The sequence below is a fragment of the Salarias fasciatus genome, unplaced genomic scaffold, assembly GCF_902148845.1.
Source record: "Salarias fasciatus unplaced genomic scaffold, fSalaFa1.1, whole genome shotgun sequence".
Classification (NCBI taxonomy): Eukaryota; Metazoa; Chordata; class Actinopteri; order Blenniiformes; family Blenniidae; genus Salarias; species Salarias fasciatus.
Window position 1 is genome coordinate 9,361 of NW_021941396.1, and position 144,179 is coordinate 153,539.

Consider the following 144,179-nt stretch of genomic DNA (forward strand, 5'->3'; position numbering starts at 1 on the left):
CATTTTGATGAAAAACATGGATTACCCACTTCAAAAGTGACTTTTAAAATGCATTTGTAAATTTTCATGGCTCTCTAGTGCTCAAAAACATAGACAAAAGCCGGAATTGGGATTCCAGAACTGCAAATTCCGGATCCGGAATTTTCAGTTCCGGAATCCGGAACTTGCAGTTCTGGAATTTCAGATTCCTATCAAATCGACGCTGTCCCCTAACCCTTACCTGACCCTAACCCTTACCTAACCTAACCCTACACACACAGCGACAGACATTCACGTGATGCAGAAAAAAAGAGGACAGGAGGAGAAAAAGTCTCTCCGCAGGTCACCAGAACACACACATCCATACTGGCAGAGCGAGACAGGGAACAAACGTGAAAACCGAGAGCTGACGGAGCCACCCGAGTGCAGCCGATGTGTGACCAGCGCGGAGAGCACAGGCAGCAGATACGCCTCCAGTGCGAACAGCCAAGCGCCAGCGCGAAGACACGCGCAGCACCTTCGCTATGCTTCCGCGTCCAGTGCGTTCCCGGCGTGAGAGCTGGATGAACTGAGAGCTCCAGTGAGGGAGGAGTGAAACCAATGGATGGGGGAGTGAGTGAGGCCAATGGAGGAGAGTATTGAGCAGGATGGAGTGAGAAACGATGTCGAAGGCCACACTCAGAAAAAGGAAGATGAGGATGGCGATCAAACCGTGGTCAGCCGCCATTAGAAGGTTGTCTGTGATCTTTATTAGAGCTGTTTCAGTGCTGTGGTGGGACGGAAACTGGACTGGAACCGTTCATAAAGACTGTTGAGGCTGAGATGGGAGTGGAGCTGAGAGGAGATGAAGGGGAAGTGAGAAATGGGGCAGAGCTTATTGAAGTAATTGGGATCTGAAACAGGTTTCTTCAGGATGGGGCTGAGGAGCAGGATCAGAGGACAGCGAGGAGAGAATGATGGCTGATATGAGGGGGAGCAGAGAGGGGAGGCAGGATCTGACCAGGACTGTGGGGAGGGGGTCCAGCTGGCAGGTTGAAGGCTTGGACTTGCTGATGAGGATGGAGATATCAGAAGGAGGAGGGAGGTCATAGGTGGAGAGTAGATGAGATGGAAGGAGAGGTTCAGAGGAGGGGAGGGGAGGTGGTGGAGCCGAGGTGCTGGTTGAATTTCGTAACCTTGTCATTGAAGAACTGGAGTAGAGAGTTGCAGGTCTCTGCAGAGTACAGATGGGGGGAAGAGAGTTAGGGGGCTGGATGACGCTGTTGAAAACAGAAAAGAGTGTTTTAACGCTACCAGCATTGGAGCAGATAAGAACTGAGATCAGAGTAGAATTGAGATTTGGCATGAGATATGGAGTCCTTATAAAGAGACAGGTGAGCAGGAGACATGTTTTTGTGGATGTTGAGACCAATTTTCTGAAAGAGTCTTTCAAGCTGACGATTTTTGGATTTCATATTACGGAGAACAGGAGTGAACCAGGGAGCAGACCAGGTGAAGAAAACAGAAAGAGATTTAACAGGAGCGAGAGAGTTGAGGATGTGAGTGAGTCCATTATTGAGTGTGTTTCAAACACCCCTTGGGGTTTTGTTCCAGCCTCGCCGGTCCTGACGAGATTAATTTGTGTTTGATTTACTCACTTGCAGAGGCAGCAGTTCATCTCATACAGTCTCTTCTGGTGATGTTTGACACATGAAACATTCTTCAGCAGAGCAGGAGGACTTCTTCCTCCAGATTTCTGTTTGATCTTCTTTTGAGGGCAAACTGGTGAAAGCCTGGACTGCTGTTATAATTTCAACATCTGTCCACAAGAGGGCGTGAAAACAGGAGGGAAGAGAAATGAGTCCATTGAGTAATGGAAGTTTGTCCTCTGGTGGTCAAAATAGGAACTCCTACAACCATTTAAACCCAGAAAGAAATTTATTACAATAACATTTTCTGGATTAACTGTACAGTCTGCTACTAGTAGATGGTCCATCAAAAATTTGTGATCAATGTTTCATAATTATCAAAGATAATTCACTGAAATCTTCACAATTTACTGTACTCATGGGTGGATCTACCGAGGTGGCATAGCCTAATATAAACCCTTGCCACCCCTACTGCCACCCCAACTGGCAGCAATGAACTGATAGAAAAATTTAACAGTTACGAGTGCGAAGTTCAGATATCCGACGACAGTGAATGCAGCACGAGAGAGCGCGAGAGCGACACGAGACTTCTTTGATGGGAGAGGCGCAAACATATGGGCGCAAAGCGAGAGAGAGCCAGCCGGGAGTGGAGGAGGAAGGCACGAGGAAAGAGTAAAGACCAAGATCTAGTATTTGAGGTGCACAGGCGGTGCTGTGTTCTTCATAATCAGGCCGGGTCTGGACTCAATTCGCTGCTCTCACCCGAATAATGGGGCTGGGTGTGTGTGTGAGTGTAGGCTTCAAGCTGAAAAGACGAGGAGGAAAATTCAGAGCCCAAAGTGATCGTGTTTCTGCTAAAAACCCACCAAATCGAAGTGAAACCAGCCCCATGTGTCCTGCTCACATAAAAACACAGAGATCCAAACATTATAGCACACAAACACATTAAACACACAAAATATTGATTGTTTTGATAAAGGGTAACCTTATAAATTTACTTGGAATCTTACAGAAATGAAGAGAAAAGGGAACATATACAACTTTTTCAAGGTCAGAGGAATACAGAATTAATTACAACATGAGGTGGAAGAGGAGATGTTGTAGAGAGCATAACGACAAGATGGAGAAACTGAGGCCACGTGAACCTTAAAGGTCAGCAGGTCATCCATCATGACCCCCAGGTTTCTGGTTTATGGGCACAAGTAGTCTGGAGTGAAGTTGGACACTGATTTGAGCACAGCCACTCTGGGGGACCACCACAATCAGCCAGGCCCTCAAGCCCCCACGCCACGTCAATGCCGAGTCCTTCTGAGGATTTTTTTTTCTTTTTAAGAAACAAACATTAAACATGGAACTAATGAACAATTAATTTGAGTGGATGCCTGGATCCGGGAGGCAGGAGTTAAACCACCACAGATGTGAACAACTCCCCCCCCCCTCGCTCTCTCTGGGATTGATGGTAGATTCCACTATGGGAGACTAAAAAGTCAGAGCACCAAAACCCTGGACCAAGAGGCTGTCTCTTAGGTGGACTAGAGCCGTGATTGAGGGATCGCACACAGAACATTGATCTAATGAGACAGCCTGGACTCAATGGGTCCATTCAACTATAATTGGGCATCAATCAAAACAGCTGCTCCACTGATTAACTGAGGAAGCCCGGACCCGGACCCAGTGGGTGTAAGCGTTTACTTTATCCCAGGCTCCCACCATGTGGAACCAGATCCCAGTTCTGCTCCTTTTTCTCATTTCAATGTAAATCCATTCTAGTGCTACGTGTCACTGATGATTGTTCCTCCTGTAGCCCCTGTTCTCTGTTTATATATGAATTGTATGTAGATACAAGTACCTGTCTGTCCTATCTCCTTCTGTCTCTGTCCCCTCACCCCAACCGGAGTAGCAGAAAGCCTCTGATAAGCCTCTGATTTAAAGTCCTGATAGGACCAGGGGGTGGGACCACATTACTCCAGAGGGCGGGGCCACATTACTCCAGGGGGCGTCGTCACATTAAACCAGTTTAAAGTCCTGATAGGACCAGGGGGCGGGGCCACATTACTCCAGGGGGCGTCATCACATTAAACCAGTTTAAAGTCCTGATAGGACCAGGGGGCGGGGCCACATTACTCCAGTCTAAAGTCCTGATAGGACCAGGGGGCGGTGCCACATTACTCCAGTCTAATTCAATTCAATTCAGCTTTATTTATGAAGTGCCAATTACAACATGGTGGTTTCTAGACACTTTTAGAGAGAAACCCAACAGATCCACATGAGCAGCATAAGCGACTGTGGAAATGACAAACTCCCTTTTAACAGGAAGAAACCTTTGCAGAACCAGGCTATATTTCTCTAAAGTCCTGATAGGACCAGGGGGCGGGGTCACATTACTCCAGTCTAAAGTCCTTTTAGGACCAGGGGGCGGGCCATTTTACTCCAGTTTTACAGTGGCTGCATTGGCTTCCTGTCCTTCAGGAAGGATTTTAAAGTATTCTTATTATACTTTAAATGTCTGAACATTCTTGCTCCTTCTTCAGCTGATGTTTTTTTTACCATCTGGACCGTCGGGGCCCTGAGGTGCTCTGACAGCGGCCTACTGTGCATCCTAAAGCTAGAACCAAGACCCCCGGTGAGGCCTCCTTCAGCCACTACGGCCCTGCCTGTGGCACAGCCTGCTGGAGAACCTGAGGACCACAGAGACGGTCCAGGTTTTTAAAGGAAGGTTAAAAACATACCTTTTTGATCAGGCTTTTAACTGATCTTTTATATTTCTCTTACTTTCATCACTATATTTTATCGCATCCTTTTACTTTTTAACCTCATCTTACTTATCTAGCATTAAATTTTTACCATATTGTATATTTATGTTCCGTTGCATCCCATCCTGTCCCTGACCTCGTCCTCTAAGTTCTGTAGGGGTGAACGGAGGACCCACAAAGCCAGATGCCTCCAGAGTTTAAAGTCAAGCTCATCTGTATTGTTCATTACAGCCAAAAAGCATCTCAAACAAATCAACATGTCCACAGTCAACTGAAGTTGGAGTCAGCAGTGGGATCTGCAGCAAAATTCAAAAACACCAACAGCAGCAGCACTGATCAGACTGAACACAGAAACACAGATGGCAGATAAAGCAAGCAGCAGAAGACTGTAGGAAAGCCTGAAACCAGAGTCACAACGCCACAGAAACACAGAACCCAACCATGACAGGCAGAGCCTAGTTCTGCAGGTTCCTTCTTTTATAATGGCAGTTTCTGCTTCCCACAGTCTCCTCTGCTCGCTCTTGTTTTGTCTCTGGAAAGGCTCCAGAAGTGACGGTGCTACCTGGAGCTTTATCAGTGAAGCTGGACTGAACTGAACCTGCTGTCGTGGGTCAAATCAGGTGATGGCCCAGAGTAACCTCGAGTCCGTCAAAAAGACTAAAATACAGATGTTAACATGTGTAGATATTTTCTCTGTGGATCTGATGTGAGATGATCAGTAACATAATCATACCTGTAGAGGGTGAAGTGAACCGTGACCACCGCACGTTAAAGGTCACCTGTGGCTGGAGCGCCACGTCCTTCAAACAGCAAAGCAGCTGACGAGGCAAAGTGTCTGAGAGAGGCACCAAGAACCCCCCAACAGAAGCCCCGATGGTCTGAGAGAGGCACCAAGAACTCCCCAACAGAAGCCCCGATGGTCTGAGAGAGGCACCAAGAACCCCCCAACAGAAGCCCCGATGGTCTGAGAGAGGAACCAGGAACCCCCCAACAGAAGCCCCGATGTCTGAGAGAGGAACCAGGAACCTCCCTTCAAACAGCCAAGCAGCTGACGAGGCAAAGTGTAGAAGTGAGAGTGTGAAGAAGGAAGCATCCATCATGTTTCAGTCTCATTAAAGGGAGATTTCAGTCCAGTTGAACTTCACAAGTCTTCTCGTCTCATTTAGTACTCAGAGCTGTAAGTAACTAAAGATGAAAGACTGGAGCTAAGGGCCCGGTGGTCTGAGAGAGGAACCAGGAACCCCCCAACAGAAGCCTGTTTCAGTTAAAGGGCTGAAGATGTCCAAGAGCTGCTCAACTTCCAGCAAAGCTGTATGTATGTGTGTGTGTGTGTGTGTGTGTGTGTGTGTGTGTGTGTGTGTGTGTGAGTGTGTGTGTGAATGTGTCTGTTTGTGTGTGTGTTTAATCAGTCTTAATAAAACTTCATTCCTCTCACCTACCGTTTGCTGTTGCTCAGCCAATCAGAGAGCAGCAGGCTGGGGAGTGTGAGGCGTGGGACCTCTGCCACCACCGGACCGTGATAAGCAGCTGGCGGCGGCACCACCGCCACAGCGGCTCCTCTCATTGGTCGATCCTCGGCAGAGCTCAGGTATAAAACAGCAGACGTTTTTCATCTTCATCATGCTCAGCATCAGAAGCACCATGGCCTTCCTCTGGATCGTGTCCTGCCTCGCCTTCATCAGCACCGCCTACGGTGAGACTCACGCACACACACACACACACACACACACACACACACACACACACACACACACACACACACACATGATCCGAAGTAGCAGACCTGGATTAGTAGCAGCAAGTGACCTGGCCTCCAGATGAACTCATGCAATCAACACAATACAAGTGCTAAGACCCTTTCAAAATAAAACAGGCCTTCATTCAGCTTGGAAGATTCCGTCCTTCAAGGGTTGCTGGAGGAAAACTTCACTGCAAGGACACCTTGTTTTAGTCAAATTCAAATCAATCCAGCTTTATTTATACAGCATCAAAGACAACAGTCATTTCTAGACACTAATAAGCAGCTGAGGAAATGGAAAACTCCCTTTCAAAAGGAAGAAACCTGCAGAACCAGGCTCAGAGGAGAAGCCTGCAGAACCAGGCTCAGAGGAGAACCCTGCAGAACCAGGCTCAGATGTGGGTTGCAGTTGAACTGAGGAGACAGACACTGACCCTCTGAATCAGCTCAGCGTTGATCCAGTTGATGAAGACGGATCAGAGGCAGATCAGAGACAGATCAGAGACAGAGAGAGACAGAGAGAGACACAGACGGGAAGAGACACTCTTGTTCATGACTCCTTTAAGACTTTTAGAGTCAGTAAAGCTACTTCACTCTACAGTGAAACCTCGAGTGAGAAAGGAGAGAACTTCAGTGCAGGTTCTCCGGTTCTCCGGCAGTCTCAACCTCCCACAGCTTCACTGAGAAAATCTTCCTGAGTGTTCTGAAGCAGCTCTACCTGAAGCTCTGCTTACTCTAAAGGTCTAAAGCAGAGACTGGACCTGGGACCTGGTTCCAAATGACAAGAGCCTGCTAGCTGAAAGCAGAGAACCCAGGAACCTCCAGCAGACCAGCACTCTGAGAACCAGGTGTTCTCCTGGGACAACATGGGATTAACAGCTGTGTAGGATCAGAAGGTTCCTGGTTGTTCAGAGCGTTCTAGGTTCAGAGAAAGATTTTAGATTCTGTTCTAGATTTAACAGGAAGCCAGTGAAGAGAAGCTCACATTGTTCTGATGTGTTGTCCTGTTGGTTCTCCTGCTGGTTCTCCTCAGAACTCAGACTTTTGATCCAGTTGTTGGTTCCTGATAACAGGAATTACAGTAGTTCTACTCTGGATTCAGTTCTCAGCTCTGAGTCAGCATGTTCCTGTTGTTAGAAATATTAACAGCTGAAAGAAGGAGGTTCTGAAAACTGGTTTAAGGCTCTGGTCCTGGTGAGGAGGACCAGCTCTGTCCTGGCTGTCCTCTGGACAGGAGGACCAGCTCTGTTTTGGGCTGTCCTCTGGACTCTGTGGAGGATGTGGGTGATAGGAGGATGTTGGCCCAGCTCACATCCACATCCTGTTATATGTTAGATTCATGTTGTACATAGAGTTAGATCTGCTCTCCTTTTAGATTTCTATTATTTTTTTATTAAGATTTTACCGTCACTTCTTATTCTGTATTCAAATATTTCATCAGTCGTTTTGCCTCCTGTGTCCTACAAGCCTCTGGGACTCTACATTTCTCCATGGTGAGATTAATAGTTCTATTCTATTCAAGTCGAGTCGAGTCGAGTCAAGTCGAGTCTAAATAACCCCAGGTTCCTCTCAGTGGTTCTGCTTCTGATCTAAACAACCCCAGGTTCCTCTGAGTGGTTCTGCTTCTGGTCTAAAGTAATTTGTGATGGGTGTGACGTGTCCAGGATCCACTGGGACTGTGGTGGACTGTGGTCTTCCCTCTGCAGTGTCCCCTGTCCAGGTTCCACTGGGAGTGTGGTGGACTGTGGTCCCCCCTCTTCAGTGTCCCCTGTCCAGGTTCCATTGGTTGCACTAACCGTTCCTTTGGGTTCTCCAGGCTGCGGTACTCCCTCCATCCCTCCCCAGGTGACTGGGTATGCTCGCATTGTGAACGGTGAGGAGGCGGTTCCTCACTCCTGGCCCTGGCAGGTGTCCCTGCAGGTGAGCTCTTCTTCTTCTTTTTCTTCTTCTTCTTCTTCTTCTTCTTCTTTGGTTCCTGACCTCCATTTGTTCTTCTCAGCAATCCAGCGGCTTCCATTTCTGTGGAGGTTCTCTGATCAACGCCAACTGGGTGGTTACCGCCGCTCACTGCGAAGTCAGGTCAGAACCACACAAACACTTGGGTCTGAGGTGGAACCTGATGGGTTACTGCAGGGAACCTCAAGAACCATTCACAAAGGTGAATGGTTCTAGAGTTTCAGGAGAAACATCCGATGAAGGAGTGGAACAGCAGAATCTACAGAAATCAGCAGGAGTCACATAGGACCACTGTTCTAACCGACGTTCTCCACAGTTCTAAGCAGAAGGAAACAGCCAGGACCATCATTCTACACATTGTTCTAAGCACAGTAAATCTGACAGGTGTAGTGTTCTAACCACTGTTCTAAGGAGAATAAATCTGATGGCACCAACATTCTAACCACTGTTGTAAACAATATACTAAGCAGAATGAGTCAGACAGGACCAGCATTAGAAAAAAACAGGTCTCCTGTTCTAACCACTGTTTTAAGCAGAACGAGTCCAACAAGTCCACTATTCTCACCACTGTTCTAAGCAGAGTGAATCAGACAGAACCAGTTTTCTCAACACTGTTCTCACCAGAAGGAATCAGATGGCTCCATTGTTCTAAGGGGAAGGAACCAGACAGGTCCACTGTTCTAAGGAGAAAGAACCAGGCAGGTCCACTGTTCTAAGGAGAAGCAACCAGGCAGGTCCACTGTTCTAAGGAGAAGCAACCAGGCAGGTCCACTGTTCTAAGGAGAAGGAACTAGACAGGTCCACTGTTCTAAGGAGAAGAGAACTAGACAGGTCTACTGTTCTAAGGAGAAGAGAACCAGACAGGTCTACTGTTCTAAGGAGAAGACAACCAGACAGGTCTACTGTTCTAAGGAGAAGAAACCAGACAGGTCCACTGTTCTAAGGAGAAGCAACCAGGCAGGTCCACTGTTCTAAGGAGAAGGAACTAGGCAGGTCCACTGTTCTAAGGAGAAGGAACCAGACAGATCCACTGTTCTAAGGAGAAGAGAACTAGATAGGTCTACTGTTCTAAGGAGAAGAAACCAGACAGGTCCACTGTTCTAAGGAGAAGAGAACCAGACAGGTCTACTGTTCTAAGGAGAAGAGAACCAGACAGGTCTACTGTTCTATGGAGGAGAGAACCAGAAATTTCCACTGTTCTATGGAGGAGAGAACCAGACAGGTCCACTGTTCTAAGGAGAAGAGAACTAGATAGGTCTACTGTTCTATGGAGGAGAGAACCAGACAGGTCTACTGTTCTATGGAGGAGAGAACCAGAAATTCCCACTGTTATAAGCAGGAGAGAACCAGACAGGTCCACTGTTCTAAGTAGAAGGAACCAGACAGATCCACTGGTCTAAGGAGAAGAGAACCAGACAGGTCTCCTGTTCTCAGCAGATGGAACCGAACTGGTCAGTTCCCCCGAGCTCAGTGCTGTTTTGTCGGTTCCCCTGAGCTCAGTGCTGTTTTGTCGGTTCCCCTGAGCTCAGTGCTGTTTTGTCGGTTCCCCTGAGCTCGCTGCTATTTTGTCAGTTCCGGTGATGTGTTCTGCGTGTGTTCCAGGACCTACCACCGTGTGGTCATTGGCGAGCATAACAAGGGTTACGGCACCAACGAGGATGTCCAGATTCTGTCCCCTTCCCGGGTGAGATGCAGCTTCCAGCCAATCACAGTACTGCTCCTCCTCTTCATCTAACCCCTCCCCCGACTCCTCCCCCTCCTCTGGCTCCACCCTCTCTTCCAGGTCTTCACTCATCCCAACTGGAACGCCAACACCATCAACAACGACATTGCTCTCATCAAGCTGTCCTCGCCCGCCGTCCTGGGAACCACCGTGTCCCCGGTCTGCCTGGCCCAGTCCAGCGACTCCTTCTCCGGGACCTGCGTGACCTCCGGATGGGGCCTGCTCCGGTCTACTGGTGAGATGAGTCCGGAGAGCTGTGTGAGGAGCCGGGTGTGGCTGCAGTGTGTAACGCTCACTGTGTGTGTGTGTGTGTGTGTGTGTGTGTGTGTCTCAGCTGCCAGCACTCCCAACACCCTGCAGCAGGCGGCGCTGCCCCTGCTGACCAACACTGACTGTAAGCGGTACTGGGGCAGCAACATCTCCGACGTCATGATCTGCGCCGGGGCGTCCGGAGTCAGCTCGTGCATGGTGAGGCCACGCCCCTTCCCCCGTGGTGAACCGCTCAGGTGTTTTTGCTTACATGTTGGCTTGTCCTCTGGCAGGGTGACTCTGGCGGTCCTCTGGTCTGCGAGAAGAACAACGCCTGGACTCTGGTGGGCATCGTGTCCTGGGGAAGCAGCAGCTGCTCCACCTCCATTCCTGGAGTGTACGCCCGTGTGACTGAGCTCCGCGGGTGGGTGGACCAGATCCTGGCTGCCAACTAAACACTGTCACAGAGTTTCAACTAGGAGAGCCAGAACAAGATCCTCCACAAGAAGGACTGAGGGTCCAGGTCTCTGACCATGGATCTGCCTGGCAGATACAGATCACAGCTGAAATATGCTGAATGGCAATAAAAAATTTAAAATCAGCAACTGTGCTTGTTTTGTAAGTGTGTCTGAGCAGCAGGAGGCACTCTTCAGCAACAGTATCTCTGGGAACCAACATGAATTTGACTGAATCAATAGAACATATAGTTGTCAACAAAGAATCAATAACAGAACATGTCGTCGTCAACAACGGCAGAACATGTAGTCGGCAACAACGGATCAATAACAGAACATGTAGTTGTCAACAACGGATCAATAACAGAACATGTCAACAAAGAATCATTAACAGAACATGTAGTTGTCAATAATGGATCAATAACAGGAACATGTCAACAAAGAATCAATTGAGGGGGCGCTAGAGAGCGGCAGTATGTAAGGATATGTGTTGTGGCAGTTCCGTAAGGGAAACACAATGTTCTCATACCTATATCCTGACATCTGCTACTTAAGTGGTACCAGTTAACATTTGACACCGAAGCAAAAGGACTGGTGACCACAGAATCATCTTCTTTGCGATGTCTACCATGAGAGGGGCGAAAAAGCTCGAAGCAGCGGCTACCTCGGCTAACAGTCCTGCAGACCTGGATATGACTAAGCTAATGGCGGCTATTGCTAAATCAGAGGAAAATGTAGTTGCTAAAATTACCACACTTGATTCCAAGGTGGAAGCCAATTGCCAGACTCTTAACAACACGATCGACGGCCTCTGCAGCTACTTTACCAACCAGATCGACGGGCTTCGGACGGAATTTAATGCCAAAATGGCACCGCTTGATGCTAGCCTCACTAACCACCGAGAGCGGCTAACAAGCTTGGAAGATGCTGCTAACACGTTTTCTGATGACATCAGGGACCTGCAGTAACAAGTTAAGGTCCTAAAAGCAACTGTGTCTGCTTTATGTGAGAAGACTGAGGATCTAGAGGGGAGACAGCGCAGATGTACTGCGCGTATACTTGGTATACGTGAACACTTTGAAGCTGGGACCAGGCCCACATCCTCCGTGGCCAAACTGCAACAAGAAGCCCTCGGGTTAGACTCAGCTCCCATGTTGGACAGGGCACACAGAAGTCTTCAGCAGAATCTTAAGCCAGGACAGAATCCCCAACCATTCATTGTCAAATTCCACTACTACCAGGAAAAGGCTGAGGTGCTTTGCAGAGCGGTGCAGAGGAGCCCAGTGATGTACAACGGAGATAAAATACTTATCTTTCCTGACCTGCCCTCCATCGTGGTGAAGAGGAGAGGATCCTTTAAAGAAGTTAAAGATCTACTTTGTGGCTGCTGTGACGTGAGATTTAGTATGCTCTATCCTGCAAAACTGAGGATTACTTCCCCCAGCTTGGGAGAAAAGATCCATCTGAGGCCAAAGACTACATCCAGAAACATATTTTGCCCACAGGACAACAAGATGCAGGCTAAAATCCTGTTCCTCTGGCCTCATTGGGCAACTGACTAAAACATTCTTCAGGTACCAGTTCATATTAAATATGAGGCATTTCTGTTTTGTATTTTGACATGTTATTTCTGAAATATTTATTACCGATCACTTTATTTAAACCTGACTTACTCCAATGCAAAGAAGTGCCTATTTTTTTTTTGTTTTTTAATATTGTCAGATAGGGGTGTTTAAAAAAATCGATTTGGCGATATATCGCAATATGACGTCACGGGATTCTCGCATTGATTCACCATACGTCCATATTGATTTTTAATTATGTATTTACCCGCAAATATCCATTGCCGTGTCTTTTTGTGTGCTGCACTTTTACTCCTGGCCACTAGTTGGCAGCACACCACACCAAGAGCTTTGCAGAGCCTCCAGTCCGTCAGAGGAAAAACAGCATCTCGCGAGAGCTATCCCAGGTGGTTTCTTTACACTACCGTCTCGCGGTAATTGGATCACACAACAGTCTCCCGTGTCGGAGGAAGTGGGAGACGCTCCGAGGAATATTTATAAAGCCGGAATCTGGACGCGCTGTGGCTTTTACAACCAGGACGGAGGGACAGATAAGAGCCACGCCATTTGTAAAATGTGCTTTGCAGAAGTCAAATACCACGGAAACACCACCAACCCACATGCATTTGAGCAGGATGTCCCCATGCAGGACACCCTGAGGGCTCTGGACAGCTGTGAGGGACAGGCTGCGTCCCCCCAGGTGTGAGAAGGAGCGTTGCCTCCTCAGCAGGTCCTTCCTCCCTGCTGCCATCAGACTCTACAGCCAGCACTGCTCCAACTAGTCCAAACACACACCACACAGTTCTAAATGACACTCCTGTGTATTTGTCTTTTCATGTCTCTCACATTTTTCTATAATATTGTACATATGCCTGTCCTATATGTATATTTAAATAATATGTAACTCATATCTGTTATTAATATTATAGTTTACATATGTGTTCTGTCTTAAATGTATATTTAATTTCTATTTTATTTATATCTGTTCTTTCTTTATATCTGTCTGAAACTTATATTTAAACTATATTTAAATTGTGTCATTTAGTTTGTATCTGTTATTTAATTATATTTATCCTAAAGTTATAGTTAATTTTTCTATGTATGGTTGGACCTTGTAAATTCTCATATTTCGCATTTCTTTTCTGTTTCTGTTTCTTTTCTCTGTGCTGCTTAACATTGCAATTTCCCCCAGTAGGACAAATAAAGGAATTTCAATTCAATTCAATTCAAGGTTTTACAATGATTGCACTTTATTTTCTCAAAACATGTTACATTATTGAAGGTATATGTAGCCTTTATTTTTATTTACTGTTTAAATGAAAAAGTAGCCTGCAACTTGTTTGCTGTTAAATATAGTTGCTTGAGTGCTTCTGTTGCATCTGGGATGAATAAAATGTGTTTCATACAAGTTTTCTCATGAAGTACTACTAGTTTACAAATTAGTTGTTCCTAAAGTATCGCAATAATCGTCATGAACATTGGTATCGGGATATATCGGGATACATTGAATCGAGACCCATGAATCGTGATATGAATCGTATCGCCAGATACTAGGCGATACACACCACTATTGTCAGATATTTATTTACTTTTATATGGTGTTCCCTATGGGAGTTAGCCCGTTTTGTTTAGTTTAGGTTTGTTTACATGTTACCAAGAAGCTTGTTCGGGGGAGGGGGGGTGTTTTCTCCCATCCAGGGGAGTCTGACTACAAATCCTCATTATGTATTGTCTGTATGTGCTATATCTATAGTATCAAAGGTGCAATCTTATTCTATTTTCTCATTGTTGTCATAGTTTCATACAAACGCGATGATGGCCATGGTCACTAGTTCAGTTAATACAACTGATCTCCACTCAACTAAATTTATCACATGGAATGTTAAGGGGCTTATTAACCATTCTAAACGCAGAAGAATATTTGATCATTTGTCAACCTTCAAACCGGACATTGTTTTTCTACAAGAGACTCATCTGCGCTCCACACACAGTAATAGGCTTGTTTAAAACTGGTTTCCACATGTTTATCACTCAGGATTTAACTCAAAAGCGCGGGGAGTAGCAATTCTAATCAGAAAATATCTTCCATTTGTTGTCTCCACAGTGCACAATGATGTTAATGGTCACTTTGTAATGGTCACAGGCAAATTGCAGAATATCCCTGAATGTCTATTCCCCAAACTGGGATAATCCTCAATTCTTCACAAGGCTCATAGGAATGATTCCTGTTATGAGCACACACCATTTAATCATGGGAGGTGATATGAATGTAGCCTTAAATCCAACTCTGGACAGGTCTAAACCCTGTCAATCTGCTAAGTCCTCGAAATCAGCTTCAGTGCTCAATGCATTTCTCAAAAACTATGGTATCTCAGACCTGCTGCGAGTAACCCAGCCTCTCTCTAAATATTATTCATTCTTCTCCCCAGTGCATCATTCATACTCAAGAATTGATTATTTCTTCTTGGACAATGTTCTCATCCCAAAGGTTAGCATATGTAAATATCATGCAATTGTTATTTCTGATCATTCCCCAGTACAGATGAATATTGCTATTCCTAACATAAGCATGTCGCGGCAGACATGGAGATTTGATTTGGCTCTATTAGCTGATGAGGACTTCCAGAAATTTATCATATCTCAAATTGATCTCCTCTTAGAAATCAATAACATTCCGGGTATCTCAAAATCTGTACTCTGGGAAACTCTTAAGGCTTATCTATGTGGCCAAATTATCTCTTTCTCTGCTCAAAAAAATAAAATAAGAAAGGACAGACTCAGAGAACTAACAGAGCTTATTGCAAGTCTTGATATGCAATATGCCAACAATCCCTCCACTGACTTGTGCAAGCAGAAGCTTCTCTTAAAATTTGAATTCAAAACACTTTCAATTAAAGAAACAGAGAGGCTTCTGCTTCGATCAAGACACCATGTGTATGAACATGGAGAAAAAGCTGGGAGATTACTTTCTCATCAACTCCGCCAGTCTATTTCTAACCAGTTGATAACTGAGTTAAAGCTGGATTCCAGATACATCACAAAAGACTCTAAAGAGATTAACTCAGTTTTCAAACTTTTTTATCAGGACCTCTACTCCAGTAAAAGTAACCTTTCACAAAGTGAAATTGATTCCTTCTTAGGAAAAAGTGAAATTCCAAATATTGGCAGAGAAGCGCGAGAGCTGCTCTAAAAACCGATCACAGCAATGGAAACCTTACAGGCAATTAACTCTTTACAAAATGGAAAAGGCCCAGATGGCTTTTCCTGCGACTTTTTCAAAGGGTTTTCCAATAAGCCAGCCCCCTTCTTAAGCGATGTTTTCAGAAACACTCAAAGCTTTGATATTACCACAGGCACTAACCCAGGCAACAATATCTGTTATGCTAAAGAAAGACAAGGACCCCCAAAAATGTGCATCTTATCGCCCCATCAGCCTACTGAACGGCAGCTATAAAATTCTCACAAAAGTTCTTGCAACGCGCCTGGAAAAGATAGTCTCCAATATCATCCATGAAGACCTAACAGGCTTCATTGCAAATCGTCAATTCAATCAATCAATCAATTTATTTTTGTATAGCCCAGTATCACAACAACAGTTGCCTCAGAGGGCTTCAAGATGTTACATTTGTCGGTAAAAGTAAAAACAGTGAATAAGCATAATGGTAATATGTCAATATTTACAGTAACGAGACAGAACGAAGCAACCACCGCCTTCGACCCTCACATCCGGCAAGAAAAAACTCCAAAAACCCAGTGGGAAAAGAAGAAATCTTGGGGAGAACCCCAGTATGGAGGGATCCCTCTCCCAGGGACGGACAGCTTTGGCAACAGCTAGCATGAGACAATAAGAAGTAAAGCCTAGGACTATGTTGAGGACAGTCCGTTGGACGGTCCAGCACAAGAACCATGGATCCCAGAAGTAGAACCGAAGCCAGTCCACGGGCAGGACCAACAGGAGTGTCCTCCCGGTCCGGACGGAGCTTGTTTGTAGGCCCTCGTAATAGTGGAGTCAGCAACTGAAACTGGAGAAGACTCCCCCTCGAAGGGGGGGGGACAACAGGTGAAAAGCAATGAACGGACTAAAGGGAATAACATTCAGACATTAGAGGACAGGGCTCAGTGCACCGTACTTCCCACAGCATTCTAGCTCCTAGGGCAGCTTTGTGGATACTTTACTGTTTAAACTAGTATTTAGTTAGTTTAGTTTAGTTTAATTTAGTTTGGTTTAGTTTGGTTTAGTTTGGTTTAGTTTAATTTAGTTTAGTTTAGTTTAGAACCAGATTAAGATTTGAAAAAGTTATAAGGTTCCAAAGTTTGAAAAAATCTCCATCCATTAACATAGGGCAAAAAGTTGCACAAAAGTTGATAAATTTCCAAAAGTTTAAAAGACGCTAGCAGGAATGTCCTTAAAAATTTGCACAATTTGATATTTGAATGGTTCGAATAAGACAAAATTTGCAGGCAGAGAAGCATGCCAAAAAACACGTGTGTGTGTGTGTGTGTGTGTGTGTGTGTGTGTGTGTGTGTGTGTGTGTGTGTGTGTGTGTGTGTGTGTGTGCGTGTGCATATGGGTAAGAGTGTATGAGTGGCGACAGTAGCTCAGATGGTAGAGCAGGTTGTCTCATAACCGGAAGGTTGGCGGTTTGATCCCCTCTCCCACAGCGTAAAACTGTTGTTGTGTCCTTGGTCAAGACACTTCACCCACCTTGCCTAAGTAACGTATGGAAGGTATGGAAGTTGTGAGAGTGAATGGTTGGTGGTGGTCGGAGGGGCTGATGGCGCAGATTGGCAGCCTCGCTTCTGTCAGTCCACCCAGGGCAGCTGTGGCTACAGTAGTAGCTTATCACCAACGAGTACGGAGTGAATGAATAATGCAATGTAAAGCGTCTTTGAGTGTCCAGAAAAGTGCTGTATAAAGACTGGCTGTGTGTGGGTGTGTGCGTGCATGCGGGTCAGAGTGTATGAGTGTGTCAGAATGCGAGTGTTAAGGTTGACTGGCTGCATGTGTGTGTGTCAGAGTGTGTGAATGTTGGGGGGGCTGGGCGGGAGATGAAGGGGGGGTTAGCTGGGTGGGGGTGGAAGGGAGTGGGCTTCAGGGGTGGGGGGGTGGGGCCGGGGGTTGCCCTGGATCTTGGGGTACGTGACTGGGGCGCTGGGGGGCTTACCGGTCTGGAGCGGCCCGTGTGGGCTGGCTCTTCTAGGTATGGTCATGGCCCTCTCGCTGGGTGGGTGGGGTCGCCTCTGGGGCTCTTGGGCCCTGGGCTCTCGGCTCTGCCCACCCCGGGCATCCCGGGCCCGGGGTGGGCCGGCTCCTGCCTGCCTCTTGGCTTCCTGGGGTCCAGGCCGCGGGCCCGCCGGGGCTCCCAGCCAGGGCGTTCCTCTGCCTTCTTCTGGACCAGAACGTGGGTGTCTGCCTGGGGGAGGGGGCCGGATCTCGGCTCTGGGATGGTCGTCGGCTATCTGGGCCCTGAGGGCCTCTCTGGCCTGCTTCTGGCCTTCGTGGGAGTCAGAGGTCATATATGCATGAACACTATCACTATCACTATTACATTTGCATGACCACGCTGATCTTTAATCACTCTTCACATTCTATGTTTGGAATTAGTTAAATTGTCTTCCAGTGGTGGGTTAGACTAATAGTGATTTGCTGTAGGGAAGGGGAAAAAAAGGGGGGGAAAAAAACAAAAGCAAGATGCCTTTGTCATACCCTTGTAGTAGTAGTAGCTGATTGTGCAGTGTTTAATTAATAAAAAAAAAAAAAAATCTGTTCGAGTTTTGTCAGTCCTGGTGTTAGCTATTGATTTTTTGTTAGTCTCTCTGTTAGTCACAAGTGCTACGGTTATGGATTGTTCTCTGTCACATGTTATATGTCAAATGTATATATATATAAATACAGTGGTGGACCGTGCATTTCACATTAAGGCCTTCAGAACAGATCGGCCTGAACCAATCCACCTCTCAATAACTATTTTGTCTACAAAAAAAAAATCTTATTATGCAGATATGCACATAAAGAGGTGTTGCACAGCAGATAGATACTTGTGCAGCCAGAATAAATGCCTTTGCTGAAGTGCACAAGTCTCCTACTACATCTGTGCACATACAATGAGCATCAACAACTTAATAAAACAGCAATATTATTTAGGAAAAGAGGAACATTTTACTCACCAAAATCCCAATTATTTGAAAACAAAATACATCCTCCTTTCCTTCCTCAAAAAGAGTTCAACTGCTCTGTCATATAGATTATCCATGAGTTTCAGTTCCATAAAGCCAGGACTGAACGTCCAGCTGCCCTGTGGGATTTCTGGCAAGTTTTATTTCTCTTCAGGTCTTCTTCTTCTTCTTTGGGATAATTGAGGTAGGCGACCAACAACTTAGGTGCATACCGCCCCCTACTGTATCTCTTGGTGAATGTAAATCAGAGGGCCTGGATGTGCTGTTGTTAGAAGCTAGAAGGTGCTGAGTCGCCAACTCGAAATCTGATTGGTTGAAGCAACTGTCTGATTGGTTGAAGCAACTGTCTGATTGGTTGAAGCAGCTGTCTGTTTGACGCTTCACTTTACTTCACTGCGCCATCAGGAATGGATAGCGAAGGCCTCGGGCAGATTTCTTTGACCCTAGCAACAGATGATGCCTGAAATCTGATTGGTTAAATGATTTAATATGAAAAAAACATGTCTGGAAGCAGCGCAACCACGGGAAAACTATGAAAGGAACCAGAACATACCGTTTGGAATCATTTATTAATTATTTATGGACAAAATATAATTTACATCAGTCTGTAATTCAGATAATTTTTAGGCCAGCAGAGAAGGCTTTGCAGGCCCTGACGGCCCACCACTGTATAAATATATATGTTATGCTACCCCCCCCCTTTTTCTTTTTCTTCTTCTCTCTCTCGCTCTCTGAGCGTTTCTGTCCCGGTCATGTCGGACAGCCATGCCAGATGCCAGTTTCTAATAAAGGCAGCAACAGGAGGAGATTCAATCTCCTCCTGTTGCTAACAGTAAAATCTGTTCAGACAGTAAAAGGCTCCAATCATACAATATTGCACGCCCCAGCTGCTGAACAGGACAAGCGGAAAAAAATAAGGATAGTAATCTTTGCGCCTTGCCAAGGCAGGCACAAATAATAACCCCCCACCCCTCCACCTCACTTCCCCAAATGACGTGAGAAAGCTTACCCCACATATGAACTAAGGGAAGGCTGGAACAGAAAATGAACCAGACAGCACACGAGAGCTTCTCCAAACTCAACGCATTAACGAGATGTCCAAATAAGCATTCAAAAAAAAAACTCACCTTTTACGCAGAGAACACGCCATGGCCCAGCGAGCATCACATTTTATGCCTCTTCCAGAGTGTCCGCGTAGGTCTGTGCTTCACGTACTGAGGAGAGCACCTTGACAGTAGATTCGTGTGACACTCGAAGTCGGGCTGGATAAATGAAGCCGCACCGTGCGCCCAAAGCCTGGAGATGCTTCCGCACATCCCCAAAAGCCTGGCACTGTTTTATCACCTCAGCTGGGAAGTCGGGGAAGATGTAGATCGGCTTGCCGTTGTGAAGTTAAGGGAAGGCCTGGCGTGCAAGCTGCAGGATTTTCTCCTTGATGTGATAGTGATGTATGCGTGCAATAGTTACACACGTGCGACCTCCCTTCTCCGGGACCCGAGCACCCAGCCGGTGTGCTCGGTCAACTTTCACTGGTTTATCAAACTTGTTCGCACACAAAAGCTCAGGGAGAAACTTTGACAAAAAGTACTCCATATTACCATTCTCCAGCTTCTCCGGGATCCCCACGATTTTAATGTTCTGCCTACGGGAGCGGGCTTCCAAGTCGATTACCTCATGACGAAGAGTTTCATTTTCAAACCGGAGTGCAGAAAGGGCGTTCTCTACAAGTGTAATGTGATGATCAAAATCACCACCGACTTCCTCGATCACTTGAATCCGAGCACTCAGGCTAGACACTGCAGCTTGTGAGGTCTCCAGTGAATTAAATCTCTCGTCCATCCTGTTTTGCAAGCCATAAATTGAGGAAAGAATGTCCGTGGGCTCACCGTCGTCAGGCTTGATAGCTGAAGTGGGAGCTAGCTCGTTAGCGGTTAGCTCCGATGGTTCAGAGTCGGCATCGTTGAGTTTAACTTGCTTCTTCACCTTTTCACTTTTCGGCTTCGTCATGTTAATGATCTGTGGCGGCTGGTGCCTTCTTGCTGGTCCCCAAATAGTATCAAAATGTAAGATGATGACCAGAATGCAACGAGAGCCTGGAGAGCTCAACGAAACTCGTCTACTCCATTAGATGCTCATGAGCGCCCCCATGTAGAGCACCTTTTGGGCAATAAAAGCCTAAAGTACTTTACACTCAAAGGAGGTGAAGGTTAAGACTGGCGGGGGCCGCAGCACCCAAATCCCCACCCCACCCAAATCCCCACCCACCCCTGCTGTCCTCAGGCCTCCTCTCAGCAGGTGGTCTCCTGGCCTCCTTTCAGCAGGTGTTCTCTTGGCCTCCTCTCTTATCTTTTCCCTTGAAGAAGCTCCATACACCTTCCAGGAGACGAAGTAGAGTGTTCATGACTGGATCACTGACATGAGTGAAACACACCTATCAGCAGACCTGGAGTCTCTGGATGGAGCCAGTTTACTGTTGAGTGTGTGTGTGTCTGTCTGTCAACATGCTGAGTGTGTGTGACTGTGCAGTGGTGGTGTGCGTCAGCGGACTGATGTCCTTATCCCGTTGCCCCCGTCAGGCGGGTTACTATGGTAACAGGTGCAGCTGTAACAAACTGTGAGAGGGTGAGAGTGAAGAAGAGTGAAAAGAGTGAGAGTGAAAAAACAAACAAGCACATCAGCAGTGAGCAGTGGAGACGGAAGTTAGCAGTCCGGTGGAAACGCTCTGGGACAGTGAGAGTTCAGCAGCTGAGGTCAGTGGAGCCATGGAGTGGTGTTGAGGTCGAATGATGATTTATCCACCATGACTATTTCTATAATAACTACCTAATAGAATGTTTTCAGTTAGCCTGGTTCTGCAGGTTTCTCCTCCTCTGAGCCTGGTTCTGCAGGTTTCTCCTCTTCTGAGCCTGGTTCTGCAGAGTTCTCCTCCTCTGAGCCTGGTTCTGCAGGTTTCTTCTCCTCTGAGCCTGGTTCTGCAGGTCTCTTCTGGTCTGAGTCTGGTTTTGCAGGTTTTCTTCTGGTCTGAGTCTGTCTGTTTCTGTGTTGAAGTGTGTGGAAATGACAGTGTTGTACTGTGTTGTGTGTAAATAAAGCTGAACTGAATTTGAATTGAAACACAGCAGGACTGTAATCATGTTCTACTGAAGACCAAGAAAAACAAAACAAGAACCAGCAGTTCTTCTATTTTCTGAACATTTTAATGCTTCTTCAGTAATGGAATAAGTTAATGTGGAATATTTCATGAAAGCAGCTTTGCTCCTGCTGCTCTGCTGCTGCTCTGCTGCTTGCCGTCTCCTGCTGCCCTGCTGTTCTGCTGCTGCTCTGTCACTCTGATGATGATGATCATATCATTAGGCTTTATACATGAAGGTGAATCAACTCTTCGTCGGCTTTATTACAGTTAGAAAGACCAGATTTAAATGTTAGAACAGGTTTGACGTCGACGGCCAGGATTACATTATTGATGCTACAGACCATTTTTCGCCGTACATCCTGACCTCTGACCCCTGGGGGAGCTGAGGTTTGTATGAACATATGTTTCATCACGTAAAACACAGGACGCATGGCGAACATCCTGGAGAAGCCAGAGCTCTCCACTGGGGTGTAACCTGCAGGGGGCACCACAGCCCCGCACAGGACACCCCAAAGCAGAAGGTCAGCCGCTTGATGAACCCCCCCAACCCCCTCCCCGTCCTCCCCCTCCTCCGGGTCAAAGCGAGCAACCAACTGAGACATTCAGGGCCGGGTCCTGGGGGAGGACCCCCGTCCCTCACAGGTCCTGGTACAGCAGGACGCCGTTGAAGACGGTGAGCGGCTCCACAGAGTGCGCCAGCTTCCCCATCACCAGGTCGACGCACACCGTGTCTCCAGCCTGCAGCGGCAGCACGATGCTGAAGACAGCCAGCGAGCCAGGCGGCGCCTTGGCCTCGGCCACCGGGTTGTTCTCCAGACCCTCGGGCTGGTACCCTCCCGAGTCCACCCGGGCCATGCCGTAGTTGGACTTGGAGAGGACCGCTTCCAGTTTCTCATTCCTATGGCCAGTCAGGACAGCGCTGAAGAAGTAATGTCCGTCCACAGGAGCGGTGAAGACACCTGAAGGGAACAAGACGGAGGACAGACCAGACAGTTACTGAGGTGCTGCTGTGTTTACTCTACCAAGAAGAGAAGATAAGCAGTAACTAGTTACTGAAGGACCATCAGAGGAAGATGTTCTCAAATATAGCTGTTGGTGGAGGAAGATGCTCTATAATCTGGACACTAGAGTTAGAAGATCCAATCCACTCCAACGCACTATACATTTACAGAGCACACTTACACAGCAGAAACGTCTCCACGGTACTGGACACTAAAGGGAAGAGTGACAAATAAAAGCAAGGCTATAACAGAACAAAAGAATCGAACAGATCAACCTAGTGGAATCAATAAAAGACACAGAGGAGCACAAAACTGCAAGGTTACAGAGATGAACAGTCTGAAGACAGGACTTAAAACCCTCCATGGTGGGGCTGGACGGACGTAGGGAGGGAGTCTGGGACCCACCACAGGGACAGCCCTGTCCCCCCTGGTGTTCAGTCTGGCTCTGGAGTAAAGAGTGTTCAGTAAAGTGTTCAGCAAAGAGTGTTCAGCAAAGAGTGTTCAGTAAAGAGTGTTCAGTTAAGAGTAAGGAGCATTCAGTTAAGAGTAAAGAGTGTTGAGTAAAGAGTAAAGAGTGTTGAGTGAAGAGTAGAGTGTTCAGTTAAGAGTAAAGAGTGAAGTGTTTAGTAAAGAGTAAAGAGTGTTCAGTAAAGAGTAAAGAGTGTTCACTAAAGAGTATTCAGTAAAGAGTGTTCAGCAAAGACTGTTCAGGAAAGAGTAAAGAGTTTTCAGTTAAGAGTAAAGAGTGTTCAGTAAAGAGTAAAGAGTGTTCAGTTAAGAGTAAAGAGTGTTCAGTTAAGAGTAAAGCGTGTTCAGTAACAAAGAGTGTTCCGTAAAGAGTAAAGAGTGTTCAGTTAAGAGTAAAGCGTGTTCAGTAACAAAGAGTGTTCCGTAAAGAGTAAAGAGTGTTCAGTAACAAACACTGCTCAGTAAAGATTAAAACGTTCTCAGTTAAGAGTAAAGAGTGTTCAGTAAAGAGTAGAGTGTTCAGTAAAGTGTGTTCAGTAAAGTGTTCAGCAAAGAATGCTCAGTAAAGAGTAAAGAGTGTTCAGTTAAGAGTAAAGAGTGTTCAGTAACAAAGAGTGTTCAGTAAAGAGTAAAGAGTGTTCAGTTAAGGTCAGGGGACAGTGAGGGGACATGTAGGACCTGAACCGCACTATGGCGGTTCCCCTGAGACCCTCACAGTCCCTCAGGCAGGCTAGAAGAGGTCAGTGGTCGACCAAGTGAATAGCAGCAGTGAAATGACGGGGCGACCTGAAGCAGTCATGAGAAAGAGACGATAAAAACCCGGAGACCCAGAGCTGTGAACCCTGGATTCAGACTGCCAGGCTCTAAAGCACCAGGATCATCTGGAAACTGCTGCAGTTGCATTAAAACACACCTCTGAATGTTCTGGCACAAACGGTACTTTGGAAACGAGCCAGTAATTTGACTCGGATAAAGACCAGGTTTTGAAATCATGGGCTCAACAACCGCTGTGAGCTCAGGCAGTGACCGAGGCTCAAAAGCTCTAAAGCAGCAGAGCTGAGAGTCTGCTGTGAGACGCTGCAGGAGGAGGAAGACCAGAACCCTCTTCATGTCCTCAGGTCCAGGAGTCTCCAGGAAAGAAGAAGAATTAGGATTAAAAACAGAATCAATGGCCAATGGACCAATGGACAAGCAATGGCGGCGCCGCTGCTCCACGAACCTCGCCCCTACCACCCGGCTGCTAAGGCGGACAAGATCATTGCCGACCTGAAAGAAGACATCCCCCAGCTGTCGAATGAGCTCAGGAAGAAGGACGACCTGCTGGAGAAGGCTCGGACGCTGACAATCGACCAATCTATGGTGATATCATCATTAATGGCCACCGCCGCCTCAGCACCCTGCGCTCCTTCCTGCTCCACACCGGAGCACCGTTTTTGGGCTGAGGCGGTAGTGCGAGGCCACGAGCCTCGGCCCACCGCGGCTTTACCTGCACTACCCCTCTCCAACCGCCGCCTCGCCCTGACGCAGCACGACGGCGATGACACGGCGGATGATGAAGGCCAGCTGCCTGCTGCAGCTGGAGACCCAGGAACGCCGCCCCAGGGAGACCCAGGAACGCCGCCCCAGGGAGACCCAGGAACGCCACCCCAGCGACGAGGCAGCTGCCAGTGGCACTGCTGCGCCGGCAGAGCGCTCCCCGGCCCAGGACACCCACATCGCCCCGCCCCCGCCTCGGCCTCTCCTCCCCCCGACTTCACTCATCATCGGCGCCAGCATCGTGCGGAATATTCGCTTCTTTAACGCCATCACACGGTGTTTTCCCGGCGCCACCGTCCCCACCATCCTGGATAAACTTCCAGAGCTCCTCCGGTCCACCCCTCCTCTGTTCGCCGGGTGATTGTTCACATCGGGTCCAACGACACGACGCGGCGACACTCCGAGCTCACCAAAAAGCATTTTAAGGAGCTTTTCAGTCTCCTGCGAAGCTCCGGAAAAATGATCTCCATCAGCGGCGCCCTGCCAACGCTCTTCCGGGGTGCTGAGCGCTTCTCCAGGCTCCTCAGCTTGAACACCGGGCTTCAACAATCCTGCTCAGCTCACCACCTTCACTTCATCGACAACTTCCACCTCTTCTGGAAGCGCCCTGCTCTCTACCGTCACGATGGATTACATCCCAGAGGCTGGAAACTCCGTCCTGTCAGGTAACATCCAGCAGTCCAGACGTCTCCAGCTGTCAGTCCAGCTGACTGACTAACGGTAAGCCCCACCCACTCTTCACACACCCCTCTCTCTGGTATTATCTCCAGCAGACAGCACCTTCACCAGAGGAGAGGAGTTAATCTTAAAAACCTCATCAAAATTAAAACTAAACCTGCAGTAGAACAAAAACCCACAAGAGTCAAATGTGGACTGTTAAATATCCGATCCCTCTCCTCCAGATCCTGCTGACTGGTGTCCTAATAACTGATCATAATTTAGATTTATTAAACCTCACTGAAACCTGGCTCAGGAAGGATGAACATCTCAGTTTAAATGAAGCAACATGTCAACTATCATATTCCCCAGAATCTGGCCGAGGCGGTGGAGCAGCGTCCATCTAGAACTCTAAACTTCTAATCAGTCCTGGAACTGAAACTAAGCATGAAACCTTCCAGAGTCTCACTCTGAATCTCACTAACTCCAGCTGGAAAACACAGAAGCCAGTCCTGCTGGCTGGAGTGTATCCCCCCCGCCCTGCTCCACACTCTGAATGTTCAGACTTTCTCTCCAGTTTAGTCTGAAGCTCAGATCAAATCATTGTAGTTTAGACTTTAATATTCATGTAGATGTCGACACTGACAGCCTGAACACTGCTTTCACTTCACTGCTTGATACAACTGGTTTTTCTCAGAAGGGGAATAAACCTACTCATCACTTTAATCTCACCCTCCACCTTGTTCTCACCGACGGTATTGACATGGACCAATTAACAACCCTGTACTGTCTGATCACTTCCTGTTATCATTTGACTTTATATTAGCTGGTTTTAAAGGACCTGGGAAAAAACTGAAACTTAGAAGATGTCTGTCAGAGGATAATGTGACCAAATTCAAGGAGATGATCCATCAATATTAACTTCACTCCATCTGTTGGCCCAGTGGACAGCAGCATTAGCATTAGCATTAGCATTAGCAGCAGTATCAGCCCCACTCAGGGTGATTTAGTCGTAGATGAAGCAGCAGCTTCACTCTGCTCCACACTGGACTCAGCTGCTCCCCTGAAGTTAATCACATGACCCCTCAGGAGACGAGCTCCATGGTACAACAAACAGCTGAGAACATTAAAAAGATCAGATGGAACACTAGAGAGGAAATGGCATCTAACACAACTACAAGTATTTCGTACTGTCTGGAAAGATAGTCTGTTAACTTACAAAAAACCTTTAAATAAAACTGGACCTGCCTACTATTCATCCTTAATAGAAGAAACCAGAACAGGCCCAGGTTCCTCTTTAATACCAGAGCCAGGCTGACAGGAAGTCCAGCTCTGCTGAGCCTCAGATCCCCTCAGCCTGAAGCAGCAATGATTTATAAACTTCTTCAATGACAAAATCAGAACTATTAGAGATAAAACTGAAAGCACTCTCCCCAAAGTGGTCCCAGACCAACCAACCACATCCTCAGACCTGTCAGTAGACCTGACTCACAGCTACTGATTGATTTGATTTGATTTGATTTGATTGATTTATTTATTTCAAACATGCCATAAATAATGTAACAAATAAACTGAGATATACGTAGAGAGAAAAAAGGACAGAGAAAAAAAAAACAATATTAATAATCCAACAAATTAATAGAGTCCGACATGTCCGAAAAGGGGTAGGAAGAAGCATGAGCTTATTTACACCTACCCCCTCTCCACGAACAATTAGTGTCCTGAACGTCTATTTACGTAATCAATATTAACTTAAAAGAAAATTAACAAGGTAAATAAACATAGTCACAGATTAAATAGACATTAGGTGAATAAAACAACAACCCCTGAAACAAAATAGATAAATAAAAAAAGAAACCAAGCAAAAAAATAAAGAAAAAAAGACAGACAAAAATAATTTGTGAAAACACACAGCTGTTATAAGCCTTCTTCCTCCCTGTACCTCGTGAAAACCATGTTTTTGTACCGCTTTTTAAACTGGGTCATGCTTGGACATTGCTTGAGCTCCACCCCCAACCTGTTCCATGACCTCACTCCACTGACTGAAACACAAAAACTTTTTAATGTTGTACGTGCTCGCTGGTATTTGAAGTTCAACTTCCCCCTCAGATTATAACCCCCCTCTCTGTTAAAAAGAATTTTTTGAATATTTTCAGGAAGTAGATTATTGTTTGCTTTGTACATGATTTGTGCTGTGAGAAAGTGAACCAGGTCAGTGAATTTTAATATTTTGGATTTTAAGAATAGTGTATTTGTGTGCTCTCTGTAGCCGGCATTATGAATTATCCTTATTGCTCTTTTTTGTAGTATGGATCATGATTTTATTGAACATTTGTAAGTGTTACCCCAGACCTCTGCACAGTAATGTAAATATGGTAAAACCAGTGAACAGTAGAGAATGTGGAGTGATTTGTGGTCCAGAAAATGTTTGACTTTGCTCAGAACAGAAATACTTCTTGATATCTTAGTGTGTACATACTTGATATGCGATTTCCAGTTCATTTTATGATCAATCATTACACCAAGAAACTTATTTTCAAACACCCTTTCAATATTCACACCATCCACACTTAGCTGTACTTGATTATTCTTATTACAGTTACTGAATAACATAAATTTAGTTTTACATAGTTTAATGATAATTTGTTACTGTCAAACCATGTTTTCAGTTTACACATTTCAGTATTAACCCTGTCAACTAAGTCTTGTAAATCCCCCCCAGAAAGAAATATATTTGCGTCATCTGCAAATAAAACCAACTTCAACTCTTCTGAAACTTTACATATATCATTAATGTAAAGTATAAACAGTTTTGGACCTAGTACTGACCCTTGAGGGACGCCACAAGCAATGTCCAAGCATGATGATGAATTTTCACCCAACTTCACAAATTGTTTTCTAGTACTTAAATAACTTTTCACCCATTGCAAAACCAACCCCCTAATCCCATACCGTTCCAGTTTACTGAGTAATATGTTATGATTGATTGTGTCAAAAGGCTTCTTAAGATCTATGAAAATTCCAACTGAGTGCAGTTTGTCATCGATAGCGTTTGTGATTTCCTCAACTGATTCTATTAGTGTCAGTGACGTAGAATTATTCGCTCTAAATCCATATTGACTATTAGAAAGTAATTTGTGTTTGTTTATAAACCTGTCTAATCTACTATTAAATAATTTTTCAAGAATTTTGGAAAATTGTGGGAGCAATGAAACAGGTCTGTAATTTGTGTAGTTGTGTTTGTCCCCAGTCTTATAAAGCGGCACAACTTTAGCTATTTTCATTTGATCAGGAAATTTACCAGTTTGAAATGATAAATTAAATATGTATGCTAGTGGTGTACAAATCCCCTCAATGACCTTTTTTACAACTGTCATGTCGATTTCATTTGAGTCAGTAGATGTTTTCCATTTACAAGCATTTACAGCATCTAATATTTCATTTTCATTTACTGCTGTGAGGAACATTGAACAGGGATTTCTTTCTATAAGTTTATCAATCCACTCTTCTGACAACAACAAATCTGGAATTTTCTCTGACAGATTTGGTCCAACATTCACAAAAAAATTATTAAAGCCGTTGACCACCTCATTCTTATTATCTATTCTAACACTATTATCAATAAAGTATTGAGGGTAGCTCTGTTGCTTAGTGCCATTTTTAATATTATTTAATATATCCCATATTCCTTTAATATTATTTCTGTTATTTTGTAGTATGTTACTGTAATATTCCTTCCTACATACCCGTGTAATATTGGTTAACTTGTTTTTATATTTTTTATGTTTATCTTCTGTCTCTTTAGTTCTCTGTTTTATAAATTCTTTATACAGTGCATTTTTCTTTTTACAGGCATTTTGTAGTCCCTTTGTTAGCCAGGGTCGATCTTTGTATCTTTGTTTACTATGGTATTGTTTAACTGGACAATTTTTATCATATAATGATATAAATATTTTCAAAAAGGTTTCATATGCACAGTCAACGTTGTTTTCATTATATACATAACCCCAATCTTGCACCAGTAAATCCCTCTTCAGCTTATTCATACTCTCTTCCGTCCTCACTCGTCTATATTTTGGTTTTTTTTCTGATCGATCTCTATAATAACTACTATTATAAACTGAAAACTGGTAGGTGATCACTAATGTCGTTAATTAGTAGTCCACTAACTGTATTATTCTCAATATCATTTGTGAATATGTTGTCTATTAAAGTAGCAGAGTGGGATGTGATTCTACTAGGTCTAGTGATGTTTGGATGTAAACTAAAGCTGTACATGGTATTGATAAATTCATAGATCATTGGGTGCTTATTTGGATTCAATAAATCAATATTGAAGTCACCACAGATGAATACAACTTTTTGATTTGTCTTTGAAAACACATCCCCAATCCAGTCACTGAATGCTTCTATACTAGAACCCGGTGCTCTGTATATACAACTGATTATTATATTTTTGCTTTTTTCATCACATAGCTCGATTGTCACACATTCTAACAAATTATCAATTGCAGTCGTCATATCATCCACTACTTTATAGTTCAAGCTATGATCAACATACAGAGCCACTCCTCCTCCATTCTTGTTCCTTCTGTTTACCCAATAGAATTCATATCCGTCCAGTTCAAAATCCAGTCCTTTATCAACATTGATCCATGTTTCAGATATAGCAATAATTTTAAATGGTTTTATAAACTGTCTTAAATATTCTTTAATGTTACGGAAGTTTGTGTACATACTTCTGCTATTGAAATGGATTATTGATAATTTGCTGTCAGTTTTAATGGTGTGGTTATAGCAGCAGTTGTCTTTAATGTTAGAAAAGAAATTATTATCCGGGTCTATATCCTGTTCCAGGTCCAGCAGTTTGTGATCTGTGTATTGAAAAGTTCTGAGTTCCGATTTTCCATGCTCAGCAATCCTTTGTGTTAGCTCTCTGTTGTCTCCAGATGTGTATGGGTGAGTCATGATGATGGTGTGAATGAGTCATCCTACCTTGCAATCCAGATTGTGAAAATCATTCATATTTAACCAGTTCATCGATGTTCCTGATAACCAGAACTTTGGCTTGCTCTGGTGTTCCATTTAGTTTGATAAAGACCTTACAGTTTGATGTCCATGTATACTGGAGTTTTCCTTGTTTTTTCATTTGACATGCTTTTCTGGCGATGTCGGTGTTTTGTTTAGTCAGATGCTCATTGATGAATACATTGGTTCCTTTCCGTTTCCGTCCTTGTTTTAACAGCGCGGTTTTGTGTTTTCTGTTAACGAACCTCACGATGACGGCTCGCTTGTCGCCGTCATCTCTCCGGGTCAGAGGGTGGCATGCCTCGACGTTATTCCAGTCCATGTCAATCCCTTTGGACTGGAGGAAAGCAGCCACCTGTTGCTCCATGGAGCTGACCTCCTGCTCACCAGGCTCCCCACCGTTGTCTTCGGTCACTGCCCGGGCATATGACCGTGGTTTGATACGGAGCCCGGTCACAATCACGTCGTTAATCCGGGTGTATTGCTACAGCTCTGCCACTCGGCTCTCCAGGTGCGCCAGACGCCGGTCCTTCTCGGCGTTCTGGATCCGGAGCGCCTTCACCTCTTCCACCAGGTTCAAAATAGTTTTCTGCTGCATTTTCACAACAGAAATTTTTTCCGATAAAAAGTCCAACGACTTCTTAATATCATCGCCCTCCTCGGCAGTCAGTGCTTTTGTTGGGCCCATGTTGTCAGGCAATGCGAGCTCCGTCCGTCACGTCACGTCCGTCACGTCACGTCCGTCACGTTTTTGTTTTGTTTTGTTTTTTGTTTTTTGTTTTATTTTCATTCAAAAGATAATACAAAATATATACAAAAAGAGAAAATAATACAACAATGAATGAAAAAGGAGCAGAAAGAAGAATAACTTATAATGTCTGCCCCTTCTTTCATCATATCATGTTTTCCCAGCCTTTACAAACACCATCTTTTTCACCTGATTTTACCTCAGTTACACACACCTATTAATTTTTTTTCTTTTTTTTCCCCCCCTTTTCCCCTCTATCTACCTCTCCATTTTCCAGCCACTTATACTCTGTCTACAATTTCATTCGTTATCTGTCTTTGAAATTCCGAGACCAACTCCATTCTGTCAGAATAGAATTTTGCAGTGTTGGACACACATCTCATGTGTCCAACACTGCATAACTCCTCAGTAATGTAGTTTTGAAATTTCTTTTAAATGCTGCGATTGTTTGCAGTCCTTTTACTTCTTTCTGAAGTGCATTCCACAGATTGGTTCCCTTAACAGTCACAGTGCGTTCCATTATTTTTGTTCTGAATCTGGGTTTTTTAAAAATATCAATCCCCTTTAGATTATAACAGCTTCCCCTTTTTTCGAATCTTTCTTGAATTTTTTCAGGTAACAGGTTCCTATTAGCTTTATATAATATCTGTAGTATTTTATAGTCAACTATATCATCAAATTTTAAAGTATTATACTTAATGAATAATGGGTTTGATGGGTCTGTCTTTCTATTATCATTTATAATTTTCAGAGCCTTTTTTTGTAAAATGAACAGAGGTTGTGTATAAGTTTTACAGGTTGTCCCCCAAATTTCCACACAATAAGTTAGGTATGGAATAATTAGTGATTTATATAAGTTAATTAATGCTGACTGATTTAAAACTGATTTTACTCTATATAATACTGCAATGGATTTAGCTATTTTATTTCTAATATAATTTATATGTGACTTCCAGCTAAGGTCTTTATCAATAATAACACCTAAAAATCTTGTTTCCTGTACCCTTTGAATTTCCATCCCATCTATCTTAATTGATATATCTATATTATTTCCTCTATCATTAAACAATATAAAATTAGTTTTTTTAACATTTAAAACTAATTTGTTGCCATCAAACCACTGTTCTATCTTTTTGAGTTCTATATTAACTACTTCTATTACCTCCTTTAAGTTTTTTCCCGAATAAAATAGTGTTGTGTCGTCAGCAAACAAAATACTCTGTAATACTTCCGAAGCTTTAGATAAATCATTCATATATAGTATAAACAATAACGGACCAAGAATCGAACCTTGAGGTACCCCGCAATTTATATCACACAAGTCTGATTTTATTTCATTAATTTGAACATACTGTTTTCTATTTTCTAAATAACTAATTATCCATTTATGCGCAATCCCTCTGATCCCATATTTTTCAAGTTTCCAGAGCAACCGTGAGTGGTTTATCATGTCAAAAGCTTTTTGTAAGTCAATGAATATACTTACAAAAAATTTTTTATTGTCAATTTCTCTTGCTATTTTCTCTGTTAATTCCATTATTGCCATTGCTGTTGAGTGATTTGCCCTGAAACCGTACTGATTGTTAATTAAGAGATTTTCCTTGTGTATGAATTCGTTTATTCTTGATGCAAAGATCTTTTCTAAAATTTTTGAAAATTGTGGAAGCAGTGACACTGGCCTGTAATTTGAGAATGCATGTTTATCCCCATTTTTAAAAAGAGGAACAACTTTGGCTATTTTCATTTTTTCAGGAAAAGTTCCGGTTCTCAAAGATATATTACAAATGTATGTGAGTGGTTCAATGACTGACTCAAGAATATTCTTTATAATCAACATGTCTAATCCCTCACAGTCAGTTGATCTTTTATTTCCAAAGTTCTTCACTATTTTTCTTATCTTGTGGAGTTGAAGCAATGAGACGGGGGACGTAGGTGAACTGAAAACTGTCCTTGCTTTATTCCACTAACAAACTCACTGAAACACCTCACCTTTAAAAGCACACAACAGCTGAAACACATAACCACTAATCACCCCAGAACTCCTCCCCTCTTAAAGGTACAAGCCCTCTTTGGTGAATGTCTCTTCTCCCTCACAAAGTGGATCCACCACACCAGGCCCCCCCAGAATTCACCAAAACCAAAGAAACCGTCAACGTCGTGGGAAACGAGTACGCTTTGGCGGAATGGTGCCACCGGAGGTCGGCGGCCCGACCGGCGAAGGGGCCCGGTCCAAAACCGGCGGGCGCCCCTGCCACGGGGGAAGGGCCAACTGAACCGGCTCCTCCATGCCCATATGAGCAGGTTTGAGATGGTCTACAGTGACCCGCTCTGGCCTACCGTCCATGTCCACAACAAAGTTCTTAGCCCCCGCCTCCAGAACGCGGAAGGGTCCGTCGTAGGGGGGCTGCAGCGGAGTCCGATGACCATCGTGCCTGATGAAAACGTACTTCGCAGTTGGCAGGTCTTTGGGCACATAGGACTGAGGCAAACAGTGGTGTGACGTCGGAACAGGAACAAAGGCGTCGGCGGCGGCCCGAGACACCGCACGATGGGAAGTGGCTGACCAGGGAGCCGTGGTGTCTGGAAGAAATTCCCCGGGGACCCGTAGAGGCTGACCGTATACCAACTCGGCGAACGAGGCCTTGAGGTCCTCCTTGGGGGCAGAGCGGAGGCCAAGCATGACCCACGGAAGGCGGTCAATCCAGTTACTGTCCGTAAGACCGGCCCGAAGAGCGGCTTTCATGTCCCGATGAAAACGCTCACACAGTCCATTGCCCTGCGGATTGTACGCCATAGTGCGGTGAATCTGCACCTCCAGGTGGTCAGCGACTGCAGTCCAGAGCTCTGATGTGAACTGGGGCCCCCGGTCACTTGTGATGTCACCAGGCGTGCCAAAACGGGCCACCCAGCACCCAATGAACGCCCGGGCGATGTCCGCTGCTGTGGTGGAAGAGAGGGGGACAGCTTCGGGCCATCTGGTCGTCCTATCCACCATCGTGAGCAAGTGAGTGTATCCATGGGAGGAGGGCAGAGGGCCCACCAGGTCCACATTCACATGGTCGAACCGTCTCTCGGGCACCACGAAGGGTGCCAAAGAGGCTTTGGTATGACGGTGCACCTTTGCACACTGGCACGGCACGCATGAGCCCGCCCAAGCTCTAACGTCTTTCCGGAGGCCGGGCCAAACAAACTTGCCGCCCACCAGCTTAACCGAGGCCATCCCACCCGGGTGGGAAAGACCGTGGATGGCGTCGAAAATTCGACGGCGCCAAGCAGCAGGCACCAGAGGGCGCGGACAACCGGTGGAGGTGTCACAGAGGAGAGTGGTGTTGGCCACACCGAATGCCATGTCGGCCAGCCGCAGTGCTGTAGGGGCCGAACGGTAGGCCTGGACTTCGGAATCCGCGGCCTGGTCCACCGCCATGGCAGCATAGTCCAACCCCAGGTGGACAGAGCCCACAACCGCCCGAGAAAGGCAGTCGGCGACAAAGTTGTTCTTGCCGGACAAGTGCCGGATGTCAGTGGTGAACTCAGAGATCGTGGAAAGCTGCCGCTGCTGATGGCCGGACCACGGCTCCGAGGCCTTAGCCATGGAGAAAGTCAGCGGCTTGTGATCCACGAAGGCAGTGAACCGCCGACCCTCCAACAGAAACCGAAAATGTCTAGTGGCAAGAAAAAGGGCCAGCAGCTCTCTGTCGAAGGTGCTGTACTTGCTTTCGTTGTCCCGGAGCTGCCTGGAGAAGAAAGCCAAAGGCTGCCAGACTCCGCCCACCCACTGCTCGCACACCGCCCCCACGGCATAATCAGAGGCGTCTATTATGAGTGCAACTGGAGCAGTGGAAGAGGGGTGCGCCAACAGAGCAGCGCCTGCCAGCGCAGTCTTGGCAGCACTGAAAGCCTCGTCCATTTCCGTGGACCAGTCCAACACGTCCCTAGGCACTTTACCCCGCAGAGCTGCATACAGTGGGCGCATAAGTTGGGCGGCGTGGGGAATGAAGCGGTTATAAAAGTTCACCATGCCGTTGAACTCCATCAGGGACTGCACAGTGCGGGGGTGGGGGAAAGCGGTGACTGCCTCCACCCTGGCAGGAAGGGGAACGGCTCCCTGCGGCGTAACGTGGTGTCCGAGAAAGTTGATGGAGGACAGACCAAACTGGCACTTAGTCGGGTTGATGATGAGGCCATGGTCAGTGAGCCGCTGGAACAGCTGCTGCAGGTGCGTCATGTGCTCCTCTGGGGAAGCGCTGGCCATGAGGATGTTGTCCAAGTACACGAACAAAAATGGCATGTCTCGTAGCACAGAGTCCATAAGGCGCTGAAAAGTCTGTGCCGCGCCTTTAAGGCCAAACAGCATGCGTAAGAACTCGAAAAGTCCAAAGGGCGTGATCACAGCTGTTTTTGGCACATCCGCTGGGTGGACCGGCACCTGGTGGTAACCACGAACCAGGTCCACCTTGGAAAAAATGACGGCCCCCGCCAGGTGGGCAGAAAAGTCCTGTATATGCGGAACGTGGTAGCAGGCCGGGGTAGTGGCGTTGTTCAGGCGACGAAAATCACTGCACGGCCGCCATCCACCATCAGCCTTAGTCACCATATGCAGGGGGGAAGCCCACGGGCTGTTCGAGCGGCGCACAATGCCCAAGCGCACCATAGTAGAAAACTCCTTCTTGGCGATGGCAAGCTTGGCAGAGTCAAGACGCCTGGCCCTGGTGTAGACTGGAGAGCCCACGGTGGTAATATGGTGCTCCACGCCATGTTTAGCTACGGTGGATGAGAAGGTCGGTGTGGTTAGGTCGGGAAAGCGGGCTAGCAGGCGTTCGTACTGGTCCCCGGCGACAAGTGTATTAGACAGTCAGAGTGCTCCCGCTCCCCCAAGCGTGCATGGGTACGAAGCAAAAGAGACAGCGTCTATCAGGCGACAGTTCTTAACATCCACGAGCAGGTTGAAACCACAGAGGAAGTCTGCGCCCAGGAGCGGCATGGACACAGCGGCCATAACAAATTCCCAGCTAAAACGGCGTCCGGCAAAACACATATCCACCGACCTGGTGTTGTACGTGCGGATGGGCGTCCCGTTAGCTGCGTCCATCTGTGGTCCGTGTCCACCGGCCATGGAGTCCACAGTCTGAGCTGGCAGGATGCTGCGCTGCGCGCCGGAGTCGACCAGCAGCCGCCGGCCGGACAATGAGTCTGTGATAAACAGCAGCTTGCAACCACTGCCGGCACCCAGAGCTGCTAGCGAGTGCCAGCCCCGGCGTTTCCCCGAACCTTGAAACTGCAGGGCTTGCGGCATTGTTTGGCCTTGGCTCCAAACCTGGCATGGTAATAACAGAGGCCTTCATCGGGTTGGCGGCGAGCTGTCACTGCAGCCGCGGTGTCTGCACAGTTCTCCATAAGCGGTGCAGGGATGTCCTGGTGAGGCAGCAGGGCATGGACAAACTGTTGGCGGTTAGCCAGGAAAACCCTGTCCGCTTCTGCTGCCAGAGCATGGTAGCTCTTACCGGAGGACAGCGGGGAACTGGCCAATGCCGTACGGACAGGCGCCAGGAGTTGACGCAGGAAAATATGCGTGAAGAGGAATGAGGGATCAGCCGATCCTAATATAGCCAACATCTTCTCCATTAACTCCGATGGCTTGCCGTCACCCAGGCCGTTGAGAGAAAGCAGGCGGTCAGCCTTCTCCAACTTTGACAGTTCGTACAGCCCCAGAAGGAATGTCTTTAACGCCTCGTACCTGCCGGTTGCTGGTGGCGGTTCCAGCAGCATCATGGCGCGCTCCGTGGTGGAAGCATCCAATGCTGCCACCACGTGGAAATATTTTGTTGCATCCTGTGTAATCCCCCGCAGCTGGAATTGTGCTTCAATATGCTGGAACCACGGCCGTGGGTTATGCTGCCAAAAGTCGGGTCGCTTGACTGCCGCAGCATAGATGGTATTAGCATTACTGCTAACTGTTTCGGTAAGGTAAGGTAAGGTACTTTATTGGTCATTATACAGTGAATGTACAACGAAATTTTGTTCTCTGCATTTAACCCATCCATCGATGCCACTGAAGCATTCCGTATGGAGCAGTGGGCAGCTGCGGGGAGCGCCCGGGGACCCATCTCCAGATGTGGAGTCAGGTTAATGGTCAGAATCACCTGACTGGAGGATTGACCTATGGTGCATGTTATCGGTTGACGGGGGAAACCGGAGATCCCGGAGGAAACCCATCCAGACACGGGGAGGAACATGCAAACTCCACACAGAAAGGCCCGCACGGGGATTGAACCTGGGACCTTCTTGCTGTGAGGCAAGAGCGCTAACCACTCAGCCACCGTGCTGAGTGGTTAGCGCCGGTGGCAGCGTCGGTGGCAGCGACGGTGGCAGCGACCTTCATCAGAGTTCCAGGGACGGCTTCGTGATCGGACATAGTTCGCTCACATCGGGGTCACCAATGTGGAGTTGAAGCAATGAGACGGGGGACGTAGGTGAACTGAAAACTTCCATTGCTTTATTCCACTAACAAACTCACTGAAACACCTCACCTTTAAAAGCACACAACAGCTGAAACACATAACCACTAATCACCCCAGAACTCCTCCCCTCTTAAAGGTACAATCCCTCTTTGGTGAATGTCTCTTCTCCCTCACAAAGTGGATCCACCACAATCTCATCTTTTTCTACGTTCACAATAAAAATACTATTTACGTTATCAATGTCCATGTTGTCCCTTGCATTTGTTGTTTGTGGAATTTTTTTGGCAATATTAGTCCCCACACTTACAAAATATTTACAAAACTTGTTAACAATTTTCTTTGGTTCTGTTATTTCAAGATCTTCCTTTGTAAAATATTCAGGGTACAAATTCTTAACTTTATCACTCTTTGTGACGCTATTTATTATTCCCCATGTTGCCTTTGTATTGTTCTTGGTTTCATTTAATTTTTCACTATAGTAATCTTTTTTCCAGTTTTTGATGATCCACAGTAATTTATTTTTATATTTCTTGTAACGGTTTTCTGCCTCTTTTGTTTGCGTTTTAAGGAAATGTCTGTATAAATTAGTTTTCTTTTTGCAAGCATTTTTTATCCCTTTTGTTATCCATGGTTGATCTCTTATTTTGTCCTTATATTATTTTGCAATTTTTATTATACAACCTTGTCACAATTTCTATAAAAGAATTGTAAGCCAAGTTGACATCTTCTACGTATACTGTATCCCATTTCTGTTTATTGAAATCATCATTTAGTTCCCCCAGTGCCTTTAATGATCTATTTCTAATTTGTTTAAATGTGTTATTGTGTACCACTTTCTGATTGTATTTCAGTTCTGTAAAGATAGGCAGATGATCACTAATATCAGTCGTTAAGATTCCTCTTACTATAATATTCTCTACATTTGTTAAGATGTTGTCAATTGTAGTGGCACTGTGTGTTGTTATTCTCGTTGGTCTTGTTATTAATGGAAAGAGACCCAAACTGTTCATTGAATTTAGGAAATCTGTTGTTCTTGAGTCTGTCACATTTTCAAAATTTATATTAAAATCTCCACAAATCACTTGTTTCTTATATTGTGTCCTTTCCAAATTGTCCGTCATTTTATCAATGAACAATTGCATACATGACTCAGGTGGTCTATAAACACAACTTACCAATATATTTTTTTCTGTATTAGACATTATTTCCACTGTTATCTTTTCCATTTCATCCTCCAATACTGTCATCTCATTTATAATTTTGGATTTTAGCTTTGTACTGATGTACAGCGCAACTCCTACTCCTCTTTTGTCTTTCCTGTTTAGTGAGAAGAGGGAATAACCCTCCATTTGAAACTCGGTCATCATATAATCTTTAAGCCATGTTTCCGTTATTGCAACAATACTGAATTTCGTTTTAAACCCATTTAAGTAGTCTTGAATTTTTGTAAATTTATTGTACATGCTTCGAGCATTTAGATGTATAATGGATAGCGTATTATCTTCACTTTTTGCTGTGTTAAGAGCCTCTTCGTTGTAGTATTCACATTTGTTTGTAATGTTAAATATATTTTCATCTACTCTTATGCGTACCTTCCCCAGGCAGGGTTAGAGCAGGCCCTCCACGCCTTTGTCACATCCCACCTGGATTACTGCAATAGTCTATACACCAGCATAGGAAAAGCCCAACTTCACCGCCTGCAGTTAGTTCAGAATGCGGCCGCTCGACTCCTCACCTGCACAAGAAAACACGATCACATTACTCCGGTTCTTGCTTCCCTCCACTGGCTCCCCATCCGCTACCGCATTGATTTTAAAATTCTCTTAACAGTTTTTAAATCTCTGCACCACCTTGCCCCACCGTACCTGGCTGATCTTCTCCTCCCTTTCACCCCGACCAGAGCGCTACAGTCGGCTGACCACCGCCTTCTTGTCATCCCCAGGTCGAGGTTGAAAACTAGGGGAGACAGAGCTTTTTCTATAGCGGCCCCTCGACTCTGGAACTCCCTTCCCCCCCACATCCGAGCAGCCGAGTCCGTAGGGATTTTCAAATCTCACTTGAAGACGTACCTCTTTTCGCTGGCCTTCAACTAGGTCTTAGTTTGCTTTTCTGATTCTTTTTATGAATTTTATGCACTTTTAATGTCTTTTTTTTTTGCACTATGTGAAGCACTTTGATGCGGCTAAGCCGTTTGTAAATGTGCTCTATAAATAAAGCTGACTTGACTTGACTTATGTCTATGTCGTATATTTTGTTTTCCTGATCCATATGTTATATATATGTGTATGTTTTTAGTTTGATTGTTTTTCAACTCACATCTTGCTGTGTTTCGAGGTCATTACAAATGCAACTTTTCTTGACCAATAATTATGATTGTTTGTACTTTTCGAGATCTTTTATGCTTTTTACTTGCACAGCATTTGTTCCTTCTTTTTGCTTTATCCATATCTTACAGTTCCAAACCCATGTTGCTACTATGTGATTTTGTTTTCTAAGCAGTCTTGCTTCTTTTGCAATCTCAGCATTTCTTTTGGTCAAATGATCATTTATATAGACATTCGTACCTTTCAGTTTCTTTCCTTGTTTCATCAGCTCTGTTTTGTGTTTCCTGTTTACAAAACGTACAACAATCGATGGTTTACTCTTACTATTTCTTTGTGGGATTGTGTGACAAGCCGAGATGGAGTTGTGTTGGATGTTGATACCTTGTCTTTGGAAGAATTGTAACACTTGATGTTCTAGGGTGTGCAGTTCCTCAGTTGGAGCATCTTCTCCGATGGCAGTTCACAACTCTGGCGTAAGAACGATGTCTTGTGTCTAGTCCGGATATCAGAACGTCGTCTTTCCTTGAGTATTGTTCCAGATCTTCCACCCGTTGTTGGAGCTGCGTTATGATTTCATCCTTTTCATTCAAGTTTTTTTAAACTTTTAATTTCCACAATTAGTTCATCTATGCTTGACATTTTGTTTGAAAATGTGTTCAAGGTTCTTTTAATGTCCTCTATATCTCCTTCTATCTTCTCAAAGTTTTTTGAAGGAGGCATTTTGTCTTACTTTGTTTGTGAATATCAGCAGCCTGGTGGACGTTTAACTTCCACGGTTCCGTTGCTGTAAATGTACTGCCGATGCAGCCGCCGCAGGGCCGGGGGCGAGCAGCCTGGTGGTTGATTGCTGCCGCGGGTCCGACGCTGCTGATGTAGCTGCCGCAGGCTAACAGCCTGGTGGTCGTTAGCTGCCGCGGGACCGACGATCGGATCGTCCTGAGAGCTCCTTCTGTCAAAATGTAGCAGCGGCTTTGGTTAATAAGGATCCACGTCCAGCTTCGTGGCCTCGGGGTTGTGGATGGCGGGCAGGTCAGTGAGGCCGGCGCTCCTGCAGATGACATTAGCCGTGCAGCTAGCGAGCGAGGCCCATCTCCGGTAGCCGCGCCGAGCCCGGTGGTCGGATTCCAGCCTGATGCCTCGTTCGCCTCGGTCCCGATGCCACAGCGACGTGGAGAAGAGAAGGTGACGGGTGAGTGAATTGCACGGTTGTGTAGAATGAACAGGGAGAGTACCTGTAAGTTTCGGTTGACGCTCCTGCTTTCGGTTTCTTTCAGACCAGGCCACTTCCTTCTTGCACGCTCAACTAGTTTGCATCCACTAGTGGCCTGCTGTGCTAATTACGTCACGTCCGTCCGGATGATGACATACTGAGCTTCCATCCTACTGAACTCTGAGTTCCTCATCTAAACCTACAACTTGTACATTAGATCCAATCCCAACCAGACTGTTTAAAGACATTTTCCCCCTGATCAGTACATCAATATGAGATCAGATCAACTTATCTTTAGTAACAGGCTATGTTCCACAGGCCATTAAGGTTCTGTTATTAAACCTCTCCTCTAAAGCCACCCTTGATCCAGATGTTCTAACAAGTTACAGACCAATATCCAACCTTCCCTTTATTTCTAAAATCCTAGAGAAAGCTGTTGGAGTCAGCTCTGTGACCATTTATATAACAATGACCTATCAGAGTCTTTTCAATCAGGTTTCAGAGCTCATCACAGTACAGAGACAGCTCTGGTAAAAGTCACTAATGATCTTCTCACAGCCTCAGATAGAGGACTGGTCTCTGTTCTGGTCTCTGTTCTGGTCCTGTTAGATCTCAGTGCTGCATTCCACACTGTTGATCATGATATTCTACTACAGAGACTAGAATATACTGTTGGGATTAAAGGTTTAGCATTAAACTGGTTTCAATCATATTTAACAGACAGGTTCCACTTTGTTCATGTTAATGACGACTCTTCAGCCCGGATCAAAGTTAAATATGGAGTCCCACAGGGTTCTGTTTTAAGACCTATACTCTTCACATTATACATGCTTCCTGTAGGAACATCATCAGGAAACACTCCATTAACTTCCACTGTTATGCAGATGATCCAAAGATCTACCTCTCCCTGAAACCAGACGACACCGATCAACTTGTCAAACTAGAGGCTTGTCTTAATGACATAAAAACTTGGATGAGTCATAATGTTCTCCTCCTAAATTCAGACAAAACAGAATTTATTTTATTTGGCCCAAAACACCTGAGAGAAAAATGATCTAATCAAATATTGACCCCAGATGGTGTTGCTTTAACTCCCAGTAACACTGTGAGGAACCTGGGAGTGACCTTTGACCTTTAACTCCCACATTAAACAGGTCTGCAGGACCTCCTTCTTTCACCTGTTAATATTTCTAAAATCAGGAACATGCTGACTCAAAGCCATGCTGAGAAATGAATCCATCATTTGTTCCTCCAGAGTAGACTACTGGAACTCCTGTTATCAGGAACCAATAACTGCCTAAAAAGTCTCCAACTGGTTCAAAACGCTGCAGCAAGAGTTCTCACAAGAACCAGTAGGAGAGATCATATCAGCCCAATATCAACTTCCCTTCACTGCTTCCTGTTAAATCTAGAATAGAATTCAAAATCCTCCTCTGAACCTATAAAGCCCTGAACAACCAGGAACCATCAGATCTTAAACAGCTGTTAGTCCCAGACTGTCCCAGGAGAAAGCTTCCTTCTCAGAGTGCTGGTCTGCTGGAGGTTCCTGGTTCTCTAACAGTAGAACAGGAGGCAGAGCCTTTAGCTATCAGGCTCCTGTTCTGTGGAACCAGCTCCCAGAGTCTGGAAGGGAGGCTGACTCAGTCTCTGCTTTAAGACCAGGATGGAGACCTTTCTGTTCAATAAAGCTTACAGTTAGGGGTCGCGCCTGTTCACCCTCTCTCTCTCTCTCCCTCTCTCTCTCTCTCTCTCTCTCTCTATCTATCTCTCAACTATTATGTAACTGTTCTGTAAGGTGATGTTGGGAAAATTAGTCGTGGATTTATTGTATAAATCTGTGAACCTGTGTCCACTTCAATGGAAATAAAATTATCTCTCCCCCCCCCCCCCCCCCCTCTCTCTCTTTCCACTGTGGGAGACCAAAAAGTCAGAACACCAGAACCCTGGATCAAGAGGTGGTCTCTGAGGTGGACTAGAGCCATGCTTGAGGGATCGCAGACAGAACATCAATCAGCTGATCCATTGAGACAGCCTGGATCCAATGGGTGAATTCTAATTGGGCATCAAACAAAACAGCTGCTCCACTGATTAATGGAGGAACCCAGACCCAGTGAGTTTGAGATAGCCAATCCTCTGGGCACTTCCAAAAAGAAACGCAAACTGTGTGGTATTTATTGGGTTCTTGCCAATCTTCCCTCTAAACATTGCTCCTGTCTTCACTCTATTCAGCTAGCAATATTATGCAGAGCCAGTGCAATCAAACAGCATGGCTATGCAGCTGTCCTTCACCCACTTCTTCAAGACCTGGTCACTCTTGAAAAACACGGTGTTTATGTTGAGCAGTTGGGCGAGTGTGTGAAAGGAACTGTGCTCTATGTGTCAGCCGATAACTTAGGTGCTCATTCTTTTGCTGGTTTTCAGGAGAGTTTTGGAGTGCAGCACCCATGCCGATTCTGCATGGTAAAGAGGAGTGACATTCAGCAAAAAGAGGTCCGATCAGGAGCATTTGAGTGCAGAACCAGCCAGGATCATGACAGGCAAGTTTCTGAAGTGTTAGAGAATCCAAATCTTGTGAAAGAGTATGGTGTGAAAGGTCCTTGCGTTTTAAATGACAATTTGGAACATTTCCACACTGTCACAGGGTTTCCACCTGACATAATGCATGACCTCTTGGAAGGTATCATCCCTATTGAGATGTCATTGTGTATTCATGACTTGATCTCCAAGAAATACATCACCCTTGAGTCCTTAAACAGAGTCATAAAACATTTTCCCTACAAATTGACTGACAGGACTGATCAGCATCAGATGATTCCAGCCACATTTGCCTCAAGAGGTACGATTGGCGGTAACGGCCACGAAAACTGGGCACTCACAAGACTTCCTCCACTCATGATTGGTTTTGATGTCCCAGAGAATGATCCAACATGGGAAATTTTAATGCTTTTGAAGGACATCTTAGAACTGTCAGTATCATTAAGACTAACAGAAGATTCTCTTGACTATCTTGATGTCAAGATCTCAGAGCACAGAGGTTTACTTTTAACAGTATTTCCTCACTTCACATTGTGCCCAAAGCACCACTTTGTGGAACATTATCCACAGCTGATGAGGATGTATGGGCCGCTCAGAGATATGTGGACAATGCGCTTTGAAGGAAAGCATAAGTTCTTCAAACAAGTCATTCACAACACAAAAAACTTCAAAAATGTCCCACAAACTCTGGCTGTCCGACATCAGAGAATGATGGCATACCATGTGGACTCCTCCTCATTTTTCAAGCCATAAATTCAAATGGACAAGGTGACACTTTCTTTGGTTTCATCTTTACCTGAGAATATTCAGATTGTGTTGAAAGAAAAGTATGCATCTCAGAACACTGTCCTTGTTGCATCATCTGTGACCATTGATAGCATCAAATACAGTCCAGATATGATTGTGTCTGTTGGTGCTTGTTCATGCCTACCTGAGTTTAGGCAAATTCACAACATCCTTGTCATTAACAGTGATGTTTTGTTTCTGTGCAAACATGTAACATCATGGTATAATGAGCATCTGCGTTCTTATGAGCTCTGCAGTCATGTGTCATCAATGTCACTCAGCATGCTCTGTGACCTGAATGATCCATTTCCCTTGGTGCCCTACAAAATCAGGGGCAGAACATTTGTTACCCTTAGACATTATATTTTGTGCTGATTGGATACTGAAGATTTTGATGTCAGGTGTCAAGGAGTAACTGATTTTTTTTGTTTTTTTAAATCCCCTGTAGAATCACAACCAACAATGGAGATGAGGACTACACTAAGGATAATTGTCCATGACAGCGACATTAGGAAAGTTACCCTCCCTCGGAAACCACAGACACTTGACTCACTTATTGAACAGCTTGAGGAGAAGCTGGGTCTTCTGTACAAATTCTCCCTTCAGTATGAGGATCCTGATTTTAACAATGCCCTGATTAACCTCACAGACATTATGGACCTGCCTGACAAACCAACCTTAATTAGTCCTGCACCAGAGTTTAACCAGTCCTGCACCAGAGTTTAACCAGTCCTGTACCAGAGTTTAACTAGTCCTACACTAGTTAAACTCCAAGATGGCAGACGCTGGCGCGTGTTGGCTGCCGCTCCGTCTGTGATGCCATTAAGTTCTGACACTGTCATCTCTACCCTGGTTCGTGATCACGCTCTATCTGCCTTGTTCTGATGCCTAACAAACCTGGATAAGGACTTTATCACGATCATCAGGATAAACCACTTCCAACAACTGGCTTACCGCTTCTACTCCTGTCCCACACCGGCTCCTGTCCCACCAGCTCCTGTCCGGTGGCTGTTCCACACAGCTATTCCATCTGACGGTGTCTGTCCTGTATTCTATCATCCGGAGTGGTGTCCCTCACTGTCACGTCAATCTGGCCTCTGTCTCACTGATCTAACGATCCCAGTGCGTCCGGTCCGGTGGTAGGACGAGTGCCCCGCTGGTCCCACAGCCCCACAGTGAGACACACTTCCGTGCAGACAGTCCGTCCTCAGACTGGACCCCAGGCTTCGGCCTTCCACCGGACTCCTTGCTGGGCGATGACTTACCGTATTGGCCTGAATATAAGACAATGTTTTTTTCCAGAAGTTGCATCCTCAAAAGTGGGGTGGTGTTATAATCGCAGACTTACGGTAGATGGTCAATATGCATCTGTGCCGCTAGATGGAGCCAAAGAATCACTGACCAGAGAGCGAGTGGAGCGATGAAATGAGGCCAAATGATCTGTTGAAAAATGGCGGATCATCTGGAACAAAGGGCTCAGACTCTGGACAACTGAGCAAACAACAGAGGCGAAGTGATGATACCAACTTTAAACTGATGGTGATCAACGCAGCAGAGTCATCAAACATCTGTCAAGCCTCCAAGAGATAGCTATGGTGCAGCAGAGTGCCTCGTTCGATATTGGAGAACACAGAAAAAATGCCTACAGATGCTAACACGATGAGAAAAGCTTTCTGTGGTCCTGAGAGACGCTTCAGAGAGACTGATAGAAGGGTGAGAGAATACGTCTCTGAAAAACGGAAAGACGAAATGTCCACCACCAGAGCCTGATTCAGCTGAAGGACCTGGAAAGTTATTTACATCATTTATGCAGTTTGGACCCCTTGAGGTTCTTATTTGTTGCTTATTGTTTCTTATTTTGAGAAAGAGAATATATTTTTTATTCAATACTGTTGTAATATTTTTTCATTTTATATCTCGTGAAATGTTATCTCAGTTGTGAGTTTTTGAGTTTATTATAATTGTATAGTAAAAAGTTGTTTTATGAGTGACCTTATTGTCTTCAGCATTTTTTTTTCTTCACAAAATGGTCTTTGAAAAATAGGGGTCGTGTTATAATCGGAGTCGTCTTATATTCTGGCGAATACGGTACATCCTGTGGACTCCTGTCGGCTCTCTCTGCCTCCCTGGATTTAATCATCAGCCTCATCCCGCCAGTATCCAGCTCCACCAGTCTGAAGCTAATGCTAGCTCCCTGCTAGCACCTGCCGCTCGGAGCATGCCGCCGCTGCAGTGCTCCGCCTCTGCGCTCCGTGGGCTCAACAACAGTCGTCGTCCGGCCTGCGCCGCCTCTCTCCAGCACCTCGGACTCCTCCGCAGCTCCCGTCCTCCTCATCGGGGATCTGGACGCTCATTCTCCCACCACATCGCCTCTGAAAACGCCATCCCCTCCATCTGGTCTCACCGTTCAGCCGCTTCTGCATTACGTCATCACAACAATCCTCACGTGAGTCGGACCAAGCTCCGCCCTCTCCCCGGGACCCACAGCACACAACCAGCACACGTCGCCTCAGTCTTTCCCTCCTCTACACCGGCTCACTCCATTCTAAATGAATACATCACTGACAATAAGCTGGATTTTCTCTGTTTGACTGAAACCTGCCACAAACCCATGGACTAGTTCGCACTGAATCAGAGCACACCTCCTGGATTCACCTACATTGAAAACCCCCGTTCAGATGGACGGGGTGGCGGCACTGCAGTAATCTTCAATAAGGACATTAAATTAACTCCCATATCCCTCACAAACACCCACTCCTTGGAACACCCTGCCTTCAGACTGTCCGGTCCCTCTCCACTTCACTGCTGTCATCCACCGTCCCCCAAAGCCCAACACCTCCTTCCTGTCAGAACTCAGACTTTCTGACCCAGTTAAGTTCCATCTCCTCATCCATCCTTCTGCTTAGTGACTTCAGTTTTCATATTGACAATCCAACTCCAAACCTGCTGCTGAACTCCTGGACCTTCTCAGCTGCTTCAATATCACTCAGTATGTAAATCTTCCCACACACAATCACGGCCATATTCTCCATCTCATCTGCTCCACTGGTCCCACTGTAGACCACCTCTCCAGCCACAACCTCAACATATCAGATCACTTCACCATCACATTCAGCAGACACATTCCCCTCACAGCCCCCAAAACAAAATGTGAAATAATCTTCAGAAACCTCAAATCTGTTGCTCTACCTGTACTGTCAGCCCTCCTCACCACCAAACTGACCACCTCCCCTCCACCACCGTCCGACAGCCCTCTGATCTGGTCTCTCATTACAACACTCTCTCCTCCTGCCTCCATGAACTCGCCCCCGCCAACACAAAGACAGTCTCTCTCACCCACACAGCCCCCTGGTACACCCCGGAGCTCCATCACCCTCACAGCCCCCTGGTACACCCCCCAGCTCCATCACCCACACAGCCCCCTGGTACACCCCCGAGCTCCATCACCCTCACAGCCCCCTGGTACACCCCCGAGCTGCTCCATCACCCACACAGCCCCCTGGTACACCCCCGAGCTCCATCACCCACACAGCCCCCTGGTACACCCCCGAGCTCCATCACCCTCACAGCCCCCTGGTACACCCCCGAGCTCCATCACCCACACAGCCCCCTGGTACACCCCCGAGCTCCATCACCCTCACAGCCCCCTGGTACACCCCCCAGCTCCATCACCCACACAGCCCCCTGGTACACCCCCGAGCTCCATCATCCTCACAGCCCCCTGGTACACCCCCGAGCTCCATCACCCACACAGCCCCCTGGTACACCCCTGAGCTCCATCACCCACACAGCCCCCTGGTACACCCCTGAGCTCCATCACCCACACAGCCCCCTGGTACACCCCCGAGCTCCATCACCCACACAGCCCCCTGGTACACCCCCAGCTCCATCACCCTCACAGCCCCTGGTACACCCCCCAGCTCCATCAGATGAAATCCCGTAAGCGCCAGCTTGAGAGACTGTGCAGAAAATCTGGTCTTACTGTACGTTTACAAATCTACACAGAATACATTCAGCAATACAAAGATGCTCTCAACTCTGCTCGGTCCTGTTACTACTCCAACCTCATCCACTCCGGCTCCAGTAACCCCAAGGCTCTCTTCACCACCATCAACACACTTCTCAAGCCCAGTAATAACACTTCATCCTCATTCACCACCGACACATGCAATAGTTTTCAGTCTTTCTTTCAGTCTAAAATTGACACCATTTACAGTTCCATTGACCTCTCTGCCACCCCCACTGCTCCACCTGACTCTCCTCCCCTTGCTTCCTGTCCACAGTTCTCTCACTTCTCACCATTTCCTCTGCTCAGTTAACACAAACTTTATCTGGCATTAAAACTCCAACATGCTCCCTGGACCCCATTCCCTCCTCACTCATTAAAACCTGTCTTCCCATAATCCCTCCACTCATCACTCAAATCATAAACCCCTCACTCTCATCCAGATCTGTCCCACAGTCTCTCCAGCTGGCTGCCATCACTGCCATCCTCAAAAAACCTGGTCTTGACCCCAACAACCCTGCAAACTTCCGGCCCATTTCCAACCTTCCCTTTCTGTCCAAAGTCCACGAACGAGTCATTTCTTCCCAACTCCAAGCCCACCTCAGCTCCAACAGTCCACATGAACCCTTCCAGTCTGGCTTCCGTCCAAAACACAGCACTGAAACAGCTCTATTAAAAACCACCAATGATCTCCTTCTCTCCTCTGACTCCGCCCATCTCAGCATCCTCGTCCTCCTGGACCTCACTGCAGCCTTCCACACCATCAGCCACTCCGTCCTGCTGTCTCGCCTCAAATCCACCCTCATCACCGGCGCTGCTCCGTCCTGGTTCCAGTCATACCTCTCCCATCGTCAACAGTTCATCCACATCGACCGCTGCTCCTCCTCAACAGCCCCCCCCACCCCCCCCCCCCCCCCCCCCCCCCCCCCCCCCCCCCCCCCCGCCACAGGGCGTTCCCCAAGGTTCGGTGCTTGGTCCCCTCCTCTTCATCCTCTACATCCTCCCCCTCGGCAACATCTTCCGTTGTCATGATCTCCGCTTCCACTGCTACGCTGACGACATACAACTCTACATCTCCACCACATCCATACACCCCAACATCCCCCCCCCCCACCTCACCCAGCGCCTCACAGACATCAAAACATGGACGAATCACAACTTTCTCAAACTAAACAGTGACAAAACAGACGTCATCATCATCGGTCCACACAACATCACCAAATCCGCACATTTCACCTTAAATTTTGAGAACTCCACACTCTCTCCATCCCCGCTGATCCGCAACCTCGGTGTTCTCCTGGACCCGCTCTATCATTCCACCCCCACATCAAACACAGAACCTGGACTGCATTCTTCCACCTCAGAAACATAGCTGGACTCCGCCCATCACTCTCCTTCTCTGCTGCTGAAACTTTAATCCAGGCTTTCATCACTTCCAGAATCGACGACTGCAACAGCATTCTCTACGGTACACCATCCAAAACCCTTAATAAACTACAGTACGTTCAAAACTCCGCTGCCCGCCTCCTCACCCACACCTGCTCCGTCAACACATCAGCCCGGTCCTCCACCAGCTCCACCAGCTCCCCGTCCCCCAGCGCTCCACTTCAAACTCCTCCTGATCACCTTCAAAGCTCTCCATCATCTGGCCCCTCGAGACCTCACAGACCTGCTCCACCCTCACACTCCATGTCCTCACCTCCACCCTGCTGTCCCTGCCGGGTGGGACCAGGCTCTGAACCTGGGGAGACAGAGCCTCCTCCATCGCCGCCCCCACCCTCTGGAACTCACTGGCCCCACCTCTCCGTGACTGCTCTGACCCCCACCTTCAAGAAAGAACTCAAAACCCCCCTGTTCAGAACTGCTTTTAATGTTTAATGTTTTTTTTTTTTTTTTTTACTGCTGTTGATTTTATGTTGTTGTTTTTGATTTAATTTGCTGTGTTGTGAAGTGACTTTGAGTACCTTGAAAAGCGCTATACAAATAAAATGTATTATTAAAAAATGGATTATTAGAGTTTAACCAGTCCTCCAGCAGAGTTTAACTAGTCCTGCACCAGAGTTTAACCAAGTCCTAATGCAGAGCTTAACCAGTCCTGTACCAGAGTTTAACCAGTCCTGCACCAGAGTTTAACCAGTCCTGCAGCAGAGTTTAACTCGTCCTCCAGCAGAGTTTAACTAGTCCTGCAGCAGACTTCAACTAGTCCTCCAGCAGAGTTTAACTAGTTCTGCACCAGAGTTTAACCAGTCCTGCACCAGAGTTTAACCAGTCCTGTAACAGAGTTTAACTAGTGTTACACTAGAGTTTAACCAGTCCTTCAGTAGAGTTTAACCAGTCCTGCACCAGAGATTAACCAAGTCCTAGTGCAGAGCTTAACCAGTTCTGTACCAGAGTTTAACCAGTCCTGCAGCAGAGTTTAACTCATCCTCCACCAGAGTTTAACCAGTCCTGCAGCAGTTTAACTAGTCCTACAGCAGACTTCAACTAGTCCTCCAGCAGAGTTTAACCAGTCCTGCACCAGAGCTTAACTAGTCCTGTATCAGAGTTTAACCAGTCCTGCACCGGAGCTTAACCAGTCCTGTATCAGAGTTTAACCAAGTCCTAGAGCAGAGTTTAACCAGTCCTGCACCAGAGTTTAACCAGTCCTGCACCAGAGTTTAACCAGTCCTGCACCAGAGTTTAACCAGTCCTGTACCAGAGTTTAACCAGTGGCAGCAGAGTTGTGTCCGTGCACTGGTGGTGTACGGATGGCAGCGGCCCGGGACCAGCGGGGGCCAGCGGGGGCCCGGGGCCAGTGGGGTCAGATGGGGCCAGCGGGGGCCAGCGGGGGCCAGCGGGGGCCAGTGGGGGCCAGTGGGGTCAGATGGGGCCAGTGGGGGCCAGTGGGGGCCCGGGGCCAGTGGGGTCAGATGGGGCCAGTGGGGGCCAGCGGGGGCCATCGGGGGCCCGGGGCCAGCAGTACCTGTCCTCTGGTCGTAGAAGCCTCCCTGGTTGACGAAGGTCTTGTCGAAGACAATGGTTCCGGCTCGGTCCATCGGCACCGTGAGCGCCGCCGAGAAGGACAGTCTGGGTACATGAGCATCCACACCAGGAGGTCCTGGAACAGAACACACCATGTCCATCACCAGAGCTCACCCAACCGTGTGTGTGTGTGTGTGTGTGTGTGTGGTGTTAGTCTTGCCAGGAAGTCCTTGGGGTCCACTTTCTCCTTGAATTCCAGGAGGCCCTGGGGGGCCACTGAAGCCTCTCTCTCCAGGAGGCCCTTGAGGTCCTGGTTGGCCTGAGTAATGATGAAACCAGGAAGAGACAGGAAGGGACAGGAAGGGACAGGAAGGGATATTGAGGGACTGGATGAGACTGGATGAGGATTAGCAGTGTTTCCAGCAGACCCACTGATCCATTGACAATCTGCATCATGCAGCGTCTTCCTGCAGCTGCTGGAAGTCCAGAGTTTCTGCCCAATCAGCTCCTCACTGTGGCAGTGGGCGGAGCCACTGTGCCCCGCCCACCTTTTTGATCCAGCACCGATCGCTGTATTGATCCAGCTGATCGCTGTATTGATCCAGCTGATCACTGATCACTGTATTGATCCAGCTGATCGCTGTATTGATCCAGCTGATCACTGATCACTGTATTGATCCAGCTGATCACTGTATTGATCCAGCTGATGGTGGAGGTGGGGTAATGGTGTGGGGAGTATTTTCCTGCCACTCTTTGAGCATGGTTGCAACGCCACAGCCTACCTGGGTCTTGTTGTGGACCATGTCTGTCCCTTTATGACTACAGTGGACCACCTTCTGAACGCACCATGTCATAAAGCGTTCACTGGACTTAAATGGCCTCCAGTCACCAGATCTCCATCCAGCAGACCTCCGGGACGTGGTGGACTGGGACAATGTCCTCATGGATCTGCAGCAACTGCATGATGCTCTCATGTCAATATGGACCAAATTCTCTGAGGAACGTTTCCAGAACCTTGTTGAATCTATGCCACCAAGGATTAGGGTAGTTCTGAAGGCCAAAGGGGGTCCAACCTGGTACCAGCAAGGTGTACCTAATAAAGTGGCCGGTGAGTGTACGTGTATGATAGGTAGAGTGAGAAGTGGTGAAGAAGACAGAAACAGGAGGAGGGCTCGACTGAAAGACACACTGATGTCCAGAGTGAGGACATGGACCAGCAACTGGAGGTTTTTCTCACCAGGCTGCTCCTGACCCCTGAGGCCCCGCAGGTCTCTGAGGACCTGGCTCAGACTGGAGTTGAGGTTCTTCATCCTGCCAATGACGTCGTCCTGCTGCTTCTGGAGGCCGTGCAGGATCTCATCATGATGGGCCATCGTCTCATTGACCCCAGAGACACATGTCCAGAGACCGGACATGTGGCGACTGAGCCCTGAAAGCACAAAGCAGCCATGTCTGAACCAGATCCAGACCCAGCGGAACCCCGAAGAGGACGCTGACCATGGACGGCATGGACGGGCGTCCTCCCAAAAGGACGACATGTCAGAGAGCAGCTCCTCAGGTCTCTGAGGGAACGTTGAGGTTCAGGTCTTTCTCTCTGCAGCAGCAGTCCTCAGTGTTTCCATCTGCTGGATCTCTGATCAGTAATGTCCCCTCATCCCCATGAGACGCTGCTCAGAGAGCTCTGCCCCCGGCCGGAGCCCCACCCCACCCAGCACCACGTCCCAGAGACCCGCCCCGCCCGGCATCATGTCCCGGAGTCCTGCCCCACCCAGCACCCCACCCGGCACCACATCCTGGAGCCCCGCCCCATCCGGCTTCATGTCCCGGAGTCCCGCCCCACTCGGCACCACATCCTGGAGTACCGCCCCGCCCTGCACCGTGTCCCGGTGTTGAGCACCGGTCGGCTGCGAGGCTCCGCTCCGCCTGCTGGTGTTTCAGATGAACTGGTGTTAACTGGTGGCCAGCAGATGTTGAAACCCGACTGAACTTTGTAGAGGTTCTAGTGAAGCCGGTTTTCTACAGTTCCAGTAAATCTATCAGTTCAGAGTCTTTAGTGAGTCTGATTCTAACATGTTGCTTCCATCATGTTTACAGGAATCCGTCACTCGTTACCACGGGAACCAGTTAATCCAGAACACCGGGCAGGCTGCTGGTAGTCTACCACTGAGCTCTTTCAACACCTGGTTCCATCTCTCCTCTCCAGTGTTTGTTCTCTCAGGGTTTTTATGAAAACATGTTTCTCAGCACCGTCCACCTCTTCTGCCTGTTGTTGATTTTCCTGCTTCCTGTTTACTGCTTCCTGATTCCTGTTTATTGCTTCCTGCTTCCTGTTTCCTGTCACATCATCCCATCACTATGTTTTAGGGAATGCGTTTCTCAGTCTTTGCTCGCCATTTTGTGCTCGTGTGCTACGTTGGCCAACATCCTGTGCCATCCTGGGGGTCAAGCCCCCCCGTCCTGAACCGAGGGATGCCCCTGTCTGTCAACACTCTGTCGTCCCTAATCACTGAGCAGAGGATCATGGGTAGCAGCTTGACTTTTGGTTCCTTCAGAGTTATCACACAGGGGCGTTAGGGAGTTTTCTGAGGGAATGCCCCCTTTTCATTTTGGACTACCGCGATCCCTCAAGCGGCCACAGGGAGGCAGGCTTCGGGGTGCCCGTTTTAAGATGGGCTACCCCGCCGGGCTCTGCCCAGGGACCACCCCCTTCAATTAGGGGCACTTTCGGTTCAGTTCGGGGAAAAGTTTCCCGAATCGACCGGGGTCGCCAGAGGGGCTAGTTTTCTTCATTTCGGGAGACTGTTGATTCAGTTTGGGGCCCGGGGGCCCCGAAACGACCCAGTACACCAGAAGGGGCTACTGTTCTCCATTTCTGGGGACCTTCAGTTCAGTTTGGGAGCCAGACACCCCGTAACAACCCGGGTGGCACCATCCAAGGAAGACAGCAGCAGCGTGGCATCCGGTGAAGCAGATCGATTGGCAAACACGACCCGCCATCGGAGGGCACCCGCCGGCCAGCATTCAGGCGGGCGGTTCCTCCGGCCTGTGGGTTTTGCCTCCAATCGGTCCCCCCTCAGCGGAGGGGCTGCCGGGTGGATGCCCATGTGTTACGTGCAGTATGAATAAATCTGACTTGGTTAACCCCGCGTGTCTCCTGTTGTTCTCTTACTCTGAGGAGTACGCGCTCATGCAACACGATATATGCATGTGTTGTTTGTAATTGATTTCTCTTGTCTTTCCAGAAATGACGAAGACCAAGGGACAGGGGTGTGCCCCATTTGTGGGAAGTACCTGAAAGCTGTGGCGAAGCACCTGCAGCAGATCCATCACATCCCAAACCCCAATGAACAGAATATCCTAAATAACCTGGCCACCGGCCGAATTCTCCTCGGGGGTGGGATATGTCCCCTCCTGTTATGCAACTCGCAGGTGTTGCACCTGGAGAAGCACCTGCGTGGACACAAAGATGTCACGGACAAACGGGTGGAACTGGAGATAAAAAATCTCAAAAAGACTATGGCCATCAGACAGTTGGCGGAGCTCCGTGCGTTGAACCAATAGTGCTCTGCAGAGCACTGGGGTGACCATCGTGTACAGGGAATTCAAAAAGATGTACTGGGAGGGAGGTCGGACGGTCTTGGGGCACCAGACCCTGGTGAAGCAGACAAAGCAGGCCAAACTGGTGTCTAAGGAGTCCCTGGTGACCTGCCAGAAGTTGGCCAGGGAAAAAATCCTGTCACTCCTCGATAATTGTGTAAAGACTCACGGTGTATTTCAGCTGTGTTATCCATTCGGAGTCCTTCTCACTCATTCGTTCTCCCCCTCCGATTTGTCTCAAAGGACCTTCCTAACGCCTTGCCAAAGGACCCCAAGACCAGGTGTAGGTTCTTTGGCTACATGGCGGCCTACCTCTCCTCAATCTACGGCCACAGGACCGGCGTCCTGACAAATGCCTTGGTTCCACCTTCCCTACTTTACTCGACTCCACCCCCATGCACTCAACTCGACTCTACTCAGTTTGGTTGCATCCCTACTTCCTTGTTTGTCTCCATAGAAATCCGTCAGTGGGCGGGGAAATTAAACTGTAAACATTCAGCTGCTCCGCGGATGTCGACAAGCTAAACGACACAGAGGCTGTCATGTTTCTTTTTGCGGTTTTGTCGCTTTTTGTTGTAAGAAGAGAGTCATAAAATGTTACAAACAGCGAGAAATAAAGTGAAAGAAAAGTAGGGAAGAGTTTGAGAGGCCCTGCAGCCAAATCAGGCCCAAGCTGAGACGTGAAGAGCTGTGAGGAGATGACAGCTCCAGGTGAGTTACCAATGTAACTGCAGTTATTAAGAGAAGTTTGTGCTTTAAATTGTTTTGAGTTATTCTAATGATCAGGTTGCCATTTTCTGACAGTCCTTCAGGCAGTACAGTCAGTGATTAGCATTAGCTTCAGTAATCAAAGAGCATTTCTGTTCTGTCTGTTGTCAGCAGCTCAGAGGAGTTTTAAATGCCAGCATCAAATTTCAGATGCACGGCTGATTATCTATTTTTTCACATAACAAATCCAGGAAAAGTAATAAAAATTGAACAATTAAATTAATAGCCCATCTTCAATGGTTAGGATTGCTGTTACATTAGAGGATCCAGGTTCTCAATACCTTTCCCTACATCGACTAGTCATTAAGCTATACGCAGGCTGGAACAAACAAAGATGACTATTGATATTTTAAAAGAATGAAAAACACTAACCATTGGGGGACTGTTCATGTCTTGCCTGGTGACGTTTTAAGGTGTTAAGGAGATTGTCATTTTAAATTTCATTATTTTAGATATTTGTGGACGTTAGTTGTAGTATCAATAGTAGTAGTCATGATACTCAAATTAATATCTATTGAAAAGTCCTAATGGCATCTTTATTTTTATGTAAATTCATTGCATATACTGTTTCTTTCAGAGGTTCTGTCCTATCAGGACCGGCTGGACCAGGCCTGTCTCTGGACTCACACCTGAGATGCAGTGGTGGATGAAATGGTTCCAGCTTCTCAGCTGAGCGGTGGAAGGATGTTCCTGGTTCAGCAGTGCCGGAGCCCACAGGTGGGGTGGTACAAGATGGGAGGTCCAGGATGTTCTGATGCTCCCTCTGATCATTCACTATTAAGGACAACTGAGTTTTGAACAGATTGTTACTGTAATCAGTTAAACCAGTGTTGATCAATTGTAAAGATGTAAAAACTGTTTTGTACTGCAGCATTAAAGTGGACCTATTAAGCTATTTTTCAGTCATGTCATATAGGTCACAGACACCTAAAAACATAGTATATAAGTTTTTTGCCCCAAATTTGTCCTATGTTCAGAGTTTGAGCGGTCTAAAAAGTGGCTCTGAGGAGCCCTCTTCAGAACAGCCTGTTTTTGACAGCCTATTTTCCGTGATGAACTTGAACGCATCTGCCCACGCCCACCTCGTAAATTTACTGTCGTTAAGAAAGCACCTTACTGGAAGTTACACCGGAATTTTCAAAATAAAACACAATGCACGACCTCACGGACGTAAAATTTTTCCTATATGCTGTTATTCCGCCGCCTCGGGAGGAGAGAATCAGCTGAACAGGGTCCAGACAGCAGCAACGTGGAAATTACCGTTTTTATATAGAATGAACAATACAAAAGGAACTATTGGATAAAGAAAAGCTCTCATTTGAGATCAAAACATAAACCATGAACTCATCCTTGCTGGAAGTCTATAAATCACAGATCAATGTGGCTGGACGAGCAGAGCGACCTTACGGGAGCGAAATGAGGTGTTTTTTTTTAAATTTTCTGTTTATATCATGTGTTGTTGGTGTGATATGGAGAGCAGAGAGCCTCTCAGAGGAGCAGCCCTCTTCATCCGGACGGCGCTGCCGGTGTGTGTTGACTTTGCACCCGGTGCGCAGTGCGCCTCCGCTGGGCTCCGGAGCTTCGCAGCGTCCCGGCGAGGAGAGGAGCGGCCCGGCGTCTCCGCCGGCTTCGGGACCAGCTTCCGTGGAGCAGCTCCGGGCCGTTTACCCAATCGGCCCCAACTCGGCCCTGGAAGTCAGACGCCCGGGCGCCGTCACAGCCGCGGCCGACTCAAAGAGCCTCTCTGCTGGGGAGAGGAGCTCCGCTACGTTCCCATCGAGCTAACTGTGGCTAAGTTAGCAAAAACTGTCAGCTCGTCAGCTGACCCACCTGAAGACGGTGGAGGAGCTGACTTTATGAAAACACTGGCGATGGATGAGAAAATACAGCCGAAATGAGCGACCTATCCGGGGGCGGCCAAAGGCTGGATCCTCTTCCGGGGGAGAGTGGCATTCCTCTTCATGACGTCGAGAAGAGGAAGATTTCAGAACCGCGTGTTTGAGTGTATATTTTCTTAAAAGTGGAGTGCACAATTGAGGGAGGTGACTGAATGTTTCACTTCTGGGGGATCATACAGAGGCTCTGGGAGGCAACATGACTGTAAAGACTCCTTTCTAAAGTGAATTTTGCATAATATGACTCCTTTAAAGTATGTTGAAAATAATGATTGCAGATCTAAGTTCACTCAATATTGCCCTTTGTGTTTTTTCAACCTGTCATTCAATAAATGTGTTGTGCTTTTGCAAATCTGTTGTTTCATATACGATCAAAAATAATCCACGTAACAATTTTGTCATATTGTTTGAAACAGCAGAGTAAACAGAGCATACATTAAAACTTTATTGATAATGAATATCAATTACAACTCCACAACAACAACAAATCCAGTTGTGCTATTAAAGGTTCTCATGGATCCCGGCCTCCTCCGTGTTGAGCAGGTCTTTTCAGAACCCAGAACAGCTGGATTGAAAGCAGTATGGCGTCACTCTCTTCCCTCCTGCTCCCTCGATTCTCCAGCATCGCTGAGAAGCAGTTCAGATGTTCATCCTACTGGATCTGGTTCAGCCTTTGCTGCTCAGGATCCTCAGAAAGGATTTCTGGCAGGACAGCAGAGACGTCTGGCTGGAAAAGGGTCCTGGTTCTCTGGCCTAAACAAACAGAGTGATGGGAACTGATATTAAATGCTGTTCAATCCCACAACATCTTCTAGTTTTGATTGTTTTGTGTAAACCTACTTGAAATACATACTCTTTTACAAATCCCATTACTGCATTCATACCTGTGTGTGACTTTAAAAAACATATAAATAAACAGAGATTCAGATGAGCCTTCACATTTTGATTGAGGCTTTTGTTTTTATATCAGTGTTTGTTATGGAATAACAACTGGATTCCCCCCGTGCAATTTAGAAAATACGTGTCCATGTATTTAAAACGCTGTAAGTAGAAACAGTAGTAAGGAAACCTACATTGCAGAGCAGCTGGTGGAGGAGATGGTCCCTGTACAGGTGGAGAAGGTGGTGCTGGTGTTGATGCTCCGGCTGGCTCAGAGGCTGGAGCTGCTGTCATGGCAGGGAGTCAGGAGTTCAGATGGGGAGACCAAACTGTCCTCGCTGAATGAAACAGAACACACGCACACAAAGAACAATGAAGTCAAGTCATTGTGGTTCAAACTCAGCCCTGACATGTTCTATACATTTTGAAATTCCAACTTGATCTTTAAGAGGGACTTTAAAATGTGTTTGATAACTTTAGTAGAGCAATGCTGTCAAAAAACTGCCCCCCCCAAAAAAAAAAACTCACGACAGTTGAAGGCTTAAACTATCTGATTTAACTATTTGACTATCTCAAGTCCTTTTTTAGATAATACTGAAGGGAAAAACATTTCATTTCACTACGTGGAGGACAAGAATCAGATTCAGGACATGCATATGCTTAAATTAAAAGTGCTTGAGAAGCTGCAACTTCGTCCGGTGGTTTTATTAAAAATCAGGCGTCACATTTGCCATCAGCAGCATTTACTGCTGGCTTTCTGAGTGTGATTATGTTACTCCGAGGACAATTACTGCAAAATCCAGAGAGTAGCAGCGTCTAAATACATTCTGACACAAACTCTCAATCCAGATAATATATTTTTCTACCTTATAACAAACTCTGTTCAGTAAAATCTCACCATCATCCTCCATCGGTGGCTCCAGCAGCGCCGTAGCCTAGCTTCAGCCGCGTCCCTTTCGGTGTTTGCGAGTAGGTGGCCGTAGATTGCGTCCATCTGTTGGAACCGTCTCCAGCCCCACGCTTTCAGTTCTGGTCCTTGTTATTTCGGTTTTTCTCGGCTTTGGGCTGAGGTCCAGAGTGATCTGTGGTCTGCCACTGACTCGGGAGGTCTTGAAAATCTTCTGGCGGCACCGTCAGCTCCCGCTGGATCTTTTCATACCCCACTAAATAAATGAGCTCCTGAACCTCCCCAGCAGACCAAGGAGTTAATGTCTGCTTTGCTGAAATTGTTTTAATTGCTATTATTTTGTTCATTTACCGTCCAAGCTCCTTTGTTTCTCCTCTGTATCAGCGCATTAATCATGGCGGTGTTTAGGTTTCACCTTAGCCACAGATGGTGGCTGATTGGTCAATATCACTGACCAATCAGCGACCAGTATGTGTTTGACGTCACCTTTCCAGCCCAACTCAGTTCAACCCAGCCGGTGGCCGGAGCAGGGCCGGAAAACTTACCCGGGTTGCGGTAAAGCGGGCGGATGGAACCGCCCACAAGCGGGGTAGAGCCAAGTGGAGTAGAGTATGGGAGGTGGAACCAAGGCAAAAGATGAGGGTGAGGGAGGTGAAGAACGCCATGGGGTCCGACGAAACCGGCTACCTCATAAACATGAGTGTGAAGCGCAGGCAGAGCGGAAGACCACACGGGCCAAATCCACCAGTCGTCCAACCAGATGTCTGTCTTCGCTGTCTCTTGCAGGTCATGGACCACAAGACAATCAGGACCTACGGGCTGGCCCAGATTTACCTGGATGCCAAGGAATACGGCTGGTTTCGGCAGTGGCTCAAGCTGAGGAGAAGAACAATCCTGCTGCACAACTACTTTTTCAGCAGCTTCGGCCGGGGGGAGGCAAAGGACATGGTCCGCTATGTCCGGAAGGCCTGGACGGAGATGGGCCTCCCGCGTGCCCCCACCCACCTCGACATCAGGACTGCCGTCGCCACATACGTGAGTCTGATGCTTGTTTTCCGGGGAAGAGATTTGATTCTCACTCCAGTGACTGGAGTTACTTGCTTTGTCTGACTTCACTTTTCACTTTTCATTTACAGAACTTCGAAACCAACGACGAGGAGGTTCACAAAAACGTCTCACACTTCATGTGTCATAGTCTCGAGACTCAAGAGAGATTCTACGCTCTCCACAAGACCCTCTCACATGCCAGACAGATGCGCCAACTCTTTGTCTGCCTGTCCATCAGGAAGGTCAGGCAGGGTGACGCATCTGCCTCGGAGGCCGGGCCCTCCACATCACAGACCGCCTCGGGTCCCAGCAGCTTGCCGTGGGGCCCGCCCGGAAATGGCGACACAGAAGACCGGTTCAGTCCGCGGGGCCCAAGACCCCGGAGGAGGCCGGCCCGAGCGGCTCCTCTTCCAGAGAGGAGGAGGAGAAAGAGCAGGTCAAGGTAAGCAGAAAAAAAACAGTAATTTCCATCATTCATCACATTCATTCATCTTACTATGTGCTTGTTCTTGTTTCCCAATCAGACACCCAAAAAGAGGAAGCTGTCCGTCTCGCAGACCCTCGCAAATAAGGTGAAAGTCAAGCTTGGGATCTCGCCTGCAAAGCCAGGGAAGTTCCCGCCGAAGCCCAGGCTCTCGCCGTCCAAGGTCTGCAAGTACAAGCCACGTCGGCTCCTCGCCCCAAAAGTGCTTCTCAGAGACATTGGGAAAGCCACACCCGACCCCAAGGAGTGACTGAAAATTGCTTTGTAAATATTTCCTTGTTCACTGTTCATGTGTGCTTTAATGTTTTACTGTTTTACTGTACGGGGTACTTCACACATGGAGAAAGCACCACAAACTGAAGTCTGACATGGAGCTACAGCACTGGGACTGACATTAAGTGTTGGCTTCTCTTTGGGTGACTTTCTCTATGACTGAAGTACCCCAAACTGAAGCAAGGACGGGTCAGTCCCAGTGCCGTCCCTCTATGTCAGACTTCAGTTCAGGGCACTTCTCACATAGAGAAAATACCCCGAACTGAAGTGTGACATGGAGCGACGGCACTGGGACTGACCCAAGACCTCGCTTTAGTATGGGGTACTTTTTCTGTTAGAAAAGTAGCCTCAATTTCATTCAACAGGAGTAGCAGGGACACAAAATTTTCTTTTCAGCCTATTTTAGATATCATGCATCACATGCATCTGTTACCCAAATCTCAACCATCAAAGACAAGTTTTTTGAGCGGAGAACACTAAAATGTGACAGCTTTATGTTCTGGTACACCAAACATCATGTCTTCATTTGGGGCTACTTTGTCAGTTTGAAAAGTACCCCGAAATGACTTCCAATGGCAGTCATCTTCTCTAACCCGAACCAAATTGAAGTTTTCATTTTGGGTTACTTCTCATGATTGAAAAGTAGCCTAAATTCACCTCCTTCTTTTATCGTTGAAAGCAAAAGCTTCTTTTTAATTTTCGACTACTTTTAAATTGAAAAAGTTGCCTGAAATGAAGATTTCATTTTAGGGGGGGGGGGGGGGTGATGCCCTGGATCTCGGGGTGCGTGGCCGGAGCGCTGGGGGGTGTACTGGCCCGGGGTGGGTAGCCGCCCGTGTGGGCTGGTTCTCCCGGATGGGTCATGGCCCTCCGCCTGGGTGGGGGGTTGGCTCCTGGGCTCTTGGGCCTTGGGCTCTCAGCCCTGGCGCCCGGGGCGGACCGGCTCCTGCCGGTCGTGGCTCCGCGGGGCCCGGGCCCCGGGACTGCCGGGGTCCCCGGCCGGGGCTTTCCTCTGCCCCGTTTCTGGACTGGAGCGTGGGCGTCTGCCTGGGGGGGCGGCTTGGATCCGGGCTCTGTGATGTCCGCCGGCTGTCTGGGCTCTGAGGGCCTCTCTGGCCTGCTTCTGGCCTTCTCAGAGGTCAGAGGTCATATATGCATGATCACTATCACCATCACTGTCACCATCATATTCACATGATCACGTTGATCTTTAATCACTCTTTACATACTGGGTTACCTTGTCTTCTTGTGGTGGTTAGAATAATGGTGATCTGTAGCAGACCTCTCTTGATGCACGCCCCTAGTTTACTACTAGTTACGACTAGCTATATTCAAAAAAAAAAAAAAAAAAATACGGTTTGTGGTGTCCTTGCATTTCCTTCCTCCCCTACACCTCCTTTTATTTTTGTGGCCTGGTCTGTTCACTAATATGGTTCGGAAAAAAAGAAAAAAAAAAAAAAGTATGTATGGTTCTGTAATTTTCTGTGTTGGTTGTCGGCTCTGTTTTGGTGTTGTCTAGATTGGGGGTTTGGGATTGTTCTAGGTTGTGTGTGGTGCGTCGACAACACTGTTTTGTATTGTGACTTTGTACATAGGTTGTGCCCCCCCCCCCTTCCGTTCTCCCTCTCTTTATCTTTCTCTCTTTCTGTCCCTGCTCTCTGAGCATTTCCGTCCCGGTCCTGTCCGGCAGCCATGCCGGATGGCAGCTTTAAATAAAGGCAGCAGCAGGAGGAGACTCAGTCTCGTCCTGCTGCTAACATTAAAATCTGTTCGGATAGTAAAAGGCTACAATCATACAATATTGCACGCCCCAGCTACCGAACAGGACAAGGGGAAAAAAAAAAAAAAAAAAAGATTTCATTTTAGGCTACCTTTCAAAATGGTAAAAGTAGCCTTAAATGAAACTTTCATTTTGGGCAACTTTTTCAATTTAGAAAATTAGTCTAAATTTGCCTCAGTCTTTTTCAGTGCCACAAAGCCAGCTTTTCATTTTGGGCAACTTTTCAAAAACAAAAAGTAGCCTGAAATGAAACTTCCTTTCCTCGAAGGGAAGGTCTGATCGATGGCTTCAATTTGGGCAACTCCTCCAATGCACAAAGTAACCGAAATTTACCTCTACGTAGTACCAGGGGCAAAAGATTTTTTATTTCGGGCTACTTCTCAAACACAAAGTCTCCCGAAATTAAATCTTCCCTTTTATTGTAGGGAGACATCTGATTGATGGCTTCAATTTGGGCTACTTTTCAAACCAAAGATGTCCCCCAAATTTACCTCCCACTTAAAGGTCACTCTCAAACACAAGCAGCCCAAAAAAATGACCTCTTCATTTTTGACTATTTTTTCAGTTTGAAAAGTACCCCAAAATGACTGCCAATGGCAGTCATCAATGGCAGTCTCTTCTCTAATTTTGAAAAGTAGCCCAAATTTATTCCCTCTTTTGCAATGGCAGAAGCCAGCTTTTCATTGTGGGCAACTTTTAAAACACAAAAAGTTGCCTGAAATGAAAACTTCCTCTCATTGTAGGGGGAGATGATCGATGGCTTCAATTTAGGCTACTTTACAAAAACAAAAAGCAGCCTGAAATGAAGCATCCACTTCAGGGAAGTTCAAAACCGATGTCTTCATTTAGGGCTACTTTTTCAATGTGGAAAGTAGCCAGAAGTGAAGACTTCATTTCAGGATACTTCTCCAGAGGACAAAGTAGCCCAAATTTACCTCTACGGAGTACCAGGGGAACAAAAATTTTCATTTCGGGGTACTTCTCAAACACAGAAAGTTGAAAAAATTGAAGACTTCACTCCATCGTGGGGGAAGATCTGATTGATCGCTTCAATTTGGGCTACCTTTTTAAACAGAAAGTTGCCCAAATTGAAGATTTCATTCCGTTGTGTGGAGAGATCTGAAACGATGGCCTCAATTTAGGCTACCTTTCAAATGAAAAAGTAGCCCAAATTGAAGTCTTTGTTTCAGGGAAGTTCAAAACCCATGTTTTCATTTAGGGCTACTTTTTCAATTTGGAAAGTAGCTAGAAATGAAGGCTTCATTTCAGAGTATTTCTCCAATGGACAAAGTAGCCCAAATTTACCTCCAAGGAGTACCAAGGGCACAAGATTTTTCATTTCCAGCTACTTTATCTGCACAGAGAGTGGCCCAAATTAACCCCCTTCGATCGGGTAGCCTGTGATTACAAGTACCCCCTTCTTTTTGGGCTACTTTCATAAGTAGCCCATTTTTACTTCATCTACTTTCTGTGAAGCTTGAAAGTAGCCTCAAATGAAGTCTGCTTCTTTTCACTCTGGGGCCTCGAGAGGGGGATGGGCAGTGGAGACATTCTCCCGTGATCTCATCCGGGCCAAAATGCATACTAAAGGTCATGCAGAGTCAGTCGTTTCATGTAAATCCTCGGAGAGAGGCCCCACGCCATCCGGCAGTCTGAATCTGGGGTCCCCGGGATCACAGGGGGCTTCCAGAGGCCCAAAAAGAGGTGGTTTTCAAAAAGTAGCCCCTTTTGACTTGGAGCAGTTAAAAGTCCCCCTACTTGAATCTGAAAAAGGAGGGAACACCAATTATCTTCAATATTTCAACAACGCTTTGAGCTAGAAGGCTGAAAATTGAATATATGCATCGTACCATCGCGTGTTACCGTGTGTGGCAAACTTCTACGACCTTCCCAATTACGAAAAGTCAACCATAAGCGCCTGAGAGATCAAGCTATAAGTCCCTTTTTAATCGCAGTTCACAAACGCTTTGAGCTAGAAGGTTGAGAATTGAGTATACACATTGTCACTTCATGGTGAACCCCTGTGCCGGGTCTCAGACTCGTGTGACCTTCCCAAGTGGCCAAGGTCACCCCTTCTGCAGTTTGGGGCACTTTGAAAACACTCAGAGTAACCCAAATTAAAAAAAAAAAACAACACTCCTCAAAATGACTTCCTCTTAGAATGTCGACCTGGTTCTCGACTATATTACTTCACAGATGACGTCATACGGGTATTCCTTGGTCTCGTCTTGATACGCCCTCCCTGAATCTACTTGGCTTTCTGGCGTGCGTACAGAGACGAGACTTGGAATACTAATTCTAGGTCTGAAATGCGGCCCAGAAGCCAATTATCAAGTCCTTTGGTGCTACCGTTTGCAGACAGGAAGCCGTCAAATTTCAAGAAATGAGATTTTTCAAAGGCCCACCCACTGAAAAGTCTAGGTCAGATCGGCAACAAACCCACGTCCCTGGACTCGTCCCGGGCCCCTCTACCATATATTAAAAAATCAGCTTCCTCAGACCTTTGGAAAGTAATTTGCCCCAGGCAGAGCAATTATTTCAGAAGAAAAGAATGGGGTGATGGGCCTGACAGCCTGCTGAAGCAGTTCTGTCATCCGGGCCAAAATACATTCTAAGGGGTGCGAGGAGTTAATTCTTTCATATCCTGGTAGAGGGGTCCCACGCCATCCTACACTCCGAATCTGGGGTATCTAGGGTCACCGGGGGCTTCGCGGGGCCCAAAAAGAGGCCTATTCCTAAAGTAGCCCCTTTTGACCTGGAGCAGTTAAAAGTCCCCCTATTTGGCCAGCCTGACTGCAGGGGCCGGTTGGCTCGGGCGTGCTGCCGTGGCCTGGGTTTGGTGCATGCCCTGGTGTCTGGTTGCTTCCCCGGAATCCAGGGCATCGCGGTGGGTGGTTGTGGTGGTGGGGGACAGAGGGGTGGGGTGGATGGTTGGGGGGGGTGGTGGACGGGGGGTGGGGGGTAGATAGGGGGGTGGTGGTGGTGGGCTGTGGGGCTTAGGGGGTTGGGGAAGGTGGGTATGTGTGTACGTGCATGTGTGTATGTGTGGGTGTGTATGTGTGAGTATGTATGTATGTTTTTATATGAGTGGGTATGCATGTATGTGTATGTGAGTGTGTGGGTGTGTATCTGGCTATGTATGTATATGTGTGTGACTGTGACTGTGTATCTGTAAGTCTGTATGTATGTGTGGGTATGTATCTGTGAGCATGTGTGTGTGGGTGTGTATATGTAAGTATGTATGCATGTCTGTATGTGTGGGTGTATATGTGTGGCGATTGGAGGTATGTATGTGAGAAGAGAGTGTGGTGCCCTGTGGGGGGGGGGGGGTCCCGGTGGGCCTGGGGCGGTGGGCCCTGGGTCTGGGTCCTTCTGCTGCCCCCTGTCTGTCCTCACCTCCACTCCTCCTGATGCATGATGGGAGGTGCTTCTTAGGTCGGTGGCTCTCTGGCTATGGTCGCTGTCCGCCCTGGTCCTGGGGGGGGTGGCGCTCCTGGCCCTGTCCTTCATCGGGGGGCTCCTGGGTGACGGGGGTGCTGCGGCATCCCCGGACCCCTCTCTCCCCCCGCTCTCATGCACACACACGTAGGGCTTTGGGAGGCGGGCTTATCAGGTTGGGTGTGGTGGAGGGGGCCATCTAAGTGGCCCCAATCACTGCACGCTTCGGTGGCTCGCCTCTCAGTCTTAACTGCACTTAGTCATCTAACACAACCAAATACATACAAACACACACGTCGGGGGGTCTTGGTGCACCGTGTCGGGGGTGGGGCTGTTCAGGTGGATGGGACTGCTCGTTTGGCCTCGCTTGCCGCACGGTGTGGTTATTGTCACTCAATTTTAATCGCAAACAACATACTCCATCAACACTCATGAGCCGGGGGGGGGAAATGGGGTCTTCTGCACTCCCGTTTCCGGATTCCTTCTGGTGGGGGGCGGGGGGGAGGCTGTTGTTTTCCCCACAGGCCTGGGGTTTGGACCGGCTGTGGTTTGGGGGGTGCTGGCTCTGGGGGGTGCATATCTGTCTGCGGCGGTGGGGTGGGGGGGTGGGGGCGGCGGTTGTGGGTGGAGGGGGGGCGTGGATGTGGGGTTTGGTGTTCCCTTGCCTTCCAGGGGGGTCTCCCACAGGACATGAAGGCTGGATGACGTGGGAATGTGAGTGTGTTTGGGTTAGGGTGGACTCTGTGTGTGTGTGTGTGTGTGTGTGTGTGTGGGTGTGTGGGTGCGCACATTCTTGCTAGCGTGTGAGTGAGAGTGTGTGAGTGTGTGAGTGTGTCAGAATGTGAGTGTGTTTGGTTTAGGGATGAGTGTGTGTGTGTGGGGGGGGGTGTGCGCACGTGCTTGCTAGCGTGTGCATGAGAGTGTGTGAGTGTGTGTGTGTCAGAATGTGAGTGTGTTTGGTTTAGGGATGAGTGTGTGTGTGTGTGTGTGTGTGTGTGTGTGTGTGTGTGTGTGTGTGTGTGTGTGTGTGCGCGTGAGTGAGTGGGTGTGAGTGTTGGGATGGGGCGGGGGGAGTGACGTGGGAGAGGACAGGGTGGGAGGGGTGGGTCGGTGGGGGGGGGGGGGGGGGGGGGTGATGCCCTGGATCTCGGGGTGCGTGGCCGGAGCGCTGGGGGGGTACTGGCCTGGGGTGGGTAACCGCCCGTGTGGGCCGGTTCTCCCGAGTGGGTCATGGCCCTCCGCCTGTGTGGGGGGGTCGGCTCTTTGGCTCTTGGGCCTTGGGCTCTCAGCTCTGTCCGCCCCGGGCGCCTCCGCGGGGCCCGGGACCGCCGGAGTCCCCGGCCGGGGCTTTTCTCTGCCCCATTTCTGAACCAGAGTGGGGGCGTCTGCCTGGGGGAGCGGCTTGGATCCGGGCTCTGTGATGACCGCCGGCTGTGTAGGCTGTGAGGGCCTCTCTGGCCTGCTTCTGGGCTTCTCAGGGGTCAGAGGTCATATATGCATGATCACTATCACCATCACTATCACCATCATATTTGCATGATCACGCAGATCTTTAATCACCCTTCACATACTCGGTTACCTTGTCTTCTTGCGGTGGTTAGAATAATGGTGATCTGTAGCAGACCTCTCTTGATGCACGCCCCGAGTTTACTACTAGTTACTACTAGCTATATTCTAAAAAAACAAAAAGTTGTATGTATATATACGAGGGGGTACCGGAAAGTTTAGGGTTAGGGACTCTGGGACTCTGGTCATAAAATACTAATAATAACGAGTTTCGACTTCTGGCTGTCAGATGTGCTGCAGGTAAGCCTCGCGAACATCTGTGAGAAATCTGAGCTCCCAGAGTGACACTGACGCCTGTCAGGCGCTATTTATAGCAACAGAGTGCAGCCGCGTCTTCGATTTTTTTCCAAAATGGCGACATTGACTGTGAAGCCAGAGCAGCGCAAACATTAAATTCTGCTTTTTGCTGGAAAAAAACAGCAGCAGAAACACTCAGCTTGTTGCAGCAAGCCTACAAGGACGATGCTCTGGGGAAGACTCAGGTCCATGAGTGGTTCGGGTGGTTTGAGAAGGGCCAGATGTCGGCGCGTCAGGTCCGCTCAGCCGTGAAAACAACGCTGAGCTGCTTCTTGGCTGTCCAGGGTCTCGTCCACAGCGAGCCTGTCCCTCCAGGTCAGTCTGTAAATCAGGACTACTACAGGAAGTCCTCAGACGCTCCGTGAGGATGTGAGGAGGAAGCAGAGCGTCGTGGCGGAGTGGAGCCGGTTGATCCACTACCACAGAGCGCCAGCGGACACGGCGCTGTGCGTCACAAAGTTTCTGGCGAAGAATGAGATGAGTCTCCTCTCCCATCCTCTTTATTCGCCAGATGAAGCCTCGAGTGACTTTTTCTTGTTCCCCAAGTTGAAGAAGCAGCTGAAGGGACAGCGGTTTGCAGATGTGGAGGAGGGGACAGAAAAATCGAAGCCAGGAAAAAATGGCACACTTACGCGCGGGTCTGACAACGCATTCATGGAGTGGGAGACACGGCTGGAGCGCTGCATCAATGCAGATGGAGATTATTTTGAAGGCGACAGTGATGTTTTATTTTGAAATGTCAGAAAAAAAAATTACAATCAAAATCCGGGAACTTTTCGGTACACCCTCGTATATGTATATGCGCGCAAGTCATGGATTACAATGCATCAAAGACTTGTAACGACCACGGAGGTCCCTACATGTTCCACCCAGCAGGGGTGATAATATATGTTCCTGGGCTGTCATCTTCATATGCTAAACTTGGGTCACTGTGGGCTATTTCATCTGGGGCACGGTTTTGTGTTTTGGAAACCGTGTCCGTCGTAATTACCAGGACATTGGTACCGGGGGCGGGGCTTGGTTCCACCCTGGAAAACGCTCCACAGCCTCGCTCCTCCGGCAGGTGAGCTCCAGGACGGCGTGTGACGTCACTCTCCCCCTGCAGCAGGTGCGCTGCTTTCCTTAAATAAACCAAGCCCCGCCCCCGGTACCAATGTCCTGGTAATTACGACGGACACGGTTTCCAAAACACAAAACCGTGCCCCAGATGAAATAGCCCACAGTGACCCAAGTTTAGCATATGAAGATGACAGCCCAGGAACATATATTATCACCCCTGCTGGGTGGAACATGTAGGGACCTCCGTGGTCATTACAGACTTCTGGGCATTGGAGCACCTGGAAGAGAAACGGGCACGTTTCCGCAACCATCTCAAATTCAGCCTAAGATGTCGAGACAAGGAAATCATGCCACGCAGCCTCTGTCTAAAGAACCCCATCCCAACCCATAATGCTGAAAGGATAATAAAAGGAGCAGGCTTCGCTTTACTGAAGGAGAGAATACGGTGCACCGCAAACAAGGTAAACTCAATTGACACACAACTGAAAACAAACATTGACAGCTTCACACACAACTACGCTATGGATGAGCACACGAAAGGTTTGGTAGACGAATATCTTAAGGCAACACACGAACGCGTTTTCATTAAGACAAAAACAAGACATATTGAGAAACTACTAAGACTAGCGACACAAAACCGGAAAGAAACTGAAGAAGTCAAAATTAATCATAGGTGGGTGAAGAACCTGTCTGAGCGGCAACTCTCACAAATCGAATTAAAAGTGCTATCCAGAGGACTTAATTACGCCATTACCCCCAACAAGATGCCATACGATGATTTTATATTGGCCACGGAGCTAGCGTGCCAATCAATAAAGGACCAAGGAAAAAAAGCAGAGCTCAGGAACGAAGTAGCAGGAATCTTAAAAACTGCAAAATTACCACCAGGCAACATAAAGGAGGAGAGAAAGGCCATCCACGCACTTCAGAATGATAAAACAATAACAATAATACCAGCGGATAAGGGAAGAGCGACGGTCATCATGGACACAAAGTGTTATGAACAGAAAATGGAGGACATGTTAAAAGACACAGATACTTATGAAATAATGAGAAAGGATCCAACAGAGGAAAAAAAGAAGGCTGTCAAAGCTCTACTCAAACCACTGTTAGCAGAGGAAAAAATAGACAAAGACACATACAACCACCTCATACCAACAGCCAATATCACTCCACGTATATATGGCACACCTAAAATCCACAAAAAGGATGCCCCCCTGAGGCCCATGGTGGACAGCATAGGATCAGTTACCTACAACTTGTCAAAAGCACTGGTGGATTTAATTAAACCATTGCTTGGACAATCGAAACAACATTGCAAAAACTCAAGACAACTGGCAGAAGAACTTAAGAACATCCAAGTACATCCAGATGAAATCCTCATCTCGCATGACGCCATATCCCTCTTCACAAAGACCCCCATACACGTGACCCTGCACATAGTGGAAAACAGACTCAGGACGGACAAAACACTCAAGAAACGCACCAATGTGACAGTAGAGGACATAACCCGGCTTTTACATTTTGTCTCCACGTCAACATATTTCCAGTATAAACAAAACATTTACAGACAAAAAGAGGGTTTCGCCATGGGGGACCCCCTCTCAGCCATCATGAGTGGGTTTTTCATGGAGGATCTGGAGGAGAAGGCCATCAACACTGCACCAGCTCAATGTGGACTTACTATGTGGAAGAGGTACGTGGACGACATCCTGGAGAAAATAAAAAAAGGACACACACAAGAATTAACAAAACATCTCAACACAATCGACACCACTGGAAAAATACAGTTCACACACGAGGAAGAAGAGAACCATGCAATAAATTTTCTGGATATCAACATTTCGCACAAAGAGGACGGCAGCATTAAAATAAACATTTACAGGAAACCAACGCACACCGATCAATATCTCTTATGGACATCTGAACACCCCACAGCGCACAAACTTTCTGTAATAAGAACACCTTTTGACCAGGCTAATATAATCACAGACGAGGAGGACAGGAGAAAAGAAGAACAACACATCATCCAAGCGCTCAAACAATGTGGATACCCCAACTGGGCAATACAAAAAGGAAGAAGGCAGGTTCAGGAGAAGAAAAAGAGACCCAAGCCAAAAGAAAACAACAGAGAACGGATGGAGAGCAACACGATGGTAATCCTCCCATACATCAGGGGCGTCACAGAGAAAGTACAAAGAGCAATGAAAAAACATAACATCAATACTCCAGTAAAACCATATAGAAAACTCAGACAAATACTTGTACACCCCAAAGACAGAATACAACCGGAACAAAAATGCAATATTATCTACGAAATCCCATGTAAGTTATGTAACAAAACATACATTGGAGAGACAGGGAGGACTTTCAGCACACGAAAAAAGGAACACAAGACAGAATGTGAGAAAGAAACCACAACAGCACTAACACGAGCAACAAAAAGAAAAGCTGAACAGGAACAACTCAAGTCGGCCATTTCAGATCATTGCAAAAGAGAAAATCACATTATGGATTGGGACGGAGCGAGAGTCATCGGAACAGAAGAGGCTGTTGAAATTCGGAAACGTGCCCCCGAGACGGTGAACCAGGATGAGGGGGCCTTTCTGCTTTCACACACCTGGGATGCTGTACTCAAGAAGTCGGACTGCAGATGGCGCTGTTCTCCCGCTTCCACTAGTGGGAGAATAGCGCCAAAACCTGTATAAATCAGCTGACAAGATACGTCACAACAACATCACGTGACAACACTCTGAAGAAGACAGCTGACAGCTGCCGAAACCGTCAGGTAAACAACAAAATACCTCTCTGGTCTTTGGAAAAGAACCTTTGTTTTGGATGTATATGTTTGGTTCTGTCAGTTCTTGTGTTGGTTGTCGGCTCTGTTTTTTTGTTGTCTAGATTGGGGTTTGGGATTGTTCTTGGTTGCGTGTAGTGCGTCGACAACACTGTTTTGCAACGTGAATGTGTACATACGAGGGTGTACCCAAAACAATCCGGAATTGGACTGTAACTTTTTATTTCTGACATTTCAAAATAAAACATCACTGTCGCCTTCAAAATTAAAGCCGCAAGGGGCATTGGTTGGGACCGAGCCTCCCCGCCGGCCCACGACTGAGACATCCACCCACTAACATGCAAGTTTTTAGCATGTCCCATCCACTAACATGTAGCTGTTAGCATTTGTCATCGACTAACATGGAGTTGTTAGCATCTCCCATCCACTAACATGTAGCTGTTAGCATCTGTCATTGACTAACACGGAGCTGTTAGCATCTCCCATTCACTAACATGTATCTGTTAGCATCTGTCATCCACTAACATGGAGTTGTTAGCATGTCCCGTCCACTAACATGTAGCTGTTAGCAACTGTCATCCACTAACATGGAGTTGTTAGCATCTCCCATCCACCAACATGTACCTGTTAGCATCTGTCATCCACTAACATGGAGTTGTTAGCATGTCCCGTCCACTAACATGTAGCTGTTAGCATCTGTCATCCACTAACATGGAGTTGTTAGCATCTCCCGTCCACCAGCATGTAGCTGTTAGCATCTGTCATCGACTAACATGGGAGCTGTTAGCATGTCCCATCCACGAACATTGAGTTGTTAGCATCTCCCATCCACTTATATGGAGCTGTTAGCTTCTCCCATCTGCTTTTCAATCAATCAATCAATCAATCAATTTATTTTTGTACAGCCCAGTATCACAACAACAGCTGCCTCAGAGGCTTCAAGATGTTACATTGGTCGGTAAAAGTAAAAACAGTGAATAAGCATAATGGTAATATGTCAATATTTACAGTAACGAGACAGAACGAAGCAACCACCGCCTTAGACCCTCACATCCGGCAAGAAAAAACTCCAGAAACCCAGTGGGAGAAGAAGAAATCTTGGGGAGAACCCCAGTATGGAGGGATCCCTCTCCCAGGGACGGACAGCTTTGGCAACAGCTAGCATGAGACAATAAGAAGTAAAGCCTAGGACAATGTTGAGGACAGTCCGTTGGACGGTCCAGCACAAGAACCACGGATTTGACAGTCACTGAATGAAGGCACTGAGTGTCAGAGTTTGATTGACAGCTGCTGTCAGCTGTGTAACTGCACTGTATGCCCATACATGGTCATGTCCGTTAGAGTGGAGAGAGCAGAAAATTAAAGTTTCTGTTTGGGAAACAACTGCTCCTTGTTCCTTTTCCTGTGTGGCAAAACTGAACAAAAAATATCACGTTTGATAGGAAAATTAGTTGTCTTTCAGTTGGTGAGGCTTTCAGAGCAGTCAGACTTTTAGTTTGGACCGTAGAGGCCTCAGTTTGTGAGAAGCGCGAGATTTTTCCCTATCCAGCTCCATTATAACTGAGAGCAAAAAAAATGCAGAGCGCACACCTTTTAATACCTGTGAAAACGTACTTTTAACATGATATTTTCCCCACTTATGTCACATCATCTTGTTTGGGAGAAACTGGTGACGCTTCACGTGTGCTCGGTTTGTTGATATAATTCACGGTTTAGCCACACTCGACAGTTGTTCGAGGTGCTGAAAAAAGGCGACTTTTCTTCCTTTTTTCCCATTATAACGGATGAGGGCCGGAGCAAGGCAGGATTTCAGACTTCCGACTTTGAACGCTAATAAAATCAACACCGTCAGATTTTTGATAAAGTTGTTCACAACTTTTGTAGAGAAATTTCTCCTCTATCATGTCACGTGACTCTTATGGCTGTACGACAAACAGTCTCGGAGGAGATAATTTTTTCGTAGGGAGTGATTTTGAGCAAAATTTTACTTTGAAAGGGAAATTGTGGACTTCCTGTTGGATTTAGGTCAGGGGTGTCAGCATGTGAAATGTAGATCTTGATGAGACGAACGCATGAGTGTTGGTTTGATCTCTCTACGACATTCCTTTGGGCCGTAGCGACTGTTTTAGACGTTTTTTGGGATATAGGTGGCGCTAGAGAGCCGATGGTGTTCTTTTTTGGATTTAATAAAATTTTTCACCAGTCATGATGTGCGTGCCAAATTTGGTGAGTTTTTGTGCATGTTTAGGGGGTCAAATTGGCGTTTATTTGGGCATTAGTATAATAATAGAGAACGACGACGACGACGACGACGACGACAATAAACGAACGAATAACAATAGAGACCTTGCCCTCCGGGCATGGTGGCCGCAGGCCACCATGCCCGGAGGGCTCGATCCCTAATAATAATCTCCATCCGCATTAATGCAGCGCTCCAGCCGTGTCTCCCACTTCACGAATGTGTCATCAGACCCGCGCGTAATTACGCCATTTTTTCCCGGCTTCGATTTTTCTGTCCCCTCCTCCACATCTGCAAACCGCTGTCCCTTCAGCTCTTTCTTCAACTTGGGGAACAAGACAAAGTCACTCGAGGCTTCATCTGGAGAATCAGGTGGATGGGAGAGGAGATTCATCTCATTCTTCTCCAGAAACTGCGTGAGGCGCAGCGCCATGTCCGCTGGCGCTCTGTGGTGGTGGATCAACCGGCTCCACTCCGCCACGACGCTCTGCTTCCTCCTCACATCCTCACGGAGCCGTCTGAGGACTTCCATGTAGTAGTCCTGATTTACAGTCTGACCTGGAGGGACAGACTCGCTGTGGACGAGACCCTGGACAGTGGAAAAGTAGCTCAGCATTGTTTTCACGGCTGAGCGGACCTGACGCGCCGACATCTGGCCCTTCTCAAACCCCCGGACCACTCATGGACCTGAGTCTTCCCCAGAGCATCATCCTTGTAGGCTTGCTGCAACAAGCTGAGTGTTTCTGCTGCTGTTTTTTCCCAGCAAAAAGCAGAATTTAATGTTTGCGCTGCTCTGGCTTCCCAGTCAATGTCGCCATTTTGGAAAAAATCGCAGACCGCCGCTGCACTCTGTTGCTATAAATAGCGCCTGACAGGCGTCAGTGTAACTCTCGGAGCTCAGATTTCTCACAGATGTGCACGAGGCTTACCTGCAGCACATGTGACGGCCAGAAGTCGGAACTCATTATTATTATTGTTTTCTGACCAAATTCCGGTTTCTTTTGGTTACCCCCTCGTAGGTTGTGCCCCCCCCCTCCTGTTCTCTCTCTCCTTAGCTTGCTCTCTTTCTGTCCCTTGCTCTCTGAGCGTTTCCATCCCGGTCCTGTCCGGCATGCCAGCTTTAAATAAAGGCAGCAGCAGGAGGAGATTCAGTCTCGTCCTGCTGCTAACACTAAAATCTGTTCGGACAGTAAAAGGCTACAGTCATACAATATTGAACGCCCCAGCTGCCGAACAGGACAAGGGAAAAAAAAAAAAGTCCCCCTATTTGAATCTGAAAAAGGAGGGAACACCAATTACCTTTAATATTTCAACAACGCTTCGAGCTAGAAGGCTGAAATTTGAGTATACGTGTTGAGTCGTCATGTGAGACTATTGTGCTGGGTGTCTACGACCTTCCCAAGTATGAAAAGTCAACCCTAATTGGCTTAGCGATCCCTTTTTTTCTTAGTTCACAAACACTTTGAGCTAGAAGGTTGAAAACTGAGTATGCACATCGTGTCATCACGTGCAACAACTGTACTGGGTGTTGTGCACCTTTGACCTTCCCAAGTACGAAAGGTCAACCCTAATTGGCTGAGAGGTCAAGCCGTGAGTCTCTTTTTGCTCCTAGTTCACAAAAGCTTTCAGCTAGATGCGCATCATGACCCCACACTCGACTAGTGTGCCAGGTCTCGCTATCGTGCAACCTTCCCAAGTAGTCAAGGTCACCCCCTGTGAATTTGGGGCACTTTGTCAGTTTGTTGATATCCTAAAATGAAGTGTCAATCATTTAATGGACTCGAGTGGGGGATGGGCAGTCGACTCAGTCTTCAGTCTTCTCTGAGAGAAAATGGAGGCTGCAGACTGGCTGTGAGTGCAGGCTCCCACCGCCCACCTCAAAAAGGGGCACCCCAGTTCATTTTGGGGCACTTTGGCCCAAAAGCGCCCCAAAGGCTCCTGTTGGCGCCCGGGAGTGATGTCATGGCGGCCCACTTCAATTAGGGGAACCCAAGATCATTTTTGGGGAACTTTATCCCAAACGCTTCTAAAGTAGCTGGGAGTGATGTCATGGCCCTGCCCACCTCAGTAAGGGGCACCACAGGTCATTTTGGGGCACTTTGGCTCAAAAGCGCCCCAAAGGCTCCCGTTGGCGCCCGGGAGTGATGTCATGGCGGCCCACTTCAATTAGGGGAACCCAAGATCATTTTGGGGAACTTTATCCCAAACGCTCCTAAAGTAGCTGGGAGTGATGTCATGGCCCTGCCCACCTCAGTAAGGGGCACCACAGGTCATTTTGGGACACTTTTGACGGAAACACCTGGAAAGCCACCCGTTGACTCTGCGAGCGGTTGTGGTGGCCCCGCCCACTTCCATAAGGGGCACTTTGTTTCATTTTGGGAGAGTTTGGGACAAACTGTCCCAAATTGACCTGGGGTGCCCTGGGGCCATGGCTTGACTCCCGGGGGCCAACAGGACACTTTGGGACAAAGTGTCCCAAAATGATTTGGGGTGCCCCTTCAGTTTGGGCTGCTTCTTGTGGTTGAAAAGTTGCCCAAGATGAAAGTCTTCATTTGGGGCTACTTTTTAAGGGGAAAAGTAGCCCAAATTTGCCTCCGTCGCCTGGGGGTCTCCGGCAATGACAAACAACTAAGTGACCTCTTCAGTTTGGGCTACTTACTGAGTTTGAAAAGGAGCCCAAATTGAAGTATTCATTTTGGGCAGCTTCTTTTCAATGGGAAAAGTAACCCAAATGTATCTCCTTCACCTTGGGGGTCTTGAGACGACCGACCTTGTCTTCATTTGAGGCTACTTTCTTATTTGAAAAAGTAGCCCAAACTTACCCATAACCGTTGGTTCACTTTCAAACACATGCACGCAAAGTGACCTCTTCATTTAGGGCTACTTTTTGTGGTTGAAAGGTAACCTGAAAAGGAAGCCTTCATTTAAGGCAACTTTTTCAATGGAAAAAGTAACCCAAAATTACCTATAACCCGTGGTTCACTTTGAAACACATGTACATACCCCAGGGGCCGAGAGCAGTCACCTGCAGGCCCGTTGTGTTCTTTTGGAGCATTTTGGGACAAAGTGTCCCAAAATTACCTGGGGTGCCACTTAATGAGGTGGGCGGGGCCATGACATCACTCCCGAGGCCAATGGCAGCTTTTGGGACAAAGTTCCCCAAAATGACCTGGGGTGCCCCTTATTGAGGTGGGCGGGGCCATGAGATCACTCCCGGGGGCCAACGAGACACTTTGGGCAGGAACTTCCCCAAAGTGAGGCAGAAGTAGCCCTTATTGATGTGGGCGGGGCCAGGGGAGGTACAGAAACCCAAGGGAGGTGGCCAACCAAAAAATTTGAAGAAAGGTCCACCTAGAGTCCATTGGCTCTCATCACAGAAATCAGCCTATTGTTACCAGCGGTTGCCCAAAAGACAGGCTACTTTAGGGTGATTTTAAGTTACCAGGTAGCCCGAAACACAAATTAGCCCAACTAGAGGGGCCTCATTGCCTTTGTTGTCACCTAGAGGCCTCTGTAACCCATTTTTACCGAGTGGGGATTCCCAAGATGAAGCATTCCCTCGCAGCATCACACCTTCACCTTCAGCCGTCCATTCAATAAACATTCCCCTCCCAGTCAGGGATCGTGTCCAATGTCTTCCAACACGCCGGTCACAAGACACCGTCCAGTAGGACAGACTGACCCACCCCTTATTCTGATTGGCTAAGACCAAGGCTCCAAGACCGGTTCTATTGGTTCACAACAACGTCAGTTCAACTCCAGCCTGATTCCACTGGACACACACACACACACGCACACACACGCACACACACGCACACACACACGCACACGCACACGCGCACACACGCACACACACACACACACACACACGCACATGCACACGCACACGCGCACATGCACATGCACACACACACACATACACACACCCTGAATGACAGCCCACCTTCTCGGACCTTGAGGACGGACTCGGACACTCCGTCCAGCCGGCCACACACACCCTCCAGCTTGGACAGCCTCTTCTCCAGCCCGTCCCCGGACTTCCTGCACTCGCCCGTCTCCACCAGCAGGGAGCGCTCCAGCCAGCGCAGGTCCCGGTCGGCCCGGTCCATCCGGTCCCGGCTGTCCTCCTGGTGCTCCATCACCTCCTGCTGGATCTTGTCCAGCTCAGAGATGATCTTGTCTTTGGTGTTCCCTGGAGGAGGACCTGGGCTGAGTGGCTGGTGTGTGTGTTTGTGTGTGTGTGTGTGTGTGTGTGTGTGTGTGTGTGTGTGTGAGAGACTCACCCAGGTCGGTGAGAACGCTATCGTGCTTGTGGACAGTGTGTTCGATTCCCTTCAGGGTGTCGTTGATGGAGCTGAAGGTGAGGAGGACCTCGGTCAGCTCGGCCTGCAGCGTCTCCAGCCGGCTGCTGCTGACCGAGACTCCCAGCACACTGTGGCCGTCCAGAGGCTTCTGGGGCCCCGTACCAGAGGCAGGTCCACCAGAACCACCGGGTCCACCAGAACCACCAGGTCCATCAGAACCACCAGGTCCACCAGGTCCATCAGAACCACCAGGTCCACCAGTTCCACCAGAACCACTGGAGGCTGTGTAACAAACGTAATGATCAGTTCACACACCAAAATAAAAGCAAACAGCATGAAGATGGGGGTCGGGGGGGTCAGGAGGTCGGGGAGGTCGAGGGGGTCAGGGGTTGGGGAGGTTAGGGGAATCGGGGGTCAGGGAGATCAGGGGTCAGGGGGTCGGGGGGTTGGGGGAAGACCTGTGGGCGTGGCCTGCTGGTCCTCACACCGGCCCATGCAGCGCTGCAGGTGGAGTCGTAGCAGGTGGAGCTCCCCCTGCAGGCGGGAGCAGGTGTGTGTGCAGTCGGACTGGGAGTCCAGTCGGACCCGGATCTGGCTCACGTCCCTCTGGAGCTGGTCCAGGACCTCCTGGGACCGGTTCTTCAGCCGGCGCAGCTCCATGTCCAGTTTTCCACACAGTCCTCCGTTCTGCTCCACCTCCGTCCCCCCCCGGCCAGACACCTCCGCCCGCATCTGACCCACGTCCTCACTGAGGTCCAGCACCTGGACCAGAGGGCAGAGGTCACGCCAGGGGCACTGCGCCATGAACACACACACACACACACACACACACACACACACACACACACACACACACACCTTGTGGTAGAGAGAGTCTCCGGACACTGACAGGTCTTGGAGTCGGGTGCTGAAGTGGCGGATCTGGTCCTCGTTGGCCACCACCCTCCACTCCAGAGACTTCTCCGTCAGGCTGTCCCCCCCTCCACCTCCTGATGCTCCTCCTGCTCCTCCTCCTCCTTCCCCTCCTCTTCCTTCCCCTGCTCCTCCTTCTCCTGCTCTTTCTCCTCCTCTTCCTTCCCATCCTCCCCCTCCTCCTCCTTTTCCTCCTCCTTCCTTTCCTCCTCCTCCCCCTGCTCCTCCTCTTCCTTCCCCTGCTCTTCCTCCTCCTCCTCCTCTTACTCCTCCCCCTCCTCCTCCTCCTCCTCCTCCTCTTACTCCTCCCCCTCCTCCTCCTCCTCCTCCCCCTTCTCCTCTTCCTCCTCCCCCTCCTCCTCCTCCTTCTCCTGCTCCTCCTCTTCCTCCCCATCCTCCTCCTCCTTCTCCTCCTCCTCTTCGTCCCCCTCCCCCTGCTCCTCCCCCTGCTCCTCCTCCTGCTCCCCCACAGCACTGGTCCAGCCTGTGGGCGGAGCTGGAGGCGGAGCCGTCCAGGGCGGTGAGGGTGGAGTTGTGTCGGCGGACGGAGTCCCTCAGCAGCTCCACCTCCAGCTCCACGTCAGCGATCCTGAAGTTCTGGTCCTCGAAGCGGTCCAGCAGCAGGTTCCTCAGGTCCTCCAGGCGGTTCTCCAGGACCGGGCTCGTCCCGGTGCCGCCGTTGGTGTGGATGTCCTCCCCGGCGGTGCCGGTCCCGTCCCCGTCCGCCCTGGCGGCTCCCCACGGCCGCCGGTCCAGGCGGTCCCGCAGGACGTCCAGGTCCTCGGAGGCGGAGCTGATTTTGCGCTCGGCATCTGCAACGCGACCCCGGAGGTCAATGGCGTCGCGGCAGCAGTCCTGAGACTGGCCCACGTCTCTCCGCAGCCCGTCCAGGTTCTGATGGGTCCGGGAGTCCAGATCGTTCAGCTGCTTCTCCAGAGCTCGGATCCGGTCCCGGTCCTGCTGCTGCTGCCTCAGCAAGTCCTCCACACCGGCCTGGAGAACCACAGAGAACCTTCAGAACCCAGACCGTCCACGGTGGGACAGAGGAGGAACTAAGGAGGAACCGACAGGAGGAGCAGAGGAACCGACAGCACCTGGCAGGAGGAGCAGGACAGAGACACGCGGCGCTCCAGCTCCTTCAGGATCTCCTCCTTCAGCAGGGTCAGCCTCCCTCCATCCAGTCCTCCTCCTGCTCCACCCGGCTCGGTTCCTTTCCCATTCTCCAGGTGGTTGTTGATGCTCACCAGCTTTTCATCGTGAACCTTCAGGAGAACAGTAGAGAACATCAGTCTCAGAGTTCCACTCTGCTCTGTTCTACCGTCTGACGTTCCGCCTCCTGACGTCCCGTTAGAACAGAAAAGAACAGAGTAGAACAGAAACAGTGAACAGGATACAGCAGGATCCAGTGGGATCCAGCAGAACTGAACAGACATTCCGATAGTCCAACAGAACAACCAGTTGTTGTGAAGTTCAACCAGAGCTTGTACTGCCAGAAACTGGCCATGGATCTACGGTCCAGATCCAGATACGCTACGGTAAGGAGGAGTCAGGCTGCTAGTGGGTTCAGCAAGCTAACGTTAGCGTTAGTGTGGTTACGTTAGTATAAGCGTGGCTACGTTGGCGTGGCTACGTTGGCGTGGCTACGTTGGCGTGGCTACGTTAGCGTGGCTACGTTAGCGTGGCTATGTTAGCGTGGCCACGTTAGCGTGGCTACATTGGTGCAGCTACATTAGCACGACTATGGTAGCGTGGCTACCTTAGTGTGGCTACGTTAGCGTGGCTACCTTAGTGCGGCTATGTTAGCGCTGCTACGGTAGCGTGGCTACCTTACTGCGGCTAAGTTAGCGTGGTTACCTTAGTGCGGCTACATTAGCGTGGCTACGTTAGCGTGGCTACATTAGCGCGGCTACGTTAGCGTGGTTACCTTAATTCAGCTACATTAGTGTGGCTACGTTAGCGTGGCTATGTTAGCGCGGCTACATTAGCGTGGCTACATTAGCGCGCTAGTTGTCATTTCTGGACACAGTGGGAGATTCCCTTCAGGACGGCCCAGCACTGGCAGGACAGGAAACCAGAGAGATTCTCCTGATCTGGGGGGAAGAGCAGATTTGTCCACAGGTAACGGGGACAGTGCTCCACTGTTGAGCTGGTGGTGCTCCGTTACGCTGATGATGTCATCAATGTGGGACACCATCAGTGTGTCAAAACGCAGCTCGCCTGCAGGCAGATAGGCCCGGGTCTGCAGGCGGAGGGAAAGGAGTCGGTTGCGGTTGTTAGCTAGTTTCAGTGGGAAAAGGGGACTAGTTGAAAGTGGTGAGGACTGAAGGTCTACGGTCCCTTTCCAACTGTCGTCTGTCTGACCTGTGGAGACACACAGTAAGATGAGGGACAGGCTCACCTGTGTGCGGTTGTCCAGCTGGTCCAGCTTGGTCTGAATGCTGTGGATGGTCTCCTTGATCTCTGGCTGGGCAGCGTCTGCTGGATTTGGGCTTCTAGCCGTCCCTGAGCCGCCGAGTCCAGGTTTGACAGTGTCCTCCTGGACACGTTCAGTCAATGTGTTCAGGACGGATTGAAGGTCCTGAAGGTTCCGGTTCAGACTCTGGATCTTCTCCTCCATCTGCCTCATCTGATCATTCTCTGATCGTCCTGGAAGGGCAACAGACACAGACGTGAAGGACATGAGAGACACCAGAGACATGAAGGGGACACGAGAGACATAAAGGACATAAAGGATATGAGAAATTTGAAAGTTACATGGACAAGGACATGGGAGATAATAGTTATCTGTTGTGCTTAAAATTTAACAGAATTGAGAGAAAAATCCTTCATTTTTTTAAATGTTGGATTTTCAGCTTTCAACAGACAGAAATATAGACGGACGGGCGGACGGACGGACGGACGGACGGACAGATCAATAGATGACGTTTTATCCAGAAATTTCTGTTTCCTGTAACTATGTTTTCTTCATTCTCTAATGGTGTCACTTCCTCTTTCTGTAAAACACCCAAGGGCTCACTTCCTGTTTGATGTACCAGTTTGGTTTCTTCTCAGCCCATTTCATTTTGTGGATGTGGAATCTCCCCAGCATTATTATTAGCTGAACCACTTTACATAAAATGCATCGCTTACATTGAAAACTTAAAGGTTGTAAAGATTCTGGCTTTAATAGAGAAGTTCTGCATTAGTTCTGGTGTTTCCTTTGCTTGTTGTTGTTTATCTATTTTCCTATGAATGTTGTTATTCTTGTTTCATAATTTCCCCCCTGGTGGTAGAGTTGATACTTCTAAATGTGATAACATGTGTGAATGGTGTGTGTCTGTCTAAATGTTTGTTTGTACTGTTTGTCAAGTAATAATTGAAATTAAGACTTCCTGTTTCATGTAGCTCACTTCCTGCTTCTGTATAACACCATGCCCACTTCCTGGTTAAAGTAACTCACTTCCTGTTTCTGTAAAACGGCACGGCCACCACTTCCTTGTTGAAGTAACTCACTTCCTGCTTCTGAGGAAATATCTAGAAAGAGCTGAATGATTGGAGACTCACTGTTGGCTCCTCCTCCTCCTCCTCTGGACCCTGGCTGGAGTCCTGAGGTGGAGGTCTGTGGTCCGGCTCTGAGACAGTCTTCACCACTGTAACCATGGCAACACCTCCACTCCATCTCCGTCACCATCTTGTAGGTGATTTTATAACGTGGCCGCATGTACGTTCGATACCTGAGGGACCGAAAGGTTAGTGTGTGTGTGTGTATGTGTGTGTGTGTGTGTGTGTGTGTGTGTGTGTACTCACACCAGCCCCCGGCTGCACTGTGTGCTTCCCCAGCTGCAGGGATGATACTCAGGTTTCACAAATGTTTCCACTCCGTCCTCCACGACACAGCTCACCGTTTTTGTGACCACAAACGCACACCAGTTCCTGTGCAACACACAAACACACACACACACACACACACACACACACACACACACACACACACACACACACAATTTACACACATAAAACTAATCCAAAGCAAAATAGACAGGAGGAGGGACGGGGTCTGGATCGGGTCTGTGGTCTGGACCGGGTCTGTGGACAGGAGGAGGGACGGGGTCTGGATCGGGTCTGTGGTCTAGACCGGGTCTGTGGACAGGAGGAGGGACGGGGTCTGGATCGGGTCTGTGGTCTGGACCGGGTCTGTGGACAGGAGGAGGGACGGGGTCTAGACCGGGTCTGTGGACAGGAGGAGGGACGGGGTCTGGACTGGGTCTGGGGACAGGAGGAGGGACGGGGTCTGGACCGGGTCTGTGGACAGGAGGAGGGACGGGGTCTGGACCGGGTCTGTGGACAGGAGGAGGGACGGGGTCTGGACTGGGTCTGTGGACAGGAGGAGGGATGGGGTCTGGACCGGATCTGTGGACAGGAGGAGGGACGGGGTCTAGACCGGGTCTGTGGAAAGGGGGAGGGACGGGGTCTGGACCGGATCTGTGGACAGGAGGAGGGACGGGGTCTGGACCGGGTCTGTGGACAGGAGGAGGGACGGGGTCTGGACCGGGTCTGTGGACAGGAGGAGGGACGGGGTCTGGACTGGGTCTGTGGACAGGAGGAGGGATGGGGTCTGGACCGGGTCTGTGGACAGGAGGAGGGACGGGGTCTGGACCGGGTCTGTGGACAGGAGGAGGGATGGGGTCTGGACCGGGTCTGTGGACAGGAGGAGGGACGGGGTCTGGACCGGGTCTGTGGACAGGAGGAGGGACGGGGTCTAGACCGGGTCTGTGGACAGGAGGAGGGACGGGGTCTGGATCGGGTCTGTGGTCTGGACCGGGTCTGTGGACAGGAGGAGGGACGGGGTCTGGATCGGGTCTGTGGTCTGGACCGGGTCTGTGGACACGAGGAGGGACGGGGTCTGGATCGGGTCTGTGGTCTGGACCGGGTCTGTGGACAGGAGGAGGGACGGGGTCTGGACCGGGTCTGTGGACAGGAGGAGAGACGGGGTCTGGACCGGGTCTGTGGACAGGAGGAGGGATGGGGTCTGGACCGGGTCTGTGGACAGGAGGAGGGACGGGGTGTGGACAGGAGGAGGGACGGGGTCTGGACCGGGTCTGTGGACAGGAGGAGGGACGGGGTCTGGACTGGGTCTGTGGACAGGAGGAGGGACGGGGTCTGGATCGGGTCTGTGGTCTGGACCGGGTCTGTGGACAGGAGGAGGGACGGGGTCTGGACCGGGTCTGTGGACAGGAGGAGGGACGGGGTCTGGATCGGGTCTGTGGTCTGGACCGGGTCTGGGGACAGGAGGAGGGACGGGGTCTAGACCGGGTCTGTGGACAGGAGGAGGGACAGGGTCTGGACTGGGTCTGTGGACAGGAGGAGGGACGGGGTCTGGATCGGGTCTGTGGTCTGGACTGGGTCTGTGGACAGGAGGAGGGACGGGGTCTGGATCGGGTCTGTGGTCTGGACTGGGTCTGTGGACAGGAGGAGGGACGGGGTCTAGACCGGGTCTGTGGACAGGAGGAGGGACAGGGTCTGGACCGGGTCTGTGGACAGGAGGAGGGACAGGGTCTGGATCGGGTCTGTGGTCTGGACTGGGTCTGGGGAGAGGAGGAGGGACGGGGTCTGGACTGGGTCTGGGGACAGGAGGAGGGATGGGGTCTGGACTGGGTCTGGGGACAGGAGGAGGGACGGGGTCTGGACTGGGTCTGGGGACAGGAGGAGGGACGGGGTCTGGACTGGGTCTGGGGACAGGAGGAGGGACGGGGTCTGGACCGGGTCTGGGGACAGGAGGAGAGACAGGGTCTGGACCAAGTCCAGGGACAGGAGGAGGGACAGGATCTGGACCAGGTCCAGGGACAGGAGGAGGGACAGGGTCTGGACCAGGTCCAGGGACAGGAGGAGGGTTTGAGTTTCTGGACTCTTCCAGATTCCAGATTCCAGAATTCCGGCGGCTAAACCGGAAGTGACGTCATCACCGAGCGTAGCGGAGATTACGGACTTTAACCATCGTCTGAAAGCTGTAATAAGTAAAGTTACAGCCAAAATACCAAGAATTACAACAATCAAGCAGAGCCAGAGTCTGAAGGGTCTGCGCCTGGAGAGTTTCTAACAGGAAAAGACGTTTTCACCTGTGTTTGCGTGTGGAGAAGCGAGAGCTAAAGAGCTAAAGCTAACTCGAAGCTAACGTATTTTGATGACGTATTTGTTTTGAAGCGCTGATTGGCTGAAGTGCGCTGTCAGTCAGAGGAGTAACCGACGCCCCCTGCACGGAGTTTGTATTGGCTCGTCCCCAGACCCCCCAGCTACTAAATCCAAATGTGGATGTGGAGTGGGCGGGGCTGGTTCCCGAGGCTAGAGGTCTGTGGGCTTTCAGCTTCCTTTTGCAGCATCGTACCTCTGTGAGTCTGGCTTCTCTGCTGCTGCTGCACTGAAGACCAGGTCCAGGTCCCAGCTGATCACTGAGCAGGAGCTGAGAGCTGCAGGATCCTGCACTGAAGACCAGGTCCAGGTCCCAGCTGATCACTGAGCAGGAGCTGAGAGCTGCAGGATCCTGCACTGAAGACCAGGTCCAGGTCCCAGCTGATCACTGAGCAGGAGCTGAGAGCTGCAGGATCCTGCACTGAAGACCAGGTCCAGGTCCCAGCTGATCACTGAGCAGGAGCTGAGAGCTGCAGGATCCTGCACTGAAGACCAGGTCCAGGTCCCAGCTGATCACTGAGCAGGAGCTGAGAGCTGCAGTTCAAACCTCCTCTGAGGCTGTGCTCTGCAGAACCTGCTCATTCCAGCCATTAGTCCTGGCTTCTTCATTTTGTTTTGTTTTGTTTGTTTTGTAAGTTAAAGTGTTTTACATATTGTGCTCCTGAGTTCATGTTGCTGAAGTGAATTTGAATTTGTTATTATTTATTGATTTTGTTTAGTTTTATTTTCCAGCAGCAAATGGTGCAATAAGTCTGTCAAAATGTTCACAGTTTAAACAAGGATATTATTATTATTTTTTGAATTTCAGGCAAATTGATGCACTTAAAGTCTTTTGTTTTACAGACTAAACAATGTTAATAAAGTCTCTCTTGTAAGTTGAGCTATATCTCTTTCTTCTTTGTTTTCTTTAACATTAACAAGGACGTTATGCAGAGGTGAGCCGAGAACAGTTTTATAGACTAATGCTGTTATTTATGGCTGCGGCGGAGAGTGGGGGGGGGGGGGGGGGGGGGGGTGTTTTCTTCCTGCTAACAGAAAATAACTGAGAAGTTAGACTTAACTAGTCCTCCAGTAGAGTTTAACCAGTGTCAGATGTGATATCAGGACCAGCAGCTTCCTCTCCAGGACCAGGACCAGGACCAGGACCAGGAAATCCTGCTTCTCTAATACAACACTGTCCACAGGAAGACCGTCAGTCAGCAGAAGGTCCACAGTGTGTCCGTGCGCTGGTGTTGGGACAGAGACAAGTAGTGTCCACTGAAAAGCGTCCATCAGCTCCAGGGAGTCTCCAGCCATGGGCTGAGGTGGACACCACACACACCACAATAAAATGTCCCTCAGTTAAAATCCTGTATTAACCAGTCCTCGGAGACACAAGAAGACCTGACGAGTCCTCAGTGAAGTCCTGGTTGTCCCGCGGTGGTCTGTATAGGACAGCACAGACCACCGCAGCAGTCTGTCCACCATGCAGCTGTCTTCAGTCAGAGACGAGTCTCTGTCGTCCGTCCAGAGCGAGGAGGACCACACCACAGCCGGGACGACGTCAGACCTCAGCAGCTGTGTCCCGTCGCCGCCAGGCCACCAGGGGGACGTCGAGGGACATTCTCTGTGTCCCTCAAACGCAGACACTCCGTGGACATTTGTTTTCAGGAGCTCCGTGTTGTTAAAAAACATTCCAGTTGTTGTTGTGTGTTGGTACGATACAGTCACAGTCACCCTCAGGACCCTCAGGACCCTCCAGGACCCTCAGGACCCTCCAGGACCCTCCAGGACCCTCAGGACCCTCAGGACCCTCAGGACCCTCCAGGACCCTCAGGACCCTCCAGGACCCTCCAGGACCCTCCAGGACCCTCCAGGACCCTCCAGGACCCTCAGGACCCTCCAGGACCCTCAGGACCCTCCAGGACCCTCAGGACCCTCAGGACCCTCAGGACCCTCCAGGACCCTCAGGACCCTCAGGACCCTCCAGGACCCTCCAGGACCCTCCAGGACCCTCCAGGACCCTCCAGAACCCTCAGGACCCTCAGGACCGTCCAGAACCCTCAGGACCCTCAGGACCCTCCAGGACCCTCAGGACCCTCAGGACCCTCCAGGACCCTCAGGACCCTCCAGGACCCTCCAGGACCCTCAGGACCCTCCAGGACCCTCCAGGACCCTCCAGGACCCTCCAGGACCCTCAGGACCCTCAGGACCCTCCAGGACCCTCCAGGACCCTCAGGACCCTCAGGACCCTCAGGACCCTCCAGGACCCTCCAGGACCCTCAGGACCCTCCAGGACCCTCCAGGACCCTCAGGACCCTCAGGACCCTCCAGGACCCTCAGGACCCTCTGGACCCTCAGGACCCTCCAGGACCCTCAGGACCCTCCAGGACCCTCAGGACCCTCCAGAACCCTCAGGACCCTCAGGACCGTCCAGAACCCTCAGGACCCTCAGGACCCTCCAGGACCCTCAGGACCCTCCAGGACCCTCCAGGACCCTCAGGACCCTCAGGACCCTCAGGACCCTCCAGGACCCTCAGGACCCTCAGGACCCTCAGGACCCTCCAGGACCCTCAGGACCCTCCAGGACCCTCCAGGACCCTCCAGGACCCTCCAGGACCCTCCAGGACCCTCAGGACCCTCCAGGACCCTCAGGACCCTCAGGACCCTCAGGACCCTCCAGGACCCTCAGGACCCTCAGGACCCTCCAGGACCCTCCAGGACCCTCCAGGACCCTCCAGGACCCTCCAGAACCCTCAGGACCCTCAGGACCGTCCAGAACCCTCAGGACCCTCAGGACCCTCCAGGACCCTCAGGACCCTCAGGACCCTCCAGGACCCTCAGGACCCTCCAGGACCCTCCAGGACCCTCAGGACCCTCCAGGACCCTCCAGGACCCTCCAGGACCCTCCAGGACCCTCAGGACCCTCAGGACCCTCCAGGACCCTCCAGGACCCTCAGGACCCTCAGGACCCTCAGGACCCTCCAGGACCCTCCAGGACCCTCAGGACCCTCCAGGACCCTCCAGGACCCTCAGGACCCTCAGGACCCTCCAGGACCCTCAGGACCCTCTGGACCCTCAGGACCCTCCAGGACCCTCAGGACCCTCCAGGACCCTCAGGACCCTCCAGAACCCTCAGGACCCTCAGGACCGTCCAGAACCCTCAGGACCCTCAGGACCCTCCAGGACCCTCAGGACCCTCCAGGACCCTCCAGGACCCTCAGGACCCTCAGGACCCTCAGGACCCTCCAGGACCCTCAGGACCCTCCAGGACCCTCCAGGACCCTCAGGACCCTCCAGGACCCTCAGGACCCTCCAGGACCCTCAGGACCCTCAGGACCCTCCAGGACCCTCAGGACCCTCCAGGACCCTCAGGACCCTCAGGACCCTCCAGGACCCTCAGGACCCTCCAGGACCCTCCAGGACCCTCCAGGACCCTCCAGGACCCTCAGGACCCTCCAGAACCCTCAGGACCCTCAGGACCGTCCAGAACCCTCAGGACCCTCCGGACCCTCCAGGACCCTCAGGACCCTCCAGGACCCTCCAGGACCCTCAGGACCCTCAGGACCCTCCAGGACCCTCCAGGACCCTCCAGGACCCTCCAGGACCTTCCAGAACCCTCTGGACCCTCTGGACCCTCAGGACCCTCCAGGACCCTCAGGACCCTCCAGGACCCTCCAGGACCCTCCAGGACCCTCAGGACCCTCCAGGACCCTCAGGACCCTCCAGGACCCTCAGGACCCTCCAGGACCCTCCAGGACCCTCCAGGACCCTCAGGACCCTCCAGGACCCTCCAGGACCCTCCAGGACCCTCAGGACCCTCAGGACCCTCAGGACCCTCCAGGACCCTCCAGGACCCTCCAGGACCCTCAGGACCCTCCAGGACCCTCCAGGACCCTCCAGGACCCTCAGGACCCTCCAGGACCCTCCAGGACCCTCCAGGACCCTCAGGACCCTCCAGGACCCTCAGGACCCTCCAGGACCCTCCAGGACCCTCAGGACCCTCCAGGACCCTCCAGGACCCTCCAGGACCCTCCAGGACCCTCAGGACCCTCCAGGACCCTCCAGGACCCTCCAGGACCCTCCAGGACCCTCAGGACCCTCCAGGACCCTCCAGGACCTTCCAGAACCCTCAGGACCCTCAGGACCCTCAGGACCCTCAGGACCCTCCAGAACCCTCAGGACCCTCAGGACCGTCCAGAACCCTCAGGACCCTCAGGACCCTCCAGGACCCTCAGGACCCTCCAGGACCCTCCAGGACCCTCAGGACCCTCAGGAACCTCCAGGACCCTCAGGACCCTCCAGGACCCTCAGGACCCTCCAGGACCCTCCAGGACCCTCCAGGACCCTCCAGGACCCTCAGGACCCTCAGGACCCTCCAGGACCCTCCAGGACCCTCAGGACCCTCAGGACCCTCAGGACCCTCCAGGACCCTCAGGACCCTCCAGGACCCTCCAGGACCCTCAGGACCCTCCAAGACCCTCCAGGACCCTCCAGGACCCTCAGGACCCTCCAGAACCCTCAGGACCCTCAGGACCGTCCAGAACCCTCAGGACCCTCAGGACCCTCCAGGACCCTCCAGGACCCTCAGGACCCTCAGGACCCTCAGGACCCTCCAGGACCCTCCAGGACCCTCCAGGACCCTCCAGGACCCTCAGGACCCTCCAGGACCCTCCAGGACCCTCCAGGACCCTCCAGGACCCTCAGGACCCTCCAGGACCCTCAGGACCCTCAGGACCCTCAGGACCCTCAGGACCCTCCAGGACCCTCAGGACCCTCCAGGACCCTCCAGGACCCTCAGGACCCTCAGGTCCCTCAGGTCCCGGCCTGTCTCTCAGACCGGCCTCACAGCAGAAGCAGGACACACGTGGACTCTGAGGCTGTCTACTGACAGCGTCTGGCCCTGCAGGGCTTCGGTCTGCTGGAAATGCCCGCAGGCTTTTACTGGTTCATTTCTTTGTGCCTGCCGGCAGTTTGATTTGAATAATATCTAGAAAATTCCAGATGAAATTTTACTTTGTGCCTGTGTGTGTATGTGTGTGTATGTGTGTGTGTGTATGTGTGTGTGTGTTTATCAGTTTGGACGGCAGAATTAACTTCAGGTCTGATAACATGAACCACACACACACCCTCATGCAAACACACACACACCTGTCACTGCTGGCATTACAGTCACTCCATATTTTCAGAACATGCAGACTGATGAAAGATCAGTCTGATCATACCTATATGACCTCTGACCCCTGAGAAGGCCAGAGGCAGGAGCAGCACTCCACTGAGCTGAGGGACTTGCTGTGTGTGTGCCGTGGTGACGATCTTGACAGGCATGTGGGTCGATCACAACTATGGAGTGAAATTAATGCCAAAACCTCACCAACACAAAACATGTTTTATTCACAGCCAGTGATTCACAAACAAACTCAGTGTGTTTTGCAAAGCAAAATGTCGTTCACAACTAATGCACTTCGGTTTGTTCATCAAAAAAACGTTCCACAAATTAAAAAAGTATATAAATGACATGAACCCACGGAAGATCATTTCATTTTTCATCAACAATGACCACAAACTCAGCTGCTGGCTGCTCAGGGCGCGTTGTTCTGGGGCGACTGACTGACTCTGTGGTCCTGGCCATGGTGGATGGTGCTACGCGTTAAACGGCATCAACAGCACCACCTCCTGTTGTGGCCTGCAAATTACACACTGGCAGCTGTGAATAAATCCTAAGTTCTGCGGATGCGAATCAGGAAGGTGCAAAATTACTGCCAAAAGTCACGTGATGCGGGGAGACAATTGTTTCTCCAACCTGCAGAATTGTTTTTTGTACTCTGAAAAAAATAATTAATCTTGAAAGATATTTTAATGTAAGAGCAGTTATATATTTTTTTAATTTGTGGAACCTTTTTTTGATGAACAAACCTCAGTGCATTAGTTGTGAACGACATTTTGCTTTGCAAAACACACTGAGTTTGTTTGTGAATCATTGGCTGTGAATAAAACACATTTTTTGTGTTGGTGAGGTTTTGGCATTAATTTCACTCCATACAGAACCCAGCGGTTCTGGTTCTCCAGAGGTCCGGACCGGAACCAACTGACCCGAACCGCAGAAGCAGGACTGTCTTCTCTCCCGGGACTGTCTACTCCAAACTTATGGATTTATGTGAACTCAGGATTTTTAAGACAATTGAAGACGTGCACATGCTGACCCACGCCCACACACACACATGCACACACACACACACCCTCGGCCTCCTCCTATTGGCCGTGCAGCAGCTATGATGTCATCTCCAAAATAGTGAACAGACGCCTAAACGTCTCATTTCCTGTTGAGTGACATCAGTGACGGTGAGGGGGGGTACGCCCCCATCCCACTGAAATGGGCTAAAAGTCGGCAGCTGCCTCCTGTCTCACTGTCTCACTGCAGACCCGGGTCTACCCTCCTGTCTCACTGCAGACCCGGGTCTACCCTCCTGTCTCATTGTCTCACTGCAGACCCGGGTCTACCCTCCTGTCTCACTGCAGACCCGGGTCTACCCTCCTGTCTCACTGCAGACCCGGGTCTACCCTCCTGTCTCACTGTCTCACTGCAGACCCGGGTCTACCCTCCTGTCTCACTGTCTCAATGCAGACCCGGGTCTACCCTCCTGTCTCACTGTCTCAATGCAGACCCGGGTCTACCCTCCTGTCTCACTGCAGACCCGGGTCTACCCTCCTGTCTCAATGCAGACCCGGGTCTACCCTCCTGTCTCAATGCAGACCCGGGTCTACCCTCCTGTCTCACTGTATCACTGCAGACCCGGGTCTACCCTCCTGTCCCACTGCAGACCCGGGTCTACCCTCCTGTCTCACTGCAGACCCGGGTCTACCCTCCTGTCTCAATGCAGACCCGGGTCTACCCTCCTGTCTCACTGCAGACCCGGGTCTACCCTCCTGTCTCACTGTCTCACTGTAGACCCGGGTCTACCCTCCTGTCTCACTGTCTCAATGCAGACCCGGGTCTACCCTCCTGTCTCACTGCAGACCCGGGTCTACCCTCCTGTCTCAATGCAGACCCGGGTCTACCCTCCTGTCTCAATGCAGACCCGGGTCTACCCTCCTGTCTCACTGTATCACTGCAGACCCAGGTCTACCCTCCTGTCCCACTGCAGACCCGGGTCTACCCTCCTGTCTCACTGCAGACCCGGGTCTACCCTCCTGTCTCAATGCAGACCCGGGTCTACCCTCCTGTCTCACTGTCTCACTGCAGACCCGGGTCTACACTCCTGTCCCACTGCAGACCCGGGTCTACCCTCCTGTCTCACTGTAGACCCGGGTCTACCCTCCTGTCTCAATGCAGACCCGGGTCTACCCTCCTGTCTCACTGTCTCACTGTAGACCCGGGTCTACCCTCCTGTCTCACTGCAGACCCGGGTCTACCCTCCTGTCTCACTGTAGACCCGGGTCTACCCTCCTGTCTCACTGTAGACCCGGGTCTACCCTCCTGTCCCACTGCAGACCCGGGTCTACCCTCCTGTCTCACTGTAGACCCGGGTCTACCCTCCTGTCTCACTGCAGACCCGGGTCTACCCTCCTGTCTCAATGCAGACCCGGGTCTACCCTCCTGTCTCACTGTCTCACTGCAGACCCGGGTCTACCCTCCTGTCCCACTGCAGACCCGGGTCTACCCTCCTGTCTCACTGTCTCACTGTAGACCCGGGTCTACCCTCCTGTCTCAATGCAGACCCGGGTCTACCCTCCTGTCTCACTGTCTCACTGTAGACCCGGGTCTACCCTCCTGTCTCAATGCAGACCCGGGTCTACCCTCCTGTCTCACTGTCTCACTGCAGACCCGGGTCTACCCTCCTGTCTCACTGCAGACCCGGGTCTACCCTCCTGTCTCACTGTAGACCCGGGTCTACCCTCCTGTCCCACTGCAGACCCGGGTCTACCCTCCTGTCTCACTGTAGACCCGGGTCTACCCTCCTGTCTCACTGTAGACCCGGGTCTACCCTCCTGTCTCACTGTAGACCCGGGTCTACCCTCCTGTCCCACTGCAGACCCGGGTCTACCCTCCTGTCCCACTGCAGACCCGGGTCTACCCTCCTGTCTCACTGTAGACCCGGGTCTAACCACCTGCATGGTACGTTTTCCCGCGCTGATGATGTCCCATGTTGATGACATCATCAGATGGTGCACGGCAAGGTAAACAATGGACAGGAGCCGGGAAGCCATGGACACGGTTTGGCTAGCTCGCCAACGCTGGGTTGTCTTGAAGGAAATCTCACGCTGTGTTCTCAGACAGCTAGCATGCTAACGTAGCGGCCCGGCTCCCATCGGGGGCGAGCGACTAAAGCCCAGTCACCACCGGGGTCAGTGGACCCGGGTCAAATGCTGAGGAAACCCTGCTGCCATGAGGACCCGGGTCTAACCTCCTGTCCCACTGCCATGAGGACCCGGGTACCAGTGGGTTTAAAGGGGTTCAGTGGCCAGTGGGACAGGGGGATGAGAAAGAGAGAGAGAGAGAGAGAGAGAGAGAGAGAGAGGCAGACGAACCTGGACCCCTGAGAAGACAGACTGTCTCCCACTGCACACAGGGTCAGGTGGAGACCAAGCTGCACTTCCTGACCGCCTGCGTCCTGGACCAGGACCTCAGGGACCCCTACTGCCCTCTCATCACACACACACACACACACACACACACACACACACACACACTGACTTTGAGAGCAGGCCTGACATGCTCAGACTGCCAGACCTGCTGGGGAAGAACAGCAGTGTGAAACACGGCTGCGACAGGAGACGGACTGAAAAACTGAAACCTCCATGAACCCGAGGAGGAGGACAGACCGGGACCAGGACCAGAACCAAGACCATCTCATCCTGTGAATGAGGCTGTGTCCAGCACAGGGACCTGGTCCTGCATCTGTATATAAAAATAGTAGCTATCACTGTGAACACTTTACACCCCGACTGCACACTGGGACTTTCAGCATCTAGAAAGTACAAGAGAGACTATATGATCTTATTCTTTTATTTTTTATTCTTATTTTATAGTATTTGCACAGACTGGCATTTCACTTCAGTGAAGTGTGTTAAACTGTTATATTGTGTGCTTCATATATATATAAACGCTTTGGCAATGTGAATGTGTGTTTGTCATGCCAATAAAGCTTCTCTGAATTGAATTGAATTGAATTGAGAGAGAGATGAGACAGAGAGAGACAGAATAGAGATAGAGAAAATAGAGCAAGATACAGCGATAATAGAGAGAATAGAGAGAATAGTGAGAGAGAGAGAGAATAGACTGAGAATAGAGAGAATAGAGAGAATAGAGAAATATATAGAGAGAGAGACAGACAGACAGAGAGAGAGTCTTCAAACCGGTTTAAATATTTAAATAATGTTGTCCAGTCAAACCAGCAGCTGCTCTTCTTCCGGTTCACTCTTTCACAATAAAACATTCATCACATCTGTGTTGAGGTCACTCCTCCACTCCCCCCCCCCTTCTCCTCTCCTGCTCCCCCTCTTCCTCCTCCTCCCTCTCCTTTCCTTCTCCTCTCCTCCTCCTCTTCATCCTTTCCGTGCACGTGTCATCTTACCTGTGTCTGTTGGCGTGCTGTCTGTTAGCTTGCGCGTTCCCGCCGCTATACAGGCTGTAAGAGGATCGCATCGTGAACGCGCTCTTGGCGTGTCCAAAAGTCCAGAGCGCGAGCATCAGCAGCTGGAACGCGGCCATCCCGGATCGATCCTGGACCAGAACTCCTCAGCTGGCGGGAAAACCCCGCGAGTCTCTACAGACCCATGACCCGGACCCTGATCCGGACTGTGCTCCTGGTCCCGGTCCGGATCGGCCCGACCCAGAACCCGGACTCCAGCCAGTTGCAGGAATCTGCTTTAGTCCGCGCTCCCGCCGGGTTCAGGTCCGGCTCGGAGCGGGTCTTTCGGGCCCATCAGAACTTTGCGCGAGAAACAAAGAAGAAAGTTGCGACAGACTGAAGGATCGCCGCGCTCCTCCTCCTCCTCCTCCTCCTCCTCCTCCTGTCTCCGCCCCGCCCCTCCCGGAGGAGACACCGGACCCGCAGCTGGCCACACCTGGACCCGAGCAGACCGCAGGGCCTGGCTGCCCCCGAGGCGAGCCGAGCCGAGCCGAGCCGAGTTAAACTGTGAAAGTTAAAAAAGTAAGTTTTGTCTAAGTCGAAAGGAGAATATGCGCGCAGAGAGAGAGAGAGAGAGAGAGAGAGAGAGAGAGAGAGAGAGAGAGAGAGAGAGAGAGAGAGAGACTAACAGGCTCCACCAATGAGATAGAACACATTAAAAACACTGAGATGAAGCTCACAAGTAAAAAAAGAACAGCAGCTGATAAAATTAATATGTATTTCGTGTGTTACAGTGTGTTATTTCATTTTGTTCAGGATGGTTATTGCGCACACACACACACACACACACACACACTCCCCTCATTGCAGACTTGCTGAACTCTCACATGAACTTGACCACTATTGTTTGGCGTGCTGAGTTGTGTCCTCAGACAACACAAGTCTCCTTGTTGTGTGGATGTGCTTGTGTGCATTCCAGTAAGAATGTTTGTGTGTGTGTGTGTGTGTGTGTGTGTGTGTGTGTGTGTGTGTGTGTGTGTGTGTGTGTGTGTGTGTTTATCAGTGTGGACACAGAATTAACTGCAGGTCTGATAACATGAAAACATCCGCAGGACATGGACTATCGACAGGAACTGTCCACTAGCATATCTGGGGACAAAGCATCCACCCAGCATCCACCCCCATCCACCCATCCATCAACCCCCATCCACCCATCCATCAACCCCCATCCACCCACCCATCAACCCCCATCCACCCACCCATCCACGATCCACCCACCCATCCACACAGCATCAACACAGCATCCACCCACCCGCCCATCCATCCATCCACCATCTACCCAGCATGCACCCACTCATCCATCCACCATCTACCCATCCATCCACCCACCCACCCATCCACCATCTACCCATCCATCCACCCACCCACCCATCCATCCACCATCTACCCATCCATCCACCCACCCACCCATCCATCCACCATCTACCCATCCATCCACCCATCCATCCATCCATCCACCATCTACCCATCCATCCACCCATCCATCCATCCATCCACCATCGACCCATCCATCCACCCATCCATCCATCCATCCACCATCTACCCATCCATCCACCCATCCACCCATCCATCCATCCATCCATCCACCCACCCATCCATCCACCATCCACCCATCCATCCACCCATCCATCCACCCACCCATCCATCCACCATCTACCCATCCATCCACCCATCCATCCATCTCCTCCCCCCGACTTCACTCGTCATCGGCGCCAGCATCGTGCGGAATATTCGCTTCTTTAACGCCATCACACGGTGTTTTCCCGGCGCCACCGTCCCCACCATCCTGGATAAACTTCCAGAGCTCCTCCGGTCCACCCCTCCTCTGTTCGCCGGGTGATTGTTCACATCGGGTCCAACGACACGACGCGGCGACAGTCCGAGCTCACCAAAAAGCATTTTAAGGAGCTTTTCAGTCTCCTGCGAAGCTCCGGAAAAATGATCTCCATCAGCGGCGCCCTGCCAACGCTCTTCCGGGGTGCTGAGCGCTTCTCCAGGCTCCTCAGCTTGAACACCGGGCTTCAACAATCCTGCTCAGCTCACCACCTTCACTTCATCGACAACTTCCACCTCTTCTGGAAGCGCCCTGCTCTCTACTGTCAGGATGGATTACATCCCAGAGGCTGGAAACTCCGTCCTGTCAGGTAACATCCAGCAGTCCAGACGTCTCCAGCTGTCAGTCCAGCTGACTGACTAACGGTAAGCCCCGCCCACTCTTCACACCCCTCTCTCTGGTATTATCTCCAGCAGACAGCACCTTCACCAGAGGAGAGGAGTTAATCTTAAAAACCTCATCAAAATTAAAACTAAACCTGCAGTAGAACAAAAACCCACAAGAGTCAAATGTGGACTGTTAAATATCCGATCCCTCTCCTCCAGATCCTGCTGACTGCTGACCTAATAACTGATCATCATTTAGATTTATTAAACCTCACTGAAACCTGGCTCAGGAAGGATGAACATCTCAGTTTAAATGAAGCAACATGTCAACTATCATATTCCCCAGAATCTGGCCGAGGCGGTGGAGCAGCGTCCATCTAGAACTCTAAACTTCTAATCAGTCCTGGAACTGAAACTAAGCATGAAACCTTCCAGAGTCTCACTCTGAATCTCACTAACTCCAGCTGGAAAACACAGAAGCCAGTCCTGCTGGCTGGAGTGTATCCCCCCCCTGCTCCACACTCTGAAGGTTCAGACTTTCTCTCCAGTTTAGTCTGAAGCTCAGATCAAATCATTGTAGTTTAGACTTTAATCTTCATGTAGATGTCGACACTGACAGCCTGAACACTGCTTTCACTTCACTGCTTGATACAACTGGTTTTTCTCAGAAGGTGAATAAACCGACTCATCACTTTAATCTCAGCCTCCACCTTGTTCTCACCGACGGTATTGACATGGACCAATTAACAACCCTGTACTGTCTGATCACTTCCTGTTATCATTTGACTTTACATTAGCTGGTTTTAAAGGACCTGGGAAAAAACTGAAACTTAGAAGATGTCTGTCAGAGGATAATGTGACCAAATTCAAGGAGATGATCCATCAATATTAACTTCACTCCATCTGTTGGCCCAGTGGACAGCAGCATTAGCATTAGCATTAGCATTAGCATTAGCAGCAGTATCAGCCCCACTCGGGGTGATTTAGTCGTAGATGAAGCAGCAGCTTCACTCTGCTCCACACTGGACTCAGCTGCTCCCTGAAGTTAATCACATCAACCCTCAGGAGACGAGCTCCATGGTACAACAAACAGCTGAGAACATTAAAAAGATCAGATGGAACACTAGAGAGGAAATGGCGTCTAACACAACTACAAGTATTTCGTACTGTCTGGAAAGATAGTCTGTTAACTTACAAAAAACCTTTAAATAAAACTGGAACTGCCTACTATTCATCCTTAATAGAAGAAAACCAGAGCAGCCCCAGGTTCCTCTTTAATACCAGAGCCAGGCTGACAGGAAGTCCAGCTCTGCTGAGCCTCAGATCCCCTCAGCCTGAAGCAGCAATGATTTATAAACTTCTTTAATGACAAAATCAGAACTATTAGAGATAAAACTGAAAGCACTCTCCCCAAAGTGGTCCCAGACCAACCAACCACATCTTCAGACCTGTCAGTAGAACCTGACTCACAACTACTGAGCTTCCATCCTACTGAACTCTCTGAGTTCCTCATCTAAACCTACAACTTGTACATTAGATCCAATCCCAACCAGACTGTTTAAAGACACTTTCCCCCTGATCAGTACATCAATATTAGATCAGATCAACTTATCTTTAGTAACAGGCTATGTTCCACAGGCCTTTAAGGTTCTGTTATTAAACCTCTCCTCTAAAGCCCCCCTTGATCCAGGTGTTCTAACAAGTTACAGACCAATATCCAACCTTCCCTTTATTTCTAAAATCCTAGAGAAAGCTGTTGGAGTCAGCTCTGTGACCATTTATATAACAATGACCTGTTAGAGTCTTTCAATCAGGTTTCAGAGCTCATCACAGTACAGAGACAGCTCTGGTAAAAGTCACTAATGATCTCCTCACAGCCTCAGATAGAGGACTGGTCTCTGTTCTGGTCTCTGTTCTGGTCTCTGTTCTGGTCCTGTTAGATCTCAGTGCTGCATTCCACACTGTGGATCATGAGATTCTACTACAGAGACTAGAATGTACTGTTGGGATTAAAGGTTCAGCTTTAAACTGGTTTCAATCATATTTAACAGACAGGTTCCACTTTGTTCATGTTAATGACGACTCTTCAGCCCGGATCAAAGTTAAATATGGAGTCCCACAGGGTTCTGTTTTAAGACCTATACTCTTCACATTATACATGCTTCCTGTAGGAACATCATCAGGAAACACTCCGTTAACTTCCACTGTTATGCAGATGATTGCTGGCTCTCGGAGGAGGCGGATGCTTTTTCTATCGCTCCCTACTTTGCTTCTCCCTCCCTCTGGTCTCTGCTGCTGCTCTCTGTCTCGTCTGTTTTACTGGAGGAATCACTTGACTTGGTTTTTCGAACAAACCAAATATCAACCATGGAATTGATCAGCTGGTCTCTCTACGCAATTGATACGAGTCTTTCAACAAAGAGCACAGGAGCGGGGGATCCTGCCTGTCCGGACGGGACTCGGCATGCTGGGTATGTGATGGACGCCCGGGAGAAGTGGAGGGGGGTCACATGCCTGGCACCCCTGTCTGTCGAGGTCATTCAAGACAAGACTGATTGCTTTGTCTATTTTCCCTCTCTCACTCTCAGCTGCAACCCAACTTCACTTTGGACTGCTTCATTCAAGGCCGTCCCGGCAGCGACCATCTGAGTTGGAGCGCAAAGGGGAGGCGGGCCAAACCACACACACACGTACACGGACTGATGAACTGAAATGCCACATACATGCCACACACACTCCCTCCCCCATTTTCAACGTCTCCACCACACCTTTCTGCTGACGACTAGTGGTGATGACGTGTTGCGCTGATATAGCTGCGACCGCTGATCCGTTAGTCTGATAGCAACTTGTCTCGTGTTTTTTTGCTATGTATGTGTGCAGGTTGGCTTCTTTTGGTCTCTCACTTCTAATCACGACTCCCTTCGGAATCGTGATCTGAATTGATGTGTCTTTTTTTACCACCACCACCACCCCCCCCCTAATTTCTGTCTGAGTTTCTTTAACTCTGTTTCCTTTTCAAGACGGAGCGCCGTAATTGGCTGCCTGGGCGTCTTAAAAACCCATGCAATTTCGTTGCACTTGTAACTTTGGTAACTTGTTGCGATGACAATAAAGACTATTCTGATTCTGATTCTGATTCTGATACACAGATCTACCTATCCCTGAAACCAGATGACACCGATCAGCTGGTCAAACTAGAAGCTTGTCTTAATGACATAAAAACCTGGATGAGTCACAATTTTCTCCTCCTAAATTCAGATAAAACAGAATTCATTTTATTTGGCCCAAAACACCTGAGAGAAAAATGATCTAATCAAATACTGACCCGAGATGGTGTTGCTTTAACTCCCAGTAACACTGTGAGGAACCTGGAGTGACCTTTGACATTTAACTCCCACATTAAACAGGTCTGAAACCCTGTGAGCGGACAGAGCCAGCACCACGGGGGGAGGAGACGCAGGTAGGTGACGTGTGATGTGGTAAGTGACGCACTTCCTGTGAGACGGCAGATTCAAACTAAGCACGCTGACAGATTCATTTATTCACTTAATTGCACTGTTTTCACTAACTTGGCTCTAAAAAGTCGTAGAAGTAGAAAAACTAGTGTGTTTTAGGTTCACCCTGGAGCACAGTGAAGAGGATTCGACCAGCCTGACAGAGTACATAGATCGCTGCTTCGACCGGATCGTCATGGGGAAGCCGAATCAAACATCCACCCCCTCTACTTCCTCGTCTAAAGCCAAGAGACAGCGGGAGGAATCGTCTGGAGCTATTTCTCCACCTGCGAACGACTCGACGGACGTTCTTATCTCCATAGATAAGAAACTTTCCAGCCTCGATGCTCGCCTGAGCCTGTTGGAAATCCTCCACAAGGAGTTCCAGGCTGTGCGCGAGTCGCTGGAATTCAGCCAGCAGCAGGTCGAGGCGCTGGCGGCGGAGAACGTCAGCCTCAGAGAATCGGTGAAGACCCTCACGGAGGGGATGACCCGACTGTCAGAGGAAAACAAGAAGATTAAAGAAACGGTGATGGATCTCCAGGCCAGGAGCATGAGGGACAACTTGGTGTTCTCTGGAATCCCGGAGCAGACGGAGGAGGACCCCGAGGCGACGGTGAAAAGTTTCATCAGAACGCAGCTGAAGCTCCCGGAGGAAGCGGTGAAAAACATCTCCTTCCACAGGATCCACCGCCTGGGAGGGAGAAGACCCGGCGAGTCCAGACCCAGACCCATCGTGGCCAAATTCGTTAACTTCAAACAGAAGGAGCAGGTGAAGAGCCAGGGCCGGCAGCTGAAGGGAACCCACTACGGCGTGAATGATCAATTCCCCAAGGAGATCCTGGATCGGCGCAGAGTTCTGGTCCCGATCAGGAAAAAATCCATCTCGGAGGGCTCCCGCGCCGTCATCGCCCTGGATAAATTATTCATCAACGGCCAGCTGTTCCGTGACCCAAACATCACTCCGTGGCTCTACTGATCTCAGGTGCTGCATTCTCACTATCCCATAATCACTCCGTAATATTGAGACATAAAACAGCCATAAATTAATTAATAGTCAGTCACTGCCCGTCTCCACTGCACTGCTCACCCTGGATGTGTTTTTTTAAGCATTTGTTTCTTTTTTCACTCTCACTTTTTTCTCTCTTCACCCTTTTTCACTCTCACCCTCTCACGCTTCACTGTAGCTGCACCCGTTACCATAGTAACCCGACACGCGGGGCGCACCGGGACATCGGCTTATGGGGATGGCTAGTAGCTACGTCATCGAAGCTGAATACGTCACTTCCGTGTCCAAAGGCGCGATGGTGCAGTGCTGTGTCCCGTGTTGTAACAACAGGAACGATGTCAACAAAACCATTTCCTACTACTGCTTTCCTCCGATATTACATTATTATATTATTTTTACTGATATTACAAATAATGAGGCGGACTCACGTTATATAGATCAGATTTTTATTGTTTCATTTAATTATGTCACAGAGCCAGACAGCAGCGGCACCGCCGCCAGGGCTCCTCCCCACAGCGGGGACGGTCCCACCGAGACACACACACCCAGCACTGGACCCGGTCCTGAGCAGGACCCCGGACCAAGCAGGACACAGGATGGAGCGGACCGGGACTCAGTCCACAAGGGCGGCGCGTGCCCCCCGCTCCCGGTGCTGCTTAAATTAATTAAAGACAATTTATAGAAGTCTAAATAAAATATTTGGCTAAACGTCCTCTGTCTGTATTTAATCTCCCTTTAGCTAATATTATTTTCTAGGCTGCTGGCATCACATCACTGATTAAATAAATCATTTGCTAAACTTCAGAGTTTATTTACGTGTCAGTCGCGGTTCTTCAGGTCCTGCTGGTTCCCACATCAGCTCCTCTCGTGGCGCCGGCGCATCAAAAGTAACTCTATCGGCCAGGACAATATGGTGTAAAACAGCACAGGACAAAATAAAGTCCCACATCTTTTCAGGGCTGAACAGCAGCGTTTCCCCCGCTGGATCTGAAGCTGCTCTGCAGCAGCTGTGTGTCTTCTCTCACTGTTAAAACTGCGCTCCTCTCCAGCAGGATGGACCAGCGAGTTATCCAAAGTTAACAATCCTTTATTAATCCCACAAGGGGGGATATTATTAGATATTCTGTAAGGGCTTTTTTATTATTATTATTATTGTTATTATTTTACTTTTTAACCTGTACTGAATGTGTGCTGCTTCTGCTTTATGGCGTGTTTGAGGTTTGGTTTAAAATTATTTCCCTGGATGACACTTCTAGAATAAACTGTAAGTTGTCCACAAACCGCAGACAGACAGAACCCGATTCTAACATAGCTAATTAATTAATATTTAAGTTACACAGCATGATGCGACGACTGACACCCTCGTGTTAATGCTAGCTAGCCACTCACTCACTCACCTCAACCTCGTAAATGTTGTTTTTCATTGAAGCCTGTACTTTCCATTTCAGACTTCCACCTGTCACCACAGAAACAATTACAACTCGGTTTGAGTTGTAAGGGTTTAATCCTCTCTTCACTAACTTTGGAAAGTCAGCAAAATTCACTGTTACCATGAAAAAAGTGACCGGGTCTTTGGCAACAGCCATTGTGTTTACATTGCGCGCTGGAAGCCTTGGACCCGGAAGTGACTTGTGACGTCACACTAGCCATTCCCATAGACACACATCACTGTACAGGTTCACGCGCACTCTAAGCATGTTGATAGACAGATTCAGATTCACACTCAGCTGACATGCAGGGTGCACACCAGTAAACAACGGGCTCCATTCAGACACCAGGTTCAGTGAAATGATGTAACACTCATAGCTGTCTAGTCATGAACACTCTCAGTTTCGTTTCCTGGAATATCCGTGGGGCTGGTACAAGGGAAAAGAGATTAAAAATTACCCATCGGCTTCAGGAGCTGCAGGCAGACATTGTCTTATTACAGGAAACTCATCTAACAAACTCATCAGTAGATCTTCTCCGATCAACAGTTTCCACAGGTGTACTCAGCCTGTTACAATTCCAGGCAAAGAGGAGCAGCAACTCTTATCAGTAGAAGGTTAAACTTCTCTACTGACAGTTCAATCATAGATCCAGAAGGCAGATTTGTTATCATCACATTATCTATCCAGAATGTTAAACTCTGCATTGCTAACGTGTATGGACCTAATGTTGACGACCCCTCCTTCTTTCACTCCCTCTTCTCCTCACTGGATGATCACTCAGGTCACACATTGATTATAGGAGGGGATTTCAACATGGTTTCTGACCCACAGCTGGACAGACTGAGTACCACAGGAAGTCAGCGACTCTGGCAATCCTCAGAAACTGTGAAACAGAACATGAAGGATTCTGGTCTTTGCGATGCCTGGCGCTCTCACCACCCCACTGCAAGAGAATACACATTCTTCTCTTCAGTTCACCATTCCTACTCTAGATTAGATTATTTCTTCACTAGCAGCACACTGATGAATGACATCTCAGAAATCAAAATTCATCCCATCGTCATAAGTGATCATGCACCAGTTTCATTTACTCTCAGAAATAAGAAGAATAAACCACCAACTAGAAACTGGAGATTTAATACATCATTACTTAAAGATCCAGAGTTTATTAGCTATCTAACAAGAGAATGGTCTATATATTTAGAAAGTAACGACTTGCCAGATACTTCAGCATGTGTTCTTTGGGAGGCAGGGAAAGCGGTGATGAGGGGAAAAATAATTTCCTTCTCCTCACACAAGAAAAAGAAAGAAGCTTCAAGAACTTTAGAATTGGAATGAAGAATTAAATGGCTGGAGGAGGCTTATCATGTCTCCCCACAAGAGAACATACTGAAGGATATAAGGAAAGCTCAACTTGAACTGAATGAAATTCTAGATAAAAAAACTCAATTCCTGATCCAACGACTCCGTTTAGAGAACTTTGAGCATAGTAATAAATCTGGAAGATTCCTGGCGAATCAGTTAAAAACAAACAAGGAGAAAAACACGATTTCAGCTGTTAAAGACTCAGAAGGAAACACCAGCCATGACCCAGACAAGATCAATAATATCTGTAGAGATTTCTATCAAGGATTATACCGATCACAAATAGACACAACAGATGAGGAAATTAATACTTTTTTTAATGATATTAACCTTCCAAAATTGAAAGATGAAAATAGAATAGTGTTGGATTCTCCTCTCTCAGTGGATGAACTCCATAAATCTCTGCAGGATATGCCCAACAATAAAGCTCCAGGTCCAGATGGCTATCCAGCAGAATTCTATAAAGAATTCTGGACCATGTTGGCTCCACTTTTCATAAAATGGTAATGGAAATAAAAAATAAACGAACAGTACCCTCAAATATGAACTTAGCCAAAATAACTTTAATACTTAAACCAGGGAAAGACCCCACACTTCCGTCCAGTTATCGTCCTATTTCATTAATAAATGTAGATCTCAAAATAATCAGCAAAGCCCTATCCAGAAGAATAGAAAAGATAACCCCGCTCATAATACATCCTGACCAAACAGGGTTCATTAAAGGGAGACATTCATCCACTAACATGCGCAGATTAATTAATATAACAGATTACTCTACGATACATAATCTAGAATCCATAATTATCTCTTTAGATGCTGAAAAAGCTTTTGATTGAGTAAACTGGAAATTTCTATTTGGAATATTAACCAAATTTGGGTTTGGAACGTCTTTCATAGATTGGATTAAAATCTTCTATAACAACCCAGCTGCATGTGTGAAGACTAACGAGCAGACTTCTTCAAGCTTCTGTCTGCAGCGAGGAACCAGACAGGGCTGTCCACTCTCTCCTCACTGTTGGCCATCTTTATCGAGCCTCTGGCAGCTGCTATAAGACAAAATAAAGACATCAGAGGGATCCTGGCCAACAATAAGATAGAACATAAAATAAGTCAATTTTTCAATTTTCAATCAATTCAATTTTATTTTTGTATAGCCCAGTATCACAACAACAGTTGCCTCAGAGGGCTTCAAGATGTTACATTGGTCGGTAAAAGTAAAAACAGTGAATAAGCATAATGGTAATATGTCAATATTTACAGTAACGAGACAGTCTTTATGCAGATGATGTATTGCTTTTCCTGCAGAACTCTCCATCTTCTATCTCCCAGACAATCACACTTATTGACAAATTTTCACTAATATCTGACTATTCTATCAACTGGTCTGAGACTACAGCCATGCCTATAAACTGTGATTTACAAAGTATACCCAATGCTACAATCCAGTCTGGAAACATTAGATATTTAGGCATAAACATTTCTCCAAGGATATCAGAACTTTTAAAACTAAATTATGTTCCGTTACTGAAGTCAATAGAGGATGACCTCTTACGGTGGAGACGCTTACCTATATCTCTTATGGGGAGGGTTGTCACCATTAAAATGATGACTTTACCTAAGGTTAACTATTTATTTTCAATGATACCAACTAAACCATCGTCTGGCTGGTTGGTATATCTCCAAATGACTTAAACCTAACAATTTAGATGAGCCATGGCTGGATGTAGAGCAGCATTATGTGAGGATCTAGTCATCTCTGACCTGCCATTCATCAGTCCCACCATCAAATCCCATCGCTGTTTTAAAAGTGTCAACATCAGCTCCTCTTTAATGGCTTGGTGGGACTTTCTAAAGCTAACCAAATCTTCTCTGATCCCGTGTAAACTCACACCCATCTGGAACAACCCGGACATCCTGCAAAACAAAAAGATGATAAACTTCACTCAGTGGAGAAATAAAGGAATCAGCCAGCTTGAACATATCATTGAAAACGGCAACTTTCTATCATTCAATACTCTCATCTCACAATATGGAATCAGCAGCACAGCATTTTTAGAATATCATCAACTTAAATCTATCATAGGTAAAAAGTATACCTTTAACCAACTGCAGGGACAGCTACCTCTCAGGGTCGAAGAATTCTTAAACCTCAGTTCCCCAAAGTTGCTATCAAAGATATATAAAATATTATCAAAGGTAGAAGATGAAATCTTCCTTCCGACCTTAAAATGGGAGGCTGACTTATCTAACAACTTGGACCAAAATGCGTGGTCACAAATATGTTTAAATACTTTCAAAATGACAAAGAATTCAAATATAAAACTAATACAATTCAAAATTCTGCATAGAATTCATTACACAGGACGAAGGATGTTCCAGATGGGTCTATCACAATCTGATATCTGTTCACATTGCAATGATAACATGACTGCCAGCTCCCTCCATGCCTTGTGGTCCTGCTCACCAGTGCAGAGGTTCTGGCTTCAGGTGTGTGAAGACCTGTCAACATGGTTCACTGCAACATCCCTGCTACTCCCACACTGAGCCTTTTAGGTGATCTGGGTGAAATTAACATGTCGATAAACTCAGTCTACATGGTTCTCACCATCTTGTGCATCGCAAAGAAAACTATCCTTGTAAATTGGAAATCCAGAAGTAATCTGAGTATCAGGCAGTTTAAGAGTCTTCTATTAGATCATATCAGCTTGGAGACGATGTCTGTCTGTTCAGAGGACCAATCAGCTGAATCTGGTTCCCTCTGGTCCCCTGTGATCAGCTCCATCACTTAATGTAAGGGGAAGATGAGGGCCTCTCCTCTTTGAGGGTCGGTGGTTGGTGGGGGGGGGCCTGATGGCTGCGGGTGGTTGGCGCTGTCTTGGGGTCGGGATCTGGGCTGCTTCGCTGGGGGCTGTCTTCGTGTTTGGTTTGGATTGGGGGTGGGGGGGCCGCCGGTTGTTGGGGCTGTCTGGCGGCGGTGGGGCGGGGGCTCCGGGGGTCCGGGGTCGGCGGGTGCCGGTTCATGTCCGGGCGGCCGGGGTGTCCTGGGGTGGGTGTGGCCGGGGGCCCTGGGCCCTGGTGCCTGGGGGCTCTCCCCTTCTGTGAGGGTGAGGGGGTCGACCTGGCTGAGGGGGGCCGGTCGGCTCGGGCGTGCTGCCGCGGCCTGGGTCGCTGCACGCCCTGGTGTCTGGTTGCTGCCCCGGAATCCAGGGCATCGGGGTGGGTGTTTGTGGTGGTGGGGGGCAGGGGGGTGGGGTGGATGGGTGGGGGGTGGGGGTGGCGGGGGGGGATGGGTGGGTGGTGGGGGATGGGGTGGGGTGGTTGGGGGGGTAGATAGGGGGGTGGTGGGCTGTGGGGGTTAGGGGGTTGAGGAAGGTGCATGTACGTGTATGTGTATATGTGTGTGGGTGTGTTTGTGTGAGTATGTATGTATGTTTTTGTATGTGTGGGTATTTATGTATGTGTATGTGAGTGTGTGGGTGTGTATCTGGATATGTATGTGTATGTGTGTGACTATGTATGTGTAAGTGTGTATGTGTGTGTGGGTATGTATCTGTGAGCGTGTATGTATGTGTGTGTGGGTGTGTATCTGGATATGTATGTGTATGTGTGTGACTATGTATGTGTAAGTGTGTATGTGTGTGTGGGTATGTATCTGTGAGCGTGTATGTATGTGTGTGTGGGTGTGTATCTGTAAGTAAGTATGTATGTCTGTACGTGTGGGTGTATATGTGTGGGCGATTGGAGGTGTGTATGTGAGGAGAGAGTGCGGTGTCCTGTGGGGGGGGGCCCCGGTGGGCCTGGGGGCGGTGGGCCCTGGGTCTGGGTCCTTCTGCTGCCCCCTGTCTGTCCTCACCTTCACTCCTCCTGATGCATGATGGGTGTGTGCTTCTTGGGTCCGTGGCTCTCTGGCTATGGTCGCTGTCCGCCCTGGTCCTGGGGGTGGGGGGGGTGGCGCTCCTGGCCCTGTCCTTCATCGGGGGGCTCCTGGGTGACGGGGGTGCTGCGGCATCCCCGGACCCCTCTCTCCCCCCGCTCTCATGCACACACACGTAGGGCTTTGGGAGGCGGGCTTATCAAGTTGGGTGTGGTGGAGGGTGGAGGGTGGAGGGGGGTGGAGGGGGCCATCTAAGTGGCCCCAATCACTGCACGCTTCGGTGGCTTGCCTCTCAGTCTTAATTGCATTTAGTCATCTAACACGACCAAATACATACAAACACACACGTCGGGGGGTCTTGGCGCGCTGTGTCGGGGGGGGGGCTGTTCAGGTAGATGAGACTGCTCGTTTGGCCTCACTCGCGGCACGGTGTGGTTACTGACCCTCAATTTTAATCGCAAACAACATATACTCCATCAACACTCACGAGACGAGGGGGGGAGAGAGGGCAATGGGGTCTTCTGCGCCCCCGTTTCCGGATTCCTTCTGGTGGGGGGTGGGGCGGGGGGGGCTGTTGTTTTCCCCACAGGCCTGGGGTTTGGAGCGGCTGTGGTTTGGGGGGCTGCTGGCTCTGGGGGGTGCATACCTGGCTGCGGGGGTGGGGTGGGGGGGTGGGGGCAGCAGGTGTGGGTGGCGGGGGGTCCTGGATGTGGGGTTTGGTGTTCCCTTGCCTTCTGGGGGGGTCTCCCACAGGATATGACAGTTGGATGATGCGGGAATGTGAGTGTGTTTGGGTTAGGGTTGACTGTGTGTGTGTGTGTGTGTGTGTGTGTGTGTGTGTGTGTGTGTGTGTGTGTGTGTGTGTGTGTTTGTGTGTGCGCGCACGTGCTTGTTAGCGTGTGCGTGAGAGTGTGTGAGTGTGTTGGAATGTGTGTGTGTGTGTGTGTGTGTGCGTTTGGTTTAGGGATGAGTGGTTGCGTGTGTGCGTGTGTGTGTGTCAGTACGAGTGAGTGGGTATGAGTGTTGGGTTGGGGCGGGGGGAGTGAGGCGGGAGAGGACAGGGTGGGAGGGGGGGGTCGGGGGGTGGACGGGGGGGTGGGTTCCGGGTGGGGGTCGTGGGGGGGGGGGGGGGGCGTGATGCCCTGGATCTCAGGGTGCGTGGCCGGAGCGCTGGGGGGTACTGGCCTGGGGTGGGTAGCCGCCCGTGTGGGCCGGTTCTCCCGGGGGGGTCATGGCCCTCCGCCTGGGTGGGGGGTCAGCTCCTGGGCTCTTGGGCCTTGGGCTCTCGGCCCTGCCCGCCCCGGGCTCCTGCCGGTCGTGGCTCCGCGGGGCCCGGGCCCCGGGGCTGCCGGGGTCCCCGGCCGGGGCTTTCCTCTGCCCCGTTTCTGGACCGGAGCGGGGGCGTCTGCCTGGGGGGGCGACTTGGATCCGGGCTCTGTGATGACCGCCGGCTGTCTGGGCTCTGAGGGCCTCTCTGGCCTGCTTCTGGCATTCTCAGGGGTCAGAGGTCATATATGCATGATCACGATCACCACCACTATCACCATCATATTCACATGATCACGTTGATCTTTAATCACTCTTTACATACTGGGTTACCTTGTCTTCTTGTGGTGGTTAGACTAATGGTGATCTGTAGCAGACCTCTCTTGATGCACGCCCGGAGTTTACTACTAGTTACTACTAGTTACTACTAGTTACTACTAGCTATATTCCATCCATCCATCCATCCATTTTCTACCACTTATCCGGGGCCGGGTCGCGGGGGCAGCAGTCTCAGCAGGGATGCCCAGACTTCCCTGTCCCCAGACACTTCCTCCAGCTCTTCTGGGAGGATCCCAAGGCGTTCCCAGGCCAGCCGAGAGACATAGTCTCTCCAGCGTGTCCTGGGTCTTCCCCGGGGTCTCCTCCCGGTGGGACATGCCCGGAAAACCTCCCCAGGGAGGCGTCCAGGAGGCATCCTGAACAGATGTCCGAGCCACCTCAGCTGGTTCCTCTCGATGTGGAGGAGAAGCGGCTCTACTCTGAGCTCCTCCCTGGTGACTGAGCTCCTCACCCTATCTCTAAGGGAGCGCCCTGCCCCCCTACGGAGGAAGCTCATTTCGGCCGCTTGTATCCGGGATCTTGTCCTTTCGGTCATGACCCAAAGCTCATGACCATAGGTGAGGGTGGGAACGTAGATTGACCGGTAAATCGAGAGCTTCGCCTTTCGGCTCAGCTCCCTCTTCACCACAATGGACCGATACAACGACTGCATCACTGCAGCCGCTGCACCGATCCGCCTGTCAATCTCACGCTCCATCCGTCCCCCACTCGTGAACAAGACCCCAAGATACTTAAACTCCTCCACCTGGGCTAGGGTCTCTCTACCTACCTGGAGAGGGCAAGCCACCTTGTTCCGGTCGAGGACCATGGCCTCGGATTTGGAGGTGCTGATCCTCATCCCTGCCGCTTCACACTCGGCTGCAAACCGCCCCAGTGCATGCTGTAGGTCCTGGTTCGATGAAGCCAACAGGACAACATCATCTGCAAAAAGCAGAGATGAAATCCTGTGGTCCCCGAACCGGACCCCCTCCGACCCCTGGCTGCACCTAGAAATTCTGTCCATAAAAATGATGTACAGAACCGGTGACAAAGGGCAGCCCTGCCGGAGTCCAACATGCACTGGGAACAGGTCCGACTTACTGCCGGCAATGCGGACCAGACTCCTACTCCGGTCATACAAAGAACGGACGGCCCTTAACAAGGGGCCCCGGACTCCGTATTCCCGGAGCACCCCCACAAGACACCACGAGGGACGCGGTCGAATGCCTTCTCCAAGTCCACAAAACACATGTGGACTGGTTGGGCAAACTCCCACGAACCCTCGAGCACCCTATGGAGGGTATAGAGCTGGTCCACTGTTCCACGACCAGGACGAAAACCGCATTGTTCCTCCTGGATCCGAGGTTCGACTATCGGTCGGATCCTCCTCTCCAGTACCCTGGAATAGACTTTCCCGGGGAGGCTGAGGAGTGTATCCCCCTATAGTTGGAGCACACCCTCCGGTCCCCCTTTTTAAACAGGGGGACCACCACCCCGGTCTGCCAATCCAGAGGCACCGTCCCCGACCGCCACGCGATGTTGCAGAGACGTGTCAACCAAGACAGTCCCTGCACATCCAGAGACTTGAGGTACTCAGGCCGAATCTCGTCCACCCCCGGTGCCTTGCCACCGAGGAGCTTACCAACCACCTCGGTGACTTCAGCTTGGGTGATGGACGAGTCCACCTCTGAGACCTCAGCCTCTGCTTCCTCCACGGAAGACGTGGCGACGGGATTGAGGAGGTCCTCGAAGTATTCCTTCCACCGTCCTGTGATATCCCCAGTTGAGGTCAGCAGCTCCCCACCTCCACTGTAAACAGTGTTGGCGGAGACCTGCTGTCCCTCCTGAGGCGCCGGATGGTTTGCCAGAATTTCTTCGAGGCCGACCGATAGTCCTCCTCCATGGCCTCCCCGAACTCCTCCCAGACCCCAGTTTTTGCCTCCACAACCGCTCGGGCTGCAGTTCGCTTGGCCTGCCGGTACCCGTCAGCTGCTTCGGGAGTCCCATGAGCCAGCAAGGCTCGATAGGACTCCTTCTTCAGCTTGACGGCAGCCCTTACTTCCGGTGTCCACCACCGGGTTCGGGGGTTGCCACCACGACAGGCACCAGAGACCTTACGACCACAGCTCCGGGCAGCTGCTTCGACAATGGAGGTGGAGAACATGGTCCACTCGGACTCAATGTCCCCAGCCTCCCTCGGAACATGAGTGAAGCTCTCCCGGAGGTGGGAGTTGAAAACCATGCTGACAGAGGGTTCCGCCAGACGTTCCCAACAGACCCTCACAACACGTTTGGGTCTGCCAAGTCTGTCCGGTTTCCTCCTCCGCCAGCGAATCCAACTCACCACCAGGTGGTGATCGGTCGACAGCTCTGCTCCTCTCTTCGCCCGAGTGTCCAAAACACGCGGCCGAAGGTCAGATGACACGACAACAAAGTCGATCATCGACCTCCGACCTAGGGTGTCCTGGTGCCAAGTGCACTTATGGACACCCCTGTGCTCGAACATGGTGTTCGTTATAGACAAACTGTGACTAGCACAGAAGTCCAATAACAGAACACCACTTGGGTTCAGATCGGGGAGGCCGTGCGATCCAATCCCCCCCTCCAGGTCTCACTGTCGCTGTCTACGTGAGCGTTGAAGTCCCCCAGTAGAACAATGGAGTCCCCAGTCGGAGCACTGTCCAGCACCCCTCCCAGGGACTCCAAGAAGGCCGGGTACTCTGCACTGCTGTTCGGCCCATAAGCCGAAACAACAGTGAGGCACCTATCCCCGACCCGAAGGCGTAGGGATGCAACCCTCTCGTTCACTGGGGTGAACTCCAACACATGGCGGCTGAGCTGTGGGGCTATAAGCAAACCCACACCAGCCCGCCGCCTCTCACCGCGGGCAATGCCAGAGAAGTGGAGAGTCCAGCCCTTCTGTAGAGGTTGGGTTCCAGAGCCCAGGCTATGTGTGGAGGTGAGCCCGACTATATCTAGCCGGTATCTCTCAACCTCCCTTACAAGCTCGGGCTCCTTCCCCCCCAACGAGGTGACATTCCATGTCCCTAGAGCTAGTCTCTGTGTCTGAGGATCGGGTCGCCAGGCACCCTGCCGTCGGCTGCCACCCAATCCACATTGCACCCAGCCCCTACGATTCCCTCGGCGGGTGGTGGGTCCACCGGAGGGTCGGCCCACGTCGCCCCTTCGGGCTGAGCCCGGCCGGGCTCAGCCCGTGAACAAAAGTATTGAACAAAAAATTGGATTGTCAGCAAAATCACCACTAAAACAAAATCACCTTATTCCATTAACCATCAATAATAAGATACTGGAAGTTTGCTGTCAAAATGGAGTAAATATTCTGGAGGACTGCTTTGAGAAAGGCTCTTTGATGTCCTTTGAACAATTAAAAGCAAAATTTAATTTGCCAAATAAGAGCTTCTTTTGCTATCTTCAATTGCAATCTTTTTTAGGCAGTATATGGGGCAAGAATATAATGTTACCAAAACTCACAGAACTCGAAAAAGTGCTCCATAATGGGGATACAAGTAAATTTATTTCCAGAGTGTACTCCATTTTGATAAAACAATGTCATAAACCTGCACTTTATAAATCTAAGGAGAGGTGGGAATCGGATTTAAAGCAGTACTATGCAAGATTTGCTTTAGTGCTCCCCCTACTGGTCTCCTGTGAAAGCTCACTGTCGTAAACGTCCTCCGCATCGCCTCCATCCCCCCACCCCCCACCCCCCACCCGCCCCCGCATGCAGAGAGCGTCCCACTCCCGTTTAATTTTTTTCCGCTCGTTAGACAAAGTTTTTTTCTGTCTTTTTGGTTCTGCCATCAGTGAGCACCTCAGGGTGGCGTTGCTAACGCTAGCGAGGGTTTCATGTTTGTTTTATGCGCTTTTGTTAAGTCTTCTGCAGCGGCAGTTCCTCGCGCTGCCCGGGAAATTCTTCCGGTTGCTCCCTCTGTCGCAGACATGCCTGCCTCGCACACTCAAACTGATTGGAAAGCAAACACACTCGGAGATATGCTGCTTTCAGCTCACTGCAGCGAACTTACTGGCGCTCACGTCTACGAGAGGAGGTGCCACTCCTCTTCATTTTTGAGTTACCAAACGGAAATTAGAACCAATCAACACATCATGCAAAGATCGTCTATTGCAACACAATGACAGATATCGCACTCCAACAGCTTTTATACTTGTAATCCCGTGTGAGCGCCGTAAAACAGGTTTGTTCTCGCGAGATGTAGTCGGGTCGCTCCTCTGAAATTGCAAGCGCTGTTTTCAGGACACAGACCCCGGGGGGAGTGAATGGTGTCTAGAAATCAACAATTGCGTGCCTTTAGAAAAAATAACATATAACCTACGAAAGTCGTATAAAACCTTTTTAAAAGTATGGCAGCCTTACCTGAATTTTGTAAATGTAATTTTATGACGATATGGAGTTTTTTTTTTTTGTTTGTTTTTTGTGAGTGAGTAGGGAGGGTGTTTTTTTTTTTTTTTGGGGGGGGGGGAACAATGTGTTCTGTGTTATGTTTTCTAAATTTAAAATCTAAATAAAATATTCAAAAAAAAAAGGAAGCAGTCCAGAAAGGGGAGGGTGATTCCAGGGGATCAGTTGTGGGAGATAGGGAGCGACCTCGTGTCCTTATCCTCTTCTGGGAGATGTTTGAATTCCAAGGGGCGCCAGATTCAGTCCGAAGGTTTCTTGGTATCTTGTTTGGATCGGAAGAAGTCGTCGTGACCTTCCCGTTATCGCTGGTTCTCAACCGTCTCAGACAGGAGCTGAGTTTAACCCTCTCGTGATGAAATCCATCTTGCGTCTCAGATCGTCCACAATCCCAGCAACAATGTCCATTTTTCGAGAGAGTTCGCAAATTCGGTCAGCCTCAGCTTTTGCCCGTTGATTTGAAAAGACTGTCCACCCTTGGACGTCTTTTGTGGTGGCGGTCTTCTTAGTCTTCCAGAGGATCAGACCACAGCCCAGGCCAATCAGCAGCAGACCGATCATCATAAATCCGAAAATGTAAACATCTTCTGCATCCTCTACGGACAGGGGAGCTAGACACATGAGGGATCTCCATTGACCACGGGACTCCATCACATACCCAGCATGCCGAGTTCCGTCGGGGCAGACAGGCTCCCCAACTCCTGCACTTCTTTGGGAGAAAATCGTATCAATTGCGTTGAGAGACCAGCTGATCAATTCCATGGTTGAGATGTTTGATTCTTTGAAGAAAATCAAGTCAAGTGGTTGCTCTAGTCAAAAAAGACGAGACAAAGTGCTGAGCAGAGACAATAGGGAGGGAGAGAAAAATCAGGAGCGATAGGAAAAGCGTCCGCCTCCTCCAAGAGCCAGTGCAGAACAAGTGCGATTGGTCAAAGGAGTTACCATCAAGTTGCAGAAGAGGTGCCACACAACCCCCCGGGGGGGGGGGGGGGGGGGGGGGGGGGGGGTTGTGCTAACCCAGCACTTATGTCAGTGGTACATCAGTGCTTGGACCACCTGACCTATTCTACCCCAAAGGTGGAGTCAGATTAAGTTCCTGGATGTTCTCTGAACAAGTGAGTCTTCAATAGTCTCTTGAAAGTCTGGCTGGAGGTTTAGGCTGGACTGGAAGCTCCAGGCGTCTCTCACATGCAGAGCCAAGTGGGCGTGAAGGAAAGTAGACCTGGATCAGGGAGTCCAGGTTGGCCGGAGCCGTTCTTGTAAGTGTTTTGTAAGCCAGGAGGAGAGTTCTGAATTTGATTCTGGCTGCCACTGGAAGCCAATGAAGGGAGATGAACAGAGGAGTGACCTGAGCTCTGCTGGACTGGTTGAAGACCAGACCTGCTGCATTCTGGATCCTCTGTAGAGGTTTGACTGGACCTGCATGGAGACCCGCCAGAAGAGAGACATCACGAGACCCTGGACCACAAGCTGGGGGGCCTGTTGGGTCAGGAGGGGTGTGATCTTCCTGATGTTGTAGAGGGCATAACGACAAGACTGAGAAACTGAGGCCACGTGACCCTCAAAGGTCAGCAGGTCATCCATCATGACCTCCAGGTTTCTGGCTGAGTTTGAGGCACAAGTACGCTGGAGTGAAGTTGGACACTGATGTGAGGACAGATGGACAAGCTGGACAGACCATGAGTTCAGTCTGAGACAGATGTAGCTGAAGGTGGTGTTCCTTCATCCAGGTGGAGGATCAGCCAGACCTGCTGATCAGCTGAGACTGTGGTGTCGTCAGGTGGAAAGAGAGGAAGAGCTGAGTGTCATCAGCATACAGTGGTAGGAGAAGCCATGGGAGCGAATCACTGCACCAAGTGAGGTGGTGTACAGAGAGAAGAGTAAGGGGCCAAGCACAGACCCCTGAGGGACCCCTCTGATAGGCCAAGTGACCTGGACTCCTCCCCTCGCCATGACACTCTGAAGGATCTGCCTGTGAGGTAGAACCTGGACCACAACAGGACAGAACCTGAGAGGCCGAGGTCAGAGAGTGGAGAGGAGGATCTGATGGTTCAGCAGACAAGTCCAGCAGCAGGAGGACAGAGGACAGACCAGAGACTCTGGGACTAATAGGAGAGCAGTCTCAGTGGAGTGGTCTCATCTGAAGCCAGATTGAAAAGGGTCCAGCAGGCTCTGGTTCTGCAGGTGTTCAGAGACTTGGTTAAATACTGAATGCGCCAGTGTTTTCGACAGGACTGTTAGAAGTGAGACCGGCCTGGAGTCTTAAACCTGGACCGGGTCCAGATGAGGCTTTCTGAGCAGTGGGGGACGCGGGCTTGTTTAAAAGTAACAGGACAAATGCTGGTTTCCAGGAAGGAGTTGACAATGTGAGACTGCAGGTTTGATTGTGGGCCAGATGGTCTGCAGGATGCTGCTGGGTGTTGGATCCAGAGGACATGTTGTAGGTTTAGAGCTCAGAAGAAGTCTGGAGACCTCGTCCTGGCTCAGAGTGAAGGAGCAGTAGTGGGTTTGATCTGACTGGGCTGGTCCGGCTCAGGAAACTGGTTCTGATTTCAGGCCTCCTTTTCAGTGAAAAAGGATGCAAACATGTCAGGAATCAGCTCAGTGGGCGACGAAGGAAGTTTCTGTTTGTATGAGGACAAAATGTCAGAATGTTCTTCCCTTTAGTCCGTTCATTGCTTTTCACCTGCTGTCCCCCCCTTCGAGGGGGAGTCTTCTCCAGTTTCAGTTACTGACTCCATTACTACAAGGGCCTACGAACAAGCTCCGTCCGGACCGGGAGGACACTCCTGTCGGTCCTGCCCGTGGACTGGCTTCGGTTCTACTGCTGGGATCCGAGGTTCTTGTGCTGGACCGTCCAACGGACTGTACTCAACATTGTCCTAGGCTTTACTTCTTATTGTCTCATGCTCGCTGTTGCCAAAGCTGTCCGTCCCTGGGAGAGGGATCCCTCCATACTGTGGTTCTCCCCAAGATCTCTTCTTCTCCCACTGGGTTTCTGGAGTTTTTTCTTGCCGGATGTGAGGGTCTAAGGCGGTGGTTGCTTCGTTCTGTCTCGTTACTGTAAATATTGACATATTACCATTATGCTTATTCACTGTTTTTACTTTTACCGACCAATGTAACATCTTGAAGCCTCTGAGGCAGCTGCTGTTGTGATACTGGGCTATACAAAAATACATTGATTGATTGATTGAAATCAGCAGGCTCTTGGGATTTACGCCACTTTCTTTCTGCTGCCTTGAGTCCAGCTCTTTGTTCTCTCAGAACTTCTGAGAGCCATGGACTCGGTTGTTTTTTCTTGGCTGGTTTGGACACCCGGGGGCAGAGTTTGTCCAGAGAGGACGCCAGAAAGGAACAGAGTGTTTCTGTAGCCTCATTAACAGGAAGTGAGGAGAAGTGAGAGTGGTCCGGCAGGACAGAGCTGAGCTGCTGTGAGGGACTTCAGGGTTCTGGAAGGAGACCATCTGTGTTGGTGTCTGCAATGTCAATCAATCAGTCAATCAATTCTGTTTATTCACAAATATAATTACAACAAGATCATTTATAGACCCTCCAGAAAAACGCAATTATGCGATCGCATGAATTCACGCATAAATCACCCTTTTGCTGCTGATTATGCGAGGGCCACATATTTTCCAAAAGGGCGCATAATTCCCGCAATAATCTCACATTTGCTGCGAAAAAGAGAAATGGTCTCGCTTGAAGTGCTGTGACGTTCAATGAACGAGTTGTTCGTTTGAACGCGTTCTTTTAAGTGAATGATGAGAGCCGGTTCACAGCTGTCTGAGAGCGTTCCTTTGTGCAAACTGCCCACGCTTCCTTCATGTGTCTCCTGAGTCCAGCTGTCTCCGCTGCCTTCATGTGAACGACCGAGTTTCAGTTTTCCGCAGCAGCTCCAGTCACCTGAACGCAGCAGCTAGCTAGCGGAGGAGAAGAGTCCAGAACCCGCAGCGGAGCCGGTGTTTTGGAAGAACTGGTTTCCCTATTAACTAGAGACTGGGTTTCTTTCTCGTCCCTTGTTGCTGATAGATGTTAACAACCAGACAAAAAGCCGTGTCCAACCTTTAATGAGTCTGATTTCAACATCTGCTGCTACTAGCAGCAGCAGCAGGAAGTGCTAAAGGAAGTCAGTCACCAGTTAACAAGGAAACCAGGAGGGTGATCATGGCGATTGGCAGGTCGGGTGCGACAGGAGCTCTCCTAACTCTGCTAACTTTTGGACTCATTTTAAATCTAACCCCTCTAGACACGGGTCCTTTGTTCCACACTGAGGAAAACGCAGGCACGATCACTGCTAACATCAACTATGTCAAACACTTTGGGTTCGGCAAACATACACTCATGAAGGCGTTTGTTTCCACCGCTGGGCAACACCAATACAAGCGTTCCAGCAGCACCGGAGGTAAACATCAGCGTGACCGCATCATCATCATCACGATTTACCTGTTGCTATCTGGAGACGTGCATCAGTGCCCGGGGCCAGGGGATGTCGGCACGGAGAGCAGCGGTGCGCCTGGCAGCCTGGCTGCGGTGATCTCATCGCGGGAAACAACGTGAGGGTGGCGGCTGTTTCCAGCGGGGCTGTCTGTCGAGCCGACGCCGGTGACCGAGGACCTGCCTGACCAGCGGCTACTATCTCCGCGGGGCCTCGTGGGCCCGCTACATGAGCAGCTAATGTTAGCAGCAGCAGGCAAGACAACTGCCCGGCTGCGGCAGCGGACCTTCCAGGGGTACACGCCGATGGTGGAGTGCGGAGCGGCTGGTGGGTCGGCAACTGCTTCTGCTGGCATGCTAGCCGAGCAGCTAGCTCCCGTGGCGGTGGCAGAGTGTGGAGTAGCAGGGGGAGCTCCCAGTAAAACGCAAGTAAAGACATATTGCATTAACAAAGCAATAGCCAAGCACCTGAAAAGGAAGGTTTTTAATACAGTAAATAATTCTCGATTAGTTTGGGATCCTCGTAGCAAACCCAAAGGACTTCTAGGCGGACATATAAACATTAGAAGTATCCTCTCTAAATGTGAGCAAGTACAACATCTACTGCACGATTCTAATCTGGACTTCTTTGGAATGTCTGAAACCTGGTTAAATGAAAACTCGCCAACAGCTGTTTTGAATGAACCTGGCTTTAACATTTATAGAAATGATAGAAAACAAGGGAGATGTGGTGGGCTTCTCTGCTATGTAAAGAACACAATCTGCTGTAATGAAATTAAGTTTGCAAACTGTGAACTGGAATGCCTTGGTTTAAATCTAGCACTATCATCTTCAATGTCACTCACCCTTATAGTGATTTATCGTCCCCCTTCTGCAAATGGTAGCTTTTATGAGAAGTTTAGAGAAATATTACTTCAATGTAATTTTAACAGAGAAGTCCTGGTAATGGGTGATCTAAATGTTAATTGGTTAAACAGATCCACAAGGAAACAACTGAAACAGGTGAACGATAGCTTTTATTTAAAACAGATACTTGATGGACCCACGAGACTCCCCAATTCTTCCTCAACCCAGATAGACCTTCTCTTTAGCAATAAACCTGAAAGAATAAGCAACTCTTACAATCTTTTAACAGGGCTATCTGACCACAATATGATTTTAATGACTCGGAAAATACAAAGAAGGAGCTCTAACGCAAAATTGAATCTAGAATGTACGAAGATACCAAATAACAAAAGGGAAGATTTTAAAAATGCGGTAAAAGATATTAACTGGGATGATCTGCTGGTATCTGACAATTTGGAATATACTAGTGAGTGCCTTACAGAAAGACTAAATAAAACAATCAGGGACTTTTCAAAGAAATTTAGAAGTAAATATAAAAAGGCCTCTCTCCCATGGATAAACCAGTTTATGTCAAAATATGAAGGAACGAGATCGGGCACTGAAAACGGCATTGAAATCGAAGCTGATAACGGATAGGCTCAAATTCACATCACAAAGAAATCAAACAACCAGAGACATTAGGAAAGCCAAGGCAAATTACTTTCTGGAAATAATAGAGAATTCTAAAGGAAATCCCAAAATCATATGGCAGGAAATTAAGAAACTTATTGGACAAAATAATGTAAGAAAACAGATCGAATTAAGGATTGATGGTAACATAATAAGTAAACCGCATGTGGTGGCTGAATCTTTTAATGAGTACTTTATTGATTCTGTAGCGGGCATTGCCAGCAGCTTTACAAATCCTTACATTTACAACATCACTGCTCCAAACTCAGAGCAAAATAGCTTCAACCTTGAAAAGGTGACAGAATCACAAGTGCAAAAAGTAATTGACTCGCTTAAAACCAAAAAATCTAGAGATGTGTATGAAATGGACTCTGCTACGATCAAGGACTTGTGCCCTCTGGTGAAGAAACAGATAACTCACATTGCAAACATTTCATTTTCTGAGAGTCAGGGTGGTTTCCCAGAACATTGGAAAGGAGCTGCTTTCGCTCCCATCCTCAAAAGTGGCAACCCTGAACTAGTATCAAATTATAGGCCCATAAGTATACTTCCTGTTATATCCAAAGTAATTGAAAAACTGGTGGCAAAACAACTAATCTCTCATCTTAATACTTATCAACTATTACATCCCATGCAGCATGGCTTTAGGGCCAATCACTCTACAGAAACTGCAAGTGTCTACTTCACCGAGAGGGTCAAATCCTTGATCGACCGAGGTGGTGTAGTTGGTGCTGTCTTTCTTGACCTTAAGAAAGCGTTTGATACAGTCAATCATAATGTCTTACTGGCTAAATTAAGTCAATTCAATTTCTCTATATCCACATCCACTTGGTTTAAATCATATCTCTCCAATCGAACTCAGTGTGTGAAAATCCATAACTCAATGTCCAGTTATAAAATCCTTATGTCTGGTGTTCCACAGGGATCAGTCTTAGGCCCTATCCTTTTTAGTCTTTACATCAATGACCTGCCGTCCGCGTGCCAGGGCTGTGACGTACTCATGTATGTGGACGACACAGTCATTTTTGTAAAAGGTAAAAACCACAGAGAAGCTGCTACACTACTTACAAATGCCATGGTCACCGTAAGTGGCTGAACAACTGCTGCCTACAACTTAACACAGATAATGTTTAATTTTATAAAACAGGCCTACATATTTAGATAATCTAGTTATCAATTCATCAATGTGCTGTTTAAAATTCACAAATTCAACGATCAATATCCCTAAAAATGTAGTGTGTTGGACTCTTTCAATATTCCTCCCACAGATTTCAATATGTATATTATCTATATTTTTACGAGTTCTAGTAGAACGGAACAAAATGCAATGGGTTTTATTTAAATTTAAAGATAATTTATTGCACTTTAGCCAGATGTCTACTTTGGTTAATTCTTGATTAACTGTGTTTTGGAGATACTCAAGATTTTTAAGAGAGAAGAATAGGTTAGTGTCATCTGCAAAGATAATTTTGTGCAGAGTATCTGTACAATTTGTTAAAGGGGCTGTATCATGCTTTTTAGTCCAAACCCTAGCTTTGGCATTAACATGGCAATAGTTTATTTTTGGCGCTAAGGAAAATTAATTTTGTGTGAAATGAAAGATTTTCTGGGGCTAATTCTGAAACCCGGAAGAGAAAACGCTCTGTTTCACTGAAATCCCGCCTCTCCCCCTGTGGACTTTGACTGACAGCTACTTCAACCAATTAGCGCTTCAAAACAAATACGCTGGTTAGCTTTAGCTCTTTAGCTTTAGCTTCTCTACACGCAAAGACACGCGAAAACGTCTTTTCCTGTTAGAAACTCACCAACCGCAGACCCTTCAGACTCTTCAGACCCTTCAGACTCTTCAGACCCTTCAGACCCTTCAGACTCTTCAGACCCTTCAGACCCTTCAGACCCTTCAGACTCTTCAGACCCTTCAGACCCTTCAGACTCTTCAGACCCTTCAGACCCTTCAGACCCTCCAGACCCTTCAGACTCTTGCTCTTGCTTGACTGTTGCTTTCAGACGATGGTCAAAGTTTATCTCTGTAATCAGAGCTAGAAAAAGCAGCAACGCTGATTGCCGAGGGCCTGGGGGGGGGGGGGGGGGGGGGGGGGGGGGGGGGGGGGGGGGGGGGGGGGGGGGGGGGGGGCTCAGGGGAGCCATCTTCTGTGTGACGTAAAGGTGGGTAACGGTGCGTTTTCACGGGTGTGGGAGGGGCTGCCTCTCTGAGCAGCACAAACACCAGGAAAGCTCAAACACACAGGCACGAAGGGAAAAAAAACGCTTTGGGGAGTTTTTGGTGAGAACATAACTATATAACAAGGTTAAAACATACAAAAAGTGAATTTTGCATGATACAGCCCCTTTAAAGCTAGGGTCGGCGATCTTGGAAAACTAGCATGTAGCACAAATGTAGCATCTCCCCAAGTCTACCCTAACTTTAAGTCGTTTATGTAAATAATAAATAGAAGCGGACCTAAAATAGATCCTTGGGGAACTCCACACTTAGTAACTTTATGTTGTGATTTACTATTGTGTATCTGTACATAACGCTCTCTTTCAGATAGAGAGCTTCTGAACCAGTTGAGTGCAGTGCCTCTGACACCATAATGCTCCAGTTTTCCCAGCATAATTTTAAAATCTATTGTATCGAATGCCTTCGATAATTTAAGGAAAATGCCCACTCCGCATTCGCCCTTATCCACAGCACTGTTTACCTTTTCAATAAGATCGGGAATAGCCATGCCTGTTGTGCTCTGTCGTTTTCTGGAACACCATAGATGACAAGGCAGTTACATCTGGAGTACTGCTCCTGCTCATCTAACATGGCCACAATGTCACTGTATTTGTTTTGTAATTCGTTCATTTTATCTGCCATTCGTGTTTCAGAGAGTCTCTCACAGATTCAGCAATAGAATCTGTGATGGCACGTTTGATGGGCTCAATCAAAGAGTCAATCAAAAGTTTACTGATTTTCTGAATAAAGCCACAATCCTGGAATAATGCGTATATCTGTTTGCTTACTGTGTTCTTTATGGCAACATCAGGCTCCAGTGATTGCAATCCCTTTGCTGCATCATGTTTTGTTTTGGTTTTGTCCTGTTGCATCCCGAGTTGTTTGTTAGGTGTTTCGCCACGCCACACTGTGGTTAAAACAAGTCTGTTCTCCTGATCGGCAAATCCAAACAGCAGCTGAGCGGCCTGAGAGTTTGGTCAATAGTTCGCACTCCTTTCGCACACAGCAGAGGCAGAAAGTTGGCAAAGGTTTATTAATAAACCATAATGTTTTGTCGGTCGATCTGAGCAGAGTTGGCTACATGCGTTTCATCTCGCATGACGTCATCTTCCCGTTCACGCCTCTCTGTTCTCTGCTGGTGGCAGAAAGGCAGCCGCAAATTTTACCAAGAAATGGTCAGACAGGTGTAGTGGAGTAACCGTCACCTCTGCTATGGAGCAGTTACGAGTCAGCACCAAGTCAAGGATTTTGCCAGTTTTGTGGGGGGAGGAGGCGGAGCCAGTACCAGAGCAAAGGAAGCCATCAGTGCCAAAAAGTCCTGTGCCGGAAGTTTGTCAACGTGAATGTTCATGTCTCCCATGACAATCAGTGGGGTTCCATCATCAGGGATGTCAGAGAGTAACATGTCCATTTCAGAGACAAAGCCGTCCAGATCGCCCCCTGGTGGGCGGTACACAACCAGAACATGCTTTGATGGGAGTAGTGACCGTTAAAGCATGATGTTCAAACGTTGTGTTGTTGTTCGACGGACGCAATGTGGAGAAGGACCAGTTGTTCGGAATGAGAATGCCAGCACCGCCTCCCCGGCCAGTAGAGCGAGGGGCATGGCTTAACATAGCTCCGCCTCCCCGGCCAGTAGAGCGAGGGGCATGGCTTAACGTAGCACCGCCTCCTCGGCCAGTAGAGCGAGGGGCGTGGCTTAACGTAGCACCGCCTCCTCGGCCAGTAGAGCGAGGGGCATGGCTTAACGTAGCACCGCCTCCTCGGCCAGTAGAGCGAGGGGCGTGGCTTAATGTAGCACCGCCTCCTCAGCCAGCAGAGCGAGGAGCATGGCTTAATGTAGCACCGCCTCCTCGGCCAGCAGAGCAAGGGTGTGTGGCTTAACGTAGCACCGCCTCCTCGGCCAGCAGAGCGAGGGGCGTGGCTTAACGTAGCACCACCTTCTCGGCCAGCAGAGTGAGGGGCGTGGCTTAATGTAGCACTGCCTCCTCGGCCAGCAGAGCGAGGGGCGTGGCTTAACGTAGCGGACGCAGAGAGTGCGGCTGGTGTAGCTGAGCTTTCTGGGCGGATCCAGGTCTCAGTCAGGGCGAGGACCTGAATGTCTGAGAGCTTCATCAAAGAACTGATGAATTCTTATTAACTGCGGACTGACAGTTCCAGAGACCGAAGGTCACTGAGTGTGGGCTGGACCACTTCCAGGAACAGCAGACAGGTCATGTGGATTGCGTTTGCGGAGGACTACGCGTCTTTTCCGGTTGCAGACAGTGACTGGGATACGTAGGAAACACACTGTGCGTTACACTGTGACAGACAGACCTTGGTGGAAGCCGGTGCCCTCGCCCGGTGGACTCGCAGGTCTTTACCCTCTGTGGTCTTCACACTCTGTGGGCTGACGCTGACGCCCAGGCGCAGTCTGTGCTGTTCAGGACCCGACGGAGTCACAGCTGTTTCCAACTGGACTGATGGCGCCCGGCTAAACTGCCCATCTGATTTCACCTGAGCCACACAATAGAAGGTGTGACCCGCGTCAACGGCCTCTCTATTGAGCAGACAGAAACCGAAACTAGTGCAATGCACCTAACCCCCTCCTACCCCCCACCTAACCACCCCAAACACAACAGCAACACAATAAGCAATTCAAACTTACTAAAACTTTTTCTATGTTTCAGTGCTTGTCATATATACATATATATATATATATATATATGTATATATATATGTGTGTGTGTGTATATATATATATATATATATATATATATATATATATATATATATATATATATATGTGTGTATATATATATATATATATATATATATATATATACACACACACATATACACATACATATATATACACATATCGCACAATTGTATTTCTTAAATTCTTATATTTATATATTTACTTATATTTCGTGTTAAATTTTTCAGATTCATGTACAGTTAGCTCTTCCTGCCTTTAGCTCCACGATCTGCACTAGTTCTTATTTACTTCATTGCTGTGTTCTGTGAGTCTCGGGGACCGGGACATGTCTCCATGGTGAGACCAATAAAGTATTCTGTTCTATTCCAGGACCCGGTCCAGAGTGTTAGAACCAGGTCTAGGGTGTTAGAACCAGTTTGCAGTCACGTCTAGTGCTTATGCGTTGTAGATCAGGTCTATCAGGGGAAGAAACATGGCAGGGCACAGGGATCCGGTCCAAAGTCTTTATTAGTATTTTCCTTCATGATGACTCAAAGCCTCTGAGCAAAGCATCTGTCTGACTCTGATTCCAGGATAAAAAGCTCTGTGTCTCCAGCAGGGGGCAGAATAACAAAAACAGGACAAACAAACCCAGAGAGGAGGACCAGAGGAGGACAGAGACACGGCACAGAGGACACCAAACAAACCAAACCACAATAAAATAGAATTTTCTTCGGGAGGACATTCACTTTGTTCTTCAGCAAACAGACTCATGTCCAGTTGTTTGACTCCCGTCGAGGTCAAAGGTCACCACTCAGTTTCAGGAAGCGCTGCGACTTCTGACGCACCATCCGTCGCTGCTGCTGCGCCACCTGCGCTTCAAAGATGGCCGCCTGCAGCTTCTGTGGGTCACCATAGCAACCGGGTGAGACGGGACGGACAGACAGAAGGACAGACAGACAGACAGACTGACAGAAGGACAGGGACAGACAGAAGGACAGACAAAGGGACAGATAGACAGATAGACAGAAGGACAGATAGACAGAGAGATGGACAGACAGACAGACAGAGACAGAGACAGACAGATGCACAGATGGACAGAGACAGACAGACGGACAGATGTAAAGAAGGACAGGCAGCAGAACAGACCTGGGCGGTGCTGGCGTCTCGGAGCTGGACGGTCCTCACTGGCTCCTGTCCTTTCTTGGGAAGCATCAGTTTGTGCTGCTCCTGCAGAGCAAAACAAGAGACGCATGATTGGTCCCCCGTCCCGCATGTCCGTCCCACTCATGTCTCCCCTTTCAGACAGACATGGCATCTCAACACACAGAAGACAGAACCCTGAGGGTTCTGGCACTGAAGGGTGGCGGTTCCTGACGGGACGAGACAACAGTCCAACCTTCCTCCACGGTGGAATGGACATGAAACACTCAGTGTAAAGCATAGGAAGAAGGTGGGAAGGACAACCATCGGAGCGTCCATGTTTAGGACGACGACGTAACGCAGCAGGGAGGACGGGTCTGTCCCAGAAAACGCTCCCAAATGATGATACCAACAAATCATGAGGAGATTGGTAGAAAGGACAGTGGTAGAGATTCAGAGAACATGTTGTCAAGAGATACAGACTGATGTCTGTTCCATGGTTGGAATTTACAGTTCTTTCCTGCACCTCAAGGAGGCGCCACACCGCCCTACAGCAGTTCTTTCCTGCACCTCAAGGAGGCGCCACACTGCCGTACAGCAGTTCTTTCCTGCACCTCAAGGAGGCGCCACACTGCCATACAGCAGTTCTTTCCTGCACCTCAAGGAGGCGCCACACTGCCCTACAGCAGTTCTTTCCTGCACCTCAAGGAGGCGCCACACCGCCCTACAGCAGTTCTTTCCTGCACCTCAAGGAGGCGCCACACCGCCGTACAGCAGTTCTTTCCTGCACCTCAAGGAGGCGCCACACCGCCCTACAGCAGTTCTTCATTCAGCAAGGACTCTGATCTCTTCAGGCGCCTCCGTCCTTCTATGGTCTGCTGGACTCTGAGTGTCCAAACTGTGACCGAGACTTTGCTGGTCCATGTCCCACGTCCGTCCTCTCACCGGTCCACGTCCGTCCTCACCGGCCCACGTCCGTCCTCTCACCGGTCCACATTAGTCCTCTGCCGGCCCTCTCGCATTTCCTCTCGCAGGTTCACATCCATCCTCTCACCGGTCCTCTCACCGGTCCACATCCGTCCTCTAGCCTCACTCCTGTAAAGCAGGTCCGGTCTGGACTTGGCTGGAGAACTGGCTGTAGAACTGGTCCGGTCTGGACTTGGCTGTAGAACCGGTCCGGTCCGGACTTGGCTGTAGAGCCGGTCCAGTCTGGACTTGGCTCTCACACTGGTGCTTCAACACATGGCTGTCCTTTGTTCCATTTGTCCTGAAACTGGTGTCCCTCAGAACCCACTTGTCTTTTTTTTCATAGTCACCATGGGCTCCACCTGCAGTCACACGGTCTCATGTTGGACAACGTAGAACCATGTTGGACCACGTAGGACCACATAGGACCACCTGACCCCCCTGGCCTGGATGTTTGTCTCTGTCATCTTGATCACAGGAAATGAGGCTGGTTTTCTGGTTTTCAGTCTCTTCCCTCCAAGGGGAGAATCATCTGTTGTTCCGTTGGTGACTGCATGGCGGTTGGAAGAAAAGGTTCCGAAGACGGACGAAGCTCACGTGACATCCCCCATAGCGTTCTGACACCGCGTCACGTGGACAGACAGGGATTGGACCTGCTCCACCAACTGAGCCTCAGTTTGCCACATTTATTTTTTATTTAAGCAGAAGAAGTTGCTGGTTCAATGCTCTGCTTTAATCCGTGTGCTTCTGGAAAGTCTTAGCTTCAGGTTTCAGTCGAAGGAGCTCTGGTTTCATTCAGGCTCACATCGTTCAGGTGATCATGTTCAGGTGACCACATTCAAGGGATCACATTCAGGGGATCATGTTTAGGGGATCACATTCAGGGGATCAAGTTTAGGGGATCACATTCAGTGGATCATGTTTAGGGGATCATGTTCAGGGGATCACGTTCAGGGGGTCAAGTTTAGGGGATCACATTCAGGTGATGATGTTTAGAGGATCATGTTCAGGGGATTACATTTAGTAAATCACGTTCAGGGGATCATGTTTAGGGGATCATGTTTAGGGGATCACATTCAGGGTATCATGTTTAGGGAATCACGTTCAAGGGATCGTGTTTAGGAGATCACATTCAGTGGATCATGTTTAGGGGATGACGTTCAGGGAATCACATTTCGGGGATCATGTTTAGGGGATCACGTTGAGGGGATCATGTTTAGGGGATCACATTGAGGGGATGACGTTCAGGGGATCATGTTTAGGGGATCACATTCAGTGGATCATGTTTAGGGGATCACATTCAGGGGGTCATGTTTAGGGGATGACTATCAGGGAATCACATTTCGGGGATCACGTTCAGGGATCATGTTTAGGGGATCACATTCAGGGGATCATGTTTAGGGGATCACATTGAGGGGGTCATGTTTAGGGGATGACTTTCAGGGAATCACATTTCGGAGATCACGTTCAGGGATCATGTTTAGGGGATCACATTCAGTGGATCATGTTTAGGGGATCACATTCAGGGGGTCATGTTTAGGGGATGACTTTCAGGGAATCACATTTCGGGGATCACGTTCAGGGATCATGTTTAGGGGATCACATTCAGGGGATCATGTTTAGGGGATCACATTCAGGGGAACATGTTTAGGGGATCACATTGAGGGGATCACGTTCAGGGGATCATGTTTAGGGGATCACATTCAGGGGATCATGTTTAGGGAATCACGTTCAAGGGATCATGTTTAGGGGATCACATTCAGTGGATCATGTTTAGGGGATGATGTTCAGGGAATCACATTTCGGGGATCATGTTCAGGGATCATGTTTAGGGGATCACGTTCAGGGGATCATGTTTAGGGGATCACATTGAGGGGATCACGTTCAGGGGATCATGTTTAAGGGATCACATTCAGTGGATCATGTTTAGGGGATCACATTCAGGGGGTCATGTTTAGGGGATGACTCTCAGGGAATCACATTTCGGAGATCAGGTGCAGGGATCATGTTTAGGGGATCACATTCAGGGGATCATGTTTATCGGATCACATTGAGGGGATCACGTTCAGGGGATCATGTTTAGGGGATCACATTCAGAGGATCTTGTTTAGGGGATCACATTCAGGTGATGATGTTTAGAGGATCACGTTCAGGGGATCATGTTTAGGGGATCACATTCAGTGGATCATGTTTAGGGGATCATGTTTATGGGATCACATTCAGTGGATCATGTTTAGGGGATCACATTCAGGGGGTCATGTTTAGGGGATGACTTTCAGGGAATCACATTTCGGGGATCACGTTCAGGGATCATGTTTCGGGGATCACATTCAGGGGATCATGTTTAGGGGATCACATTGAGGGGATCACGTTCAGGGGATCATGTTTAGGGGATCACATTCAGAGGATCTTGTTTAGGGGATCACATTCAGGTGACGATGTTTAGAGGATCATGTTCAAGGGATTACATTTAGTAAATCACGTTCAGGGGATCATGTTTAGGGGATCATGTTTAGGGGATCACATTTAGGGGATAATGTTCAGAGGATCATGTTTAGGGGATCATGTTCAGGGGATTATGCTTGGGGATCATGTATAGGAGATCACATTCAGGGGATCATGTTTAGGCGATCACATTTAGGGGATCATGTTCAAGGGATCACGTTCAGGGGATCTTCATGGGGGAGTGAGAGTCTGTTGCATAAAACCCAGATCAGGGACTAAGCCGGGATATCTTGATCGTCCTGGATGGACTAATCCAGGATCAGGTCTTCTCTGATGGTGAGGCTCTGTGTGCTCATGTCTTTTCAAATGTGACCTTTTCTAGTCTGCTGCAAACCAACCTGTCCTTCAAGGGACAAATAGTGAGGTAGGGTGAGGTGGGGCGGGGTGAGACAGGGTGAGGCAAGCTGAGGAGGGTGAGGTGAGGCAGGGTGAGACAGGGTGAGGCAGGCTGAGGAGGGTGAGGTGAGGCGGGGTGAGACAGGGTGAGGCGGGGTAAGGCAGGCTGAGGAGGGTGAGGTGAGGCGGGGTGAGACAGGGTGAGGCGGGGTAAGGCAGGCTGAGGAGGGTGAGGTGAGGCGGGGTGAGGCGGGGTAAGGCAGGCTGAGGAGGGTGAGGTGAGGCAGGGTGAGGTGAGGCGGGGTGAGACAGGGTGAGGCAGGCTGAGGAGGGTGAGGTTAAGTGAGCTGAGGCAGGGTGAGGTGAGGCGGGGTGAGACAGGGTGAGGCGGGGTGAGGCAGGCTCAGGCGGGGTGAGGTTAAGTGAGCTGAGGCAGGGTGAGGTGAGGCGGGGTGAGACAGGGTGAGGCGGGGTGAGGCAGGCTCAGGCGGGGTGAGGTTAAGTGAGCTGAGGCAGGGTGAGGCGGGGTGTGGTGAGGCAAGGTGAGGTTACCTTGCAGTAGATATTCAGCACGGATCCAGTCACTGATGGCGGATGATAAAAGTTCTCGAACAAACATTCCCACTCTTTGTTGAAATGCCCCACAAAGTCGATCTCCTTGACACACAACACCCTCCTGCAACACAAACAACACAACCATGACTGTTCAACGAACACTCTTGGACAGCGTCAACAACAGCGAGAAAGTGAAAGAAAATTAAGTGAACAAAAAAAGTGGAGAGAGGGACGAGAGCAAAGATACGACGGTCTTTAACCAATATGGACAGTCCAGAAGACATGACAGAGGACATCCTATGGACCTCTGGGGGGGACATAGCTGGTAGTGAACTGCAATGTGAAGCTGAGGATCCAGGTGTCAACTTACACCAGAGCATCAGGAGAGACCTGATCCAGATAGTCATCAGTCTAACAGTCCACAAGACAACAATGGGACGGAGCCCACAGGTAGAACATGAAGGTTTAAAGAGCAGCCTGATCATGACCTCTGACCTCTGAGAAGACCAGAAGCAGGCCAGAGAGGCCATCAGGGCTCAGACAACCGGCGGCCATCCTAGAGCCCAGATCCCAGCCCCCCAGCCCCCTCTCACACATCCTGAACTTGGTCCAAGGGGGGACGAATGCCCTCTGTTGACCAGGCGTCCACACGGCATGAGCGGCGCGACGTCAGTGATGGTCTGGTATGGTCTGGTTTTATTTATACAGGGACAGTGTACAAAATAACATGAACCACAAAGGAGAGATGCTTTGTACCAGGTTACAGCAAAAATGCTAATTTCCACCCGTAGTCCCGGGGCAGGCTGATGTTACAAGCTGTATAAACTGATTCTAAATGTAGATGGAACATGATGACCATGTCTTACAAAACTGGTATCCTAAGATCGTTTCATAACATTTAATTTGAGAGACATTTACCTTAAAAAACACATCGTCACCCATTTCTACACACAAGCTCTTTCACTCACTCATCACACCACAGTTTAAAAGTGGCTACAAACCTGATTTTTTATTAGCCATTCTTTTGTTAAACGTGCAAATGTTTTTAAATTGGTCCACGCAAGAATCTCAGTTGGTAGTGAGTTCCACCGTTTCATTGAAGTTCTGGAGAAGGCTGATCGAGCCAACGCAGTTTCACACTTAGGAACGCTGCGTTCTCCTCTGGTTGTAGATCGAGTTGTTCGGTTCATTTTTTCAGAACACAGGGCCACAAATGTTCTCAGTGGAGGTGCTGCGAGACCTTTAATTATTTTGAGAAGAAGGCATACATTTGAGTAGAATATTTGATTTTCAAAGTTCAAATTTTGATATTTAGTTAGAATAGAACAATGATGGTAACGCCTGGGTTTTCTATCGTGGCTCTTAAGCGCATATTTATACACTGATTCAAGAGGTCTCAGAGCAGTACCACAACCCTGTGACCAACTCGATATACAATAAAGAAAACGCGAAATGATCATGGAGTTCAGAATCAGAATCAGAATCAGAATCAGAATAGTCTTTATTGTCATCGCAACAAGTTACCGAAGTTACAAGTGCAACGAAATTGCATGGGTTTTTAAGACGCCCAGGCAGCCAATTACGGCGCTCCGTCTTGAAAAGGAAACAGAGTTAAAGAAACTCAGACAGAAATTAGGGGGGGGGGGGGGGCTGGTGGTGGTGGTAAAAAAAGACACATCAATTCAGATCACGGTTCCGAAGGGAGTCGTGATTAGAAGTGAGAGACCAAAAGAAGCCAACCTGCGCACATACATAGCAAAAAAACACGAGACAAGTTGCTATCAGACTAACGGATCAGCGGTCGCAGCTATATCAGCGCAACACGTCATCACCACTAGTCGTCAGCAGAAAAGTGTGGTGGAGACGTTGAAAATGGGGGAGGGAGTGTGTGTGGCATGTATGTGGCATTTCAGTTCATCAGTCCGTGTACGTGTGTGTGTGGTTTGGCCCGCCTCCCCTTTGCGCTCCAACTCAGATGGTCGCTGCCGGGACGGCCTTGAATGAAGCAGTCCAAAGTGAAGTTGGGTTGCAGCTGAGAGTGAGAGAGGGAAAATAGACAAAGCAATCAGTCTTGTCTTGAATCTTCAGGGAGATTTGTTTAGTCTTCCAGGGGCGCCAGACACAATCAGAAGTTCTCTTGTTTTGGTGTGGAAGGAGCCGTTTGACCTTCCTCTGCTCGGTTTCTCCACATTTCAGACAGAAGCTGGCTTAACCCTCTCGGTGCTGGTGACATCCAACTTGCGTCTCAATCGTCCATAACCCAAAATGTCCACCTTTCGAAAGAGTTCGCACAAACGGTCAGTCTCAGCTTTTGCCCGTTGATTTGAAAAGACCGTCCTCCCTTGGACGTCTTTTGTGGTGGCGGTCTTCTTAATACTCCAGAGGATCAGGTCGCAGCACCGGCCAATCAGCAGCAGGCCGATCATCATAAATCCGAAAATGTAATCATCCACAATGACCTCGACAGACAGGGGTGCCAGGCATGTGACCCCCCCTCCACTTCTCCCGGGCGTCCATCACATACCCAGCATGCCGAGTCCCGTCCGGACAGGCAGGATCCCCCGCTCCTGTGCTCTTTGTTGAAAGACTCGTATCAATTGCGTAGAGAGACCAGCTGATCAATTCCATGGTTGATATTTGGTTTGTTCGAAAAACCAAGTCAAGTGATTCCTCCAGTCAAACAGACGAGACAGAGAGCAGCAGCAGAGACGATAGGGAGGGAGAAGCAAAGTAGGGAGCGATAGAAAAAGCGTCCGCCTCCTCCGAGAGCCAGCAAACAACGATTTTAGGTAGAGACGGGAAGCGTCAGTGGTCAAAGATCCCCATATGTACCTAAAATTTCACAAATTTAGAGTATTTCAAAGTTTCATTATATGTTTTTTAAAAGTTAGAGTTTGGTCCAAGGTCACACCCAAATAGGTAAATTCATCTACATGTTTGATTTTTTTACCATCAATAAAAATATCTAAGTGTGAATATTTAAGTATTTAACATTGTTTGTAAAATACATAACGACTGTTTGGACACAGCCAGTCAGACACCCCCTGCATCTGCTCTGTTACCTGGGTTGCCACATTCATTTCATTTTTGCCATGGACAAACACTACAGTGTCATCTGCGTACATGATGACATTTGCAGTGCAGACAGAGGGGAGATCATTGGTATAGAGGCTAAAAAGCAAGGGCCCCAAGATGGAGCCCTGCGGTACTCCCGGTGTGTAGTTTTTAAGTGAAGAAGAGGTGTTTTTAATCCTTACACTGTGTTGTTTGTCACTGAGGTACGACTTGATCCAGTTTATAGTTTGATTGGAGAGCTGGAAGCTGGTCAGCTTGTGCAGGAGTGTGTCATGGCTGACCGTGTCCAAAGCCTTGCGGAGGTCGAGGAATACCGCCCCCACCACTCCTCCTTTATCGAGGCTCGATTTAATTTCCTCGATAAAGTAGCAACAGGCAGCTTCTGTAGAGCATCCACCTCTGAAACCAAACTGTATCGGTCTGTTAAGGTGTTCAGTCAGCTGCTGTGCTTGAACTTTTTCATAGGTTTTTGAGATTGTGGGGAGGATAGTAATGGGGCAGTAACTGCTAACCTCCTGTTTGTCACCTGATTTATGAACAGGTGTGATTATGCCAGTTTTCAGTATATCAGGGAATGTACTGTCACATATTGATTGATTATTTTTGTAAGAGGTGGGCATAAGATTTCTTTATGCATTTTTAAAAATGAGCTATCCATCCCACAGACATCTTTTGCCTTACTGTAGTTTAGTTTATTAATAACTCTATACATTTGTTCTTCATCTATGGGCTTCAGATCAAATAAACCAGGTTCGTCAAATCAGGGTGGCTCTACAGGGGGCAATACTCGAAATGACTAAGTTTTTGGACTGAATTAATAAAATATTCATTAAAATGTGTTGCCACAACAGCACTATCCTTTTGGATTTCACCATTTACTTTTAACTGAATATCACGATTCTGACATTTTCCAAGACGTTTGTCAATATTCGTCCATAGTAATCTGCTATTTCCTTTGGCTTCCTTAATTAAATTAAGAAAGAAACTGGCCTTGGTCTTTCTAAATTTTGCCGTCACATTATTTCTTAACATATTAAAAACTAAGCGGTCAGTTGATAATCCAGTTTTGAGGGATTTTTTTAAGGCGGCATCTCTTCTTTTCATTAGATTCCAGAGTTCCCCATTAAACCATGGTAGACTCCGTGTTTGAGTTCGTTTTCTGGTTTTTTTGTAAGAGACTTTGTAGAGTTGTTGTCAAGTCACTGCATACTTGTTCACAAGATTTATTTCTAATTATGTTATTCCAGTTTGTTTGATTGATGTCTTTTTCTAAAAGAGGGAGGGCTTTGTGAGGTATAAAGGATATATTAGAATTGTCCTTTTCTTGATGTTTAAATCTATTTTTATTTATTTTTCTTGCTACAGGTATCAGGTTATGGTCGGCAATTCCAGTAATTAGGTTATATGTTTTTGTTATTCTTTCAATCTTATTTACAAAGATTAAGTCGATTAATGTTTGGGAAGTTTTAGTTATTCTTGTAGATTTATTTATGATTTGCGTCATTTGATGTGTTTTCATTATATCCTCCATTTTCCTTTTTCGTCTGTTTTACACCAGCTTATATTGAAATCCCCCATTAGTAAAATTTCTTTGCCTTCAAACCTTTAAGTATATCAAACAATTTAGGATAAAGCTCACTGAGGGTTTTAGGAGGACGGTATAGAGCAAGAATTACAAAGGACATTTCCTGAGAAAGTGTAATTGTGGCCCCCTGCAGTTAATCTACGATCAAAAATGACTCGTGGGACGTCAGAATATGGAAACAAAACGTGGATTTATATAAGAAAAAATGGAGGTGGTACAATTACAGAAATATCCTTCTTAATAGCACTTCATAACAGCTCGGCATCACAGCAACAAAATCTCTCCCGCTATTTTTCTCTGAACTAACTTCCTGGTTTTTACGCAAAGCCTCATGGGAAATGAAGTTCACTTAAAGTGACATGCTATAGGCAACATAAGACAAATACATTTCAATTCAACTAGACGGATCAACATCAATTAACTGCATCATGGATTCCATTCCAACTGTTTTTAACTCTGTTTTTTAACTGTAAATAATCGTGAAATTAATACAGCTTTGAATCAATCATGTAAATGAAATTACATCACAAATACTAAATTAATGTGATTCAAAGTTACAACATCCTCCCCCCCAATGAACAACTGGTTCATTAAATCTCAAGACAGTGCAGTAGCTGAATAGGTCTTCTCAGCAAACCCCCTGAGGGAGTGCGAACCATGCCCGACCGCACAAGTCCATCCCGGCCCCTAAGCAGTTCTGTGATGATTCCCAGTTTCCAGGTCTGTCTGGGGGTCTTGTCTTCTCCAAGGAGTACGACGTCACCCACCTTTATTGAGGTGGGTGTCGGTGTGGCACAGTGATGAGCTGACTTCAAATCCAGCAGGTAATCCTTACGCCAGGTATTCCAGAAGCGAGCTGAGAGTCTCTGCCTGTATTTCCATCTTCAAGTGATTGCTTCCTTATTGGCAGTTGGGAGCTGCATGTCAGCAGGGAAGGGCTTTGGTGGCAGAGAGGTCAGCCATTTTCCCACCAAGAAGTGGGCTGGAGTCAGAGGCTGTGGTTCATCCACTTCATTGTGTACAAATGTCAGAGGCCTTGAGTTTATGATAGCTTCCACTTCTGTCAGTATCATGCACATCATAATAAAGTATCTATCTATCTATCTATCTCTTCGAAGCTGAGTGAAGCTCTCCCAAGTACCCTTTTCAGGCACGTCTTTACTGATCGGACAAGTCTTTCCCAGAAGCCGCCCCACCAAGCCGCTCTCTCTGCGATGAACTTCCAGGTGATGCATCTCTCCGAGAAGAACTCTAACAGCTGGGGTTCTTTGATAGCCTTCCACAGCTCTTTGAGGTCTTGATCAGCTCTCTTGAATGTTTTCGCATTGTCTGAGAAGATGATCTTGCATAATCCTCTTCTGGATATAAATCTTTTCAACGCTAACAGGAATGACTCTGTTGACTGATCTGAGACCAGTTCCAGGTGTACTGCTCTGGTCACAGCACAGGTGAATAGTGCTATGTAGGACTTCTTCACAGAATCATCTGCCTTCACGTAAAGTGGCCCAGCGAAATCAACACCTGTGACTTCAAACGGTGGGGATTCAGTTATTCTGTCTTTGGGCAAGGGCGCAGTGATTTGCTGTCCAGGTTTTGCCTTGAATCTTTTGCAGACAGCAGTCAGCCACTGCGTGCTTGACTTGCTGCCTTGCACGTACGATTCAATATCTCTCTCTCACTTGCACGAGAGTGTCTCGCACTCCCGAGTGCATCACCTTTTCATGACAGCTCTTGATCAACAGTTCTGAGTATCTGTGTTTGTTGGGCATAATCCATGGATGCTGCTCCCTAAACGTGAAGTCGGATTGCTGCAGCCTTCCTCCCACACTGAGCAGCTCATGCTCATCCAAGAACGGTTTGAGTTCTTTGAGCTTGCAGTCATTGGTTAGGCTCTTTCCTGCCTTCAGTTGTTTTATTTCTTGGCTGAATCTCTGGGTTTGTATTGTCTTGATCCAGTGTCTTTCTGCATGGAAGATCTCATCAGCTGTCAGTTCTCCTCTTGTCTTTGTTTTTGCTTGAGCATTGGCTATGAATCTTTTGATCCAAGCTGTCACTCGGAGGACTCTCTTCAGCTTGCTGTATCGTTCCAGGTCTAACACTGGTTCAGTGGGTTCTGTGTTGTTTGCAGCAAGCTTCACAGTAATCTGCTGGTCGGACTTGAGTTCAGCATTCACTTTGTCTGTGATATAGTCACTTCCAGTCTCCTCTGACTGATCGGGAGATGTTAGACCACTGGGCCCGTTCCACCACAGCTGGTTCCGCAGCAGGTTTTCAACACTTTGTCCTCTTGTCGGGAGATCAGCTGGATTGACCTTTCCTGCGATGTGTGACCATGTCTCGGGGTTGGTCAGGGACTGGATCTCGGACACTCTGAAACAAACTGTTTCCACTTCTGAGCTGAGCTGCAGATCCAATGTAGCGTAATCATTGAATCTGTCCACATTCTTATCTGGTTTGGTTCCAGTTTTAGAGTCGTCATCAAGTTGTTGGCAAGTCTCGCTCCAATTACCGCTCCCATGAGCTCCAGGCGTGGCAGTGTCATTTTCTTGAGGGGGCTCACCCTGGATTTCGATGCTACGAGACTCATGGTGGGTTCTCTGTCTGGTGATTCACCTTGCAGGTAGGCTGCAGCACTGTAAGCTCTTTCACTTGCATCACAGAACACATGCAGTATCAGAGCATGTTTGTTTTCTGGCTGCATGGCTGCTCGGTACCATCTTGGTATGGTGAGGTGGAGCAGCTGCGGTAGTTCTGAACACCACTGTTGACGTTCTTGGGTCAGATCAGGTGGCAGCTCTTCATCCCAGGAGAGTCCCCTCTCCCACATTTCTTGAAACATGCATTTAATTCTGATTGTGAAAGGCGTTAGGAACCCGAGTGGGTCATAGATGCGTGCAGCTGACTGCAGGACGCTTCTCTTTGTGTTCTTCTTGTCCTTTAGGATGTTCAATAGCGGTCTGAGGTCAAAGGTGAAGTCATCAGTTCCTGGACGCCACACTAGGCCCAACACCTTTAGAACTGTTCCGTGTGTCTCGGGCCCCGGTTGGTGGTCTGTTGCACTCTCCTCCCATTTCTTCTCCAGCTCATGAGAATTAGTCTTCCACTTGCAGAGATCCATGCCTGCAGCTGACAGTATTTGCTTGGCGGTTGTTGTCACACGGAAGGCTTCTTCAACACTTGGCGAACTTGCAATGAAATCATCCACGTACAGCGACTCCATTAATGTCTGTACCACTTGTGGCTGTTCTGTTTCATACCGTCTCAGGTGCTTTCTGATTGTCGCTGCAAGAAGGAATGGGCTGGGGGAGGCTCCGAACACGACTCTGGTCATCTGGTCATCCTCAGCACACACATCTCTCCGTCCTCTTCTCCATTCGGTGGGCCTGTGAGCCACAGGAACCTCACTGCATCTCTGTCCTTCTCCATGACGGAGATCTGGAAGAAAGCCGTTTTTATGTCGGCCATGAAGGCTATTTCATGTTTCCTGAATCTGACGAGGACACTGAGGAGATCAGGATTCAAGTTTGGTCCTGTGAGCAGACAGTCATTGAGGGAGAGGCATCCATCTTCATGGGATGACGCATCAAACACCACTCGCAGTTTTGTGGTCACTTTGTCTTCTCTGAGCACTGCGTGGTGAGGTAAGTAGTATTTCACAGCGTCTGCACTTGCGTTGTCCTTTGGAACATCCTCTGCAATGTTCTGCTTTAAATAATCCTCCACTACTTCACTGTATCTGCTGTACAATGTCACATCTTTCTGTAGTTTTTTCTTCAGATTTTCAAATCGTTTTTTAGCAACCCTGTAGTTGTCTCGGAGCTCTGCTCTTTCTGGTTTCCAGGGCAACGCTACACTGTATCGTCCATCTTTGAAGGTGGTTGTTCTCTCGAACATCTGCAGAGCTTCTTCTTCAGCTGGATTCTGTGTTTTCTCACCCTTGATTCCCAGAGACTCAATTTCCCAGAATGCACGTAGTTGTTTGGAGACAAGTGTCTCCTCTTCGAGTGAAATGAACATGCAGGTTGATTCAGCGACGCTCGACATGGACACTGGTCCCTGCACCGACCATCCAAAGGTGCTCTCCAAGGCAACTAATGTTTCTGTGAGTCTCTCCACTCTTCCTGAGACTGTTTGCCAGTAGTCGTCAGCTCCTATCAGGACAGAGAGCTCGGGATCATTGTCGTTGTCTGGGAAGTCGGCTAGTTTTAATCCTCTTTTCTTGAACTCACGTTGAATCTGGTCACCAGGAATCTTCATCACAGCTGTGCACACCTGTGGTGTTTCTATGGCCTCAATCTCAATTCTTTGCTGGCTGTCCCAGACCTTCTCCAAAATTACTCTCACTGTGTTGCGTCGTGACACTGCAGGGACAGAGGAGCCAAACGTGTGAAGAGTGAGGGTCTCCTGTCTTATTATCGGTAAGTTCAGGCTCTTCACAAGGGTTTCATGAATGAAACTTCTCTGACTCCCTCCATCAAGCAAGCAGCGAGCTATTTTTCTGCCTGATGGGCCAGCCACCCATGCCTTGGCAGTCTGCAGTCGTACAGTGTTCTGTCCATCTGGTTTCATCTTCACTGACTGAGGAATGACTGAGGAAACAACAGCATCTTCTGTTACAGTGGGGGGCTGCACCTCATCTTTCTCACCGGTGCACACAGCAATATGATGCCTCCTTCCACATTTTTCACATGACACATCCTTTACCTTGCATGTCTTTGCAATGTGTTTCTGCCCCAGACATACAAAACATCTTCCCATTTTCTTGATTTTCTCTTTACGCTCAGGAATGCTGTGATTTGGGCAATTTTCAGATTTGTGCTCCATGCTGTCACAGAATAAACAATTGCGCATCTTCTGGCTGGCGGTGTGCAGTGCAGCAGCAGACTGCATGCTGGGTCTGTTCAATCTTGTGCCACTGGACAATGTAGACTGCTTCCATGGCTTGCTTTCTGGTTTCTGTTCTTTCTGAGTGTAGGACGTTGTCATTTGCAGGCCTCTTCTCTGCTTTGGACTTCTTTCTGTAAGAATTTAATTATCTCATCCACTTTCCATTCGTCATCACTTCCCTCCTGACGGCTATATTCAAGAGCTACGTCATCTGGCATCATCTTCATTAAAATTGGGCATAGCAGGCTTCCGTAGGTGTCTGACACTACGCCCAGTGACTCCAAGCTCCTTACTTGAATTTCACATTCATCATATAGCTGTCTTAATGCATGCACATCGGAGGACTTCTTGACGGGATTTAGATTCAGCAGCTGTGACATGTGAGCACTGATCACCAGATCTTTCCTTCCAAATCTGTTTTGCAGCAGAGAGATCGCACTGTCGTAATTAGCATCAGTTAGCATCAGTCCTGCTACTGCCTTTGCAGCTGGCCCAGTGAGATACGTCTTCAGGTAAGTGAACTTCTCACGTTTGCATAGTGCATCATTCATATGAATAGCAGTCTCATACTGATTCCAAAACTCCTGCCATCTGCTCACATCTCCGCTGTATTTGTCAATAATCAGCTTCGGTAGCTTCACGGACTGTGGATGTGTTAACGAGCTCGCGTCACTCGGCCGCTGATGCGTTGCTGCTGGGCTCTGGCTGTGCTCTTCCTTGCTCCGTGTCGTGCGCTGTGCGCGGCTCTTAAACGAGACGACACGCTGCTTGTAGTCCTCCGTTGTTTCGATCTCGTGCTCCGAGTCATCCAACGCCGTAAGCTGTTCAATCTCATGGTCCAGATCACGGAGACTGTTCTCCTTCGCGTTCAACATTTCCAATAAAGTGCTCAAATTATCCACATCCGGATCGGGCTTGGTCATTTCGCCGTCAATCTGGTTCAAAAGACGTGTAGTTGTACTTCTGATTGTGCCCCGCTTTCTTCTCACTCTTTCCATTTCTGTCTTATGTTCCTGTTCAGTCATCCGCGGAGCGGCTGCTCCAGTTCCATGTGAGTCTCCTTGGCTCATCTTAATCCCGGGTTTCGGCACCAAAAAATGTAGTTAATCTACGATCAAAAATGACTCGTGGGACGTCAGAATATGGAAACAAAACGTGGATTTATATAAGAAAAAATGGAGGTGGTACAATTATAGAAATATCCTTCTTCAAAGCACTTCATAACAGCTCGGCATCACAGCAACAAAATCTCTCCCGCTATTTTTCTCTGAACTAACTTCCTGGTTTTTACGCAAAGCCTCATGGGAAATGAAGTTCACTTAAAGTGACATGCTATAGGCAACATAAGACAAATACATTTCAATTCAACTAGACGGATCAACATCAATTAACTGCATCATGGATTCCATTCCAACTGTTTTCAACTCTGTTTTTTAACTGTAAATAATCGTGAAATTAATACAGCTTTGAATCAATCATGTAAATGAAATTACATCACAAATACTAAATTAATGTGATTCAAAGTTACAACACCCCCACACACTCTAATTTATGATTAGAAAGGTCTAGCTCTTTACTCTGGATAGTTTCCTTGACGTATATTAAAACACCTCCCCGCTCTTTTCCACTTACTCTGTCCGTTCTATAAATGTTGTAGCCTGGAATCATGAATCCTGACAGAGGACTAGCAGGACGCAGCCAAGTTTCGCTTACACATGAATAGTCCAGATTACCGTCTGTTAATAAGTGTTCAATTGTTCAAACTTTGAGACGATACCTTGGACATTTACATGTCCTCCAAAGACACCCTTCGGTTTTCTAGCAAAATTCCACAACACGTTTGCGTGATTCACCGTTTGGAAGAGTTTTATCCGTTGTTGTTTAGAAGCCACGAGGGCTCGGTGCGCTCCATAGTTTGAAGCGAAGGCAGTCTGTATCCATGTTAAACAGTTTTTAGCGGCGTTGTCCGTGTAAACCACGGGTGCATTGGATGTAATGTTTACCTGGAGGCCTTTTTGCTGATGTTGTAGCGCAGAGGGTTCGGGGTTTGGCTGCACGTCTCCACAGAACAGGAGGACGATGCAGAGCAGGACTTCGCCGTGCCGTCCAGACACGTCCCGTGTCAGCCCAACACGTGGGTAAATATTATAAACTGCCTCCAGGAATATAGCGGCGTTGCATGTCTCAGGCTCTCCACTCTTGTGCACAGCTCCAGCAGGTGAGGCGGAGCCAGGCTTTCCTGAGTACAAGCCGTGCGGTCTCGAGTAGCTGCAGACCAGCTTCCATGGAGTTGCATGATGATCAGTGCCAGTGTGTACAAGGCTACGGTCAATTTACGTAGTTTATCCAGTGATCCTGTACCGATGATAAGCCATTCTGGCCAAAACCAGAGTTCAAAATGATTATCAGGCAGTTTCCTTGGTGTTTTAGGAAAAGGCAACGCAGCACCTGCCAAGCTGCAACACCTTGCTTCCGCCATCTTGCTTGGGTCACATGTAAGCAAAAAATACCCCAACAAAATGAACAACAGACATGTAGTGATTGACAGACAGAGCAGCAGGACAGAGGGACGTCTCCATGCTGGGAACTACTGACATGACTGACTTCCACTCAGTCTGCTGCACAGAGCCGAACTCCCACCTCGAGCCTGAGCAAGAACCTCACAGGCTGGTATGGCAAATTCAGTGAGAAACCCACAGATAGAACCTGTGGAGAACACATCCCCACCAGGAGAACCCCCTGCTGTGGAGAACACATCCCCACCAGGAGAACCTCCTGCTGTGGAGAACACATCCCCACCAGGAGAACCCCCTGCTGTGGAGAACACATCCCCACCAGGAGAACCCCCTGCTGTGGAGAACACATCCCCACCAGGAGAACCCCCTGCTGTGGAGAACACATCCCCACCAGGAGAACCCCCTGCTGTGGAGAACACATCCCCACCAGGAGAACCCCCTGCTGTGGAGAACACATCCCCACCAGGAGAACCCCCTGCTGTGGAGAACACATCCCCACCAGGAGAACCCCTGCTGTGGAGAACACATCCCCACCAGGAGAACCCCCTGCTGTGGAGAACACATCCCCACCAGGAGAACCCCCTGCTGTGGAGAACACATCCCCACCAGGAGAACCCCCTGCTGTGGAGAACACATCCCCACCAGGAGAACCCCCTGTTTCTCAACTAAACAAACTGAGAAACCAAACAGGGCCATGGTGACACTTCCATACATCAGAGGGATCACAGAGAGAATACAACGGGCCATGAATAAGCACAACTTCAGCACCCCAGTAAAACCACACATAAAACTACGGCAGTTACTAGTACATCCCAAGGACAAAATAGAGCCACAACACAAATGCAATATTATTTACGAAATACCTTGTTTGTCGTGCAACAAATCCTACGTCAGGGAGACTGGCAGAGCCTTCAACATCAGGACCAAAGAACATCGCACTGAATGCGAAAAACAAACATCTAAAGCGTGCACACGCTCCTCCAAACGACAGGCAGAGCAGGAACAGCTGAAGTCTGCCGTCTCCGATCACTATCGAGGGAAAACCGCCTCATGGACTGGGACCATGCCCAGATCATCGGCACGGAAAGCAACAAGTACCACCGCTGGACCAGGGAGGCCATCGAGATCCAGAAACGCCCCCCAGACTGTGAACCGGGCAGAGGGGGCTATCAACTTTCTCACACCTGGGACACAGTGCTGAAGAAGTCGGACTGCAGATGGCGCTGTCGTACTACTGCACCCAGTAGGAAGCTGGCGCCAAAACCTGTATAAATCAGCCGACCAGACAACATCACGTGACACTTCTGAGGAAGGCTGC

At 48.8% G+C, this 144,179-nt stretch overlaps 3 protein-coding genes across 3 annotated transcripts in view; 1 reads left to right on the forward strand and 2 right to left on the reverse strand.

Moving 5' to 3' along the window:
• Nucleotides 1-5,881: 5,881 nt before the first annotated feature.
• Nucleotides 5,882-10,481, forward strand: LOC115385635 (chymotrypsin B-like). The gene is made up of 7 exons (XM_030087705.1): nucleotides 5,882-6,053; nucleotides 7,915-8,018; nucleotides 8,098-8,177; nucleotides 9,657-9,738; nucleotides 9,838-10,012; nucleotides 10,112-10,245; nucleotides 10,320-10,481. Exons 1-7 carry the CDS (start codon nucleotides 5,981-5,983, stop codon nucleotides 10,479-10,481), a joined length of 810 nt encoding a protein of 269 aa, XP_029943565.1. The 5' UTR covers nucleotides 5,882-5,980.
• An 11,438-nt stretch (nucleotides 10,482-21,919) lies between these two features.
• Nucleotides 21,920-95,433, reverse strand: LOC115385642 (EMILIN-1-like). Its single transcript, XM_030087710.1, has 14 exons — nucleotides 95,033-95,433; nucleotides 83,100-83,225; nucleotides 82,857-83,026; nucleotides 81,712-81,959; nucleotides 80,408-80,575; nucleotides 79,776-80,306; nucleotides 79,260-79,466; nucleotides 78,860-79,163; nucleotides 78,381-78,683; nucleotides 78,041-78,289; nucleotides 52,309-52,500; nucleotides 51,292-51,390; nucleotides 51,073-51,207; nucleotides 21,920-22,312 (listed from the first exon to the last, which is right to left on the reverse strand). The coding sequence occupies exons 1-14, from the start codon at nucleotides 95,167-95,169 to the stop codon at nucleotides 21,990-21,992; spliced, it is 3,192 nt and encodes a 1,063-aa protein (XP_029943570.1). The 5' UTR covers nucleotides 95,170-95,433; the 3' UTR covers nucleotides 21,920-21,989.
• Nucleotides 95,434-125,803: 30,370 nt separating this feature from the next.
• The window catches only part of vps13c (vacuolar protein sorting 13 homolog C), a 131,391-nt gene continuing 113,015 nt past the window's right edge, over nucleotides 125,804-144,179 (reverse strand). The window contains exons 65-67 of the mRNA XM_030087701.1: nucleotides 130,796-130,919; nucleotides 126,443-126,523; nucleotides 125,804-126,195 (exon numbers count right to left, since the gene is read on the reverse strand). Of these exons, the coding sequence (XP_029943561.1) occupies nucleotides 126,094-126,195; nucleotides 126,443-126,523; nucleotides 130,796-130,919 (307 nt within the window). The 3' untranslated portion in view covers nucleotides 125,804-126,093. The remainder of the gene's footprint in view (nucleotides 126,196-126,442; nucleotides 126,524-130,795; nucleotides 130,920-144,179) is intronic.

What these genes read in the sequence shown, in the direction of transcription:
- LOC115385642 (XM_030087710.1), bottom strand. Translation starts at nt 95,169, where the DNA reads ATGGCCGCGTTCCAGCTGCTGATGCTCGCGCTCTGGACTTTTGGACAC. An exon ending in TGGACCCCAAGGACTTCCTG is followed by an intron (nt 51,208 to 51,291) that starts GCAAGACTAACA and finishes GTTCTGTTCCAG; the next exon opens with GACCTCCTGGTGTGGATGCT. An exon ending in CTTCTACGACCAGAGGACAG is followed by an intron (nt 22,313 to 51,072) that starts GTACTGCTGGCC and finishes TGTTCCCTTCAG; the next exon opens with GTGTCTTCACCGCTCCTGTG.
- LOC115385635 (XM_030087705.1), top strand. Translation starts at nt 5,981, where the DNA reads ATGCTCAGCATCAGAAGCACCATGGCCTTCCTCTGGATCGTGTCCTGC. An exon ending in GCCGCTCACTGCGAAGTCAG is followed by an intron (nt 8,178 to 9,656) that starts GTCAGAACCACA and finishes CGTGTGTTCCAG; the next exon opens with GACCTACCACCGTGTGGTCA. An exon ending in CCGGAGTCAGCTCGTGCATG is followed by an intron (nt 10,246 to 10,319) that starts GTGAGGCCACGC and finishes GTCCTCTGGCAG; the next exon opens with GGTGACTCTGGCGGTCCTCT.